The sequence below is a fragment of the Microcaecilia unicolor genome, unplaced genomic scaffold, assembly GCF_901765095.1.
Source record: "Microcaecilia unicolor unplaced genomic scaffold, aMicUni1.1, whole genome shotgun sequence".
Taxonomy (NCBI): Eukaryota; Metazoa; Chordata; class Amphibia; order Gymnophiona; family Siphonopidae; genus Microcaecilia; species Microcaecilia unicolor.
Genome location: NW_021963571.1, coordinates 924,279 through 1,067,240, shown reverse-complemented (window position 1 = coordinate 1,067,240; position 142,962 = coordinate 924,279). Strand labels below are relative to the sequence as shown.

Sequence of the window (142,962 nt, the reverse complement as noted above, 5' to 3'; positions counted from 1 at the left end):
GCTTGACTGTTTGTTTTCTAAATTTTTAAGTAGAGAGGTGTGGTAGCCGTGTTAGTCCGTGTTAGGTTATCAATAGAAATCAAACAAAATAAACATGGAAAAGAAAATAAGATGATACCTTTTTTATTGGACATAACTTAATACATTTCTTAATAATTTTTTAAGAACTTCTATTCGTTCAGCCAGTGTTAAAGTCTTACAGTTCCACCGCGATGACGACGACGATGATGACCCCGGTGCACACTCTAACAGCATTCCTTTGCTTATTCTGCCTGTGGCAGTTAAACAGGCAGTAAATTTGAAATCTTGTTGGTTGTCACACGCCAATCGGCTTCCATATTCCATGCGCGCGCTTATGCGGAGTCTTTCCTGCAGAGGAGCGGTCTTGAACCATGCATATAAGTGAATCTTGCACTTATCAGTGGTGCGCTAAATCAAAGTTTGTCCCCATAGAAATTGATGGTGCCAAAAATGGGACCGAAGTACGGCATGCGCTTATCCGGCGTGCACTTAAATGGAGTGCACTGTATAAGCCTGGCAGCCGTATTTTGTTCAGTTTGAAGTTTCTTTATGATGTGTTCTTTGCAACCCACATAGATTCCGTTGCAGTAGTCTACATGGCTTAGTACCATTGATTGTATCAACTTGCGGAATATTTCCCTTGGGAAGAATGGTTTCACGCGTTTGAGTTTCCACATTGAGTGGAACATTTTCTTTGTTGTAGATTTCATGTGGCTCTCTAGTGTGAGATTACGGTCGATTGTAACGCCGAGAATGTTCAGGCTGTCTGAGATAGTTTGGCGTGTAGTCTGGCGTGTTTATGTTAGTGGGTTTGTACATGTATTGGGATGAGAGGATAAGACAGTGTGTTTTTTCTGTGTTTAGTTTTAGTTGAAATGTATCCGCTGATGAGTTCATGATGTACAAGCTGAGTTTGATTTCATTACTGTTAAACTTCGTTCAGAATTACAGATCTTGCAAAATACTGAAGTCAAATTGATACTGAGACTTGAAAGATTGGATAGTGCTTCTTCGGCTCTTTTTTCCCTTCATTGGCTCCCATTCCAAGCCCGTGTTTTGTTTAAAATGTCCTGTATAATATTCAAAATGTTTGATGGTTTTATTCCTGCTTCTGTTCTTGATTTTTTTTCCCCATTTCCTACATCTAACAGTGTTGTTAGAACTTGGGACCCATTTCACTTGTTTCTGCCTTTCTTTCGTAGGAGTCAGATACAAGCGTAATCTTGAGGCTTCTTTCATTTATCAGGCTCCTCTTTTTTGGTCATCTCTTCCATTAGAATGATGCTGTTTGGGTTCTTATTACTCTTTTCACAAAAAAAAAATCTGAAAACTTTTTTGTTTAAGAAATTTGTGGGTTGATTTTGTTGTATCGTTCTTTAATTGAGCCCAAGTAAAACCAAGCTTCTCTGGGTCCCTAACACAAGTGGTTACTGGATACATACCTGACATCAAAACCCCTGTTGGGAAGTATGAACTGCCCCTCAAATCACAAGTCAGGAACCTTGGAATACAGTTACATTCAACACTTACTCTGACTTCACAAATCCAAGCAACCTTCAAGAGCTGCTTCTACTATTTGTGACAGCTACGCTGCCTCTCTCCTTACATCGAGAAGATAAATCTTATCCCAGTTGTGCATGCCATGGTAACATCAAGACTGGATTACTGCAATGCAGGGGCGTAGCTACGGGTGGGCCTGGGTGGGCCCAGGCCCGCCCAGTTTGGGCTCAGGCCCATCCAGAGAAAATCCCAACACCTCCGGCCCCGACGTGTCTCCTCACACCCTCTCCCACCCCTACCGTAGCGCTTCCCTTTAACGCTATCGGCGCTGCCTCCTCACCTCACAGTCTCCGTTTTCCACCCCCGCAGCAGCGCTTGCAATTTGCTATCGTCAGCACGCTGCCTGACACAGCTGACAGACGCAGCGTGACGTCCTACTCCGGGACCTTCCCTCTGCCGCGTGCTTTCCACCCTGCGTAAACAGGAAGTTGAATTAGCGCAGCAAAGAGAAGGCCCCGGAGCAGGACGTTGTGCCACGTCTCTCAGCTGTGTCAGGCAGCGCCGATGATAGCAAATTGCAAGCGCTGCAGCGGGGGTAGGACACGGAGACTGTGAGGTGAGGAGGCACTGGACTTGCAGGAAGGAGGTTGCAGGGAAGGGGAGGAGAGGTGCTGGATTTGCAGGGGGAAGGGGAGAGGAGCTGCATATGTGGGCGGGGGGTTGGAGGGAAAGGGGAGGTGAGGTGCTGGACATGTAGAAGGGGGGCTGGGGTAGGTGCTGGATATGCAGGGGATTGGGGATGGCTGAAGGGAAAGGAGAGAGATGTGGACCATGTGGGGAGTAAGGTAGAGGTCCAGCATGGAGTGGGGTAGGGACAGAGCATGGGTGCCCACCCATCCAACCTGCTGGCCCACCCAAAAATTGCTTTCTGGCTACGCCACTGCTGCAATGCACTATATACTATGGTCTGACTACAAAGGGCCTGCACCAGCTCCAGTTGATTCAGAATGCAGCAGCAAGACTCATAGAAGGTTGCAAGCGACGTGACCACATCACACCATTTTTGCAAAACCTTCATTGGCTTCCAGTACAATACAGGGCTAAATTTAAAACTCTATGTCTGATCTTCAAGGCCCTGAAAGGAAATGGCCCCAAGTATCTGAAGAATAGGATGATCCTCCACACATTGCCAAGGACACTAAGGTCGTCCCTAGGACTTTCACTAACTACACCCTCTCCAAAAGACATTACACGATGTGATACCCGCAAGCGAGCCTTCTCCGGAGTAGCCCCCACACTCTGGAATGCATTGCCTGAAAGGCTCCGCTTAACACAAGACTATCTGTACTTCAGGAAGCAGGTGAAAGCTTGGCTCTTCAACCAAGCCTTTAATGGAAGAAGTAAGTAACTTATTAGTCTCACTCACACACACACACAAGGATTGACTTGGGCTGCACATACTGCAGCGGGACATGTTTATCCACTCCTACCCTAGCTGAGATAGCATTTAACCATCTCTCTGACCTCATGTGCAACTTTCTTCAAATCAGTCACCTTACTTTCTAATTCTTTCTACTTTCTTACTCATCTGTATGTTACAACTTTGCCTTACCCTTCACTACCAATTATAATGTTCTAATATGTATTGTCATTGCAAGTAGTATACCATGCCATACTTTGTATTGTTACTTGAATATTTTTACTGCTGTAATTTTCTATTGCTGATGTTTGATCTATTCTTACTGTACACCGCCTTGAGTGAATTCCTTCAAAAAGGTGGTAAATAAATCCTAATAAAATAAATTGTTACCCGCTTTAAACCACTTTTTGCGGGAGTTAGCGGGATACAAAAGCTGTATTAAATTACATTTATTTTGTGCCCCATAGCCAGTTAAGTGTTCAATACCACACTTAACCAGCTATTTATTTATTTATTCATTCATTCTTGTATCCCCCTGTTATCCAAAAACAAGTTTCGGTTCAAAGTGGCTTACAATTCACATTTTGGATGACAGTTACATTAGTATTTAACTGTTATGACATGAAGAGGATATTGATAGTCTTTAGAATTTTCTGAGGGCTGTTTTGAAGAAGGTAGGACTGTAGTTTATGTGGTTTTCTGAAGAGTTTTAATGAGGTAGATTTGTAGAGGTTGGATGTTGATAGAGGTTGGACGATAGTTCATGTGGTTTTCTAAAGAGTTTTGATGAGGTAGATTTGTAGAAGTTGGACGATAGTTTTTGTGGTTTTCTGAAGAGTTTTGATGAGGTAGATTTGTAGAGGTTGGACGTTGATAGAGGTTGGACGATAGTTCATGTGGTTTTCTAAAGAGTTTTGATGAGGTAGATTTGTAGAAGTTGGACAATAGTTTTTGTGGTTTTCTGAAGAGTTTTGATGAGGTAGATTTGTAGAGGTTGGATGTTGATAGAGGTTGGACAATAGTTTGTGTGGTTTTCTGAAAGGTTTTGATGAGGTAGATTTCTGGAGGTAGATTTGTAGAGGTGTAATGTTGTTAGCTTTTGTAGATTTGTAGAGGTAGATTTGTAAAGGTGGGCTGTTGTTAGCTTATTTAGTTAGCTTTTGAATTTTTTTGAAAAGGTAGGTTTTCATTTCTTTCCTGAATTGAAGGTAGTGATGCTTCTTTTGGCTTTTGTTATTGAGTTCCACCATTTAGAATCCAGGTAGCTAAATCTTGCTGTGTAGATGGTTTTATAGGTTATATTTCTGCAGTTGGGTAGGTGAAGGAGTAGGTAGCCTCTGCTTTCTGGACTTGCATTTCTCGGGGATAGCTCAATCATGTTTAGGATATATTCAGGTATCATTCCAAATAGTATTTTGAAAACGAGGGCACTTGTTTTGAAGAGTAGTCTTGCCTTGATTGGCAGCCAGTGCAATGTTTTGAGTAGTGGAGTTGCTCTTTCATATTTCAATTTCTTGAATATCAGTCTTGTTGCAGTGTTTTAGATGGTTTGTAGTGACTTTAGTGTGGTTTCCTTGCATCCTACTTATGCTTTGTTGCAGTAGTCTAGTTGTGATAGTATTGTCGATTGTACCATTATTTTATTTATTTATTTGTTACATTTGTATCCCACATTTTCCCACCTATTTACAGGCTCAATGTGGCTTACATAATACCGTAGGCGTACACCAAGCCGTAGAGAACAAACAGGGCCGGTCCTAGGGTTTCTGGCACCCTCCTGCAGCCTATTAGTCAGCGCCCCTACCCATCCAGAGGCGGGATCACTATGGATCCACCCCTACAGTAGTCACACCCTTTACTAGCCATGGCATCATTGAAAATATTACACCTGTCTTTCCTTCCCTCCATCCATGCCCAACAATTCTCTTCCTGCCCTCCCCTCCATCCACCCACCCATGTCCAGCACCTCCCCTGCCCTCCATCTATCTATTCATCCATATCCAGCAATTCTCCTCTCCCTAGCTGCCCTCCTCCATCCATCCATATCCAGCAATTCTCCTTTCTCTCCCCTGCTCTCCCCTCCATGTCCAGCAATTTCTCCTCTCTCCCTGAGCCCTGCCCTCCCATCCATGTCCATCGATGCTCCTCTCTCCCCTTCCCTCCTCCATCCATCCATATCCAGCAATTCTCCTCCCTCCCCTCCACGTCCAGCAATTTCTCCTCTCTCCCTGGGCCCCGTCCTCCCATCCATTTCCATCCTTGTCCATTGATGCTCCTCTCTCTCCTTCCCTCCTCCATCCATCCATATCCAGCAATTCTCCTCCCTCCTCTCCATGTCCAGAAATTTCTCCTCTCTCCCTGGGCCCTGCCCTCCCATCCATGTCCATCGATTAATGCTCCTCTCTACCCTGCCCTCCCGCTCCCATGTCCACCTGCCCGCCCTCTTCTCTGATTTAAATCTTGTGTTTAAATTTACCTCTGAAGTCGCAGCAGCTGCGCAGCATCAGTGAAAGCGCCGCTGTCGCCTCCCAGCCTTCCCTTCGCTCGTTCCCTCAGAGTCCCGCCTTCTTCTGATGTCATTTCCTTGTGAGGGCGGGACACTGAGAGGGAACGAACGAGCGAAGGGAAAGCTAGAGACGTTGAGCAGCAGCACTTTCACTGACGCTGTGCAGCTGCTGCGACATCAGAGGTAAATTTAAATACAAGATTTAAATGCCCCTGGGCGGCGCGGGTACCAGAGCAGGAAACCGAAGGCAGGGCTGCTGTCGGGGTCCGGGAGCTGAGGTAAGTGGCAAGGGTAAACATGGCGTGGTGGCGCCCTCCAGAGGTTGGCGCCCTCCTGCCAGAAGATTGCGTTAGGTCCATTAGTTACTTTATATAGTTGTGTAGCAGGGTTCAGGATTTTAGGTTATGTCAGTAGTGTATACTTTTTTGAATAGGTAGGATTTTAGTGATTTCCTGAAATTCAGATGGCCATATATTGTTTTCACTGCTTTTGGTAGTGCATTCCATAGTTGTGTGCTTATGTAGGAAAAGCTGGTTGCGTAAGTTGATTTGTATTTGAGTCCTTTGCAGCTTGGGTAGTGAAGATTTAGATATGTTCTTGTTGATCTGATTGTGTTTCTGGTTGGCAGGTCTATGAGCCCTGTTATATATCCTGGGGCTTCGCCGTAGATAATGTTATCCGGAAGGATTGTCTTGGGAAATAGTCTCTTAACCTTCTCAGTTTCCATAGTGTTCTGAAGCACTTTGATGTTACTGCTGATATTTAACTGCCCAGTGATAGATGTTTGTTGAGAATAATTCCTAATATTTTTAGTTGTGTTTTGATTTGGTATGTTTGATGATTGATTATGAAGTTTTGGTAAGATGTTGGGTTGTGTGGGCTGGATAGTACCAGGAATTTGGTCTCTGTTTAGTTTGAGTTTGAAAGTTGTTGCCTAGTTTTCCATGAGTTCCAGGCCTTTTTTAAATTTTCACCATTATTTCTGTGATACTGTTGTGAAAAGGTATATAGATGGTGATGTCGTCTACATATATGAATCGGTGGAAGCCCATGGATGCTAGTTTTGTTCTGAGTGGCGCCATCGTTACATTGAACAGTATTGGTGAGTTTGGAGATCTCTGTGGTACCCCACACTCAGAGATCCATGAGGTTGATACCTGGTTAAACATTTTTACGATGTAGGATCTGCTTCTTAGGAAACCATTGAACTGTGCTGCTACTGGTCCGCTGATTCCCATATAGTTTAGCCGGCTCTGGAAACCTGGAAATTCAATGCTGAAACCTGGATATCGCCCTCATTGAATTTCCAGGCATAATGCCAACAGCAGTCAACAAAACGCTGAACACTGCCGGCTCAATATCAACCCTGTGGCTACTAAAGCTGACTTGCCCCCTCCTTCTACTGCTAATATGACTTCCTTACCCTTTGCCACTCTATCCCAAAGTAAGCAAGACAACTACACCAATACTGGTACTATCTTTCGACATCCCCTCCCATCCAAGAACTGCAATATTTGGTGGTGGTGGAGGGAGAGGAAGGTGGGATTCTGGCTCAGTGTTGGCTGCTATGGGATGATGGCACCACCTGGTGGTTGCTGCTGGTACTGTCTGTAACAGGGCTCAGGTTTTGTCAAAGCAATGAGTTTATTGTGTGTGCAGACATATCCCAACATGCTTTAGGTTGCATACAGCAAATAGCCAAGAATCAGAGAAGTGTAGTACTATATGTTGTAACACAGCAGGGTGGGTTTAGAACTCAGAGCTCTGAAAGAGTGAGAGAAACAGGTTATGAAGGGGAAGGAGAAAGGGAGGGAGGGAAGAAGGGAGAGGGGCTGCAAAGCAGGCCCAGAGGGAAGGCAGCAGTTTAACATGGGATGCGTCACTGGTGCCAGTGATTTCACGCTGGATGCTTGGAATGCGTCACTGGTTGCAGCGATGAACTGTGGCTTAGGGTCGCAGCAGTCGGAGTGGTTTGGCTTTACAGTCTCCACTCGGGAAGAAGAAGGGGTAGAGTTTCTCAGAGAACGAGCCAGTAAGGGTGTGGAGGTGCTCCATCATTTCTGCGTCGTAAAAGGACACCCGTCCAGCCTCGTAGTCGAGGTAAACACCCACAGTGCTACAGGCAACCTGCCCAAAAGTCCAGTAGCCATTGTCTGGGGTGAGGACGAGCCAGCCTTCCCTGTCCACAGACTCCTGGGCCACCCCGATGTCCCAATCCGGCTGGTCCCCCACTTCCACCTCCCAGTAGTGACAGCCTGAGGAGAAGCCCTGACAGGCCAGCACACAGGCACAGAACGCAAAACGCCTGGGACTCTCAGGCCGTGGCTGAGACGTGTAGCAATACCGGGCACTTGTCCCGTCTTCTGATAGAACCAGGTATGGGTTAGCCGAGAGAGGGTCGAAGGTCATGTCCGCCGGTGCTGTAAAGAGAAAAGAGTACACTATGGGATTGTCTGCCACATCCGGCTGGACTTGGCTGATTCTCGCCGCATTCAGAGCTGTACATGCAGACACACACGTGTTCAAACACAGATGATGTAGACAAGAGAACATGTGCATGTACACACAGACACACCGGGATACATAGACGTGCAAGGGAGATCACACACAGATGCACAAACAGCAGTGTGACCCTTACAAGCCCACACACACACACACACACACACACATGAGACACACACAGATGCACATTTACTGCCTGACACAAGCTTGACTCTGCACCTGTGGGGGAATGACAAAAGTGCAAGTGAAAGCCAGAGGAAGGGAGGGGATGTGGTTAACCCCATCCCTGCTGCAACAGTGGAGCTGGCAGTGCTCACTACAGACAAGACAAACAGAAGCAGAGCATGCAAACCCACGCTCTGTCACATGCACACACATACAGCCCTGAGTCACACACCTGGAAGGCAGGCAGACACTTTCCTCTGAGCCCTGTTTTCATGGTATGTGTGTGAATGGCGTGTGTACACGTATCTGTCTATATTTGTGTGTTTGTATGTGGGAATCTTTATGTGTAAATGTAAGGCGAATTCTTAGTTATTGAAATAGTTAATTTTAACTGTCATTGTACTGTCATTTGATGTGTATTAATTGATTGCATTGATTTATTATTGTAAGCTGCCGAGAACCTGAAATGTCTAGCTAAGGAGGTATAAAATGCCATGTGACATTCAAAGGACCATCAGGGATTAAACTGAAGTTCTTCGGCTCCAGAGTCCCTACCTGTGTCTCTTCCTCAGGTGCCTGAGGTCTAGAAAGCTCAGGGGCCTGAGCTTGTAAAGACTCTCCTGTATCTCCGATACTAGTGCAGTGACTAAAATTGTGTTATAATGTGTGTGTGTGTGTGTGTGTGTGTGTGTGTGTGTTAGAGAGTGACCGAAACCAGGGTTCTCGGTTTTGACCAAAACCGAATCAGCAGCCAAAATTTGCCATGCAGTTTCCACTGAAAACGAAGATGAAAACAGCACGTCCTCCACTCACACAGACAGCGGGTTCTCCCAGGCCAGCCGCCACCCTCCACCACCCGATCACCCTCCCTGGGCCTACCTTTAATTACCCTGGTGGTCTAGTAACCACTTCTGGGCAAGAATGATTCTCAAGTGGTTTTTTCCCTGCTGGTTCTTCAGCCAAAATGGCTGCCAGGACTTCCCGCGGCAGCCTTGTGAGACTGCTGTGGGAGGTTCCGGCGGCCATTTTCAGATTGCTACCAAAATATGCGACTGGAGATTGGAACCAGAAGAAGCAGAAGCCAATCTCCAGTCACTTATGTTGGTACATTCTCAAAACGGTCACCAGCACCTTTCACGGCAGGCTCTTGAGGCTTTCGGGTGGTGGGGCGGAGAGTGATCGTGGGGAGTGGGGGGGGGGGGGGCAGAGTTCTGGCTTCAGACGAAAATACACTGGCATTTTTGGCTGAAACCTAAATCTGGATTTCGGGTCTATTTCGGCGCCGAGTCCGAAACAAAACCCAAAATTTAGTCGGTCTATATTGTGTGCACATCTGTGTGTGCCTGCACTTATGGATGAGTGTATGTACATAACATAAGTACATAAGTATTGCCATACTGGGACAGACCAACGGTCCATCAAGCCCAGCATCCTGTTTCCAACAGTGGCCAATCCAGGTCACAAATACCTGGCAAAAAAGTACAAAACATTTTATGCTGCTTATCTCAGAAATAGTGGATTTTCCCCAAGTCCAATTTAACAATGGTCTATGGACTTTTCCTTTAGGAAGCCATCCAAACCTTTTTTAAACTCTGCTAAGTTAACCGCCTTTACCACATTCTCTGGCAATGAATTCCAGAGTTTAATTACACATTGAGTGAAGAAACATTTTCTCAGATTCATTTTAAATTTACTACATTGTAGCTTCATCGCATGCCCCCTAGTCCTAGTATTTTTGGAAAGCGTAAACAGACACTTCACATCTACCCTTTCAACTCCACTCATTATTTTATAGACCTCTATCATATCTCCCCTCAGCCGCCTTTTTTCCAAGCTGAAGAGCCCTAGCCGCTTTAGCCTTTCCTCATAGGGAAGTCGTCCCATCCCCTTTATCATTTTCGTTGCCCTTCTCTGCACCTTTTCTAATTCCACTATATCTTTTTTGAGATGTGGCGACCAGAATTAATATTCGAGGTGCGGTCGCACCATGGAGCGAAACAAAGGCATTATAACGTTCTCATTTTTGTTTTCTATTCCTTTCCTAATAATACCTAACATTCTATTTGCTTTCTTAGCCGCAGCAGCACACTGAGCAGAAGGTTTCAATGTTTGCTTGTACGTCCGTGTGTGGATGTATGTTGGTGTGTGTGCTTTCGTGTCCTGCTCACCAGGATGAATTAATGACCTCATCTTCTTCCAGGCCGCATACTGCAGGGGCCCCTTGAAGACTCCATGGCTCAGGGCCTCTGACACTACAGACCACTCCCGAGGCCCTTGACTGCACCTGAAGTAAGAGAGAGAAAGAGACCCACAAATCAGTGTGGACACACTACAGGTAACAGGAGGCACCACACCTGATATGGGAAGGGACTTGACTTACCTGTCCTTCAGTGCCACAAGATCCTGAGGGAGCAGAGAGAGGGGAACTGTTAGAAAGGAAGATGCATGCTGTATCCATCATACAAAGCTATACCACATTGTCTCCATTCTAAGTTTCACACTTCCTTCGCCCTCCCCTCAATCCTTGCAAGGGTCCCTGAGGTCCAAGATCACAAAACCCTCTTTCACCTTCAGTAAGATGTCCATGTCCTTCACCGCCAGTTTGTCCTGGTACCGCTGGATCTCCTGACCCAGTGCGGTCTTCTCCTGGTGCAGATCCTGGACCACCTTCTGCATTTCTCCCAGAATCCTTTGCTCCTCAGCTTGAAGCTGTACCAGCAAGGCCTCCTCCTCCTCCTCCAGGAACTTCCTTAGCTTCTGGTATTCTGACAAGATGTGCTCCCTCAGCTTGGAGGCCTCCTCCTGCAGGGCCAGTAAAGGGGAAGTCATTGTACTGAGGAAGAAGATACCCTCCCTCCCCCATCGATCCCACACACATTATAACATTGACCAGTATAGAGCAACTGTCATACATACAATTATACCAGAACAGCTATGGAAAATTATGTTCTCCTGTAGGCAAAATGGCTGTTCTTAACATGCATTTCTGGGCCTGGAAGCCAAGGTTGAAGAACTCCAGGAAATTAATGGTATTTTGGTCAAGGATCAGGTTTATCAAACCTGTAAGAATACTTTACGGGTTTTTAAATTTCCCTAAGTCTCCTTTAATAGCTCCCGTGGATATGTTACATAAATATATCTGAGAAGTTTTGACGATACCAGCAGACTCTTTGCCACTAATTGTAAGAGCTCAATATCTCACTCTGTATTCATAGACGGTCGGTAGCCCAACTGTTTGGGGAAGCTAAAGGGGGCGGAGCTTACCTCCATACGCTCTGTGGCAGCGATGTCAATGAAGAAAAAGACACTACAGGCTCGCCGCCAGCTTCTCCCTTCTCTCTGCACACAGTGTCCCGCCCTCGCGGAAACAGGAAATGCATCACCGCAGAAGGCGGGACACTGTGTGCAGAGAGAAGGGAGAAGCTGGCGGCGAGCCTGTAGTCTTTTTCTTCATTGACGTCGCTGCCACGGAAATAAAAGATCAAAATGCGCGGGGCGGGGGGGGGGTGGGCTACATCACAAGCGGAAGTCCACGATTGGGCTGGGGAGGCTTAGCCTCCCCAAGCCTCTTATACCGGGCGCCTATGTCTGTATTTGTACGAGAAAGAGATCAGTCTGTAATGAATATTACTGAATTCCTGGAATCCTCCCTTGGGGTTGTAACGCAGAGGTCCATTTGCCCTGGAATTGGACTGACCTTTGGTCCTCAAGTCTTTTTTTTCACGTAATAAATGAGAAATATTGTAGCTCAAAAGTTAAGAGTACTTCCTGACTTGCCTAAAATGACCCGGAAGTGACAGCAGCAGTTCCTGGCATTGTGGCCCAGGTCTCAGGCATTGGGTCTGAAATTGAATTTGCAGTTTCCTTGTTCTTGTGTATTATTATCTGAAAATAGGTCATTTATATTTTTCCTGCCTAGGCAATTGATTGAATTCTTACAGGCCATGGCCAGAAGGATGCTAGGCTGCATAGAGAGGGGTATAACCAACAGAAGAAAGGAGGTGTTGATGCCCCTCTACAAGTCGTTGGTGAGGTCCCACTTGGACTATTGTGTTCAGTTTTGGAGGCCGTATCTTGCTAAAGATGTAAAAAGACTGGAAGTGGTGCAAAGAAAAGCTACGAAAATGGTATGGGATTTGCATTGCAAACCGTACGAGGAGAGACTTGCCGACTTGAACGTGTATACCTTGGAGGAAAGGAGAAACAGGGGTGACATGATACAGACGTTGAAATAGTTGAAAGGTGTTAATCTGCAAACAAACCTTTTTCTGAGACGGGAAGGCGGTAGAACTAGAGGACATGAATTGAAGGAGAGCAGACTCAGGAGTAATGTCAGAAAGCATTTTTTCACGGACAGGGTGGCGGATATGTGGAATGTCCTCCCACGGGAGGTGGTGGAGATGAAAACGGGAATGGAATTCAAACATGCGTGAGATAAACTCAAAGGAATTCTGTTTAGAAGGAATGAATCTATGGAATCTTAGCGAACATTGGGTGGGAACACTGGTAATTGGGAAGCAAAACCAGCATTGAATAACCGGGCTTAACGCCGATTCCTGGATTTAGCCGACCTGCCTCCTGTCTGGTGACTTGAGCATCGTGATTGTGTCTATAATTTAAAGTTTATATCCTTTCCTTAATTGATTTTTCCTTGGATCTAATTTATTTGTGGGCAAAATTTTCAATGAATATTTATCTTTTGTTTTTCCTATCGATATGACATTTCTGTTATGTGATTGTATACTAAGATATTTTCAATAAAAACAAAGTTTAAAAAAACAACAACAAACTTTTCTGGTTTCCAATATGGCTGCCACATGACCATATAAGGAGTATTGAACATGGCTGCCACAAGCCCACCTGTATTCCATTGCTGCCTCTCTCTTTTATTTGGGTCACTCTGTTTCACTGACTCCCATAGTCTCTCTCACTTGAAAGTTCCCTTCCTCTAAATTAAATCACACCAGTGGGAGAACCAGAGACCCTCCCCTGCCTTCCTGGGCCTTTGGACAGCAGCCTCTGTATGCCCATCAGTAAGAATTGCCAGGCTGTTCCAGGTGGCCAGAGATAGGCTGGGCTAGGCCTCAATTTACAACCTCCCAGGATCTGGAGTCCTCTGCTTTCATCAGGACATATATAGTGTGAGGTGGTGGACAGGCCCTTTTTGGAAGGCCACTTGTTCAGGCCCAGGTGCCCTGGTCACGTCCGAGACATTTTTCACTGCAATTGTCCCTCAGCTACCTATTTAATTGTTTCAAATTTGTATGAACAGCATTAGCATCATAACTATTTCATTTGAATGTCCTAATGCTCCTGTTAAGGTGTTTCATTAGTATTATTTTATTTGTTCAGACCAGAACCGGCTAACGCCGATAACGGTAACATGTAAGCCACATTGAGCCTGCAAAGAGGTGGGAAAATGTGGGATACAAATGTAACAAATAATAATAATAATAATTATTATTATGTTCACAATGTATTATATCTACGTTATTTGAATGTTCTAATGTGTGCTTAGTATTTGTTTATTGGTATCATGATGTCATCGTATCATATCTATGTTATCTGAATGTTTTTCTGTGCCGTCTATTATGGTACTGTTTGTATTGCACTGTCATCATATTTCTCTTATACGATTGTTTTACAGTGCTGTTAAATGTGTTATTTGAATGTTCTTCCATAAAAGCCCACTAAATAAATAAACAAAGCAGTACCTTCAGGTTTTGGATTAGCACCTGCTGCTGAGCGTGAGCATCCTGGACAGACTCCCTCTGCTTTTCCAGCTGAAGCAGGCCCTGCCATAATTTCTCCTGGGAATTACACAGACATGTGAGATAAGTCTGCAGATAATCCAGGTTCAACTCCATCTCTGGCCCACCTCCCCTCCTTCCCTCCCTATCACAACTCTGAGTCAGCACAGAGCACAACCAACACCATAGAAGGGAAAGGGAAATGGGACTTGATATACCGCCTTTCTGAGGATTTTGCAACTACATTCAAAGTGGTTTACATAGAGGCATATTTTCAAAGCACTTTGGGAGGCTAAGTTCCATAGGTTTCTATGGAACTTTGGGAGGCTAAGTGCTTTGAAAATGAGCCTCATAGTATATTCGGGTACTTATTTGTACCAGGGGCAATGGAGGGGTAACTGACTTTCCCAGAGTCACAAGGAGCTGCAGTGGGAACTGAACTCAGTTCCCCAGGATCAAAGTCCACTGCACTAATGTCGTTTTTCTAAAGAAAGACCGAAAAGGGTAGGTCTCTTCAGCCTGGAGAATACTGGGAGGAGAAATTATAGAGGATTATAAAATCTTGAGTGAGGTGGAACAGATATATTGGGAAAAGTTTGCACATTAAAATAGTAAAGGAAAGGGGAAAGGACTTGATATCAGGGGCATAGCCAGACTTTGAGGTGGGAGGGGGCCAGACCCCAAAGTGGTCCCCTTCCCCACCACCCCCCATCACTGCCCACCCACCCACCCACTGCCGCTGCTGCTACACAGATCCAACCCCTGCCAGCTGTAGCACCACCACTGCCGCCACCGCATATGCCTTGGTTGGCAGGGCTCCCCAAACCCCGTCAGCGGAAGCGTGTTTTCCAGCGCTGGTCTCCGACGCTGCCACATTTCCTGCCCTGCTCTCTCTTCCCCTTATGTCATTGTCCAGCATGCTCGTTTTAATGAAATTGAGCATGCGCGTGTGCTCAGTTTCACAAAAATATGCGTGCTGAATATGAGGGGAAGCGAGAGCAGGGCAGGAAATGCAGCGGTGCTGGAGACGAGCGCTGGATAAAACGCTTCAGCTGGTGGGGGTTGGGGACAGTGGCGTAGCCACATGTGGGCCTGGGTGGGCCAGGGCCCACCCACTTAGGGCTCAGGCCCACCCAACAGTAGCACACATTTAGTGGTAGCTGATGGAGATCCCAAGCTCTACCAGCTGAAGACTTCCCCCTGATGGTAACAAAAATGCTAGTCTCCACGCTACCGGCATCTGCACATGCTCAGTTTTCAGCGCATGCCTGCTGCAGACTGCCAAGGTTGAAAGCAGGGCCGCCGAGAGACTGGGCCGGGCCCGGGGCCCCGCTCCCCAAGGTCGCCGCCACCGTTCCCCCCTGTATCCCCCCTCCCGAGGTCGCCACCGCCACTCCCCCCTCCACTCGCCTCCCTCCGTCTGCCACCGGGCCGGGCCCCCTGCATTGAAATCACAGCACCTCTCACCTCCATGTGAAAGCGCTGCAGGCAGCAGATCGCCTCCCTTCGGCCCTCCTTCCCTCCTTGTGTCCCGCCCTCATCTGACGTAACTTCTGCGAGTGCGGGACACAAGGAGGGAAGGAGGACCGAAGGGAGGCGATCTGCCTGCAGCGCTTTCACTTGGAGGTGAGAGGCGCTGTGATTTCAATGCAGGGAACCTGGCCCGGTGGCAGACGGTCGATGACGGAGGGTGGGTGGGACTGCAGCGCCGGGCCCCCTTTGGAGGCCCGGGCCCGGGGAATTTTGTCCCCCCGCCCCCCCCCCCCCCCCCCCCCGGCGGTTATGGTTGAAAGGGAAGGGAAATGGGACTTGATATACCACCTTTCTGAGATTTTTGCAACTACATTCAAAGCGGTTTACATATATTCAGGTTTTCTCACCAGCTGAGATAATTTTTTGGTTTGGGGGGGGGGAAGAACACTTGGTGCCCACCCAGTTCTTGCCTAGGCCCACCCAAAATCTATTTTCTGGCTACACTCCTGGTTGGGGACCCCCGTCAACCAAACCAGGGGCACAGATTTAGTTTTTGGGGGACCCAGGCCCCCATGGCCCTACATAGATATGCCACTGTTTGATATACTGTCTTTCTGTGTTTACCATCAAAGTGGTTTACATGTAATATATAGGAACTTATTTGGTACCTGGGGCAATGGAAGGTTGTGGGGTCCTTTTACTAAGGGGCGCTGAAAAATTGCCTGCGGTAGTGTAAGCGCGTGTTTTGGGCGCACGCAGATCCTTTTTTCAGCGCGTCTGCAAAAAATGCCTTTTTAAAAATTTTTGCCGAAAATGGACGTGCGGCAAAATATAAAAATTGGCGCGCATCCATTTTGGGTCTGAGACCTTACCGCCAGCCATTGACCCAGTGGTAAAGTCTTGCACGTTAACAAGGCGGTAATGACCTACCCGCGTCAAATGCCACTTAGCGCCGTAGTGGATGCGCACCAGAAAAAAAAAAATTTCAGATGCATGTATTGGGCGCTTGCCAAAAATGAAATTACTGCAAGAGCCACGTGGTAGCCATGTGGTAACTCCAAATTGGAATGCATTGGGCGAGAAGACCCCTAAGTGACGCCCAGAGTCACAAGGAGCTGCAGTGGGAATTGAGCCCAGTTCCCCAGAATCAGAGTCTGCTGCACTAACCACTAGGCTACTCCTCCACTAGCAACATTCCATATAGAAGCCTGCCCTTGCAGATCAGCAACGCGGCCACGCAGGCTTCTGTTTCTGTGAGTCTGACATCCTGCACGAACGTGCAGGATGTCAGACTCACAGAAACAGAAGCCTGCGCGGCCGCGTTGCTGATCTGCAAGGGCAGGCTTCTACATGGAATGTTGCTAGTGGAATAGCAACATTAACATTCCATCTAAAATCTCCAATAGGGAAAATGAAATGGGACTTGATATACTGCCTTTCTGAGGTTTTTGCACCTACATTCAAAGCAGTTTACATATATACAGGTACTTATTTTGTACCTGGGGCAATGGAGGGTTAAGTGACTTGCCCAGAGTCACAAGGAGCTGCAGTGGGAATTGAACCCAGTTCCCTAGGTTGTCAGGCTGCTGCACTAACCACGCAGCAGGCCGCCCACTGGGGGATTTGAACTCATGAACTCTTTAACACAGGGTACAACCAGGCTCTACCTGGTGTCGGGTGGTTCAGTAGTATTAAAATAAGGGGACACTCCATGAAACCAACAGGTAGCAGATTTAAAACAAATTTAAGGAATATGGGTCCATATTATTATTATTTTTTTTTTAATAAAATGGATAAATTAAACCCAGGAGTTCAGGGTCAGGCCTTGTGTAGTCACCGGTACTAAATATTACCAGTGTCTGCATAACTTCCTGGATCGCCCAGGCGCTAACCAGCCAGGCCTGAAGCAGTCAGAGGAGGATATTCAGTGACACAGTCTGGTTAATTGCTGCAGAATATCCCTCCTGACCTGCTCAGCCGCTCCTGCCTAATGGAATCATTTTATATATTTATTTATTTATTAGGATTTATTGACCGCCTTTTTGAATGAATTCACTCAAGGCGGTGTACAGTAAGAATAGAAGTAACTAACTTGTTAGTCTCATTCACACAATGAGTGACTCCTGCTGCACATACTGCAGCTGGACATGTTTATCCACTCCTACCCTAGCTGAGATAATATTTAACCATCTCTCTGACCTCATGTGCAACTTTCTTTAAATTAGTCACCTTATTCTCCAACTCCTCTTACTCTCTTACCAATCTATAGGTTCCATCTTTGCTTATACCCTATGCTGTCTATTAAAATGTTCTATTACGTATTGTTGACATTGTAAGTAGTAACTGTGCCATACTTTGTATTGTTATTTGAATATTTTTACTGCTGTAATTGTCTTTTGCTCATGTTTGATCTATTTTTACTGTACACTGCCTTGAGTGAATTCCTTCAAAAAGGCGGTAAATAAATCCAAATAAATAAGTAAATAAACATGAGCAATAAACAATTACAGCAGTAAAAATATTCAAAAACAATACAAAGTATGGCATAGTTACTACTTACAATGTCAACACAATACGTAATAGAACATTTTAATAGACAGCATAGGGTATAAGCAAAGATGGAACATGTAGATAGGTAAGAAAGTAAGAGGAGTTAGAAAATAAGGTGACTAATTTAAAGAAAGTTGCACATGAGGTCGGAGAGATGGTTAAATATTATCTCAGCTAGGGTAGGAGTGGTTAATACCAGGCCCCGTTTTTTTTTTTTTAAGTTCGTCCACAATTAAGCTGTGGAATTTGTTTGCCAGAGGATACAGTCAAGAAGGCGGACAGGTTCCTAGAGGGACAGTCGGTTAACAATTATTAGCAAAGGCCTGTAGGCGTGGGGTGTGGCTACCTCTAATTTCTGGGACTTGGCAACAAGAGAATTTCTTGATAGAGTTCTGCCGGGTATTACCAAGTGACCCAGGATTGGCAGATAAATTGCTAAGCTTGAAGGACCTTTGTTCCGAGCCAGCATGGAACGTCTTATATTATTCGCATAGTGAGAATTGTAAGTGGTGGGATTGGAACCTGCATCTGCTTGTATCCGAACTCTGCTAAAAGCACTAGGCTGTCACATTGTGAGATATGGGGCTGGAATTTGGGTCTGTAGGTGTCACGGCTGTGTTATCTCACTAATAAACTGTCAAACGGAGATGGGGTGGTGGTGGTGGGATTGGATTCTGGCTCTGCAGATGTCACAGCTCTGTGCTTTCATATAGACAGCCTCCTCTCTTTCTCACCTTTATCAGCTCCGCAGCTTCGTGCAGGGGTGTCACTCTGTGGCCCTTGTGTTCCTTGGAGACCCCACACACCACACAGAGGGGCTCCTCGTCGTCCTCGCAGTACAGCTTCAGCTTCTCCTCATGCTTGGCGCACACCGGGGTCCCTGTGGAGACAGGGTCTACGCGCAGGCTGCGTACTCGTTCAGCGATGCTGGCCAGCAGCCGGTTGCTCTTGGGTGGCAGCTGGGGGCAGGTCTCCCGGCACAGCGGGCAGGTGTAGGCACTCCCAGCACACTCCCAGCAGCGGGTGATGCAGACTAGACAAAAGTTGTGTTCGCACTCCAACCTCACAGGGTCCTGGAAAAACTGCAGGCAGATAGGGCAGGTCACCTCATCACTGAGGCTTTCCACCAGCACAGCACATGACTTGACCATCTCTCCCAGTACCTGTGCAGGGAAGAAACCAATATTAACCAGTCAGCCCCGCTCTCTTGCAGTTTCTAGGAGACTTCCAGTGTTGTCCGTGTCCCCTTCCACTTTCCTTATAGCCACGTGGATGTCTGTGCATGGGGGTGGGGGGGAGTACCTGAGCCCATACGCCAAGCCCCCTCGCTGCCCATCTTCAAATCCTTACTCAAAGCCCACCTCTTCAATGTCGCCTTCGGCACATAACCATTATATCTCCATTCAGGATATCTAGACTGCCCCAACTTTACATTTCGTCCTTTAGATGGTAAGCTCCTTTGAGCAGGGACTATCCTTCTTTGTTAAACTGTACAGCGCTGCGTAACCCTAGGAGCGCTTTAGAAATGTTAAGCAGGTTGTAGTTCCATGTCCCCCTCCCAACTTAGAAGTTGCACCTTTCATAACTCAGCCCTTGCCCATAATCACTTCACCCCTCTCCAATAGCATCTCTCCTGAATGAATGAGCCCCTTTCACTTCATCCCCTCTGATAACATCTCTTCTTACTTGCCCCTTCTCCCACTCACTCCCCCTCTCCCTGCTGAGTCAGACTGAGACCCTCCACACCCGTAGCCTATTTTAAATTCGCCCTCCAGTTGTTGTCCTCTCGCTGACTCAGAATGAGATGCTCTGGCTCTCGGTTTCAATATCATGACTGATAATTAGCTATTTTTGTTTGGGGAGTGGGGGGGGGGGGGGTTCGGTACCTGTCCTTCTCTCTCCATGTCCATTGGCTGGGGTAGGGTGCTGCTGCTTGATATTTTGGGGAGCTGGGACACTCCTGCTGGTATAGCACCAGCTAATGCATTAGAGAGCATCTTGTCTGTGCATAGGACCCCCTGCACTGTCAACAGGAAATGTGTGAGTTTGTATTTTGAGTGTACGTGCCTGGAGTACAGATTTCAAATCCTCCTTTGAAGATTCTTATTGGGTAGTTTTGAAACTTGAGAAACACCTCTGATGTACTAAACTGTACTTCCACAGAAGACACTGTATACTGAACTGTATACTATGTGTGGGGAGAGGGGGCTCTCTGTGAGCAGAATCTCTAGGAGAAGTTATATCATCCACTGGGAAGAATGTGCATGCGGTTTTATTTTTATTTATATATTAGGATTTATTTACCACCTTTTTCAAGAAATCCAACCAAGGCAGTGTACCACAGGAATAAGCTGGACAGTGGCAATAAACATAAATACATACTTATATACCGCTTCCCTCACCAGATGGGTCCAGAACGGTTTACAGTTATCTAAAATTACCACAATTTATAATGCAATGCAAAAATACATAAAATCAGTTACATTTCGTCATAAACAGGATAGGAGTTAAGAAAACAAATAGGCCTTAATTTTCTTCTGAAAGGAACGATAGTTACTGTTGTAATGCTAGTAGGATCAACCAATAGAAAGTAAGGCAAATCAAAGGAGAATTCCAAAGCAATGGGATTTTATTGTAATAGCCATATAAAACGGCCCATAAAACATCAGTCACTGGTTTCCCAGAAAATTGTTTTTACAAAGTTGTTATTACCCAGCTGTCACATTTGCTCTTCATTTTGAAATGGAGATTTTTTTTAAAGGAATGGACTCTGACATCTACTGGACTGAGCCTACCCAAACATAATTGGTTCGTTGACCCCTGAGGCAGGCCGACGTGCTGAAACACGGCCATGTCGGGTCATTTTATGGGTCGTTTTATGTGACTGTTACAAATAAAATTCCACTGTTTTGGAATTCCTCCTTGCATTTGCCTCAGTTTCTTTGGGTTGATGCTCACTTTTCTGTGAGGACATTGTCTTGTCTTCCTCCTCTTTTTTGTTTCCCTAATGCTAGTAGGAAGCACATTCCAAAAACGGATCATAAAATCAGGAAAAAGCGTTTTTACTATCCTGTGGAATCGGAACTCCTTTCAAGCTGACTGGGCAGAATATCAGTAAACTGTATAATCTCTCTGAAGTTCGACCTGACATAACAGAAATCAAATCAGTGAGACTGTCCAATTAGCAAAGGAAAGCACCAAGAGCCTTCAAAATCGAGGCAAAGTATCTTTAATCACATAACTTGGACAACAATCTTCCAAAAATGACTCGACAGGGGCCATGTTTTGGCACATAGCGCCTGTATCAAGGGTCACAAACGTTGTGGTAACTAAATGTGCAGTAGCGACACTTGCTCCTTTGCACATGTATTAGAATAAAAAGCAGTCCCTTAATGCTTGAATTGGTGAGTCGGGTCATTTTTGGAAGATTGTTTGTTAATTTCTTTATTTATTAGGATTTATTTACCACCTTTTTGAAGGAATTCACTCAAGGCGGTGTACAGTAAGAATAGATCAAACATGAGCAATAGACAATTACAGCAGTAAAAATATTCAAAAACAATACAAAGTATGGCATAATATACTACTTACAATGTCAACACAATACGTAATAGAACATTATAATTGATCGTGAAGGGTAAAGCAAATATGTAACATATAGATAGGTAAGAAAGTAGGAAGAGTTAGAAAGTAAGGTGATTGATTTAAAGAAAGTTGCACGAGGTCAGAGAAATGGTTAAATATTATCTCAGCTAGGGTAGCAGTGGATAAACATGTCCTGCTGCAGTATATGCAGCCTGAGTCACTCCTTGTGTGTGTGAGTGAGACTAACCAGTAAAGGCCTGGTTGAAGAGCCAAGCTTTCACTTGCTTCCTGAAACAGAGATAGTCTTGTGTTAAGCGAAGCCTTTCAGGCAATGCATTCCTGAAAATGGCAGATACAAATCAAAGTCAGGTATACACATAAAGTAGCGCATATGATTTTATCTTGTTGGGCAGACTGGATGGACCGTACAGATCTTTCTCTGCTGTCATCTACTATGTTACTATGTTTAGAGTGTGGGGGCTACTCAGGGCTGCCGAGAGACTGGGCCGGGCCCGGGGCAAGGCTGCCCCTGGGGCCCCGCCCCCGTTGCCCCCCCCCCTGAGGTCGCCACCACTCTCCCCCCTCCGTCCGCCGCCGGGCCCCCTGCATTGAAATTACAGCACCTCTCACCTCTGTGTGAAAGTGCTACAGACAGCAGGAGATCACCTCTCTTCAGGCCTCCTTCCCTCCCTGTGTCCCGCCCTCGTCTGACGTAACTTCCGCGAGGGCGAGACACAGGGAGGGAAGGAGGCGAGGCCCGAAGGGAGGCAATCTGCTGCCTGCAGCGCTTTCACACGGAGGTGAGAGGCGCTGTGATTTCAGTGCAGGGGGCCCGGCCCGGTGGCAGACGGTCGACGACGGAGGGCGGGTGGGACTGTGGCGCCAGGTCCCCTTGGAGGTCCAGGCCCGGGGAATTTTGTCCCCCCTGCCCCCCTCTTGGCGGCCCTGGGGCTACTCCGAAGAAGGCTCGCTTGCAGGTATCACATCGTGTAATGTCTTTTGGAGAGGGTGTGGTTAGTGAAAGTCCTTGGGAGGACCTTAGTGTCCTTGGCGGTGTGTGGAGGATCATCCTATTGTCCATGTTATGTGATTAAAGATACTTTGCCCCGATTTTGAAGGATCTTGGTGCTTCCTTTTGCTATTTGGACGTTGTTCTGTACTTTGGACCCTCTCTGTGCTGTATTAAGGATGAAGAGAATCCATACACCACCTGAAAAACCAGCAAAGATTTATACAGCAGTAAAAATACACATTATGGCATAGGATGCTACATTACAACATCAACACAATAAAACATCTTAATAGTTGGTGGTACCTTTAAAAGCTCTACTGTCTTTACCATTATTTTTATCCTGGTCTTTAATGTATTCCTTTTTTTAAATAATTAGACTGTAAACCACTTTGATGTTCCTAAATGGAGGGATGGTATGAAAAAAACTGCAATAATTGTAAACATGTATGTATCTGAGTGTGTGCGCGTCTATGCGTATACTCTGTGTGTCAGCATGTGTGTAATGGATCTGTGTTAGGTTTAGGTATATGTTGTATACATGTGTGTATCTCCATGTGTTTGAGCGTCTGTATGTGTGTATTTCTGTGTGTATCTCTGTGTGTGTTTGTGAGTATGCATGTATGTCCAAGTTTGTCTGTGTATGTGTGTATCTCTCTGTGTGTTTGCATGTGTGTCCATGTTTGTGCATGTGCGTATCTCTGTGTGTATTTGTGTGTATGTGTGTGTGTCCATGTTTGTGTATGTGTGCATATTTCTGTATGTATCTCTGTGTGTATTTGTGTGTATGCATGTATGTCCATGTTTCTGTGTATGTGTGTATCTCTGTGTGTGTTTGCGTGTGTGTCCATGTTTGTCTGTGTATGTGTGTGTATTTCTGTGTCTATCTCTTTGTGTGTTTGTGTGTATGTGTGTGTCCATGTTTGTCTGTGTATGTGTGTGTATTTCTGTATGTATCTCTGTGTGTTTGTGTGTGTATGCATGTATGTCCATGTTTCTGTGTGTGTATCTCTGTGCGTTTGTGAGTATGCATGTATGTCCAAGTTGTCTGTGTATGTGTGTATCTCTGTGTGTGTTTGCGTGTGTGTCCATGTTTGTCTGTGTATGTGTGTGTATTTCTGTGTCTATCTCTTTGTGTGTTTGTGTGTATGTGTGTGTCCATGTTTGTCTGTGTATGTGTGTGTATTTCTGTATGTATCTCTGTGTGTTTGTGTGTGTATGCGTGTATGTCCATGTTTGTGTATGTGTGTATCTCTGTGTGTGTGTGTCCATGTTTGTCTGCGTATATGTGTATCTCTGTGTGTGTTTGTGTGTTTGCGTGTGTGTCCATGTTTGTCTGCGTATGTGTGTGTATTTCTGTGTGTATCGCTGTGTATGTCCATGTTTGTGTATATATGTATTTCTGTGTGTGTTTGCGTGTATGCATGTGTGTCTATGTTTGTATATGTATGTGTATTTCTGTGTGTATGTACTTCCGTGTGTTTGTGTGGAGATAACCCTATTCTGATGCAGAGAACATTTTTTATCCAGTCAGTGAGTAAACAGTGCCCTTGCTTACAAAATTTATCTCACTTTCCAGAAATCAGGTGATCTCTTCCCAGCAGCAGGCAAATTCCCTGCCAGCTGAAGTTATTCACCCTCCCTTCTCCCTCTGTTGCTGTTCTCAAACCAGGATAAAGGAACTTTCAGAGTCCAAGAGAAGTTAGAAAATTCCAAATAAGTCTCCATAGATCTGTGCCATGTTCTGAACGTCTCTCTTACCAAGTCTTGGTGCCCACACGCACACCATATTTTCTGGCAGCTGCAGGGTATAAGGTATTCTGTCTGTTAACATGGATCAGCTCCTCAAGCACCTTTCAATCTAATGTTAGGTGTAGAGAGGGGAAGGGATTTGGCTGAAGGTCACACATTGAGACCTGAGGGCAGAGGTAGGACAGGAGCCTAGGTCCCAGCTGTCTCCTCTCAGGATTAGGCTGTCTCACAGGGAGAGTTGGTGGCAGTAGTGGGATTGGATTCTGGATCTACAGGTGTCACAGCTCTGTGCTCTCTGCAACAAATAGGCTATTACACGTGGCAGTAGAGGGATTGGATTCTAGATCTACAGGTATCACAGCTCTATGCTCTCAGGATTAGGCTGTCACACAGCGAGAGTTTGTGGCACTGACAGTGGTGGGATTGGAGGCAGGATCAGGAGGTGTCACTGCTCTGTGTCCTCTGCAATAATCTGTGACACAAGGAGAGATGGTGGCAGCAATGGGATTAGAGCCTGGATTTGCAGGTGTCACAGCTCTGAGCTCTCAGGATTAGGCTGTCACCCAGGAATAGTTGGTGGCAGTGTATATTTTAGTGCATGTGAAGAAATGTTATTTTAATTTGATATTGATTTTATGGATTATTTCATTTTATTTGGTTTTCATTTAATTGTTGTTCATTTAATAGAATGCCCTTACGCAGCCATATTGGCAAAATGTTGGACATTGCGTGACACTTTACCCTCACTGCGTGCAACAATAAATTGGTTTGAACATTATTTTGTTTTTGGCACTTCACGATCTTCTACCTTTGCTGTCCAGTAGTGGGATTGGAACCCAAGTCCGTAGGTGTCCCAGCTCTGTGTAGAAATTGTTATTTCTTGACAGATACAGAAGTATCTCTGGTACTCTCACCTCTCTCTGCCTCAAAGAATTTTCTGATAAACATGTTGCTGATTTTAAGCAATGTCAGCAAAAAAAAATATATAAAAAAAACCCAGCACCAAATAACGCCAAAATTTATCACTGCAAAATCCTTGAGCATGTGTATAATGATTAGCAAATCTGTGTCAGTTCATCCCACCCATCCAGTACACCCCCCTCCCTGCTCCTCACACAGGGCACTCTGATACAGGAGAGGAGAGAGTGCTCCCCTAAGAGACAGCCATGAAGCTCCTGCTGTGGATTGTGTGGTGCAGTCTCCTGCTGGCAGTCTCTCACCAGATCCCTCCGTAAGTAACATCTTCTGCAGCTGTCTCTTTAGGGGCACTCGCAATAACTGGGGAGAGTCCCTGAATTTTTGTTCCTGACTTAAAAGGTCCCCATTGCTGTGTAGAAGCCTGTCTCATGGCTGAGATCACAGGAGATCTATATTTCCACGTCACGTTTAATGGTTGAAAATTTGGGGTCCAGAGGCCAGAGGTGGGGGGTTTGGAGGAGGAGATATAGGGCAGCTTTGGCTGGTTGAAATGTCCATTTGTCTGTCTCTGTAGGATACTTATAACTGCTCCTAACATTATTCATGTGGGGGTGGAGGAGTCGATCGCAGTTCAGGGCTCTGGGGGGGCCCAGGACCAAATCATGGTGACCATGCACTTCCTAAATCAGAAGACAAACCTGAAGTGCTCCAAAGACCAGACCGTCACCCTAAACGAAGGCAATGGGTTTGTTCAGATTAAGAACCTGAAGGTATGAATCTCATCTCTGTCTGACTCCCCCCTTCACTCTCACACACCCTCCATCTCTCCCTCCCATGTCTCCACTGTCTCATCTTTCCCTCCCCTGTCTCCTCTCCTTCCTCTTAACCTGTCTCTTCTGATCCTGTCTCTTGCTGTCTCTCACTACTCCTGCCTATGTCCTTTGCTTGTCTCTCCTCCCACTGTTTCTCATATTCTATCCATCCCTCCCATGTCTTCCTCTCCTCTTTCTCTTTGTTCCAGTCTTTAATTCCCCATCTCTCTCTCTCTCTCTCTCACTCTCACACACTTCTTCTCCTCTCTCTCTCTCCCTCTCTCTCTTCTTCTCCTGTCTGTCTCCCTCTCTCTCCTTCTCTTGTCTCTCTTCCTTTCTCTCTTCTCTTTTTCTCCTGTGTCTCCCCGATCAGTCACCTCCGTTGCCTAAGTCCTTCCCCTGTCTCTCCTTCCCCCTCTCCTCTTATCTCTCCCTTCTTTACTTCTTTTTCCCTTTAGCTCTCCTTCCTCCTCTCCTGTTGTACAATCCCACCTCCTGCTTGCCTTCCCCAGTGCTTCCTGTTCCTCATCCCCATCTCTTGCTCCCTTGTCTCCCTCCCCTGAGTCTTTTGTTCCCTCTTTCTGTCCTGTCACTCTTTCCTTCATCTTCCTCTCCACCTTTCCTCTCTCCAATTCTCCCACCCTTCCCTCTGTGACTTTCACCCCCCCCCCCTTGTATCTCCCCTTCTTTCCTCCTGTCTCTTCTTCCACAGTTCCCACCCTATATTTCTCCTCCCTCTTTAGGTTTTTCTTCCTTCCAACTATCGTTATTCCCCACTCTCTCTCTCCACAGTCTCATCTCTCCCCCCCCCCACCCTCCATAATTGCTGTTCTCCCTCTCTCCTTCCTCTTTAGGTTCTCTCCTCCATCTCTCCTCATTTCTTATCCCTTCCTTACACAATCTCGGTTCTCCGTCTCTCACACTTCTCTCACCCCCCCCCCCCCCCGTAGGTTTTTGTGTACAAGTTTGTGTTGCATGCACAATACACATGGACACTGACACGCATGTGCTTTCCTTCTGGCAGATAACACCCGCTGAAATGAAACTGTGTGGAATCGAACAGCTACGCAGCACCAAGTATGTGCAGCTGGTGGCTAACAGTCCTTCTCTTCCTGGGGGTAAAAGGGTGTTTCATATCCTGCTGTCCACCCGCAGGGGCTACCTCTTCATCCAGACGGACAAAAGCATCTACACACCCAGCCAGAAGGGTAAGAGACAAGGGCTGCCTCCAGTGCTCCAGGCTTCATTTTACCCCAATACGGGACTAGCCACTTGCTTATGATGGAGAGTCAGAAGGCGCCCCCTACTGGGGGGCTCTGTGTCTGCCTGTATCTCCACCCCAAAGGTGAGAGGCCCCCTGCTGGGCACTATAAAGGCAGTTACACATGCCTTGGGATAAATTCAAGAAAGGTCAGGGGCAAATATTTGGGTGCTTAGGGCTGGATTTGGTAAATGGAGTGGAGTGGAGTGGAAGAGTGGCCTAGGGGTTCAAATCCCACTGCTGCTCCTTGTGATCTTGGGCAAGTCACTTAACCCTCCATTGCCTCAGGTACAAACTTAGATTGTGAGAAATATCCAGAGTACCTGAATGTAACTCACCTTGAGCTACTACTGAAAAAGGTGTGAGCAAAATCTAAATAAATAAAAAGCAAGATTCTAGAATCCTAAAGAGTAACAAGATTCCATGCAGAATCTCAGAGTAGCAACATTCCATGTAGAACCCCAAAGAATAGGAGTGGAAGAGTGGCCTAGTGGTTAGAGCACCAGTCTTGCAATCCAGAGGTGACCAGTTGCTAGTGGAGGAGTAGCCTAGTGGTTAATGCAGTGGAACATAGAATGTTGCTACTATTTGAGATTCTGGAATGTTGCTACTAGTGGAGATTCTGTTGCTATTTGAGATTCTACATGGAATGTTGCTACTAGTGGAGATTCTGTTGCTATTTGAGATTCTACATGGAATGTTGCTACTAGTGGAGGAGTGGCCTAGTGGTTAGAGCACCGGTCTTGCAATCCAGAGGTGGCTGGTTCAAATCCCACTGCTGCTCCTTGTGACCTTGGGCAAGTCAGTTAACCCTCCATTGCCTCAGGTACAAACTTAGATTGTGAGCCCTCCTGGGACAGAGAAATATCCAGAGTGACTCACCTTGAGCTACTACTGAAAAAGGTGTGTGCAAAATCTAAATAAATAAATGGCACCCAAATTCAGGTGCTGGAAAGATCCATGCACCAGTACCCTTTATATAATTTATTTATTTGGGATTTATTAACCACCTTTATGAAGAGATTGGTACAGTTTAACATCAAACTTACAATTTTATTAACTGCATAAAAATAGTAAAATAACCAAGAATAAATGTAAATACAATAAATGAGGTAAACTTGAAAACAGTAAATTGAAAGCTAATAATAGAACTACCGTGAAACAGTATCAAAAATATACACATTTAACAGCACTGGAATTCAAATACCAGAGATATTCGGCTTAGTGCCGATTCTTGCTCCCAGCTTTGGACAGGAGAGCTTTCGCCCGCTGAAACCTGCTGTAAATCTTGTTGCACACGTAGGGGGCGTAATCCTGTGTTCTAGAACACTGCGCCTGAATATTTGCAATGCCCCTGACTCGCCCATGCCACTCTTGTGGCTGCACGCCCTTTTTGGTTACACTTGAGACACTTTATAGTGTCCAACTTAGTCCAAATTAATGCCATTAATTAGTTTTAATTGGCTCATTAATTTGCCTGCGCAGCTGCTCTGCGCACCCACAGTTGGGCGAGCTTTATAGACTTGACTCCTAAGTGTCGGTCCTATAACGGCATTAATGCGCAGAACTACCTTTATAGAATCCCGGTGTTAAATGCACATTAGCGCCAGTGCTTCTGTCAGCTCAAAGTCCAGTGCTAAGCTTTTGTGCCTAGCTGTAACAGTTTAGCGCATAACTATGTGTACTTCCTGGACATGCCCCCAGTCCATGCCCCCTCGCAGTCGTGCACTAAGGATTTTGCCTGCGCAGTTTATAGAATACTGACTAAGGTCAGTTGCACACGTAACTGCTAATCGGTGCTGATTAACACCGATTAGCAGTTAACATCCATTATCACATCATTATATGAAGTTATGCACCACTGACCCTATTCTATATCTTGCACACTAAGTGTAAAGTTGGACACACAAGTTTATAGAATAAGGGGTTTGGTTGTGTAAGTGCAGAGAAGAGTATCGCACACATAAGTACCCTGCATGTTGTTCTGTAAGGGTGACATAGTGTTATGACACACAACTGAAAAGGGATGTAGATAAAGGCAGAGCATGGGAGGAGCATGAGAGGGGCATGGGCAGAACATGGGAGGGATATAGGCAGAGCATGGGTAGAGCATGGCTGGACATGGTTGGGGCATGGCAGAACACGGGTGGGGCATGGGTAGAATGTGGGAGGGGCATAGGCAGATCATGGGTGGAGCATGGCAGGGCATGGGCATGGTTGGGGCTTGGCAGAACATGGGTGGAGCATGGGTAGAATGTGGGAGCAGCATAGGCAGATCATGGGTGGAGCATGGCAGGGCATGGGCATGGTTGGGGCATGGCAGAACATGGGTGGAGCTTGGGTAGAATGTGGGAGGGGCATAGGCAGATCATGGGTGGAGCATGGCAGGGCATGGACATGGTTGGGGCATGGCAGATCATAGGTGAAGCATGGGTAGAATGTGGCATAGGCAGATCATGGGTGGAGCAGGGCATGGGAGGGGCATGGCACACCTTATATAGAATTCTCCTGTATGTATCCATCTATAACTCCACACTGAAGGTAAGATGCCCCCTGCTGGGGTTTATGTGTCTATCTGTACCCCCCACCCTGACAGTAAGACCCTACATTAGGGTCTGCTTGCACCCTCCCCTCTAATACCCTAAGAATAAGAAATTCTCCTTTGGGACAGTTTGTCTACCTACAGCCTCTCACGTATAGGTTAATGAGGTTCACCTGGCATTTTCATGGGGTGAAGGCTCTGGTTTACAGCTTCAACCCCTCCTCCTCCTCCTCCTCCTCCTCCTCCACAATTTATCCAGTGGAGGAGCTCGTCCATTCCACCACCATTGAAGTATCTTGCTTTTCTCCCCCTCCACCCCCCTTTCACCTGCTGACCCATCCCTGCTTCACTCAGGTCTTAACTCTCATTGGTTTGATTCCTTTCAGCTCTGTATCGGGTGTTCGTCCTGGATCACATGATGCGTCCTTCCAGCGAATCTGTCACCATCAGCATCTTTGTGAGTACTAATCCCCACCTCCTCCCTTCGCCTCTGTGTCTTTATCTTTCTTTGCCTCTTATTATTGTTTTCTGCTGTTTTGATGCCTTCCTGACACCCCCTTGTCTCCATTTTGGACAGAGAGCCCTTGTTGTCCCCTCCAGAATGATATAGTAAAAGCAGTTAGCATAGCTGGGTTCAAAAAAGGTTTGGATAAGTTCCTGGAGGAAAATTACAGAAACCAGGCAGACCTGGGGAAAGTCACTGCTCACCCCTGGGCTTGGTAGCATAGAAGCCATCTACTTTTTGGGATCCTGCCAGGTATTGTGACCTGAACTGGGCACTGCTGGAAACAGGATACTGGGCTAGATGGGCCTTTGGACAAAAGATGAGGACAGTTCGAAGAGGATATAAGGAAGTCTTTAATATCAACAGCTTGAAAAAAGGACCCGACACGGCCGTGTTTCGGCACCAAAGCCTGCATCAGGGGTCTAATAAATCTCTTATGTTGTTGCTGAAGAAATATGTAGCTGTTTGGCTTCCGTAAAATATAGAATTGTTGCGCTACAGTCCGGCGTGGTCTGATCCAGTATGGTACATCTTATGCTCATCCAGGAAGTGACTGCTCATTGGCTGCCTTTGATGATATCACTGAGCTCAGAGGAGTACTTATTTGCATAATCATATTTAACATATGCCCATGTGTCCGAGGACATGTTAGGCAATTCACAATATTATTTCAGAGAAACTAGCGTTCTCTTGCCAGTAACAGGAGACACGGTGTGTCTCAATGCTGCAGGCTTTTCTCTTTCTGGACAGCAGCCTAACGGGCTCATTTTCAAAAGAGAAAAACATCCAAAAAGTGGCATAAAGTCTGCATTTGGACGTTTTTCATCACAAAAATATCCAAATCAGTATTTTCAAAACCTATTTTTCGACGTTTTTCTCTGAAGTCTGCCAGAATTACGTCCAAATCAAAAGGGGGCATATTAGGGGTGTGTTCAGGGCAGGACTTGGTCATTCTTGACACTTAGACGTTTTTCAGTCATAATGGAACAAAGCAAAACCATCCAGGACTAAAACTTAGACGTTTTCAGCTAGACCTGTTTTTATTACGAATAAGGCACAAAAAGGTGCCCTAAATAATCATATGACCACTGGAGGGAATCAGGAATGACCTTCCCTTATTTCCCCAGTGGTCACTAACCCCCTCCCACCCCCCCAAAAATGTGATGAAAAACATTACTTGCCAGCCTCAGATGTTATACTCAGGTCCATTAGAACAGCATGCAGGTCCCTGGAGTAGTCTAGTGGTGGGTGCAGTGCACTGCAGACAGGTGGACCCAGGCCCATACCTCCCCCTACCTGTTACACTTGTGGAGGAAACTGTGAACCCTCCAAAACTCACCAGAAACCCACTATACCCACATATAGGTGCCCCTTTTACCTGTAAGGGCTATGGTAGTGGTGTTCAGTTGGGGGGGGTGGTTTTGGGGGGGCTCAGCAGACAAGATAAGGGAGCAATGGTGGGATGTGTACCTGGGAGCATTTTATGAAGTCCACTGAAGGGCCCTATTGCTGTCCTGGGATGCCAGGGTGACCAGTGTACTAAAAATGCTGGCTCCTCCTACATCCCAATGGCTTGATTTTGTGCATTTTGCACTTGGGACATTTTTTTTTTTTTAATGGACCAAAAAAAACAAAATGTCCAAATCACAAAATGTTGTTCGGAACAGTATTTTTGAAAACAAAAGATTAACGGTTTTCTTTTTTGAGAATGACCTTTCCTATTCGGTTTTTGCATGTTTTTTGCAAAATGTCCAAAGTCGGACTTAGACGTCATATCGAAAATGCCCCTCCACGTGACCCATCACCAAGACTTCAGCTTTTCCCACCTCAGTTCCCCTCCCCTCTAAAGCAATCATTTCCAGCCGTCTCTCTCATATTTGTATCAGTCCTGGTTTTGCCCCGTTGCCTGCAGGAGTTTCAGTTCTGATTACCATAAGGAAAATGAGACAACGCAAAAACTGGATTAACCTATCCTGGTTGACCTTGGTAAAGTGGAAATTTTTTCTCTTATCTGCCTCCTCCAGTAGTGAGCAAAGTGACATCATCACTTGTTGTGCATTATGGGAGTTTCAGGTTTCTTGAGAAAAATCAAGATGGCCGTGCTATGATCTCAGAAACCAAGATGGCTGTCTTCCTGTTCCTGGCATATTTTTGTCAAATGAACTTTCAGAAAAATATCTGAATTGCCGAGTAACCTAGACCTGAAGAGGAGAAATGTTGTTTTTAGGTTTTAAAGTTTGCAAAACTTGCTCCTTAAGCATGCCTACTTCAATCAGTCTGTCTCTTCTTCCTTTCCAGAATGCTCAAGGTGTCCAAGTGTTTACCAAGGAGCAGGTGGTCAAGAACTCTATCATAAATCAGGAAGTTATCATCCCGGACATCTCAGAGTGAGTATCAAGTCTCTGAGTGGGTGGTGAGTTTTAGGGTATAACACTAGGTTCTCCCAGGTTGAGTTTTGACTAACCACTGACTCACACATTATTGGAAATCAGCGACACAAGAAAATAACACATCCAAAAGACTTTATTGATAAATCAGTTCAGCAAACTGACTCAATGTGGCCATGTTTTGCGTAAAGAGGTTGCATCAGGGGTCATATTAAAACAACACTAATCCAAATTTCAGAAAGATATAAATCAAAGTCTTACAATAAACAAGTGACATTTAAAACATATACAGGTATAAAAACTATATAAAAAACATAAAGATACATTTACAAATATTGTAAATACAAGTATTTAAATATTCAAAACAAACTATAATAGGGCTTAACATATATCAATATGATAGAAACCTCCCTAATATAAAAACATTATATCCACTACCTGAACTTCTTCAATGAAATCTTCTTAAAAAATTCAAGAATTTACTGGTAGAACATACTTGCTGAAATCAGTGGCATAGCCACAGGTGGACCAGGGCCCGCCCACTTAGGGCTCAGGCCCACCCAACAGTAGCACACATTTAGTGGTAGCTGGTGGGGATCCCAAGTTTCACCAGCTGAAGACTTCCCCTGATGGTAATGAAAATGCTATTCTCCACGATACTGGCACCTGTGCGTGCTCAGTTTTCAGTGCAGACTGCCAAGGCGGAAAGAAACATTTTCCCGCCATCTGAGATATTTTTTTGGTGGTGGTGGTGGGGAGAGAACACTTGGTGCCCACCCACTTCTTGCCTAGGCCCAGCCAAAATCTGTTGTCTGGCTACGCCTCTGGCTGAAATTCACAGGAAAATATAAATTGCAACCTATTATTAAGAGATGTTTATATATTTGTGTTTATAATATCTGATGCAGTCTCTGTAGGTGAAATGTGGCCATATTGACTTAGTTATATTGATTTATCAGTAAAGTCTTTTGGACATGTTTTTTGGTCTGTTTCTGTTGCTGATTTTGGGTGGTAGACCACAGCCTCTTTTCTTTGCTCATTAATGGTGACAGTTGACAAAGATAATGAGTATTACATCTCATTTCTCGTTCTCAGCTCACCCTGTGCTTCTTGTCCTGCCCCCTCTCCTGTAGGCCTGGCATCTGGCGAATCACTGCCCAATTCACTTCAGCCCCGGAGTCCAACTCCTCTGCTGAGTTTGAAGTGAGAAAGTATGGTGAGTCACTAGCTCCGAGATAAGTTCTCTTCCTCCTAAAGTGCTTAGCCTCTGTCATCTTCCAAGCCCCCAGCTGGGTCTTATCCTACAGTGTGTAGTTAGACTCTGGAACTTACGGAACTTAAAGGGGGGTTGGACAGATTCCTGAGGGAAAAGTCCATTGAACATTATTAATGGTTTTTTTTTTGGGGGGGGGGGGGGTGGTTGCCAGGTTCTTGAAGCCTGGATTGGCCGCTGTCGGAGACAGGATGCTGGGCTTGATGGATCCTTGGTCTTTTCCCAGTATGGCGGTGCTTATGTACTTATGCACTTAGAAGGGTATCTGAAGACCAGAAGGACTGAGGTCTTCCTGACTGCTCCAGTTGCTATTATCAGCTGAGATCTTGATTTTCAGTCATTGGCATTTCCTAGATGAGGTGTATACTACGGCCATCTTGTATGACAGAATCATCTCTCTAAAATAATGGCAAAATAGTACTTTAAATAAACTAAAGTTCGGTGAAGTGCATTAAGTTTTAAATGCACTTCCTACTATGAGGGAACCCATAGTAGGAAGTTTGAACGTGTTCAGGTTCTTTGGTTTACTCACGCCTTGAGACCGCTACTCCATAGCGAAACTCTGGCCAAGGTCGGTGTGTTGGACCGATCATCTGCACGTTGTTTCCTACCTGCACTCGGGAGTTGAATTAAGTTAAGAAATCTTTTCACTTCTTGTTTTTGGATCCACAGTCAGTTCTGTGAAGTTTTAGCATTTTGCATTAAAGGATTTAAGGGTTTTTTGCCAATGATGAGAAGGAACCCATTTACTTTTCCAACCTTTGTTATTGAAAACAATTATTTGGGTTGGAGGTTGGGTCGGCTTCAGAGGCTTTTTCCCTTTTCTTACTTTTAAAACTTAATGCATATCACAGAACTTAAGTTTCTTTAAAGTACTATTTTGCCATTATTTTAGAGAGATTATTGTGTCACACTATATATAGTACTCTCTTTTCCTTGTTGGGATATATTACTGCGGCCATCTTGAACAGCACTATTGCATTATGGGAAGTGTGCCTCTCATCTGTCCTTCAAGGTCATTGAGGACAGAGCAATCACCCCACATTCTAGGATTCTTCCCCTCTTCCTCAGCTTACAGTGTGGGTATAATCTCTTTCCTGCACTGGGAAGGGGGTAGGGATTTAGACTTTACCTCACATTTTCTTAAGTAGCTCAAGGTGAGTTACATTCAGGTACATTAGATATTTTCCTGTCCCTGGAGAGCTCAAAAAGTCTGAATCCGAGGCAATTGAGGGTTAAGTGACTTGCCCAACATCACAAGGAGCTACAGTGATATTTGGACCTGGCTTCCCTGGTTCTCAGCCTGGTGCTCTAACCATTAGGTTACTGCTTCACTTCACTGGTTTTGGTATCTTGTCTTCTCTTGTTAAATGTTTCTCAACCCTGCACCCCTCCTCAAACACACACACTTTCTGTTTTCTTTCCCCAATGTCTTCATGCAGTGCTCCCCAACTTTGAGGTGAAAATCCTTCCTACAGTCCCATACTATGATCTGAAGGAGAAAAACTTCAACTTCAGTGTGGAGGCAAGGTATAGTAATTAAGGAGACGGAGCCACAGGCCCCGGACCGAACAACACAGGTAGCAGCTGCATTGAAAAGGGCCCCAAATTCTTCATTTTGCTGGAGTCTCCTCTGGCATTTTCAGCCCATGTTCCCTGCATTTCGCAGGAGTAGCCTCTGGCGTTTTCGGCCCCCTGCTCATTGGGCTACTCTCTTGCAGTTACGTCTACGGTGAAAGAGTGAGTGGTGTGGTCTATCTGAGATTCGGGGTCACTGAGGAGGATGGGAAGAGGACTTTCCTGAGAGGGATGGAACAACAGGTCAAGGTGAGGAGGAGTTGTTGACTCTCAGGTAGAAAACTGTAAAACGGACTTGTAAAATGAATGAATGTATGAGGAAAAATATTAAACTGTGTCATCCAGGGTGACAGGAGGTCTGATAACACGGATTTATTCAAGATCTAAGGACCATCCATGCTGCTTATGCAGATAGACTCTTGTAGAATATTTATGACTGCCATCTAGTGGCTGCATTTATAACCTCTCATAGTGTAATCCAGTTGGGTTCTCTCATCCCCCATTTCACTCAACAGCTGGATGAAGGAAAGGTGCAAGTGAACCTGTCTTCGGCAGAGGTGAGCGCCGCCATGGCGCAGCCACTGAATGACCTGAAGGGGCACAGCCTGTACATTGCGGCCACTGTAGTGGAGCTTGCCAGTGAGTATCTACCCCTCCCCCTCCCCCCTCCCCCGTTCAGCCTCAGAAAGTGATGATCATCTGATTACTTTGGGTTGAGCTGGTGGTGAGGGTGGCATTGGTTTGGGTGTTTATATATGCAGACTGGTAGGTTTTATAGCTATTTCAGTGGCCTCTTTGCAATGACCTCTACCCTCTGACCCAGTGGTTCTCAACCTGGTCCTCAGGACACGTGCAGATTTCAGGATATCTGCAATGAATATCATGGATGAAGATCGCATGCATGCATATTCATGAAAAATAGCCCTTCAAGAACCACCAGTGAATACCACTACTTTTAATGGAAACATTTCACCCTTCCAGGATGGCCCGCACCTGTGTGTTTTCTTTAAGATAGATTTGACAATTTATGTAGCTGGCATGGCCCTCGTGCTGTGTAGGATAAGCTCCTATTCCTTGGTGAATTGTGCAGACTCGCTGGTAGCAGAGATGCAAACTTACCCAGTTTCAGGCTGGAGACTTTTCGGCCAGTCCTGGTTTTGAGCTTATACCCCAAAGCAGTGTGGGATTTGTAGTGCCTGATCCTGCCTATTGAAATCAAGCGCCAGTAGCCGGTCCAGTTGAGTGGAACAAGCTACCACTTCTTCTTAGGAAACAAGAAAGGGATGCAAAATAACACCAAGAATATTATAATGCCTTTATATCTCCTCCATGGTGCGACCTCACCTTGAGTATTGTGTTCAGTTCTGGTCACCGTAGCTCAAAAAAAAAGATAGCGTAGAATTAGAAAAGATTCAAAGAAGAGCGGCCAAAATGATAAAGGGGTTGGAACTCCTCTCACACGAGGAAAGGCTAAAGAGGTTAGGGCTGTTCAGCTTGGAAAAGAGACAGCTGGGGGGGGGGGGGGGATATGATTGAGGTCTACAAAATCCTGAGTGGTGTAGAATAGGTAAAAGTGAATCGATTTTTTACTCTTTCAAAAAGTACAAAGACCAGGAGACACTCAATGAAAGAAATTACATAGAAAAACTTTTAAAACAAACAGGAGGAACTATTTTTCCCCTCAAAGAATAGTTAAGCTCTGGAACTCGCTGCCAGAGGATGTGATAACAGCAGTTAGTTTATCTGAGTTTAAAAAAAGTTTGGACAAGTTCCTGGAGGAAAAGTCCATAGTCTGCTATTGAGATAGATATTGGGAAAACCACTGCTTGCCCTGGGATTAGTAGCATGGAATGGTGCTACTCCTTGAAGATTCCGCAGGGAATCTTGTTATTCTTTAGGATTCCGGAATCTTGCTATTCTTTGGGGTTCTACATGGAATGTTGCTACTCTTTGGGGTTCTGCCAGGTACTTGTGACCTGGATTGGCCACTGTTGGAAACAGGATACTGGGCTAGATGGACCTTTTGGTCTGTCCCAGTGTGGCAACACTTATGTACGTATGTGCTTGGGATTCTTAATGGAATCTTGCTACTCTTTGAGATTCTGAATGGAATGTCGCTACTCTTTGGGGTTCTATATGGAATGCTGCTACTCTTTGGGGTTCTGCCTGGTACTTGTGACCTGGATTGGCCACTGTTGGAAACAGGATACTGGGCTAGATGGACCATTGGTCTGACCCAGTGTGGCTACTCTTATGTACGTATGTGCTTGGGATTCTTAATGGAATCTTGCTACTCTTTGAGATTCTGAATGGAATGTCGCTACTCTTTGGGGTTCTATATGGAATGCTGCTACTCTTTGGGGTTCTGCCTGGTACTTGTGACCTGGATTGGCCACTGTTGGAAACAGGATACTGGGCTAGATGGACCATTGGTCTGACCCAGTGTGGCTACTCTTATGTTCTTATGTTAAACTATCAGGCATTTAAAAAGCTGTTGAGCAGCATTTGTTAGAGCATGCAGCCCCTAGTGCTGCTGGAACAGTGACTGATCGCTCTCTCTGGTGATTGAATGAATGACGATTGACTTGAATGTGTGTATTGGTTGCCTGTGTGGCTATTATGTTTGATTGATAATATTGTTCTGTTACAGTTTTTTATGTAATGATTTTGATCTGCCCTAGATAAGGGTGGAATATAAATTTATCTTTCAAATCTTTTTATTCAGCAAGAGATCAAATATACAACAATAAAATTAGCTGTTCAACAACTTTGAAAAAATTTTAAACCCTCCCCAGCCCCACTTCCCCCTCCCCCTCCCCAAAATAGGAGAAGCATAGATACATGGACTCTCCCCTCATCACTATTACTATTATTAATTTAGATTTTGCTCAAACCTTTTTCAGTAGTAGCTCAAGGTGAGTTACATTCAGGTACTCTGGATATTTCTCTGTCCCAGGAGGGCTCCCAATCTAAGTTTGTACCTGAGGCAATGGAGGGTTAAGTGACTTGCCCAAGATCACAAGGAGCAGCAGCGGGATTTGAACCAGCCACCTTGGTGCTCTAACCACTTGGCCACTCCTCCACTAGCAAAAAAATGTAAATATTTAACAAATGTCCTCGTGCAGTAGGTGTCATAGTTTGTCAGAATGGAGTCCATTGATAATGGAATTTTCTGCCTCTGAGGTAAGATCATCCACTCCCAATCGTTCCAGTCTCATCAAGGACAACATCTGAATCCGCCATTGTCATAGTGAAGGGTCTCTTGCAGACAACCATTCTACTCGGCATCGCCACCTCAAAATGGGTGTCAAAGAGGTCCATACATAAAACACTTTCTGGTTCTGAAGAAAATGTCCACTTTTATGGGTTATTCCGCAGCAGGTCCGGGCGGGAAGGCGGAGGGGTCCCGGAGGAAAGCAGCTGCACGTCCACTTCGCACAACGCATCACGTGCTCTCCCCCTGGAATATAAATTTAATAAATGGGGGAAAAATAGGATAGGGTGGTCAGAAATCCAGGACTGTCCCAACATTTCCAGCCTGGAACAGGGTAACTTGACATCTGTGACCTAGTGAACACATGATCTGCTGAACTGTTATATTGCTTCTATGGCTAGTGGAGATCCAGAAGGGGGCATTAGACTGTAGCTGCCTACATAGAGGGGATTAGAGGGAATCCGGACAGGGGTGACCTGCCAGTAACTGCCCTCCCCCCCCCCCCTTCTCTCCCTGCAGCCGGGGCTCTGGAGGAGCAGGAGCTCAGCACAGTGAAGTTCGTTACATCTCCTTACGTGGTGGATCTCTCCAAAACGAAACGCTACTTTGTCCCTGGAGTGCCCTTCCTGGTGGTTGTGAGTATGCAATCTTCAGAACTTTTAGTACAAGAACAGTGCTGGGCAGACTTCTACGGTCTGTGCCCTGAGAATGGCAAGGACAAATCAAGGGTCAGGTATACATATAAAGTAGCATATACAACTTTATCTTGTTGGACAGACTAGATGGACAGTACAGGTCTTTATCTGCCGTCATTTACTATGTTACTATGTTACTCTTTGAGTTTCTACATGGAATGTTGCTACTAATTGGGATTCCGGAATCTTCTAACTCTTGAGGATTCCAGAATCTTCAGAACTTTTAATAAAAGAATAGTGCTGGGCAGACTTCTACGGTCTGTGCCCTGAGAATGGCAAGGACAAATCAAACTCGGGAATAAAGTATCACATACCATGTAAAATGAGTTTATCTTGTTGGGCAGACTGGCTGGACCGTACAGGTCTTTATCTGCCGTCATTTACTATGTTACTATGTATGTGAAGGCAAGCAGCTTTATTTATTTATTTATTTAGTTGTTATGACATTTCTATCCCGCATTTGCCCAAGAAAGCTCAGGTTCAATGCGGCTTACATATCAAATTAAGAAGAAGCATTACAAGACAATTAATACAAGAATACAACTATTTAAAAAAATTCTTTTCATATTAGCTGAACACAGATCTGAAGAAATGGGCTTTAAGTAAACTTCTAAATGACATGTAATCGACTGAGCGTCTGATATACTTAGGTAATGAGTTCCAGAATTTGGTACTTTGGTAAGAAAAATTGGCATTATGGATAGTTTCGTAGGTTAAGTTTTTACAACTTGAGAAATGTAATATGGGATATTCTCTAGATGATGATGAGGCATTTCATGGTGATAACTTAATGAGATGTACCATGTAAGACGGTAAGGTACCATAAAGAATCTGATGAACAAGATCACAGAGCTTAAATGAAATTCTTTTATTGATAGGTAACCAATACAGATCCTTAAGAAGAGGGCATGTTTTAACGTATCGCGATGATCTACATATCAGGCGGGCAGCCGTGCTTTGTGCAGTTTGTAGTTTTCTTAGGAGACTCCGTTTAATACCTTCATAAATTGAATTGCAGTAGTCAAATTTAGTTAAGACTAACGACTGAATTGCAGAATATGGTGTTCCGTGTATAATGTTACTGGGGAACTTCCTTCCATAAAGCTTCTGTTGCATTCTTCCCTCTTATCACTGGTTTTTCCTAACATTTCTCAGTCTCTGTTCAGTCTGTGTGCATAAAATCAGGAAAGAGGAACCCGAACTATAGTTCCACAATAGGAGTCACCACCTAGGTGAAGGCTCTAGGTGTCGTTGATACATTGAAACCTTCTGCTCAGAGTGCAGCGGTGGCTAAGAAAGCAAATAGAATGTTAGGAATTATTAGGAAAGAAATGGAAAACAAAAATGAGGACCTTGTAATGCCTTTGTATCGCTCCGTGGTGCGACCTCACCTCGAAAACTGTGTAGAATTCTGGTCACCGCATCTCAAAAAAGATATAGCAGAATTAGAAAAGGTTGTCACGTTTACTAAACAGGAACTGGGTTTGTGAGCCCTTGGGCCACTGCCGAGGAGCAGCAGTGGCAGGCAAAACCACCCCACACCAGAAGCAAGGCAGAACAGACGTACCGGCAAATCCAGGCAAGGTCTCTAGGCAGTCAGCCAGCAAGCAGAAGACAGGTCCAGGCAACGGTTCAAAAGGCAGAAAACCAGCAAAAACAGAATCAGGTCCAGATAAAGTCCCTCAGGCAGAAGTGCACCAGCACCCACATACCAGGGCCTAAGACGCAATGGAAAGGCAACCGACTGCCGTCTCTAGGTGATTAATAAAGCCCATCCACACCTGAGGTGCAGCTGCAGCAAATCTGAGTAACTATGGAGGCTGTTCCCACAGGAGATCTGTAAGGACCAAATATGGGCTTCCTTCCTGTCCTCGTTACTCCAAGATGGCTTCCTATGATATGATCTATCGAAGATGGCTGTACCCCTTGAGCTATCCAAGATGGCTACGACTCTTGAGCCATCCAAGATGGCTGCCGCCATTGATCCAACCCAGATGACGGCTGCCAGAGATAGGAAACCGAAACAGATCTTCCCAAAGACAGAACTACTCCAGAAAGGATAGGCAGAAGCCAGCTCAGAAGCTGACCCCTAGAAATCAGGTAGAGGCTGTGAGGGGTCACGACCACAGATGTGACAAAGGTAGAGAGAAGGGCGATTAAAATGATAGAGGATGGGATGGCTTCCCTATGACGAAAGTCTAAAGCGACTAAGGCTTTTCAGCTTGGAGAAGAGACAGCTGAGGGGGGAGATATGAAAGAGGTCTATAAAATACCAAATGGAGTGGAACAGGTAGACATGAATCACTTGTTTACTTTTTCCAAAAATACTAGGACTAGGGGGCATGCAATGAAGCTACTACTGAGTAAATTTAAAACAAGCTGGAGAAAATATTTCTTCACTCAACATGTGGCAGGATATCAAAGTTGAAATAAACATAAACATAATTAAACTCTGGAATTTGTTGCCAGAGAATGTGATACAAGCAGTTAGCTTAGCAGGGTTTAAAAAAAAGGTTTGGATAGTTTCCTAAAAGAAACGCCCATAAGCCATTGTTAAGGTGCACTTGGGAGAATCCATTGCTTCTTCTTGGGATAAACAGCATAAAATCTGTTTTATTCTTTTGGGATCTTGCCAGGTACTTGTGACCTGGATTGACCACTGCTGGAAACAGGATATTAGATTTTATGGACCTTCAGTCTGGCAACTCTTATGTTCTTCATTAATTTGTGTGTATCTCTGTGTACAAGTGTGTTTACGAACAGATAATACAGGGCTGCCAACAAGACATGCTTTTGTGTGTGTCTGTATTTGTGTGTGTAGTCTAATCCACGCTTCCTGCTCATCACCTATCTCTCTCTCTTTCTCATTGCCCCTGTCACAGGCGACTGTCACACATGTCGACGGCTCTCCGGCAACCAAGATCCCCACACGAATGTCAATGACCATCACAGAGGGGTCATCCCCGGAACCCCAGCCCCAGATCACAGATGAGAGCGGTGTGGTCACCTTCTACGTAAACCTGCCAGGAAACGCCAAGTCGCTGGCGATCGAGGTGAGACCTCCAGGGCACTTACGCTGCAATGATTACAATTAAGAATGGCAAAAAAGGACCCTGCTGGTTATCTCATGCCTTGCTGCTTCTGCTCCCTGAAGGTGGCGGTCGCAGTTGGGGACTCTCCGGAGGTCAGTCGGACTGTCGTGTCACAGTATACATCCAAAAGTGGCAGCTACCTCAGTATTAATGTGCCCTACAAAGTGGTAAAGCCGGATGAACCCCTCCCTATTGACTTGAAAGATATCACGACAACTAACGTGAAAATTACTTATTTCTACTACATGGTAAGTGTCTGTGGGAGGGCTCTTCTTGCACCGTGAAATTGTCTATGTCCATAGCACCCTTACTTTCATAAGAGTGTCTCATGCGACCATCTGATTACCTGACTAATTCATCGGGATGTCCCTTGTGTCTGTTGTTAAATGTGTGCACAGTCTCTCTGTCCTTTGCCTGCTCTGCAGTGCAACCTTCAAGTAATGGGACACATTCTCGAGTGTGGAAGGAAAGTGGGAAGTGGACCGATGACTCAGCAGGCCAGGACAAGGGACTATTGTTCATGAAGGTTTATTGTAGACTCGACACAGAGATCTGTGTTTCGGCCACAGGTCTGCCTCAGGAGTCTTTGTAATCTGCTTGGATCAGTCACACTCCGGAAGGCAGTACAATTAGCTTCTTTAAGCAGATAATACCTTTTTTGTCTGTCTTTGCTGACTTTTTACAAAAGGTCTTTCTCGAGACCATCAGTATCGTCACTCAAATCCCTTCCGGAGTGTGACTTATCCAAGCAGATTACAAAGAGGCCTGTGGCCGAAACACAATTCTGTGTCGAGTCTACAATAAACCTTCGTGAACAATCGTCTGTTGTCCTGGCCTCTTGAGTCATCGGTCCACTTCCCACTTTCCTTCCACTGTTGTTTTCACTTGGGATTTTGGTGTTTGTCCACTTCGGTGGACCTCTGCTCCTTACACATTCTCATGTGACATATGCCTGCACTTCTGATGTGTGCATTCTGTAAGTTGCTGACACATTCTCACTGTATCCTGTGTCTGAGGATTGTTTTTATGTATATATTTTTCCAGTGGCAGACTGACCATTCGGGCAACCGGGCAGTGCCTGAGGGCCCAGAGGCTCTGCCTGGTTGCCCTTGCCCGCTGCTGCCGCAGCCTCCTCACACTGCCTCTGCCTTTGTCCTGTGCCGGCTCCACGGTTTAAAATGGTGGCTGCGAACTCTCATGAGACTACCATGAGAGGTTGCAGAAGCCATTTTAAACTGTGGAACCATCGCAGGCAGCAGCAGTGGCTCGCTCAGCAGCAGCAGGGATGGAAGAAGGTGGGAAAGGGGAGATCGGAGGACATGCTGTTGGACATGGAAGAAGGTAAGGGCTGCAGGGACGGCGGTAGCGTGTGGAGGGGGTGGCAGTAGCGTATGTGTGACAGCGGCGGTACCGTGGGGGGGGGGGGGCAGGAGCAACTGGGGCAGCAGCAGTGGGGGGGGGGGGGGGGGGGGGGGGAAGACCCAGAGTACACTCGGTGCCCGGGGGCCCAAAGTACTCTTAGTCTACCCCTGTATATTTCTTTTTCCTATAACTCACTCCTCCCTTAATCCCTGTTCTGCTCTCCTCCCCTTGTCTCTTCACTCTCTGTCCCCGCTGTCCTCTCTTTCTCTCCCTGGTTTCTACTCACTGTCCCTCCTCACTCTCCATCTTTCTTCCTGCTCCCTCCTTCTCTTCTTATACCCTGTAACTTCCCTATCCTCCCCTCCCTCTTCTTCCATCTACACTTCCCTTCTGCTCACCTTCCTCACCTTTCTCTCCCTGTTCGCCCTCCTCGCTTCCTCTCCTGCCTTGTCCTCGGCTCAGGTGTTGAACAAGGGTCAGATCCTTTCCATGCAACGGGTAGAGCGCTCTGAGAACACCAGGATCCAACTTCCCATCACGGAGAAGATGATTCCTGCCTTCCGATTTGTTGCCTATTACCACCTAGCAGATGAGATCGTGGCCAACTCTGTCTGGATGGATGTTGTGGACTCCTGCCATGGAAAGGTACATTCCTGGTACTTTTGTTTCCCATTGCTCCTCTCTCCTAATTGCTTTCTTCCCCCGGATCTCCCACACTTTAGTTTCTTCCATAAAGGATACAGCCCCAAGTTCAGGCCTCCTTTTCCCCCCACAATGCATTGCTGCTGTAAAAGAACCCTGCAGACTATCACCTCTGCGAGTTGGATATGGAGTGTTTGAAGAAGTGGGGGGGGGGGGGGGGGGGTCCTTGGTTTATTGAAGAGATGGAATGATGTGGAGAATGAAACTGAGGAAGATGGGAAGTTGGGCATAAGAGGGATTGGTAAAAAGAGAGCCTGCTTTCCAAGGAAAGAGAAAGAAACGGTTTGCATGCTCTGAGCCAAGATGGAGATTCTGCCTTGCAGGGACTGGGAGCAAGAAGAAAACTCACAAGGCTAGAGGGCAAAGAAAGGGACCAATGAGGTCACAGCCTGAGAGTAGGGACAATGCACATCACAAGAAAGTTTGATTAACAGGAGACGGCGTGACATCATAAAACTGAAGCCGGACCACCCAAGAAGGCAGAATCAATAGTGGCCCAACCTGTCCAGACAAAACGTGGTAGCTCCACAGTCGATTCAGGGATGTCACGTGCAATGTGACGTCACCTATGGTGCATCATGGGAACTTCAGTTTTGTTGAGAAACCAAGATGGCTGTGCTATGAGCTTAGAAGCCAAGATGGCTACCTTCCTGTTCTATGTAGGACAGTAGGTATGACATTGATAAAAGGCTGTGGGAGGGGGAGAGGAAGGCTAAGGGAGAAAGAATAGGTGATGCCATTTAGGAAAACATGATGGGTGAGTACCTGAATCTAAGTTAGCAAGGATAAACTGAGCTAGGCCTCATTTTATCCTCTCTCTCCAGTGCAACCAGCTCAGGACTCCTAGTTTCCTGCTTTCCTTAGAAAAATTGTAACTAGGTTACAATTGATGCCACAGAGGCTAAATCCACGCCTGGCTTGGCTTGGCCTCGAGGACTTGGCACTTGTGAGCCTAGCACAGACGGGCTGGAATAGAGTTTTATCCTCTGCCTCCATTCTCCCCTGCAGTTGCTGGTGTCGACAGACCTGAAGAATAACCTGCTCCCAGGAAGCCCGCTAAAACTGAAGATCGAGACTGACGATGAGGCCTCCGTGTCCCTGGCTGCCGTGGACTCCGCCGTTTACATCCTGAATAAGAAAAACAGGTTGACCCCCAACAAGGCAAGACCTTTGTACTCTTGCGAATTCATGATGACTGTACACACTTGTCGTGTCCTAGATCCATTCCACCTCTCTCTGTCACGTTATTGCACACTGTTTCTTTACTGGTCCTCTGTTATATCTTTCTGTTTCACTTCCTACTACATTATAACATGTTGCTTCATTTCCTGTTATCTATGTCACTTCCTGCCACATTATAGCACACCATGCCATTTCCTGCCACATTACATTCTACCTTTACTAGTCACCTTTTCTATCCATTGTATCACTCCTGCATGTTATATCTTTCTGTGTCACTGCCACATTATTACACATTGTGTCATTTCCTGCCAACTGTAACCTCGCTCTGTGTCACTTCCTGCCAAGATATAACTCACCATCTTACATCCTGCTATCTGTTATATCTTTCCATGCTGCTAGCATCTGTTATGTTTCACTGTATCATGGCCTGTCAATATATCCTTGTGTGCCGCTCTGTCCAGCTGCTTGGGCGTAAACAGCGGTTGTAAGCTGAATGACTTCACGGTCCCTCCGGCATGTATCAGCTCTGCTCCGTGTTTCCCTAATCCCATTCTACTCTTCCCTATCTCCTACATTCTGCTCAGGTGTTCCAGGCCATGAACTCTTATGACCTTGGATGCTCGGTGGGTAGCGGGAAAGACTTTCAGTCTGTTTTCCAGGATGCGGGTCTCGCATTTGATTCCGGCACAACCAGCAGCTCAATAAGGAAAGGTAATGGCTGTCTTCATGCCTGGGGACTTTTGAGTCATCTGAGATTAACTTGGGCCTTTGGGGGGGGGTGAAAAGAGGGTGGACGTTCTTCCCCCTACCCCCAGATTGGCATGGATTAGCAGGGGGTGGGGGGTACAAACTGTATCGCTGATCCCCAAACTCAGATTGATGGGGAGTTTTGTAAGCTTTGACTCCACAACGTTTCTTCCAGCAACTCTCTCTTTCACATACACACACAGACACTCTTGGTCACTGTTAGATACATACACTGTTCTTCTTCCAGCACCCAAGCACTCTCCCCATTCCTTCCTCTGGGTCCTCCTACCCCACCAGCCTCAAACTCACACAGCACTTCTTTCTGGTCCACATGGACTGATTCATTTGGTATCAACACCCAAAGATTTTGGGTATTTCTCTAGAGACATAGCAATTCATATTGCTTTGGCGTTCTATCTCCTTTCCAACTTGCTTTGGCCCCATCATTGTACTGAAAGTCCTTAGCTAGGAATCATGTACTCAGAAAGCCGCTAGGTCCATGCAATCATAGATCCTAAATCTGGCCACTAGGTGTTGCCACTGTGCAATGACCATGACGTACTCCTCCTGGGCAATATGAACTCCTCCCCCCCAGGAACTTGTATGCTGCCTCCAGTCCTGGTCAAATCACCTTGGGGATACAGCTGAAGACAATCTATGTCCATCGGACAGACCAAACAGATAAATAACTTCTGTATTAAGAAATGCACATTTGGTTCCCTAGCACTAAATCAATTTAACACGTTAACCTAGAAAGATCAAATGCACGTTAACATTTTTTATGAAAACGAATGTGTGAAACGAACCGAGAAAAGCTGAAAGTTGGAAGAGATGCCACATCCTCCATCGATACCCTCAAAGCTATGCACGTGATCTCGATTCCACCTTGCCCTCAGACCTGTCAAAATCTTTTCACAGGTTATGGGTGCCAGTCGGAACCCAGGAGGCAGAAGAGATCGCTGTATTTCAACAGACTAACCCAAGAAAAAGGTGAGAGGGCGGTGGATAGTGGGCAGTCATTCCTCCTCTTCCTTCTATGCTGGTGGAATCCGAGATCCAATTTTTATTGTGCTGATTGTTTTCTGTGATGTGCTCGCCACCGGCTGGGACAACAAGGTGAGTTTTTGTTGACCCGAGTGGGTGCCTGCATTGGCTGTAGGAAGGGGCTGAGACATTGCTGAGGTGAGGACAGGAGAGTGCGGTGTTTGTTTATGTGATACTATAGTGTGTTGTTAGCATGTGTGGTTACCTGTTACGGATGGGTTGTTGTTTGCAAACACATGGCAAATATCGTTGTTACCAAACGAAAACAAGCAGAAAAAAAACATGGCATTTTGTGTTTTTACATTTGCCGATAATTGCAGGGGTGTAGGAAAGGTATGGAAAACAGGTGTGAGGATGTTATAATGCCGTTGTATCGCTCCATGGTGCGACCGCACCTTGAGTATTGTGTTCAATTCTGGTCGCCGCATCTCAAGAAAGATATAGTAGAATTGGAAAAGGTGCAGCGAAGGGCGACTAAAATGATAGCGGGGATGGGACAACTTCCCTATGAAGAAAGACTAAGGAGGCTAGGGCTATTCAGCTTGGAGAAGAGACGGCTGAGGGGAGACATGATAGAGGTATATAAAATAATGAGTGGAGTGGAACAGGTGGATGTGAAGCGTCTGTTCACGCTTTCCAAAAATACTAGGACTAGGGGGCATGCGATTAAACTACAGTGTAGTAAATTTAAAACAAATCAGAGAAAATTTTTCTTCACCCAACGTGTAATTAAACTCTGAAATTCATTGCCGGAAAATGTGGTGAAGGCGGTTAGCTTAGCAGAGTTTAAAAAGGGGTTGGACGGTTTCCTAAAGGACAAGTCCATAAACCGCTACTAAACGGACTTGGAAAAATCCAAAATCCCAGGAATAACATGTATAGAATGTTTGTACGTTTGGGAAGCTTGCCAGGTGCCCTTGGCCTGGATTGGCCGCTGTAGTGGACAAGATGCTGGGCTCGATGGACCCTTGGTCTTTTCCCAGTATGGCATTACTTATGTACTTATGTACTTATGTAGCCAGAACTCCGTTCTGGGGGGGGGGGGGGGGGGGGGGGGGGGCAAAGTATTTCATATGTCGGTTCTCTTCCCCTCAGTTCTCTGAATCATAACTTTGCTGGCGGGGATACCAAAGCACTGCCAGCGGAAGAGATTCTCTGCCGGAGCTGAGCTTGTACTGCTGAAGCAGTGAGGAAGCTGGCAGAGTGGTCCATCTTCTGACGCCAGCACTTCCGCACATGCTCAGTTCAAAACATAAACTGAGCATGTGCGGAATTGCCGGCACCGGAAGCTGGAGCACCCCGCCGGCTTCCTCGCTGCTTCAGCAGTATTGTTGCGGCTCAGGCACAGAATTTATTTGGCTGGTGATGCCACAGTTTTGAAGGGGGCCTGAGACCAAAGTAGGAGGGGCTAGACCCCCAAGGCCCCCTCGTGGCTATGCCAGTGGTGTACACGATTTGCATAGAGCACACTGTCAACGCCATTGCTCCCATTACGACCTACATAAGTACAGAAGTATTGCCACACTGGGACAGACCAAAGGTCCATCAAGCCCAGCATCCTGTTTCCAACAGTGGCCAATCCAGGTCACAAATACCCGGCAAGATCCCGAAAAGTTCAATACATTTTATGCTGCTTAAATAAGCAGTGGATTTTCCACAAGTCAATTTAATAATGGTCTAGGGACTTTTCCTTTAGGAAGCCATCCAAACCTTTTTAAACCCCGCTAAGCTAACCGCCTTTACCACATTCTCTGGCTACGAATTCAAGAGTTTAATTACACGTTGAGTGAATAAAACGTTTTCTCCGATTTGTATTAAATGTACTACTTTGTAGCTTCATCACATGCCCCCTAATCCTAGTATTTTTGGACAGAGTAAACAAACGATTCACGTCTACCCGTTCCACTCCACTCATTATTTTATAGACCTCTATCATATCTCCCCTCAGCCGTCTTTTCTCCAAGCTGAAGAGCCCTAGCCGCTTCACCTATGGGGAAAATCAAAACAAACATTCTCAGAAATGACACAAAACAAACATTTTCCAGCTGCTCATCCCTGTTACCTGTGTTTTGTAAGATAACGATGAGTAGTTCAATGTTTAAACTCCACGGCTAGTGATTAAAAAAAATATTAAAGATCTTTGGTGCTACTGTCCAGTTAGTTAGTGAATAAATAAATAAATGCCAAGGCATTATCTGAATAAATATCTTAGCATATCAGGCACTAAATATCACATGATCTGGACAGACTCTCCATGTCTCATGGATTTTTTCTCCTAATTTTTCTTCTCTCCCTCCTGCACCTCTCTCCTTCATCTCTTTCTTTATCCCCTCACTCCTCCTGTTTTCTTTCTCTCCATCTCTTCCATACCTCTGTTGTCTTACTCTGTGCCCTGCAGCCAACCAGTACAATGACACCAACCAGCAACGGTGCTGTCGGGACGGCATGGCGCTGCTGCCCAGGTACATGAAGCGGACTTGTGAACAACGCACCTCACGGGTCCGTGCGGGCATTTGCCGTGACACCTTCCTCCACTGTTGCAGCTACGCCTCCGAGCTGCGTAAAAAAAGCGTACCCATCAGAGGCCTGGGAAGAAGTAAGGACCTCTTCCGTTTGTAAGCAGGGTACAGCCGTGAGATCGTCTTGTGAATGGCACAAGATGGGGTAGACATGAGAGGTGAACGAATGTATATCCAGTGATCAGGGCTGGTTTTAGACATGGTGGGGCCCAGGGCAGAAATGAAGGAGGAGGCCCCTGCTCCCCCCCTCCCCCTAATCTCCCCACCTGCATTGCTACTATGTGGTCTGGGCATCTCTTCCCATTCTCCCCACCACAGTCCGTCTCCCTCTCTTCCCCTTACCTTGCAGACTTCTTTAAAATTTTTATTTCCCTTCTCAGAGGGGCCCCGGTGCGGCACCCATCCTCACAAGCTGCATCCCGCTATCCTGAAGCTTTCCCTCTCTGCTGCGATCCACCCAGGTGGAAACAGGAAGTTGTGTCAGAGGGGGACGGAATGCGGCAGAGAGCTTTGGGGCAGCAGCAGGCAGCTTGTGAGAATGGCTGCTGCACTGGGGGCCCCTCTGAGTAGGGAAATATATTTTTAAAGAAGATCGGGAGGGGAGGAGGAGATGGACTATGGTGGGGAGAAGGGGAAGAGATGCTTGGATCGTGGGACTCCCTGGAGCTGTGGGGCTGTTTACCCCCCCCCCCCCCCCGCCCTTCTAGTGATGTTCTGAGGATGCATTTGGCTTCTTGATGACCTAAAAGGAGTAGATTTGTATCTCGATGTCATGAGAAGGGTAGGCATATGTTTTCTGGTGATATGAGTAGGGTGAGAAAATGAAAATACATGTCTCTTGATCACCCAAAGAAGACCGATGTATTTCCTTTGATGAGGAGGGTGCAGGTATCATTCTTAGTGACCTGAGGCTGATGGTCCTTGATGATACAAGGGTGACTGTATCTCTTCCTACAGATGACTTGATAACCTGAGTAGGGTGGCTGTGTGTCTGTTATTGGTGTGAAAAGTGGGAATGAATGTTTCCTTGTGACAGCTCTTGTGTAGCTGATTGAAATACCTGATCACGATAACTCTCATCCGCCACTGCAGTGTTCGCTGACAATGAGGATGAGGACTTTATGGATGAAGGCTCTGTACAGAGCAGGACCTATTTCCCTGAGAGCTGGATGTGGAAGACCATCACCGTCAAGGAAAAGGCTATGTAAGCATACACAGCCTCTTGGTTGTGTCTGTCTCTGATATCTTTGTTATGGTTCGCTCTGTGGCATCTCTATGACATCATCATCTTGTCTCTCTGTGACATCATTAGTTTGCCTCTATCTATGACATCTATCTATGACATCAACTCCTACAATATTATCATCTTATCGCTTTGCCTCTATGGCATCATCATCTTGTCTCTGTGACATAATTATTTAGCCTCCTCCCTATGACATCTTCATCGTGCTTCCCTCTGTGACATCATTAGTTTGCCTCTGTCTATGACATCATCTTGTTTCTGATATTATCTTATCATTGTTTTGCCTCTCTATGGCATCATCATCTTGTTTCCCTGTGTGACATAATTATTTAGTTCCCTTCTATAACATCATCTTAGCTCCCTCTGTAGCATCATTTTCTCACTTCCCTCGATGATGACATAATTATTCTGTTACACAGCCATACTGAATACGTCCCTGACTCCATCACCACATGGGAGATCCAGGCAGTCAGCATGTCCGTGGGGAGAGGTGAGTGCGATGCCCATTCCCCAACATACACAACTTTTGACTGGATTAGTTTGATGATCACAGAGTGAGAGCTTGTGGAAGGGGTGGGATTAGAATCTGGGTCTGCAGGTGCCACTGCTGTCCTGTATCGGATCACACAGGGAATGTTGTTTTGACTAGCAATAACTGACAGGATTGTCGATTCTCCTTCTTTCCTGCCCAATCCCCTGCGCTTTCCACGCCATTCTGTGCTGCAGGAATCTGTATCACTGAACCAATGAAAGTGAAAGTTTTCACACCCTTCCACATCTACTTGCGCCTGCCCTACTCCGTCAAACGCTTTGAACAGCTGGAAATCCGCCCTGTGCTCTACAACTACATGGATGCGGATCTTGATGTAAGTTCCCTGGGCAGGAACAGCCTTTGAGGCATAAACACAGGGAAAGCTTTTGCAGTGGACACACAATTTGAAGAGCTGGCATGTGGGTTAGGCAGGGGTGTGCTGGTAAATTTTTAACAACAGGCTCTTTCTCCGGACCTAGCCAGAGAAAGGGGGGGGGGGGGGTAGCAACACTTGTCTCTCTCTCCTCCCTCCCTTCCTGCAGGCACACTAGGCATACCTTTGCTGGCAGCCAATAAATGGACTGCCATCACTCCCAATGTCTTCCTGTGAGCAGCATGCTGGAACTTCTCACACATGCCGGAGAAATCCCAGCCTGCTGCTCAGAGCTGGAAACAAGGAGCGGGGAGCAGCAGCAGTCTATTTACTTGGCTCAGCATCCCCACCAGCAAAGTAAAAGAGAATTCAGCAGGGGGCCCAAGCCCACATTTTGGGAGCCAGTTGTTAAAGTAGCCATGGAGGGCCCTACTTTAACAACCGGCTCCCAAAATTCTTAAAAACTTAACAACCGGCTCTTGCGAGCCTGTGAAAGCCTGCTCCAGCACACCACTGGGGTTAGGCTGGTTTTGCCTCCTTTGTCGCCCTTCTTGCTTGCTTTGAACTTTACAACTCAACGTGAGCTTGTGCACTTGGATACTGCAGAGAGAAAATGGAATATAAAGGTCAGGATGTGTTCTCTTCTGCGGTTGTTGAGCATTGTCAGGCTAGAGTAACACAATGCATGAGAAAAGGGTAAAACTGCCCCAGAAATTAGCAGGTATGAGCTATGCAGAACACATCCTGAGCTTTGACAATGCAATTCTTCAGTACTAAAATTTTCAGTTAGTGAAGTACTACTATAATTGCTTGTGCTTCTTTTTCTCCCCCCCCCCCCCTTCCTCCGGCAGGTGAAAGTGCACATGGAGAAGACTGAGGGGATTTGCAGCCCAGCCACTGCCACTGGGCCCAAGATACAGTCCGTGCTGGTGCCAGCCCAATCAGCGATTCCTGTGCCCTTCTCTATCATCCCCATGGGAAAGCTGGACCTGCCCGTAACGGTGGAAGCAAGGGGACGCATGGGATTGGGAGACCGGATCACCAAAGTCCTTCATATTGTGGTGAGATGGACTGTTTCAACTTTCTCTCTTCCAGGAACAGAAAGGACTAATGAGAGACAGAGGAGGACAGCCGAGAGAAATACAAACAGATAGAGAGAGAGAGAGAGGGCAAGCGATAATGAGGGTGGATAGACAGACGATAGGGAGAGACACAGCGAGTGAGAACTAGAGTGGATATGTAACGGGTCCGAAAATCAGGAGGCGAAAGACAAATTGGTTCCAAAACAAAACAACTTTTATTGCCAGCAATTCACACAGCACCGAGTACAATCTCAGAATACTGTGTGTCGAGCGTCATCTGACACTCGTTCTTATACAGATTACTAGTCATGCGCATAAAACGCATCATACGTCACACACACACACATGCGCAGCACAGGCACATGCGCAATACATTAGTAGTTCTGTAGTTCTCACAGAGAAAAGATACGTCAGTTTCATAGCTTTCATAGAAATTGTTACTTTGCAAGAAATGTAACTTATTGCAGTGTTCCAGCACATCTACACAATACAGCCTCTATGCATGGATCACGAGACTGGGCTGGCAGAGCCAGCTGCCTTCCATACAACCCTAAATTGCTGACTACTACAATTTGTTATCTAGCTGCTGGTTAACAAATACATACTACTAGTAAAAGTCTAAACTGCACAGGTTTTGGTCTTAGTCTAGGCTCATTATATGTAAGGCACAAAAGGTCCAGTGCATTAATAAAGTATGGCTAAAAGGCCAAAAGCAGAGGTAGAGTCCATAAGTATAAGTCCATCAGTAGGCACAAAACATGAGGTTGTTCTGGTGGTCAGTAGTATTCATAGTATTCGAGTAGTATCCAGCGTTCCACCCCTTCAGATAGACAGAGAGAGAGAGAGCGACTGAGAAACAAGGGAGATAGAGAAGGAGAGAGAGCGAGTGAGAGCATAAGTCGCTCCTTCATATGCTGGGTACCAATCTCAAAATGGCTGCCAGGTCTGCCTGGGCAGTCTCAACAGCCATCTTGATTCAGCGGGGCACCGAGCAGGAACAAGTAGGCTCCGTTCCTGCTCTCAAAGAGGCCACTAGACCACCAGCATTTGTTAAGCTAGGCCTGGGGAGGGCCTACTGGGTTATCTGGCAGCCTGGGGGGGGGGGGGGGGGGGACAGATCTTTGTTGGGGAGGGGGCGGTTGCCAGTAGCGGAGAGTGATTGAGAGTGGGGAGGAAGAAACCCCAACCTGGATTTCAGGTCGGTTTTGGTGCCACGTCCAAAAACGAAATTCGGTCGGCCTCTAACTTTATGTTTCTGCTGGTTCTTGCTTGGTGAACTAAAGGCACAGTTCGACAGAAACAGGAGGTGCGAGAAGGGTACATGAGAGACAGAGAGACATCACAAACATGGTACAGACAGACAGAGAGAGAGAGAACCTGCCTAGTGTCTCCATAAATAAATAAATCCTAATAATTAAATAGAGAGAACCTGAGTTCCCTTCCTGGGTCTGGCTTCTGCTTCTGTGGCCCGCCAGGGCTGGGAATTCTGTGTAGACGGCACCCACAACGCCCGGAAGAAGACCGTTCACCGATAATTTCTAGTGACTGGGCAAGGTCAGGCCAAGGACTGTCATTATGATGGCTGCTGGGTATGTGTGGTACTGGTGGTGGTGGTGGGGGGGGAGGGTATTGTAAAATAGAAGGAAAAAGCCCAAGGGACCACAGAAGTAGCCAACACAGAGATAGATAGACATAGTGAGTGATGGGAGGGGGGGGGGGGGGAGTGAGAGAGAGAGAGTCTGGCCCCTGGCTGTGGTCTCTGCCTGACATGCGCTTTCTTCCCCTCTAGAGGGAGGGTATTTCCAAACTGGAAGAGAAGACATACCAGTTGGACTCTGCCAGTAAGTGCTGGGGACCTGCTGGAGCTGTGCTACGTGGAATGAGGGAAGGTGTTACTGAGAGGGTCTCTCTGATCTGAGGCTATGCTCTGGGGAACAGGGGTCTATAGTACAGTATTATGGCCTGTATTGGTGACTCACACTTTCTGCCTCTTTTGACGCTCTTTCCCTCTCTTTCTTAAAATGAATCGGAGAAAATGTTTCGTTACTCAACGTGTAATTAAACTCTGGAATTCGTTGCCAGAGAATGTGGTAAAGGCGGTTAGCTTAGCGGGGTTTTAAAAAGGTTTGGATGGCTTCCTAAAGGAAAATTCCTTAGATCAGTATTAAATTAGACTTGGGGAAAATCCACTATTTCTGGGATAAGCAGAATAAAATGTTTTGTACTTTTTTGGGATCTTGCCAAGTATTTGTGACCTAGATTAGCCACTGTTAGAAACAGGATGCTGGGCTTCATGACCTTTGGTCTATCCCAGTTTGGCAATACTTATGTACTTATCTACTCTTTCCCATTCTGCTTGCTTACAGCGGAGGGGGTTATAGTAAAGTGCTATAACCATTTTTCTTTACTTTCACAGTTTCTAGGGGTCGATCTCTGCAGATCCTGGGGGAGATTCCTTCCAACCTAATCCCAGATGCCGATTTCAGCATGAGTGTTCGAATCAGCGGTGAGTGTCACATTTCTGGCCTTCCCCTCTCCCTCCTCCTCCTAGATTCAGATTCAAAGACAATTTCTGGCCCTGGGAATGTGTTCAGGTGCTGCCCAGGTGAAAACAAAGCGGTGGAAAGAAAGCAATTACGGAGGACAGAAAACAAGACAGCTGCCCGGGTCCTGGTGCTGCTCAGTCTCTCGTCTTGCATCAGATCAGGGTTCTGGTCAGGTGGCAGGAGATGACGGATTTTGAAGTTCTAGCTGTTGTTACTTCTCTGTCCCCAAATGGAGTTTTTTTTTCCCTGCTCATTCTTTAGTGGAAGCTCTTTGGAGTAGATATTCAGCCGGTGTCAGTGAGTGTTTCTTTCTTATGTGGTTAAGTGTGATATTCAGCCCTTAACCGCATCAGCAACACCGCATAATGATAGGACTGACTTTTATGGGGTCCAATTTGATGGCTAGACTTAGGCCGTTAACCCCTGGATTCTAAATAAGGTGCAATGAGTAGCACGCATTAAACTGTGCGTGTGGCCAATTTATACACGCTACTCAATTGAGTAATGAGCTAGTTAGTGATGATAATTGGCCAATAACAATCAATTATCACTAATTGGCAATAATTTGAATTTGCGCGTGCTACTTTTTCAGGCGTATTCTATAAACAGGCAGGTGTAAATGTCAGCGTATATAGCTGAAAAGGGGGCCTGGCCATGGGAGGAGTGTGGGTGTATTGGGGGCATCAATTATAGCTACGTCATGCAAGGTTCCACGTTAGGAGTTACGGACCAAGAAAGGAATCTGGGTGTCGTCGTCGATAACACACTGAAACCTTCTGCTCAGTGTGCTGCTGCGGCTAAGAAAGCGAATAGAATGTTGGGTATTATTAGGAAAGGTATGGAAAACAGGTGTGAGGATGTTATAATGCCGTTGTATCGCTCCATGGTGCGACCGCACCTTGAGTATTGTGTTCAATTCTGGTTGCCGCATCTCAAGAAAGATATAGTAGAATTGGAAAAGGTGCAGCGAAGGGCGACTAAAATGATAGCGGGGATGGGACGACTTCCCTATGAAGAAAGACTAAGGAGGCTAGGGCTATACAGCTTGGAGAAGAGACGGCTGAGGGGAGACATGATAGAGGTATATAAAATAATGAGTGGAGTGGAACAGGTGGATGTGAAGCGTCTGTTCACGCTTTCCAAAAATACTAGGACTAGGGGGCATGCGATGAAACTACAGTGTAGTAAATTTAAAACAAATCGGAGAAAAGGTTTCTTCACCCAACGTGTAATTAAACTCTGGAATTCGTTGCCGGAGAAAGTGGTGAAGGCGGTTAGCTTAGCAGAGTTTAAAAAGGAGTTGGACGGTTTCCTAAATGATAAGTCCATAAACCGCTACTAAACAGACTTGGAAAAATCCAAAATTCCATGAATAACATGTATAGAATGTTTGTACGTTTGGGAAGCTTGCCAGGTGCCCTTGGCCTGGATTGGCCGCTGTCGTGGACAGGATGCTGGGCTCGATGGACCCTTGGTCTTTTCCCAGTATGGCATTACTTATGTACTTATGTACTTATTATATTTACGCGTATTATAGAATTCGGGGGAACACGAATACATCAAGTTTTCGGTGGCGTAAATGGCCTCGGCTAAAAGTATGCGCATTCCCCCCCCAGCCTATGCATTTTTCTATAAACCACCTTATATAGAATCTAGCCGTAAGTGCTGATTATCGGCACAACCATATAAGTGCTGACTCCACCCCGTACCGCCCAAAAAATAGCTGGCTTTGAGTTTAGCGGTTCGTGGTCCAGCCTTTCTCCTTCCCTAAACCCACCCCCTTTTCAAGCTGTCCAGCCTTTCTCTTTCCTAACCCCACTCCCTTTTGAGGTGTCCAGCCTCTCTCCTTCCCTAACCCCACCCTTTCAAGGTGTCCAGCCTCTCTCCTTCCCTAAACCCACCCCTTTCAAGGTGTCCAGCCTCTCTCATTCCCTAACCCCACCCCTTTCAAGGTGTTCAGCCTCTCTCCTTTCCTAACCTCACCCCCTTTCAAGCTGTCCAGCCTCTCTCATTCCCTAACCCCACCCCTTTCAAGGTGTTCAGCCTCTCTCCTTTCCTAACCTCACCCCCTTTCAAGCTGTCCAGCCTCTCTCCTTCCCTAACCCCACTCCCTTTCAAGGTGTCCAGTCTCCCTCCTTCCCTAACCCTACCCCCTTTTGAGCTGTCCAGCCTCTCTCCTTCCTTAACCCCACCCCTTTTGAGGTGTCCAGCAAGTTTGCCAGATGGGAAAAATTTTCCCAGCCGAAAATCAGCCCTAAACCCAGCCAAAAAACGCCCAAAGTAATACCCCGCCTCCCACTTCACCAACCCCGCCTCTCACGTCACCAGCCCCGCCCCCAACGTCACCAGCTCCGCCTCCCACATCACCAACCCCGCCCCCGTCACCAACCCCGCCTCCCACATCACCAACCCCGCCCCCTGACGTCGCCCCTGACGTCGTTAACCCTGGAAAAGCTTCTATTGGACCAAATTGGACCAATAGAAGCCCCCCGAAAAAAAGCAGACAGCGGCCACAGAGATAAACAGCCCAAACCCGCACCCCGCAGCCGCCGAAATTTGTCCGCAGCTGCCGGCGGAAACCCCGCCCAATGTTGCGGGAAGACCGCAACCCTGGCAACAATGGTGTCCAGCATCTCTTCTTCCCTAACCCCACCCCTTTCAAGCTGTCCAGCCTCTCTCCTTCCCTAACCCCACCCCCTTTCAAGCTGTCCAGCCTCTCTCCTTCCCTAACCCCCACTCCCTTTCAAGCTATCCAGCCTCTCTTCTTCCTTAACCCCACCCCCTTTCGAGGTGTCCAGCATCTCTTCTTCCCTTCCCTACCCTACCCTCCTCCAGGGCAGCACATTTGGTGGGTGGCACTGACACAGTGTCGGTGTTCCCAAACAAGATTCAATCTGGCTGATATTGAAAATGATTTAAGCAGGCAAGAGAAGCTGAATATTAGTGATTAGTGCCTGTGCCGAAACCAGCTAACTTGTGGGCATTCTGGGGACGGAACTGGCACTTCTGCAGTTAAGAGGAGAAAGGGAAGGGAATGGGGCTTGATATACCGTCTTTCTGTGTGTGTTTTTTTTTTTTGTAACTACATTCAAAGTGGTTTACATAGTATATACAGGTACTTTTTTGTACTTGGGACAATAGAGGGTTAAGTGACTTGCCCAGAGTCACAAGGAGCTGCAGTGGGACTCAAACCCAGTTCCCCAGGATCATAGTCCACTGCACTAACCACTAGGCTACTCCTCCACTCCCACTATTCAGCCAATATTCAGCACTTAATCGCATAAGATTACTTCAATTGGGCTGCATAAAACACAGTCCTATCTTTAAGCAGTTCAGCTTATGCAGTTAAGTGCCGAACATTGCATTTAACTGCATAAGTTTTTGCGCCAACTTAAATCCGGATATTTAATGCCTGTGCCTGGACATGGCCTGGCATTGAATATCTGGGAATACAGCGAGCGGCAGCTAAAGAAACACTGACCGCCAACAATATTGGCAGAAATGTAATTGGCGTACGCCTTGAGTATCTGCGAATGCTAAAGGCCTGCCATGTCCTGCCTCTTCCCAACATCCTTTTCTAGAGAAGGCAGGACTGAGCAGGTATTGACTCTGCTTGAACCTATCTTTCTTTCCTTTTTGACTCTGTCTTTCTTTCTTGCATGTTTTACCCCCGATTCCAGTTGAGGCTGGCACACCAGGCGGAATTAAAAGCTCTTTTGGTTTTCAAGTCAGTAAAGCATCTCTTTCTCTTTTTCTCTCTTTCTCACCCTCTGGGACTGGTCTCTAACCCCCAATTCAAAACCCCTGGCTGCAGCTGACAGTGCACTGGAGACGGTTAATAACAGCCTCGCCGCGGATGGGGTCAGCCGCCTGATCCGTGTGCCGACCGGCTGTGCAGAACAGACCATGATATATATGGCACCCAGTGTCTATGCCATGAAGTACTTGGATGAGACTGAGCAGTGGATCAATCTGAGCCCAGAGCGGAAGATCGAGGCACTGAAAAATATGGAATCAGGTAGGGTACATGGTAGACACACACACACCCCTGTGCAAGCTTGCCACATAAACACAAACACACACCTACACAATTACACACACCTACACAATTGCACACATACACACACACCTCAGTGCAAGCTTGCCACATAAACACAAGCACACACCTACACAATTACACACACACACTTACACAATTGCACACATACACATCTATACACCAGTGCAAGATTCCCGCATAAACACACACACACCTACACAATTACACACACACACACACACACCAGTGCAAGCTTCCCACATAAACACACACACACCTACACAATTGCGCACACACACACACACACACACACCAGTGCAAGCTTAGCACATAAATACAAACACACGCCTACACAATTACATACAGATACAGACACACACATCCATACACCAGTGCAAGGTTCCCGCATAAACACACACACACCTACTCAATTGCACACACACACACCAGTGCAAGCTTGTCACATAAACACAAACACATACCTACACAATTACACACACACACACACCTACAAGCACCTACACAATTCCACACATACACATCTATCCACCAGTGCAAGCTTCCCACGTACACACACACACCAGTGCAAGCTTCCTACATAAAACACACACACACCTACACAATTGCGCGCACACACACACACATACCAGTGCAAGCTTAGCACATAAATACAAACACATACCTACACAATTACATACAGACACAGACAGACACATCCATACACCAGTGCAAGGTTCCCGCATAAACACACACACACACACACACACCAGTGCAAGCTTTCCACATAAACGCACACACCTACACAATTGCACACACACATACACACACATACATACATACAAACACACACACACCAGTGCAAGCTTAGCACATAAATACAAACACACACCTACACAATTACATACAGACACAGACACACACATCCATACACCAGTGCAAGGTTCTTGCATAAACACACACACACCTACACAATTGCACACACACACACCAGTGCAAGCTTGTCACATAAAACAAACACATACCTACACAATTACACACACACACACCTACATGCACCTACACAATTGCACACATACACATCTATACACCAGTGCAAGATTCCCGCATAAACACAATCACGCACACACACACTCACACCAGTGGTCGCTTCTCACATAAACACACACACACACACACATGTTGACATGTCCATGCTCTATTTCAGGTTACGCCAGGATCTTAACTTTCCAGAAGGCGGACGGGTCGTACGGAGCCTGGACCCACACCCCAAGCAGCACCTGGTGGGTATCTGTGGCTCAGCTTCTGATCACTGATTTATTCTTTCTTTAAAAGTTTCGAAGACCTGCCTTTCTGAACTGCAGGAGATGCCCAAAGTGGAAGCAGCCTGTACCTGCTATATGTTGACACATTCGTACATAGAACAGTGCGGATCTGCCTCCAGCGTATGCCCTGGGCTTTACACCTGGTTTCAGCTGGAGAAACTCCTCGCAGTCAAAGCTGAGTGTGGATCCCGGAGCTGTGCGCTGTTCTCTAAAGAGCACCAATCCCGGAACCCTCATTATAGAACACCGTCCAGCGCTGATATTTTTTTCACTGACAACTTTCCAGCCACATTTACCGAATCCAGCCCATAGTGCCTAAATGCAAAGGGGCCGCGCACATGGGCGGGCAGGGGTGTGTCTTGCAGTTCAGTGTGTAAGTTACTAAATGCCATTGCTAATGTGGACAACTGCTGACATTTTGTGTGGGATTTACACCGTGCATTGACATGGCGAAAGTACTCGCTCCTATATTTGGCGACGCATACGATATTCTGTAACGGCGATTATTTGTGGAGTTGCCGTTACACAATTGGCGTTTGGCTCCCTGATTTTTGGCCCCTGGAGTGACTGTTCGCCGGGGCCGTCCCGAGGGCACACAGGTGGTGCAGCCTCACAGGACAGGAGGGAAAGAGAAATGCAAAAATTGCTTTCCATCCTTTTGTCTCCCCTGCAATGGCCGCAGCACAGGGGTCCGTGGTCACATGCTGCAGTTCCAGCTTGGGACGGCTTTTTGCAGAACCGGAGGAGCAAGGGGTTGAGGTTCTGTCCCATTCTTTGTGGTTTGGGGTTAATCATGGAGCCATCTGTGTATCCCTATCTCTCCGATTTAAAAGCCCCATTTCTTTGACTTTTCTGAAGGCATACTGGAGACCTGCGTACCAGGAGAATCGCCCACTGCGTTTCACACTCACTTCTGCCTTCTCAGGGGGCTTCTGATAGCCATACAATGTGTGCAGGGACTTCCTGCTGAACTGTGGCCTTAAAGATGTCTCTGCGGCTTCTGTCCCTGCATTTAGAAGCCAAAAGTTTGAAAAGGCAGATGAGGAATTTAAGGCCCTTTAGTCTACCCATCACTCATACTCCCTTCCTGGGATGGATCACTTCAATCACTCTCTATCTGTTGCCTCTAATGAGCCCATGGGCTGTCTCTCTTTTTCGTCTCTCCCTTTAGGCTGACAGCTTTCGTAGCAAAGGTGCTGTCCCTTTGCCGGGAATATATGAATGTGGATGAGAATCATATTAGAAAAGCTGTCACCTTCCTGCTGTCTAAACAGAATTCCTCCACTGGGGAGTTCTATGACCCCCACCCGGTGTACCACAGGGAGATGCAGGCAAGTTCCAACCCCCCTATCTCACTACCCCTACTTCGCTCCCTGCCCCCATCTCACTACCTCTCCCCATCCCACTCTCTGCCCCATCGCTCTCTGGCTGTCCCTCTGTTGTACTACAGGGAGATGCAGGCCAGTCTTCCATTTCTCTCCATCTCCCTCCTCTGTCTCAGTCCGAGTGTCTCACAGGAATATAGGGATGTCTCTCTCCACCTCTCCCATTTCCTAAGCCTTGGTGATCTTTGTGTGAATATCTGTGTGTTTCTCTGTATTTTTTTTTAGGGGGGTGTTGGAGGTCTCGAAGGGGATGTGACTCTTACAGCCTTTGTGACCATAGCTGTGCATCACACCCTCCCTCTCCACAAGGAAGACCCTGGTGCCCTGGTATAGAAATCCTGCACTCTGCACATGTCTGTCTGTCTGTCTCTGTTTCCCGTAGTCTGTGTGTCTTTACTAATGTGTCTGTTTTTCTCTGTTTCTTGCGTGCAGTTAGGGTTACCAACCGGCTCCAGATTATCCCAACAGGGTTGATCCAGTCCTGGGTTTACCCCATTGCAAGCAGGAATTTGTAGTCTTGCTTTTCTTAGGGAATCCAGTTTGGAAATCAGAACTACAAGTCTCTGCATGCAATTGGGCAAAATCTGGCCTGGATCAACCCTGTCAGGTAAATCTGGAGCCAGTTGGCAGCCCTACTTTGTAATTTCTGTGTGTGTGCCTGTGTCTGTCTGTCTCTCTCTCTCTCTTCCCACCTCCCTGTGTATCTTTATCTCAATGACTGTTTCTCTCTGTCTCCCTCTCCCTGTCTCTCGTAGTCTTTCTATATACCCATCTGTCTGTCTCAGCCTCTTTCTGGGTCCATCTCTCTCTCTTACCTCTTTCTGTCTCTCGTTCTCTATTTTTCTCTGTGTGTCTATATGTCTTCCTTTCTTTCTCCCTCTCTGTCTCTCTCATTATCTGCATTTCTGAATCTCTCTGTTTTGTTTTGTTTTTTTGTCTTGGTCTGTTTCCCTCTCTCAACAGTCTCCCCTTCTCTTTTGCTCTCAGAGAAAAAGCATTAAGGATGCCACAGCTTTCCTTCAGAGGCGCCTGCTTGGGCTGTCTCGCCCCTACGCCATCGCCATCTCCGCCTACGCCCTGGCCCTGGCATCACATGACCCTGCTGCCAAAGAGGAGGCACACAGTATACTGATGGACTATGCCACGGAGATTGGAGGTCAGATCCAGCACCGCCCTGCCTCTCCAAGGGCTGGGAGGCAAGACCCTGAGTTCTAATCCCCAGCTCTGGCCCTAGTGGGCCAATGATTAGAAGCAAACACAGGCGCTAGAGGCTGTTAGCGCCATACTAGCGCCTTCGTTTGCTACCGCCCCATGATCAGAGCCCTTAAGCGCGTCAAACAACACGCTCGCGGGCTCTGAACGCAACTTAACACCAGCTCAGAGCTGGCGTTAAGGTTTGCAGACCATTGAGAAGGAATTGTGAGCCCTGTCCAACATTCATTTGCATGCTAGTAGGCCCCCATTCACCCCAATACAGCCCGCCCCCCACAGGAGTAGGAACCTCACCCCCCCTTATATGGTGTGAAGCCCTGCCCAGCACATCCCAGGATGCACTGGGCAGGGCTGTACGCCGCCATTAGGCTACTCCTTCATTCCGTCTTGTCATGTCTTGTCGCGTTGCATCACTTCGCTTAGCTGACTAAGTGCTATTTAACTGTCCAGGGCCATTCCTAGCTGGTTAAATAGCACTGAATATCAGGGTTGGTGCCCAAAATCTGTGCGTTAGCATAATATTTTATAGCGGCAGCTGGGCACCAACACTGACACCATGTAAAAGACAGGTGTAAATGTTGCTGCCCTCTTCTTCCCTTTCTTTCTTTCACAAATATTCGTGTAAATCGCTCAGATATTTCTATTATTTTCGGGATAGTATATAAAGGTGAAGTATGAACTATGAAACCCGCCCATATCCCACCCACCCACATGCCTGTCTTGCAGTTACCACGAAAGCACGTACAGGTCAATATTCAAAGTGATTCAGCTGCACTTAACTGGTTAGTATTTATTTATTGTATTTGCTGCATTTGTACCCCACATTTTCCCACCTATTTGCAGGTTCAATGTGGCTTACATTATGTTGGAAAGGCATCACTATTAACAGAGTAAGAGGTTCGGCGTAAGGTTACATATTAATGTGTAAGAAATCAGATAAATAGGGTCAATAGAATGATATGCATAACATAAAAGTGAGAGCAGGTTAAGATATAATGATCAATAATGATAATAAAATAATCAAATTAGAAGGGATCAGTATTGGTTCAGGTACAGATTGGAATCAAGTCATTAGGGAGGATTCTTTTTGTAAGTCTCTTCGAACAGGTGCGTCTTCAGTAACTTCCGGAAGGTTGTCGTGTGCTGTTTTTATAGTATTCGGTAGTTTATTCCATGATTGTGTACAGAGGTATGTGAAGGTAGATGCGTGTATTGTAACATAGTAACATAGTAGATGACGGCAGAAAAAGACCTGCACGGTCCACCCAGTCTGCCCAACAAGATAAACTCACATGTGCCATTTTTTGTGTATACCTTACCTTGATTTGTATCTGTCATTTTCAGGGCACAGACCGTATAAGTCTGCCCAGCACTATCCCTGCCTCCCAACCACCAGCCCCGCCTCCCACCAGTGAAAATCAGTGAAAATACCTGGTTAGCGCTGAACTGAAAACTGGCTATTTGGGGGGGAGGGGGGGCGTCTGAGGACGAAGTTGGCACTTAACAGCCAGGTTAACCGCATAAAAGCCAGTCCTATCTTTATGTGGTAAGTGCGCACTGAGGGGGGTCTTTTCCAAAGCGGCGGTAAGTCCAACGCGGGCTTACCGCTCGCTAAAATGGAAGTACCGCTGGGCTACCACAGCAGCCTGGCGGTAGTTCCCACCCCCAGCGCTACCCGGCGGTAATTGGACAGTGCCGTGCACTGCCCAGTTACTGCCAGGTTAGCACAGGAACCCTTACCACCACCCCCAAAATGGGTGCACGTCATGTGCTTCACCCACTGCGGTAAAAGAGGGCTACGGCGCACATCAAAAACACGCGCCGAAGCCAGCGCAGGCCCCCTTTTGTCACAGCTTCATAAAAGGACCCCTTAACTAGCTATGCATTAGCCAGCTCCGGAAACAGCTGCCCAGGCGTGGCCTTTCATTGATTTTCCAGGCATAACACCATTGGCAGTCAGCAAAACACCGAGCGCCAAAGGCTGATTCTGGGGCTCTTATGCACATAACAGCCATTTACCCCCTTTTGGGCGTCGTTAAGACACCTAATTAGTGGCTTTCGTGTGTTACACTATGTAGAATTGGGGGGGAGGAGCTTAATTAGTTTTCAACCGTGTAACTTTGGATCTAGACAGGCAGAGTCACCTCACTGAACATCGAAGCCTTTAGCAGCAGACAGACGCTTCCATATTTCACCTCATGCCTGCTCTTTCATGGACCTTTGTTCATTTTTCAGTTATATCTGTGTTTTCCTGGCTAAGACCATCTACAGAAATAGCTGGGACAAGTACTTTTCTCAAATTTTAATTTGCTAAAGATATTCTAATACAAAATTACCTGTACTGCACACGGACAACTGCCCTATTTCTCTCTCTCTCTCTGTCCATTTCTAGACCTGAATATGTTGTATTGGGAATCTGACAGTAAATTCAGATTGGAGAAGGAGCAGAAGACGGATCGTGTCCCCAGTGCTAGCGCCATATCCGTGGAAGCCACCTCCTATGCGCTGATGCACATGCTCCAGAGGAACGACATGACTGCGGCCAACAAAATTGTCAGGTGGCTAACGGAGCAACAGAACTACGGCGGAGGCTTCAAATCCACGCAGGTATTGCTCCACATTTGCCGGCTGTAGCTTGGGAACGCGAGTGTCACAGTTAGACCGAACGTGGAAAACTCAGCAGCAGGGTAGGGTGGGATGGAAATTCGTTCACCCATGGGTCCCAGCAGCTGACCTTGGGCCCCTGATGCTACGGATCCATGAAGTTGAAGGTGGTGCTGCTGAGACTGATGGGTATATTTGGGATGCCAATGGTCGAATACTGCTGAAGCCGTTGGACTAAAAATAATTTGAAGCTTTGAAAGAAAGCGATAAAGATAAGGGGTCAGTATTCAAAGAGAGGCTTCTGGACATTTAAATCGCTTGTCCAGGGCGATCCAGTGGCACTTAACCAGATCTGAAACCAGTTAGTTTGTGGGCAGTCCGGGGCACTGTTCCTTCTAAGCTGAGCGGGAGTCCTCCATGTACAGTCCTGCCAGCAGGGGGTGCTGTTTCACTATTACATTTTCAATAGTGAGGGACAGGCAAGTTCTGCAGACTCCAAGGAACCTGCCTGTCCCTAGAGATTGAAAACACACTTATGAATATCAGCCGGGACCTGCGTATAAAGAATCAGCCCTAGATATTCAATGCTGGTCATGTCAACATATTTATAGTTGATCCTTACTGGCAACAGCATGATGGGTTCGATGACTTCCAAGGACCGCTCCCGCCTGGAGATACTTTCTATGTTTCTTTCCATCCTTATCTTTGTGTGACTCTAGGTGACACTTTGATCGACTTTTCTCTGGTTCTAGATGACCTTCTGGGGTCCCTCCCAACTAGGGTTACGATATGTCCGGATTTACCCGGACATGTCCTCTTTTTGAGGACATGTCCGTGCAACCGGGCGGATTTTGCCAATCTGCCCGTTTGTCTGGATTTCTGGACAAACGGGCAGGCTGGTGGGCGGGTCATCCTATAGGACGGCCCGCCCGCCAGCCTGCCTGTTTGTCCAGAAATCCGGACAAACGGGCAGATTGGTAGCCTCCCCTCCCCTTACTTACTACTGCTCTGGTGGTCTAGTGACCTCTTGTGTCGCGGCTCTGATGTCACTCTGGTGTTGGTGAGCTCTCGAGTTTTCCCGAGCTCCACTAGGCCCAGGAAATAGCCGAGCACCCCGAATCTTCACCCGCGGCGACCGCCGTTCACCGAGGGTTGAGCCCCCAGCTGCGGGCGGCCAGCAGGACTGCTGGAACCACGGGGTGACGGATGACCTGGCTGGCTGTGGATACAGAGTCCTGGTGAGCGTACCTAGCCGAGCGGCTAGCTGAGCAGTAACACACACAGTCTTGGAAATAGCTAGCAGGGCGCCTAGCTGCCACGAGGAACAAAACACAGTCTTGGAAGGAGCTAGCAGGACGGCTAGCTGTCACGGGTAACAAACACAGGCTTGGAAGGAGCTAGCAGGACGGCTAGCTGGCACGAGGAACAACACACAGTCTAGGATGAAGCTAGCAGGACGGCTAGCTGTCACGAGGAATAAACACAGGCTTGGAAGGAGCTAGCAGGACGGCTAGCTGGCACGAGGAACAAAACACAGTCTTGGATGGAACTAGCAGGACGGCTAGCTGTCACGAGGAACAAACACAGGCTTGGAAGGTGCTAGCAGGACGGCTAGCTGGCACGAGGAACAAAACACAGTCTTGGATGGAGCTAGCAGGACGGCTAGCTGTCACGAGGAACAAACACAGGCTTGGAAGGAGCTAGCAGGACGGCTAGCTGGCACGAGGAACAAAACACAGTCTTGGATGGAGCTAGCAGGACGGCTAGCTGTCACGAGGAACAAACACAGTCTTGGATGGAGCTAGCAGGACGGCTAGCTGTCACGAGGAACAAACACAGGCTTGGAAGGGGCTAGCAGGACGGCTAGCTGTCACGAGGAACAAACACAGGCTTGGAAGGGGCTAGCAGGACGGCTAGCTGTCACGAGGAACAAACACAGGCTTGGAAGGAGCTAGCAGGACGGCTAGCTGGCACGAGGAACAAAACACAGTCTTGGATGGAGCTAGCAGGACGGCTAGCTGTCACGAGGAACAAACACAGGCTTGGAAGAAGCTAGCAGGACGGCTAGCTGAAACAAGGAACCAGCACAGTCTGAAAGGGACTAGCAGGATGGCTTCAAACAACAAAACGGAAGCACTGGATCCTTTCGGTGCTTCCGTTTAAATCCCCCGCTCGTCCTGGCCGAAGAACAGCTGGGACCAATCCTCTCTGTCCCAGCCGGCAGTGGGCCCCGGATTGGTTCTCCCGTCTGAGGGGCAGAGTTCCTTCGTGGATGCGCCAATCCGGCGCAAGTGGGCGGAGCCTCCTCGCTGGTCCTGCTGCAGCGAGGAGGACGCCGACGCCGGCGCCGCCATCTTGGCCGGCGGATCTCCTTCTCCGAGGCCGGCGTTAGTTCTTCAGGATGCCGGCCTCGGGGCAACTTGTGGTCGCGGCCCTCCCGGCGGCAGCCTTCCCTCGTCGCCCCGCACCCCACGGAAGCCCCAACCTCCTGCCCCGGCCCGCGGACCGGCAGGTAAGGGCCCGGAACGGGACAGTATCCTCCCCGGAAGACCCCTTCCTCCGGGGCCCGGGTTTGAACGGATATCGGGCGTGGAAGGCTTTGATCAGTTCTGGAGCATGAACATTAGCCACGGGTTCCCAGGAATTATCTTCGGGACCATAAGATTTCCATGCTAACAAATAATACAGTCTTCCTCGCCGCCACTTTGAGTCGAGAATCTCTCCTACCTCGTACTCCGGGTCCGGGGCCACTTGGAGATCCTCGGTTCGGGCTGGATGTGGGTGCCACCCAGACTCCCGGAACCTCTTCAATAGCGAGATGTGAAAGGCGTTATGTACTCGTAGAGTGGCGGGTAACCGCAATCGTAGATTGTAAGCTCTGTCGAGCAGGGACTGTCTCTTCATGTTCAAGTGTACAGCACTGCGTATGTCTAGTAGTGCTTTACAAATGATAAGTAGTAGTAGTAGTAGTAGTTACCGGCCCGATTCGTTCTTGAATTGCATATGGCCCCGCATACCGAGGTCTCAGTCTTTGGGAAGGTCCTCGGAGTCTCAGATGTTTCGTGCTTAACCATACTTTCTGTCCTGGTTGGAGCACGGGGGCGGGCCGCCGATGGCGGTCAGCAAAGATCTTGTTCTTGATCGCGGCCTTCTGTAATTGTTCCCTAGCCACCCGCCAGACCTCTTGTAGGTCGGCTATGACTTGATCCCCCGCCGGGTTCATGGCGGTAGCCGGGAACGGTCCTGGAAGCCGGGGATGTCGTCCATATACCAGGAAGAACGGGGACTGCCCTGAGGATGAGTGGTTGCTTTGGTTATAGGCGAATTCGACCCAGGGAAGTAGAGAAACCCAGTTATCCTGTCGTTGGTTGACAAAGGCTCGTAAGAATCCTTTCAGGGTTTGGTTAATCCTCTCAACCATGCCGTTGGTCTGAGGATGGTACGCGGATGAAAAATGATTCTCTACCCCCAAGGCCGTGCACAAGGTTCTCCAGAAGTGAGATGTAAATTGGGGCCCTCGGTCACTGATGATCCGAGTGGGCAGTCCATGTAATCGAAAAATGTGGTGAATGAACGCTTGAGCTAGAGAGGCGGCCGACGGGAGGTTCATGAATGGGACAAAGTGAGCCATTTTAGAGAACCGATCTATTACCACCCAGATCACGGTATGACCCTGGGACCGAGGTAAGTCCGTGATAAAGTCCATGGATATCTCCGACCAGGGACTGGTCGGTACGGGCAGTGGTTGTAGGTCCCCCACGGGGGGTCCTCCTATTGGCTTGGTTCGGGCACATACCGGACACGAGGTAACAAACTGGAGGATATCTCGTCTCATCTGTGGCCATCGATACTGTCTCGTGATGAACCGGAGTGTCTTATGATACCCGAAGTGACCTGCCCATCTAGACGAGTGCCCCCATTGCAGAACCCTTTTCCGATCGGCGGCCGCCACGAATTTCTGGATCGGGGCAACCTCTCCTGTGGCCGCACAGACACAAGCGGGGTCTAACATCGGATGAGTCTCCGTAGTTTCTTCTGGTGTCTCGAAGGCCCGGGAGAGCGCATCTGCCGGGGTATTCTGGGAGGCCGCTCGGAATACCAATTGAAAATGAAATCTGGCAAAGAATAATGACCACCGGGCCTGTCGGGGATTCAGCCGCTGGGCCTCTTGGAGGTATAGGAGGTTTTTATGATCAGTGATGACCGTGAACCGGTGTTCCGCTCCTTCCAGTAAATGTCTCCATTCTTGCAGTGCTAGTTTCAGCGCCAAGAGTTCTCTATCCCCTACCGTATAATTCCGCTCGGCAGGAGAGAATTTCCGTGAAAAAAAGGAGCACGGCTGACGCCGGCCTTCGGGGTTGATTTGAGAAATGACCGCCCCGGCCCCTAGGGCGGACGCGTCCACTTCTACAATGAAAGGTTTCTCAGGGTCGGGGGTCAATAGGATAGACGCGGACTCAAAGGCCTCTTTTACCTGATGAAAGGCCGTTTGCGCCTCCGGCGGCCAATCCCTCACCCTCGCGTTCTTATGGGTGAGCGCCGTCAACGGGGTGGTCAACCTGGAGTACTGGGGAATAAATTGGCGATAGTAATTGGCGAAACCCAGGAATCGTTGCAAGGCCCTCAGGCCCTTCGGTTGAGGCCACTCTCGAATGGCTTGGAGCTTGTCTGGCTCCATCTGTAACCCTCCTGGAAGCAGGATATGCCCCAAAAAGGGTAAGGATCGCTGATGGAAAGCGCACTTACTCAACTTAGCAAATAGATGGGCTTGCCGTAGGCGGGACAGCACAGCCCGTACATGGCCCGGGTGCTCCCGGGGATCCTTAGAGTAAACTAGGATGTCATCCAGATATACAATCACCGTGGAATTTAGCAATTCTTCTAGTACACAATTGATAAGGCGTTGAAACACCGCAGGGGCATTGCAGAGACCGAATGGCATTACCCGATATTCAAAATGTCCCTCGTGGGTGTTGAAGGCCGTTTTCCATTCGTCCCCTGCCCGGATTCGTACTAGATTGTAGGCTCCCCGCAAATCCAACTTCGTGAAGATCTGAGCTCCTTGCAGTTTGTCCAAGAGCTCAGGAATAAGCGGGAGCGGGAATCGATCCTTCACGGTGATGGCGTTTAGGCCTCGATAGTCGATGCACGGTCTTAGGGTCCCATCCTTCTTGGTAACGAAGAAAAACCCCGCCCCGGCTGGGGATGTAGAAGGCTGAATGAACCCTTTCCGTAGATTCTCCTGGATATAATCTCGCATTGCCTTGAACTCTCCTCGGGACAGTCTGTACAATCGGCCCCGTGGGGGAACCGTATCTGTCTTCAGATTAATCGCACAGTCAAAAGAGCGATGCGGCGGTAGTACCTCCGCCTCCTTGGGACTGAACACATCTGCAAAGTCTCTATAAATCATAGGCAGGGCGCCCAGTTTACCTAGTCCCTCCTCGGGCCCCGTAAGTAAGGCCGGACAGCTGCCCGCCCGATCCTTACAACAGTTCTCTTGGCAGGAATTGCCCCAGGTCTGAATCTTTCCCCCGGTCCAGTCGATAACCGGGTTGTGGTATCGTAGCCATGGTAATCCCAGAACCACAGGGTGAATGGTCCGGGATAACACTAAGAATTCGGCTTCCTCCCGATGGTCCTCCACGATTTGCAGCTCCAATAGGGGAGTAATCTCAGTGACCGGCTGGGGAAGGGTAGTTCCCTGGATGGAGGTTATCCGCAGCATAGGCCTCCGGGGAAGCGTGGGCCATCCCATTTGCTGCAGTAGTTCGAGCCCAATAAAATTGCCCCCGGAGCCCGAGTCTACCAGGGCTCGGGTCTGAACCGTGGCCTCCTGCCACCGTAAGGTCACCGGCAGGGTGATCAAGGTCTCTTGTAGGGGAGCGGAGTGCCCCAGGAACCCTCCCCTCAGGGTGCCTTGGGGAGCGCGTTTCCCGACCTGAGGGAACAAGTCCGGAGGAAATGCCCAGCCTGCCCACAATAGAAGCACAGTCCATTAGACTGCCGTTGCTGTCTTTCGGCGGGAGTCAACCGTTGTCGGCCCATCACCATGGGCTCCTCCCCGGGCTCCGTAGTGTCCCGGTTCCCCTGGCGAGAGGACGGCCCTTTGCTCGTCCGAGAGGACCCTCGTACCCACTTCTGCCGCTCCACCCGGGCTCTGGCTCGCTCCCGGAATCGGGTGTCCACCCGGATACAGAGTGAAATGAGGGCATCCAATTGCCCGGGAATCTCCCGTCCCGCTAATTCATCCTTGATTCGTTCTTGCAATCCCTCCATAAAAATGGCCATCAAGGACTCCGGATTCCACCGCAGCTCCGTGGCTAAGGTACGAAACCGGATGGCATAGTCGGCCACCGTACCCTCTCCCTGATGAATCCGGAGCAGTTCCGATGCCACGGAGGAGGGTCTTCCCGGAAGGTCAAACACCATCCGGAACCGGCGCTGAAATTCACTATAATCCTCCAAAATGGGATCATGTTGCTCGTCCAGGGGGGCTACCCAGTCCCGGGCCTTTCCTTCACAAAGGCCCATAATGTAGCCCACCTTGCTTTGGTCCGAAGCAAAGGCCTCCGGTTGCATCCGGAAGGCCAGATTACACTGGTGGAGGAACCCTCGACAACCTCCCGGGTTCCCGTCGTATCGTGCTGGTTCAGGGAACCGAGGTCCCACGCGGAACCCTCCCATACGGGGAGCCGCTGCGGCCCCTTGGACCGCAGCGGCCTGGTTCTGTACCTGAAGCGTGGATAGTTGAGAACATACATTCTGGAGCGCCCCAGACAGGGCATTAAGCTGTTCCTGCTGCTGCTGAAGAACCTTGGCCAGGTCCCGTAGATCAGGTTGCGTCGGCGAGCTCATGGCTTCCGTTTTCTGTCGCGGCTCTGATGTCACTCTGGTGTTGGTGAGCTCTCGAGTTTTCCCGAGCTCCACTAGGCCCAGGAAATAGCCGAGCACCCCGAATCTTCACCCGCGGCGACCGCCGTTCACCGAGGGTTGAGCCCCCAGCTGCGGGCGGCCAGCAGGACTGCTGGAACCACGGGGTGACGGATGACCTGGCTGGCTGTGGATACAGAGTCCTGGTGAGCGTACCTAGCCGGGCGGCTAGCTGAGCAGTAACACACACAGTCTTGGAAATAGCTAGCAGGGCGCCTAGCTGCCACGAGGAACAAAACACAGTCTTGGAAGGAGCTAGCAGGATGGCTAGCTGTCACGGGTAACAAACACAGGCTTGGAAGGAGCTAGCAGGACGGCTAGCTGGCACGAGGAACAACACACAGTCTAGGATGAAGCTAGCAGGACGGCTAGCTGTCACGAGGAATAAACACAGGCTTGGAAGGAGCTAGCAGGACGGCTAGCTGGCACGAGGAACAAAACACAGTCTTGGATGGAACTAGCAGGACAGCTAGCTGTCACGAGGAACAAACACAGGCTTGGAAGGTGCTAGCAGGACGGCTAGCTGGCACGAGGAACAAAACACAGTCTTGGATGGAGCTAGCAGGACGGCTAGCTGTCACGAGGAACAAACACAGGCTTGGAAGGAGCTAGCAGGACGGCTAGCTGGCACGAGGAACAAAACACAGTCTTGGATGGAGCTAGCAGGACGGCTAGCTGTCACGAGGAACAAACACAGGCTTGGAAGGGGCTAGCAGGACGGCTAGCTGTCACGAGGAACAAATACAGGCTTGGAAGGGGCTAGCAGGACGGCTAGCTGGCACGAGGAACAAAACACAGTCTTGGATGGAGCTAGCAGGACGGCTAGCTGTCACGAGGAACAAACACAGGCTTGGAAGAAGCTAGCAGGACGGCTAGCTGAAACAAGGAACCAGCACAGTCTGAAAGGGACTAGCAGGATGGCTTCAAACAACAAAACGGAAGCATTGGATCCTTTCGGTGCTTCCGTTTAAATCCCCCGCTCGTCCTGGCCGAAGAACAGCTGGGACCAATCCTCTCTGTCCCAGCCGGCAGTGGGCCCCGGATTGGTTCTCCCGTCTGAGGGGCAGAGTTCCTTCGTGGATGCGCCAATCTGGCGCAAGTGGGCGGAGCCTCCTCGCTGGTCCTGCTGCAGCGAGGAGGACGCCGACGCCGGCGCCGCCATCTTGGCCGGCGGATCCCCTTCTCCGAGGCCGGCGTTAGTTCTTCAGGATCGCCGGCCTCGGGGCAACTTGTGGTCACGGCCCTCCCGGCGGCAGCCTTCCCTCGTCGCCCCGCACCCCACGGAAGCCCCAACCTCCTGCCCCGGCCCGCGGACCGGCAGGTAAGGGCCCGGAACGGGACATCTTGCACCTTTGGGACAGGAAAGAGCCCCCTCTTTCCTGCCCGGAGCGCTGCCCTGCATGCATCCTTCCTGTTGCTGATCTCGGCGCCGATTCAAAATGGCCGCCGAGAGTTGAAGTGACCTCGCGAGACTTCAACTCTCGGTGGCCATTTTGAATCGGCGCCGAGATCAGCAACAGGAAGGATGCATGCAGGGCAGCGCTCCAGACAGGAAAGAGGGGGCTCTTTCCTACCCCAAAGAGGTCACTAGACCACCAGGGCAGTACTAAGGTAAGGGGAGGGGAAAATGTGACAAGGGGCGGAGCAAGGGCATGAAAGGGGTGGGGTGTTAAAGGGGGTGTGGTGGGGCGGGACATGTGTCCTCCTTTTTGGGGGACAAAATATGGTAACCCTACTCCCAACCCCCTCTTTCAGTGACTCTCTGACAGTGAGTTTGTTTGCAATACTACATTAGTTATGAAGATGAGTGTGGATTCTGGCTTATAGGGAGATTGTTTGAACCATCCTAGATGATGGTGGTTGTATTCTTGATGCCAGTGCTGAAGTTGAGTTGACTTCATGACCTATGTAATAATGACCCTGCATTGTGGCTGAGGGCGAGGGGATGAAGAGGTTGGTGAACATGCTGGAGAATGCCCTGAAGGTAATATTGTGAATCCTCTCCACAGGACACTGTGGTAGCTCTGGAGGCCCTCTCCCAGAACTGGATCAGGACGTTCACCAATGAGGCAGTGAACTTGGGGGTCACCATCACATCTCCAGGGCGGCAGACTGAGAAGAAAATTCTACTGCAGAAGTCCACTAACCAGGTCCAGGAGGAACTACAGGTGAGGGTAGAACCCACCAGACCCTCTTCCTTTAGAGTCAGTCTCAGCCTCCCCTCCCCCTCTTACGAAGAGGAGCATCTTATGATCTTCTTATAATCTTAGAGAAGGACAACGCCTCTTCCTGTCTAGGACTTAATGAAGTATTTCTGGGATGTGCTTGGAAGGTACAGGGTTTAGTAGTTAGTATACTGGATTATAATTCAGAGGAAGTGTTGGATCAGGAGCTGATGACTCAGCACTATGTGTGACCTTGGGGTGAGACATTTTGTCTCCATGTGCCTCAGTTCTAATCCCTGGCTCTGCCACCGACTCTCTGCTTGAGATTCACTATTATCGCCTTCTCCATTTTGGACCTGGTTGATTACACAGCGTTTACCTTAATTAGGCTTTCTCAGTCACCAGAAGAAATTATCAATTTGAGACACTAATTAATTCATCTCTTTTCCAGTTTGGCTTGGGCAATTCCCTAAACGTGGACGTGGAGGGACGTGGGAAAGGCACGCTAACGGTAAGTCTGAGCTCCAACAATATCAGGCCACTAGATTGGTCGACTCCAGGGCAGAGTTTCCACCATGATTAGATAGGCCTTGCGCTCTGATGCTCTTAGAAGTCATTAGTAGGACAATAGAAACAGAGAAAAATGAAGGCAGATGCAGACCATGCGGTCTATCCAGTCTGTCCATCCAAGCTATCTACTCTCCCTTCCTCTCCCGTAGAGATCCCATGTGCTTGTCCTAAGCTTTCTGAAATTCAGATATAGTCTTCATCTCCACCACCTCACCATCCTTTCCATAAAGTATTTCCTCGGTTGCTTCTGAGTCTGTCCCCTTTCACCTTCATCCTATGCCCCCTAGTTCCAGAGCTTCCTTTCAATTGAAAGAGATTCGCCTCCTGTGCATTTATGCCGCATAGGTATTTAAATGTCTCTATCGTATCTCTCCCGCCTTTCTTCCAGAGTCTGCACATTGAGATCTTTAAGTCCATCCCCATACGCTTTATGATGAAGACCACTGACCAGTGCCGTAGTGAGGACGGCTGACACCTGGGGCAGGTCGCCGCTGCGCGCACCCCCCCTCGGTGCGCGCCCTCCCCCCTCCAGAGCGCCCTCCCCCCTCCAGAGCGCCCCCCCGGAGCGCATTCTTACTTGATTTGGAAGCGAGGGGCGGGCGAGAGGGCCGATCCGCCCCCGAGTGCACGTCACTGGGAGCTGCGTCGGCTCCGTTGGTTCCTTGGTTCCTTGCTCTCTCTGCCCCGGAACAGGAAGTAACCTGTTCCAGGGCAGAGGGAGCAGGGAACCGGCGGAGCCAACATCCCCCCAGCGGTGTGCACCCGGGGCGGATCGCCCCACCGCCCCCCCTTCCTAAGCCACTGACCATTTTAGTAGCCACCCTCCGGACCGACTCCATCCTGTTCTTATCTTTTTGAAGGTGAGGAAGAATGCACCGGGGGGGTGGGGCTTGGAGGTGATGCGCCGGGGGGGAGGCTGCACCCGGGGGGGGGGGGGGGGGTGTCGTGCTGCATCTGTGGGGGATGGACGATGCTGCACCCGGGGGAGTGCGCACAGTGGCGATCCACTCCAGGTGGCAGCCGACCAAGGAACGCCACTGATCCAGAGGCACTATCAACTCCTTTTTCCTGCTGGCCATTCCTGTCCTGAAACTGTTTTCTGACTCTGCACAGTTGTGGAAAATCGGCTTTGGTTCTCAGAAGGGTGCAAACAGGTCAACCGCCCGGGGCCTCCATGTATCCCTCCTCAGCTGGTTGGTCTTGGAAAGTCTAACTGGCTCCTCCATGTATCCCTCCTCAGCTGTCCTGGAAAATAGAACCTCCAGGGTGTCACGGTCAGCTGGAGCCCTGCAATACTGCTCCTTTGCAACTGTAGCCATGAAGGTTGAGTGAAAATAGCAGGACTCTGAGGTCCTGGAGCCCGGAGACTGGAATTTCCCTTGTCCTGGCACATCCTCTTTATCTAAACATGAACCTTGTCCTTCCTCTTTCAGATTCTGAAGCTGTACAGGGTTCTGCAGGTGGAAAATAACACCTGTCAGCATTTACAACTGGAGGTTGATGTCAGCGGCGAGGTCAAGTACACCAGTAAGTACCAGCAACACTGCTCCACTCCCCAGTATATCCCAGTCACACTGCACATCCTCCCAATATACTCTGGTAACGTTGCTTCCCTTCCCAGTATGTCTCGGTAATACTAGACATCCTCCCAGTATACCCCAGTAACACTATACATCAGGCTTATCCAACCTTTTTCTATCAGGGGCCACACTTTATATTTTGTAACATTCGGAGGGCCGAAACACGCGTTCACTCACATTCTCTGGAAAATATGATGACATGTTTTAATTGGACTAACATTCCATTTTTAATTAGTTTTCGGAGGCCAAAGCCTTCTTCCTTACATCAGGAGAAGGCTACACCTGTCCAGACCTGAAGGAGGAGGCTTTGACCTCCGAAAGCTATTCAAAACATGTATTTAGTCCTGTAAAAATGTGTCACCTTATTTTCTGTTTTTTTTTTCTTTTATTTCTATTTATTAACTTTTAAAGTAGATTAACACAGCTACCACATTTCTTTGTCCTAAATTAAAAATACAATTCTTTGTTGTCTGGCCATTTACCCTGTCTGTCTGTCCATCCCTCTCTGCCCCTGGCATGCAGCATTGCCCCTGTCTCCCTCCCTCCCTCCCTCCTCTCCCCCTGCACCACTCAGCATTACCCCATCTCTTTCACTCTTTTTCCCCACATCCAGCATTGCTCCTGCCTCTCTCTCGGCCCATGCACTGCTTCTGTCTCTCTCCCCCGCCATCCAGTTTCTCCTCTCTATCTCTCCCCATCCATCATCTCCTCTATCTCTCCTCCTCTCCCCCCTCCATCATCCAGCATTGCCCGTCTCTCTGTCTTCCCTTCCAGCATGTAGCACTGCCCCTGTCTTTCCGCCCCCCCTCCACTGCATTGTTCAGCATCACCCTTGCCTATCTCTCTTCCTCCATCCAGCATTGCCCCTCTATTTCTCTGTCTCCTCCTATGGAGTATTTCTCCTCTCTGCTGCCCATTCAGCATTGCCTGTCTCTCTCCCCACCTCCTATTCACTATTGCCCTGTCTCTCTCTTTCTCTCCTAATCTAGCCTCGCCCTGTTCTCTGTCTCTCTTTCTCCCCTCCTTTCCAGTCTTGCCCTGTATCTCTTTTCCTTTCCACCCATCCAGTCTTGCTTCATTTCTCTCTCTCCCTACCCCTCCCCTCCACCGCCTTCATGCAGCACAATTTTCCTCCCTCCCATTGCACCTCCGCTGGGTCCACACTAATAAATAACCAAGGAAGGCGTATGGGACCGGGTCTCTCTATACAGCGCTACTGCTTCCTGTGCTGATCCCACCTCCTCTGATGAACTTCCAGGACCAGCACAGGAAGCAGTGTCTCACTCTCCTTCCTTGGTTGTTTATTAGCGGGGACCTGGGGGAAGTACAGCAGGAGGGAGGACAGGCAGCGGATTTGTGGGCTAGGAAGGTTGCCATTGGGGTGGGGAGGCTTATGCTCCCCAAGCCTCTTATACAGGTTGTCTATAAGTTCCCCACTATCTCAGTAATGACTAAATACTTTCTTCAGTTCCTCTGACCCTTTCCCAGCCCTCACCTTTTTTTTTCTTTGCCTGCACGTAGTACATAAATTTCAAATACCTCTGTGCTTCCATTTGCCATTTTCCCAGTGTTACACTGATACTCACTCTCTTTTTCTCTCATGCACTCCCCCATAAGTACGTAAGTATTGCCATACTGGGACAAACCGAAGGTCCATCAAGCCCAGTATCCTGTTTCCAACAGTGGCCAATCCAGGTCACAAATACCTGGCAAGATCCCAAAACAGTACAATACATTTTATGCTGCTTATCCTAGAAATAAGCAGTGGATTTTCTGCAAGTCCATTTTAATAATGGCTTATGGACTTTTCCTTTAGGAAGCTATCCAAACCTTTTTTTAAACCCTGCTAAGCTAACTGCCTTTACTACATTCTCTGGCAACAAATTCCACAGTTTAATTACACGTTGAGTGAAGAAATATTTTTTTCTGATTAGTTTTAAATTTACTACTTTCTAGCTTCATTGCGTGCCCCCTAGTCCTAATATTTTTGGAAAGAGTAAACAATCGATTCACATCTACATGTCGTGAGTGGCCCACAGAAGCTCCATGAACTCCACTGATGGGATCCCTGCGACTGATCTAATTACAAGGTTGAGCCATGCTGTGCCGGAAGTTGAAATTGGTCTCATGGTATCAAGTCTCGTGAGACTCGAAACTGCAGGAACAGCCTCAACTTCTGGCACCAAACGACTCAAGCTCACAGTTAGACCAGCCATGGCAGGAAAGCAGGGATCCCCCTCAGAGGACGTCTGCAGGTCAGGCAAATGAAGTTGGAAGGCTGCTATGCATCGTCTCTGTATACCCCACTAACACTGCTTCCCCTCCCAATGTATCCCAGTAGCATTACACGTCCTCCCAATATAACCCAGTAACACCACTCCTCCTTTCTGGTATTCACCGTTAACTCTCGTACTATGTGTCTGATGTCTCAGAGGAGATTGAAGAGGATTATGATTATGATTACGGTGAGGAGCCTGCGGACGAGCCTCTGCCACGTATCCAGTGGTATGACTTGCGCAGGCAGCGCCGGAGCACGGCGAAACCAGAGAAAACCAAGGATAAAAGCGTCTCCTACACAGTCTGTCTCTCGTAAGTAACAAGTCCCTTATGGTTGTCGTGTCTCTTAAATAATAGCTGTCTCTCCTAATACATCCTCTACTCTTTCTGTGTCTTGTGATGAAAATATGCCTCCTATTGGCCATCTCCTGTAAGTATCATATCCTGTACACTGTCTCTTGTGACTAAACTGTGCCCCCTACTGGCCATCTCTTCAGACAGCCCAGAATACAGCAGCCAGACTCATCTTCGGAAAACCAAAATACGAAAGTGCAGCACCATTACGTGAGAAACTACACTGGCTCCCACTCAGGGAACGTGTCACCTTTAAAGTATGCACGTTAGTGCACAAAATCATTCACGGTGAAGCCCCTGCATACATGTCTGACTTGGTAGACTTGCCACCCAGAAATGCCAAAAAATCATCCAGAACTTTCCTCAACCTCCACTTCCCAAAGTGCAAAGGCATAAAGTATAAAGTACTACATGCATCAACCTTCACCTACAAGAGCACGCAACTCTGGAACGCACTGCCACACGACCTATCTCTTTGAAAAAACATACAGCAAGGATTAAAACATATAAATCCCATATACATCATAATAATGCCTCAAGACATTACCTCACGTACTCCACTTCCCCGTACTCTCTCCCACTCAACAATCTACCCACTGATAAAAACTGTCTACCCATCACTCTCTTGCTATTATTCGATCACCGTAGTAATTCCCCAACGCCATATCCTATAGTTTCTATGCCTCAAAGGTGACCGATATAACTCTGTCTTCCTTAACTATTCACAATGTAACCATAATCATAATATAACAAACTGTATTTCTATTATTTACAATGTATTGTAAGCCACACTGAGCCCGCAAATAGGTGGGAAAATGTGGGATACAAATGCAACTAAATAAATAAATAAATAAAAATCTCCTATACTGTCTCATGTGAGTCACTTGCTTCTTATCTAATTGGCATTGCGTCTCCAACAACGTACGTCTATTGTGAATTATGCATCGTCTACAGTACGGCGCCTGTGTCTTACCGCTGACATTGTGTCTCGTGTCTCTCCCATGTAGCCACGACGCGCAGGTGAAGCTCTCGGGCATGGCTATTGCAGACATCACCATGCTGAGTGGCTTCGAGCCCAGCTTCGAGGACCTGAACCGTGTAAGAGGCAGCCCCTCCCCCCCTTTTCTCATGTTCCTTTGTGTGTTCGCCGGTCCCTGTCTTTCCTATCTCCCCCAGGTCATATTCTCTCTGTCTCCCGGCACATAGAGGGATTCTCACTTTGTGCTTTCTCCCCTCTCTCAGCTGAAGGATCTGTCTGATCGATATATCAGTCACTATGAGTATCAGTATGGGAGACTCCTGCTGTACTTCGACAAGGTGAGCAAAGCACAGGTAACGCAGGCAGAGATCACTGTGTACAGAATAAGGGATCACAAATTAGAAATGGAAACATGCAGACGAATACTGAACTGGAGACCCCATGAGGAATTCGTTGCCAGAGAATGTGGTAAAGGCGGTTAGCTTAGCGGAGTTTAAAAAAGGGTTGGACGGCTTCCTAAAGGAAAAGTCCATAGACCGTTATTAAATGGACTTGGGGAAAATCCACTATTTCTGGGATAAGCAGTATAGAATGTTTTGTACTTTTTTGGGCTCTTGCCAGGTACTTGTGACCTGGATTGGCCACTGTTGGAAACAGGATGCTGGACTTGATGGACCTTCGGTCTGTCCCAGTATGGCAATACTTATGTACTTATGAGGCTAGTCTCTGTACGACCAGAGAAAGAGAAACAAATGCATTTCCTCCAGTACTGTGCAAAATCCAAAGATACTGGATTTGCACATTTCCCAGAGCTGAGAGAGAAAATCAAAGGTGTTCCATACAGGGGCATAGCCAGGCAACAGATTTTAGGTGGGCCTAGACAAGAAGTGGGTGGGCACCAAGTGTTCTCCCCCCCCCCCCCCCCCCCAAAAAAAAATATCTCAGCTAGCAGGAAAATGCTTCTTTCTACCTTGGCAGTCTGCAGCAGGCATGCGCTGAAAACTTAGCATGTGCAGGTGCCGGTATCACGGAGAATAGCGTTTTTGTTACCATCAGGGGCAAGTCTTCAGCTTGCGGAGCTTGGGCTCCGCACCAGCTGCCGCTAAACGTGTGCTACTGTTGGGTGGGCCTGAGCCCTAAATGGGTGGACCCCGGCCCACCCAGGCCCACCTGTGGCTACGCCACTGGTTCCACAAATGAAAGAGTGGGACAAACTCCCATCTGGGGAGAGAGAAGAAACGGCAGCTGGAGCAGCAAAACTTGTCATCTCCTGCCCCCAGGCCAGAACTGCGATCTGACCCAAGAGGAGACTGAGCAGCACCAGGACCTGGTGTCCGGCTAAGAAAGCTTTTGTCGACACTGAGATACAGGGAGATAAATACAGTGGGTGAGAGGCAAGCAGGTCCTTCCTCACATATGGGCCGATAATCAGAAGCAAACGCAGGCGCTAGAGGCTGTTAGCGCCATACTAGCGCCTGCGTTTGCTACTGCCCCGTGATCAGAGCCCCCGAGCGTGTGAAACAACGCGCTCGTGGGCTCTGAATGCAACTTGCGTGCAAATGGATGCTAAACCTATTCAGCCCCAATGATCAGCGACCAGAGTGCCAAAGATTGGCTTGCTGGCTGCGGCAAACCCTATGCCAGCTTGGAGCGGGCGTTAGGGTTTGCAGACCATTGGGAAGGAATGGTGAGCCCGGTCCAGCATGCATTTGCATGCTAGTAGGCCCCCATTCCCCCAATGCAGCAACCCCCTTCAGGAACGGACCCCCCCTAGCAACAGGGTGCTGGAGGTCAGGCAGACCTCCGGTCCCCCCAACCCCGCCCCCCCGACACAGGTTCAAGGGGGGGGGGGCTGGAGATCCGGTGGGTCTCCAGCCTCCCCTGACCCCCCCCCCCCCAGCATTGGTAAGGAGTCCCTGGTGGCCCAGTAGGCCGCAGTCAATCCCTCCTCCCCCCTACCTTGGGTTAGAGGAGGGAGGTAGCCTCCTTCCTCTTCCTTTGGCGCCGCCTGCAAAATGGTGGCGCCCAGCCCTGCCCAGTGTATCCTGGGATGCACTGGGCGGGGCTTCACACCATATAAGGAAGAAAGCAGACCTGTCAAACAAGTGCAGGAGGATTGCTCAGGCACAATCCTCCCACACTTCTATCCCATGATCAGAGAGAATTGCATGCTTAAATTTGCGTGCAATTATCTCTGATCATAAGTGCGGTAAAGCCCCGTGCTGTTCCCGCGCTATTTTTAGAGCATTATTTGGAACAGCGCGGGGCTTTTGATCATCTGCCTGATAATGAGTGAGAGGCAAGCAGGTCCTTCCTCAGATCAGGGTGGTGGTGATGAAATATCTCAACTTGCGATGGTCCAGGAGACCATCTCTAACCCCCTTTACCTCTCCTGATCAAACGTTGAACCCTGTCTCTTTGCTCCCTCCGGCTCCAGGTTCCAGTGGAACGAGACTGTATCTCCTTCGAAGCAATCCAGAAGGTTCCAATAGGCCTCCTCCAGCCGGCATCGGCCACCCTGTATGACTTCTATGATCCAGGTGAGCGGTCTCAATAAATTGTTCATCTTGGCTAGGGCATGGGCAACGTCTCATTTCCCCTTTAAGAGATAATTACCGTATTTTTCGGACTATAAGACGCACTTTTTTCCCCCAAAATTTGGGAGGAAAATGGGGGGTGCGTCTTATAGTCCGAAGGTAGCGTTTTTGGACCTCCGTCCCGTACTTACATGATTCCATGTTCCCTGGTGGTCTAGTGACGTCGGGGCAGGAAAGAGCCCCCTCTTTCCTGCCCATCGCGCTGCTCTCCGTGCTCCTCAATGCTTTCTGACGGTCTCGGCGAGATTCAAAATGGCCGCCGAGCCCTCTCGGCGGCCATTTTGAATCTTGCCGAGACCGTCAGAAAGCATTGAGGAGCACGGAGAGCAGCGCGATGGGCAGGAAAGAGGGGGCTCTTTCCTGCCCCGACGTCACTAGACCACCAGGGAACATGGAATCGTGTAAGTACGGGACGGAGGTCCAAAACTCGGACAAGACGCACCGGAGCACCTAGGTTTTAGAGGAGGGAAAAAGGAAAACATTTTTTTTTCCTATTTCCCTCCTCTAAAACCTAGGTGCGTCTTATGGTCCGGTGCGTCTTATAGTCCGAAAAATACGGTAATATCCCCAGGAACACGGATTGCACAAAAGACACATTTCCTTTAAGATGAATTAACAGAATTAGGAAAGGTTCAAAGAAGAGCGACCAAAATGATAGATGGGATGGAACTGCTCCCATATGGGGAAAGGCTAAAGAGGTTAGGGCTCTTCAGCTTGGAAAAGAGACAGCTGAGGGGGAATATGTCTGAGGTCTACAAAATCCTGAGTGGTGTAGAACGGTTAAAAGTGAATCAATTTTTCACTCTTTGAGTAGAGAGATGTGGTAACCGTGTTAGTCCACTTTTAAAGGTAATCAATAGAAATAGAATAAAATAAAACATGGCAAAGAAAATAAGATGATACCTTTTTTATTGGACTAACAATACATTTTTTGATTAGCTTTTGAAGGTAGCCGTCAGATCAGAAATAAGCAAATTTTGATAAGTAACAGCATATATAAGTGAAACATCAAAGTATTTCAGTGACAGTCTGAAAGGATGAGGGAGGGGTGGGTTAGGTGAGAGACAGGGAAGGCTGAGAGGATGAGGGACAGGGAGATATGCATGGGGAACAGAGGGTGACAGAGCAGTGCAATTTCATGGTTTATAATGGGCTAGAAAACCCAGATCTTTGTTAAGTCTTTGAAAAAGTACAAAGGAGACACTCAATAAAGCTACATGGAAATACTTTTAAAACAAGTAGGAGGAAATATTTTTTCACACAAAGACTAGTTAAGCTCTGGAACTCGCTGACGGAGGATGTGGTAACAGTGGTTAGAGTATCTGGGTTTAAAAAAGGTTTGGACAAGTTCCTGGAGGAAAAGTCCATAGTCTGCTATTGAGATAGACGTGGGGAAAACCACTGCTTGCCCTGGGATTGGTAGCATGGAATGGTGCTACTCTTTGGGGTTCTACATGGAACCTTGTTACTCTTTAGGATTCCGGAATCTTGCTATTCTTTGGGGTTCTACATGGAATGTTGCTACTAATTGGGATTCTGCCAAGTACTTGTGACCTGGATTGGCCACTGTTGGAAGCAGGATACTGGGTTGGATGGACCATTGGTCTGACCCAGTATGGCTATTCTTATGTTCTTATAGCTGAGAACTAGTGAAGCCAGGATTCAAATCCTACTTCTGCTGTTTGTGACCTTTGGCAAATCACTTAACCCTCCATTGTCTTAGGAAAAAAAATGTAGGTCCTTATTTATTAAGTTAAGATAATAATATGCGTTAAAAGGTAAACCAGTCAATATTCAGCGTGTGGCGGCCGGTACCACAGAGAGAATTAGCTGGATATGTCTGAGCAGTGTGGCATTGATCATCTGGTACTATCGGTTTTGTGCTAGCTGTCGGAGCTTATGCGGGTCCTGGATAAATATCAGCTGGGACTCGCATAACGATATCTGGCCAGGTCCTGACCCCCTCATGATTCCAATCCCCTTCCCCCCCCCCCCCACCCCATCCCCTCTCAAGATTGCGGCAGGCCTACCCGCCCAATCCCTGGAGGTCTAGTGGGAAATTGGCAGGGGCAATGCTTACTCGGTCCTGCCCGTCACGGCTGCCTCTTCAAAACAGCTGCTGCAACCTGTTGCCCGTTTAAATCATTTTCAATATCGACTGGAGAATTTTTTTTTTTACCACAAGACATTAAATAATAACGGGCTGTGAGGCATGCGAATGCATGCAAAGCAGCTCGTTATTATACCAAACGAATTAATGCAAGCTGCATTACTGATGGAAAGTTATTACCTCAAGAGGTATCGGTCACTTTCCTGCCTGGCAATTAAAAAGGAGGAGGGGCAAGTACTGGGCAGACTTCTACGGTCTATGCCCCAAAAATGGCAAGGAAAAATCAAGGTCAGGTATACACATAAAGTAGCACATATGAGTTTATCTTGTTGGGCAGACTAGATGGACCATACAGGTCTTTCTCTGTCGTCATCTACTATGTTACTATGTTCATAGGAGCCAACTTTTCAAAATGATTGGGGGGGGGGGGGGGGGTGTTGAAATTTTTTTTTTTTTACAGGTGGTGCATTCCCCCCTCCCCCCCCCCATCTCCTCTGAGTTCCTGGCCCCCCTCCCTCTCCTCCGAGTTCCAGGCCCTCCTTCCTCTCCTCCGAGTGCCAGTCTGAACCCCAGCCCGACCTCTTCCCCCACAACAGTCCTCCGTCCACTCCTCGCCTTCCTGACGCCCAGAATTGAAAACTCATCTTTCTTACCTCGGGTCCCGGCAGCAGTGAAAGTCGAGTGCAGGCTCGGCGCTTCAACCTTCCCTTCTTTCTCAGCTCTGGTCCTGCCCCTGTGGAATCAGGAAATGAGGGCGGGACCAGAGCTTGAGAGAGAAGTGAAGGTTGAAGCACCGAGCCTGCGCTCGCCTTTCACTGCTGCTGGACCCGAGGTAAGAAAGATGATTTTTAAACTTCCGGCGGGTTAAAATATTGGGCGTGCTCAAGCACCCATAGCACCCACGGAGTCAGCGCCTATGACTATGTTACCCCAGAACTCCTCCAATCCTTTTTTTGAATAAGGATTTTCCCCTGACCCCTCCATGCATCCCCCTAATACCTACAAGGGGTCTCCATTGTGGGAAGGCAGAAGCAATCCCCTAGCGTTCCTGCCCCAGTGCCTCTTTCAGTTAGAATGGTGGCCACATAGGAAGTCAGGCTGCCAAATAAAGGAACATTCTCTTTTTTGGTAGCCTGACTCCCTAGTGGCAGTACCACAAGTCTTTTGCGTAGGGGGTGTGAAGAAGCCACCGAGACGGGGGCACCCTGGGATCATTCCTGCTACTCTTGTTCACCAAGGATGCTCCCAGTAGGTGCCAGGGAAAGGTAAGGACGGTGAGGAAAACTGATCGGGGAGTTTGTGATGGAAATAAGAATCAAGGATGGCGGTAGGGTTACCAACTAGATCCCAATTCATCCGACAGGGTTGATCCAGCCCTGGCCTTACCCCATTGCAAGCAGGGATTTGTGGCAGAAGAGTAGCCAGGTTGAAGGTGCGGGGGGAGCAGAAAGCAGATTGCCAATGGCACCGGTGCATGTTTTAAATGCGACGGATCACGTAAAAATAGTCCGTTTGGGGGAGTGGCTGCTCCCATGGTGCCCCCCCCCCCCCCAGCTACGCCTCTGATGTGGTTCTGATTTCCCCGTTGGATTCCCTCAGAAAAGCCAGGCTACAAGTCCCAGCACGCATTGGGGTAAGCCCAAGACTGGATCGACCCTGTCAGGTGAATCGGGAGCTAGTTGGCAAGCCTAGATGGCGGTGGGTTCTGGGGTGGCTCTTATTGGGAATGGGATGCAGGCCACGTCCCCTTTAAGAGAGTAATGGTTTGTTCATGAGTGTAGATTGCTGTGGTGATATCGCTGTATGTATGAACTTGTTCTAATCTCTGTCCACAGACCAAAAGTGCACTGTGTCATACAGTGCCCCATCTAAGAGTAAGCTGGTCAGTGCTCTCTGCTCCGAGGAGGTCTGCCAGTGTGCGGAAGGTAAGATCCTTTGCCTCTGTAGACAGGAGGAGCATGTCAGCTCTAGGGGGCAGGGACTATGCTGAAGTGGGGGAGAGAGGGAGGAACCTCGCATCTGCCCCTTCCTCCAGGGTCATTACATTTGTCAGTTCTCTGAAGAAGGGATTCTGCTGAATGCCCCACCACCTGGGGTTGACCCTGGAAATCAAGCACCATAACCTTCCACATAATCTAGTATAGGTTTTTCTTTTCTGAAGGCCCCTGCCCACACAAGAGGAAGACAGTAGAAGTTAACAAGAAAGACACAGACCCGCGACTGCACCATGCCTGCTACAGCCCCCGGGTTAAATATGGTAAGGAACAGCATGCGAGCAACGTTTTCCCACGCCTGACCCATCATTCTCCTGTTTTACGCCTGTCTCTGGTGTCTGTCGGCAGGGTACAAGGTGATGGTGACAGCATCGGCAGAGAAGGACGCTTTCATGGTGTATGAAGGACGTATCAGCACTGTCCTTCAATACAGTACGTAACCACTGTCAAGACAGAGTTCACAAGGGCCCGGCTAATGCCAGACTGAGTGCCGTCTGGGGACAGGGCCAGCCAGGAAGTGTCTGAGCACTATAGGCCTCAGACACAGGAGGAACGAGAGAATTTACACACATATATAAACACACAAAACCTCACATATACACTTTTTTCTTACATGCTCATCATTTGTCATTTATTAATTTGATATACCGCCTCTTTCGTGCACGAGTCAAGGCAGTTTATAGGAAAATTCTAAAATATAACAGAAAACATAGTAAAAAGCTTATGAAAGGAACATCATGTATAAGCAAAGGTTTAAATAAACACACAGTTTGACCCTCCCCCCCCCACACTCAACTCTCACTCATTAAACTACAGACACTCAAACATCATAAAACACACTCACATTATATTTCATAACCCCCCACATACACACAAAACCACACCCACACAAGCATCATAAAAATCACACAAACACACACACATATTAAACCACAAACACACACACACACACACACACACACACACACCATAAAACACATACACAAACATCATAAAACACACACACATATCATAACCTCCCCCCACATAAAAACATCATAAAATGACACACACACAAACAAAATCCACAAACATATACACAAGCATCATAAAACCACACATACACAAACATCACAAAATCACACACACACACATACATCATAAAACCACACACATATCCCAGAAAGGTAGCACTGCTTTGTGGCTCTGATGTATTCTGTTTCTCTCCTCTGTCTTTGTGCCTCAGCAAAAGATGAAACGGTGACAGAAGGAGCCACTCGGTACTTTATTAAGCGCAAAGCCTGCAAGATGGATCTAGAGACGGGGAAAGAGTATCTGATCATGGGAGAGGATGGGGACACGTACGACCCCAGTGGCAAGTGAGTACAGCAACACACCTGCCCAGGCTCCTGCACTACTCAACAGCACCCAAAACTTTGGATGTGTTTCATTCCCTCCTCGCTTCTGAGCTACTGCACTTTAGCAACAGAGTCCAAAGCTCAGGATGTGTTTTGTTCCCTTGTTTTGCTCTCTTGCTTGTTCCCAGGTTCATTCATTCCAGCAGCAGGAAACAAAGCTAAAGATATTTCATTCCCTCTCTGCCCCAGGCTATTGCAATTTGCAACAGAGTCCAATGCTCAGGATGTGTTTCATTCTTTTCTGCTTCCTTACTCATTCCCAAGCTCCTGCACTGTGGCAATTGAATCCAAAGCTCAGGATGTGTTTCATCCCCTTTGTACTCCCTTGCATCCTCCCAAGCTCTTTCACTGCATTAACAGAAAACAAAGCCGAGAATGTTTCATTCCCTCCTTGACCCCTCACTTTCTCTAGGGCAATAGAGTCAAGCTCAGGATCTGTTTCATTCCTTCCCACTCCCAGGCTTCTGCAATGTGGCAACAGAATCCAAAGCTCAGGATGTGTTTCTTTTCCTCCATGCCCCTCCTGTCTCCTACAGGCTGCAGTACCTCCTACAGTCTACCTCATGGGTCGAGGAACTGCTGGACGAAAACAAATGTAAGAGCACCCGACTCCGAAATGTGTGTTTACAGGCCAAGGAATTCATGGAGAGCTACCAAAACAATGGTTGCATGGTGTAAATCCCCAGATGCACCCTCTCCCTTTTCTCTTTGTTCCCTGCTCTGCTGTTATGTCTCATCTATATAATAAAAGACATTATTTGACTGTGTCTTCGCTTTCTCTGTGTACAAATATTATTATTAGAAATGTACACACAGCTGGTGTCACCCATACGTTCATAAATAGAAAAATATGATATAAAAAACAAGTGGACAGCCTGTGATTCCACAGATGGGATAGTTTCTTAGCTGTGATGAGTTCTGAGGATCCTCAGCCTTGGAAGAGTGAGGGGTAAAACCGGGGACAGGCCCAGAGGATGCTCAGTGTTGGGGCATCAAGTGAGAAAGCTGGGTACAGACCATCCTCAGTGGTAGAGGACTGAGGGATAAACATCATAAAACCACACACAAACACACAATAAATCCATACAAACACACACACACACACACACACACACACACACACAAAACACTCACAAACGTTATACAATCACATAAGGCAGGGCTCAGAGCGTTTTCAGTGGTGGAAGAGTGAAGGATACACATCATAAAACCACACACACAAACACCCACCATAAAAACAACACATACATACACACCAGAGATGCCAAGTTACCTAGTTCCAGGCTGGAAACTTTTTGGCCAATCCTAGTTTTGAACTTAACGTCCCAAAGCTGTGTGAGATTTGTAATGTCTGATCCTGCCCATTGCAATCAGGGCTGTGAGTCTACAATGCACTATAAAGACGGTCAGGAATCCAGAACTGTCCCAACATCTCCAAGCTGGAACTGGGTAACTTGGCATCTCTGACACACACGCACATACATCATAAAACCACGCATACACACACACACATAACCACACGCATACACACATACATCATAGAACTATACAGAGAATCTTTAGTCAATTTAAAACAAATCGGAGAAAATTTTTCTTCACCCAACGTGTAATTAAACTCTGGAATTTATTGCCGGAAAATGTGGTGAAGGCGGTTAGCTTAGCAGAGTTTAAAAAGGGGTTGGACGGTTTCCTAAAGGACAAGTCCATAAACCGCTACTAAACGGACTTTGAAAAATCCAAAATCCCAGGAATAACATGTATAGAATGTTTGTACGTTTGGGAAGCTTGCCAGGTGCCCTTGGCCTGGATTGGCCGCTGTCTTGGACAAGATGCTGGGCTTGATGGACCCTTGGTCTTTTCCCAGTATGGCATTACTTATATGTACTTAGTGGTGGAGGAATGAGGTATAAATAAATAAAGCCACACATACATACACACACACATACAACATAAAATCACATACATACATATTGCAGCAATTATAAAACCACACAGGGCAGGGCAGAGAGCATCCTCAGTGGTGGTGAGGGATACAGTCTGATACAAGCACAGAGGATCCTCAGCAAGGTGGGAGTGAGGGATAATGCCTGGGATGGGCACAGAGCTCCCAAATCCTGACAGTGGGGGTTATTTATTTATTGCATTTGTATCCCGCATTTTCCCACCTATTTGCAGGTTCAATGTGGCTTACAAAATCCCGTTATGGCATCGCCATACCAGGGTGAAAGATACAATTGGTGTTACAAAGAGACCAAGGATGACAAAATGAAGATCAGCAAACAGTTATAGAAAGAAGACATTCAGAATATAGGTGGAGTGGTGATGTGTTGTAGTTAAGCTATTGATCCTTGTGGTAGGCCTTGTTGAAGAGATAGGTCTTCAGAGATTTGCGAAAGTTAATTATTTTGTGAGTTGTTTTTAAGTTACGAGGTAGTGCGTTCCACAGCTGCGTGCTCATGTAGGAAAAGCTGGTCGCATGTGTTAGTCTGTATTTTAATCCTTTACAGCTGGGGAAGTGTAGATTAAGAAATGTGCGGGAAGATCTTTTAGCATTTCTGGGTGGTAGGTCAACGAGGTCTAGCATGTAGGTCAGGGCATCTCCGTGAATGATTTTGTGAACTATAGTGCAGACCTTGAATGCGATACGTTCTTTAAGTGGGACTGGGAGCCAGTGTAATTTTTCTCTTAGGGGTTTTGCACTTTCATATTTTGTTTTTCCAAATATGAGTCTGGCTGCGGTGTTCTGGGCTGTTTGAAGTTTCTTGATGGTCTGCTCTTTACAGCCAGCGTAGAGTGCATTGCAGTAGTCTAGGTGACTCAGCACCATTGACTGTACCAGGTTGCGAAAAATGGCCCTTGGGAAGAAGATTTTACTCTTTTGAGTTTCCACATGGAGTGGAACATCTTCTTAGTTGTATTCTTCACGTGGCTTTCAAGTGTGAGATTTCGATCAATGGTAACTCGAGAATTTTCAGAGTGTTTGAAACGGGAAGGGAAAGGTTTGGTGTGGTTATGGTGGTGAATTTGCTTGTGTTATGTTGTGAAGTGAGTATAAGACATTGTGTTTTTTCTGTGTTAAGTTTTAGTTGAAATGCATCCGCCCAAGAATGCATGATTTGGAAGCTTTGGTTGATATCATTGGTGATTTCCTTTAGATCATGTTTGAACGGGATGTAGATCGTGACGTAATCTGCATATATGTATGGATTGAGGTTTTGATTGGATAGTAATTTGGCTAGAGGTGTCATCATTAGGTTGAATAGGGTTGGTGAGAGGGGAGATCCTTGGGGGACTCCACGTTCAGGTATCCATGGGGCTGATGTAATCGCGTTAGCTATCACTTGGTATGATCTTGTGGTCAGGAATCCTCTGAACCAGTTAAGAACGTTACTTCCAACTCCAAAGTATTCTAGCATGTGTAGTAATATTCCATGGTCGACCATGTCGAAGGCACTGGACATGTCAAATTGTAAGAGAAGTATGTTGTTGCCAGTTGCAATTGCTTGTTTAAATTTATTCAGTAAAGTAACTAGTACTGTTTCGGTGCTATGGTTAGACCGAAATCCTGATTTAGACTCGTGAAGGATTGAGAATTTATTTAGGTAGTTAGTGACTTCGTCACTATGCCTTCCATAAGTTTGGTTATCAGCGGGATGGATGCTACTGGGCGATAGTTGGATAGGTCACTAGTACTTTTCTTTACGTCTTTAGGTAAAGGGGTAAGTAGAATGTTTCCTTTATCCTTTGGGAACAGACCATTTTGTAGCATATAGTTCAGGTGCATCGTGAGGTCTGTTTTGAGTTGTTGGGGGGGGCGAATATTATAAGATTATTAGGGCATATGTCTAATTTGCAGTGAGACTTGGCGTATCTTTCGAGCATTTGGGAGATGTTATCATTCGAGAGTGTGTCGAAGTTGGTCCATGATCGGTCAGCTGGATGTTCACCAGGGATTGGGTCTAGACATGCAAGGAGCTTTGCGTAATCGCTTGTGTTGATAGGTATCTTGAGTCGTAGCTTTACAATTTTCTCTTTGAAGTAATTTGCAAGATTGTCTGCTGATGGGGTGTCTATGTTATTAGAAGTAACCGGTGTGGTATTTAGTAGTTTTGAAAGGTAAAGCCTGGAAGGGACACAAAGGATCCTCAGAAGCGGAGAAGTGAGAGGTAACAAGAGTGCAGAAAGACACTGGAGCACAAAGTTCAGGCTGTGTTTTATATCTGTAGTTGATGTCCCTGTGTATAAAAAGTTCAGGGCAGCGTTAACGTTGCACCTCTGTGTCTGTAGGCTGATTGCAGGTTTTCACTGTTGCAAGACAACGACACATTCTCCTTACCTTTCTGTTTTCATTTCACACTTCTTATTCCTCTGACCTATCAGTATAAATGGTGTTTCTTTCCTATCTTATAATAGCCTGCAAAATGCTTTGTGGTTTGTTTGTTTGTTTTTTTTTTTTTTGGGGGGGGGGGGGGATTGCTAAGGGAGAGTATAGTAAGTCGTGAATAAACAAAAGCATTCCTTTGGGTGCTGCCTGTATTTATTAATTTATTAGGATTTTGCTCACACCTTTTCAGTAGCAGCTCAAGGAGAGTTACTTTCAGGTACACTGGGTATTTCTCTGTCCCAGAGCCGATGATGAGAAGCAAACGCAGGCGCTAGAGGCTGTTAGCACCATGCTAGCGCCTGTGTTTACTACCGCCCCATGATCAGAGCCCCCGAGCGCGTGAAACAATGCGCTCGTGGGCTCTGAACACAACTAGCATGCAAAACACGGCTCTTAGCGCAAGTAGCATGCAAATGCATGCTAAACCTATTCATCCCCAATGATCAGCAACCAGCGCGCCAAATATTGGCTCGCTGGCTGCGGCAAACCCTACTCCAGCTCAGAGCTGGCGTTAGGGTTTGCAGACCATTAGGGAGGAATGGTGAGCCCTGTCCAGCATGCATTTGCATGCTAGCTGGCCCCCATTCCCCCCAATGCAGCAGTCCTGGTAGGAACCCTGAACTGACCTGAACCCCCCTCACCCCAGCAACAGGTTCAGGGGGGCTGGAGATCCGGTGGGTCTCCAGCCCCCTAACCCCCCCAGCATCCCACCGATTTCCCTGCGCTGGCGGCGGGGGCCGTTTCTCCCATGCACAGTGGGTAAAAAGACCCCAGGCACACATGGCCATGCGATAAGAAAACTCTTACCGCATGGCCATGCGGCGGGAAGCCCTTCCCGCCACCCGTTCAAGTGGCGATAAGGACTCCTGCGCTAAGTCAGCGGTAACCGGGCAGCGCGAGGCCACTCCTCCTCTCAGCGTTACTTTGAAAAGATTTTGGGAAAGGAAAAAAAAGTTTAACATGTGAACGTTAACTTCCTGCTGAGGGACAGATATGGTATCTCTAGACAATGCCACATCAAATGTTTCTACAAAAATATACACGTTTATGTACACAAATTAAGCAGCTCATATTCTTGTACAATACACAGTGCAAACAAAATACTGAAAGACAAACCCTCCACTGTGAGGGAGCAGATGGTTACATAGTTTGAGACCTTGCGCTGGGGGAGAAGCTGTTACTGCAAAAATGTATAATTTCAGGTCTGCTTTGCAATAACGAATGCTTTTTATTCTGTCTCTCAAAGCCATAGCAATAGGCAGTGTGATAGACAAAGACCACGTCTGAGTCATTTGATGAAGTCATCCTTGCCCAAAATAAAGCAGACTGGCCCCTAGACAGATGGGTCATGCAGTCCCACCAGCAGGTGGGTGGAGAGACCGAGAGCTACAGTTGCTCCAGGGACTCCCAACTCAGATTTTGCTGCCACTCGCTATATGTTACTGCAAAGTGACACTGGAACGCTAAGTTCAGGATGTGTTCTGTCCTGTTCTGCTGGCTGCTGTGTTTGCTGACTCTGTTTCAACTTCCTCCCGCATGAATTTAACGAGTGAAAGTGAAAGAAGAGAGGCAGACCAATGAGTCTAGGCACGACAGCACAGCAGCTCCTGCAGTCTCCGCAAAGACACCCACTGTCTGCCTGGCCATGCTGCCATCCAAGGTACTGACCCTTCCAAACCCAGGGGGCTTCAACTTTGAGAACTGCCAGAGGTGAGGAGGCAACACCCTTCCTTCAGTGTGCCTGCTGTCTGTACCCTCTGCCCAGCTGTCTGTTGCTGGCTTCTTCTCTGTTTCACCCTCCCTGGTCTGTCTCTCTCCACCTCAGATTATCTGGTAGGTGCCATACGAATCATAATATTCATAATCATGGCTGGGTAAGGGACTTCCCTGTCCAGAGGGCAGAAATCTTTCTGGGTACAATGGAAGCTGTTGGAGGAAAGTGAAAGCGAAAGGGCTGTGAACAGGGCTAGGGGACAAATCCTGGAATCGAGAATTTGAACAGTATCGTGTCACAGACAACAATGCACTGGTGTAGCCAAGGGTGGGCCCGGGAGGGCGTAGGCCCACCCAGTAGCAGCATACCTATGATGTGTCTGGCAGGGATTCCCAAGCTCCACCAGCTGAAAACTCCCCAACAACTGTCCCTCCTGCATACTTGTCAATTGCAGATCCTCACCTGCAGCAAGCAGCGACTGATATACACTTCGCACCGGCCCCACAGCCTTCCCTCAGACATATTCCCACCTATGCGGAAAAAGGAAGTTGCATCAGTGGGAAGGCTGTGGGGCCAACATACACAGTGTGTATTAGTTGCTGCTTGCTGCCGGTGAAAATCTGCTATTTAAAAGGTATGCGGGAGAGGAGGGGGGATATTTGAGAGACCATATGGCGCGCAGACAGTGGCGTACCAAGGGGGGGTGGTTTGCCCCGGGTGCACGCCACTGGGGGGTGCCGCAGCGCGCACCTGCTCTGAGTTCGCTGACCACGCATTTGCTGCAGCTCCCTCTGCCCTGGAACAGGTTACTTCCTGTTCCGGGTCAGAGAGAGCTGCAGCGAACGCGCGAAGTCAGGGAACTCTGAGCAGGCGTGTGCTGCGGCACCCCCCCAGAGGCGTGCATCAGGGGGGGGTGCTGCCCCCGGGGGGGTCCACGCTGCATTGGGGGGGGGGGTGCTGCACCCAGGGGGGGCAGGGCGCCGCCCCGGGTGTCCGCCCCCCTAGGAACGCCACTGCGTGCAGGTGAGAGAAGAAACCAAATTACCTGTTGGACAGGGTGGGGTTCTTCTGTCCACCCATCTTGGGCCCAGGCCCACCCAAAATTGGGTGTCTGGCTAAGCTCCTGCAACAAAGAAAGGGGAGGTGAGAAATAATATTCTAGATATAGTTCAGAGCTATAGGGCCAACGAGTGCCCAGGGCAGAAATTTGGATGGGGGTTTCCAAAGCCCAACAGCAGCCTGTATCGCCGTCAAGTTTGGGTAGGTTCAGGGAACCAGGGCAAGTGCCCTGTTTGCCTCCCCCTCATGCCAGCCCAGGGGTGCTAAGCATTCACTCAACTTCCTGTCTTTCCACACGATGTACTAAAGTCTCTGTGATTTTGACTTAGTTTCAGGCTCTAGAGGGGGATATTCAGCAGTAGTATTCTAGTTAAATACCATTGAATCTTGGTGGTGCCTGGAGATTCTCATTTTTAATATTGACTCCTTAATTTTTACTGACTGCCAGTAAATGTACTGACTGATCATGACCCTGACATGCATCTAGACAGTGTAATGAAAGCACAGCACCACGCCCCAGTCGGAGAGAGGGGAGGTGGGACAAGAACTTTCCCCGAGGAGGATAGGGATGGTGGGCCGGCAGTCAGGCATCCTGGAGGTTTAGGGAGATAAGTTGCTATGTGTAGGTGAAGGTTACTTATTTAGGTGTCTGTATCTGAGTCAAACTGTGTGTGTGTGTGCATGCATGTGTGTCTGTGCGTGTGTGTCGGGCAACCTGTCTTCATTGTATGTGTGTGCGCGCATCTGTGTCTCTTTTTTGTAATCACTCCTCCTATTTCTCCCCTCCCTCAGAAATGAATTTTTGGAGAAAGAGGCATCCCAGCAAGGGCTCAAAGTCCCTAAAGCAAGGAAAACCGGGACCACGATCGCTGCAGTAGTGTACAAGGTAAGTGACCCCCCCCCCCCCCCCCCCCCCGGTGCAACTGTACAGACACGGGGACTGTGAGACCAAGTTCAGCTACAGATGCCTGCTAAGTGCAGAGAGCACAGGGGCTGAAAATACTGGGAGGAGAATGAGGCAAAATGCAGAACGTGCAGTGGCTGAAAATACCAGAGGGAGATTCTGGCAACATGCAGAGAGCACTGGGTTTGAAAATACCTGGAGGAGACTCAAGCTAAATGCAGAGAGTTCAGAGTGTGAAAATAAAGACGGAGAATGCAGACAGTACAAAGACTAAAAATACCAGAGAATCTCTGTGATTTTGTGGGTGAATCACTTTATCTGTCTGTTCCCCGCTTCTAATCCATGGCTCTGCATTGCCTCTCTACGTATGATTTTGCGACAAGTAACTTTCTCTCTTTGCCTTCTTCCCTCAACCTCTCCCCACCCTTTCTCAGGACGGTGTCATCCTGGGGGCTGATACCCGGGCCACAGATGACATGGTGGTGGCCGATAAGAACTGCTTGAAAATTCACTTCATTACCTCCAGGATCTAGTAAGTGAACCTTGCTGGGGCATCTGTACCTCAAGATGTGGGGGTAAAAGGGGGGAGGGGAGATAGAGACATGGAAAATGAACCCATCCTGATTAAAAGCCATTGTAAAAATGGAATGAGTGGCATTTGTAGATATGGAATTGAGTTGGAGGTATGTCTGGGTGGGAAATTGCTTCTCCTGTGACCTTGAAAGCCTCCTGAAGGTCAAACAGGTCCAGAGCTCTTGCAAGGATAAAGACCTTCCCCTGCGACCCCTGATAATAAATTCTTAGGTGGCATAACTTCTGCATTAAACCCATCTCTCCCTCTGTCCCTGTGGCATAGCTGCTGTGGTGCAGGTGTGGCCGCTGATGCAAAGATGACCACCCAGCTTCTCTCGTCCAACCTCCAGTTGCATGCCCTCTCCACAGGGCGTGAGCCACGTGTGGTCACTGCCTGCAGGATGCTGAAGCAGCAGCTGTTCAGGTGGGTGGGGATGTGGGGAAGGGTAGCTTTCTTTACCTTGTTGAAAAAAATAACATACAAGCACCTGATGGATCAAAAAAAAAAAGGAGAATAGGGAATAAGAGCAGCAATGAGGGAAAAGAGAAAGCAGCCAAGGTGATATGTGCAGAATTTGAGGGCTGGGATGGGATGGGGGTGGTTGTAATCTCTGTCCCAATGCATTCTTTTTTAATTTAATGTTTGTTATTTTCTGGACTGCCCCCCTCCCTTTATTATCCAGAAGAACAAATTGTGGCCTAGTGGTTAGAGCACTGGTCTTGCAATCCAGAGGTGGCCAGTTCAAACCCACTGCTGCTCGTTGTGATCTTGGGCAAGTCACTTAACCCTCCATTGCCTCAGGTACAAACTTAGATTGTGAGCCCTCCTGGCACAGAGAAATATCCAGAGTACCTGAATGTAACTCACCTTGAGCTACTACTGAAAAAGGGGTGAGCAAAATCTAAATAAATATTTGTTGTTCATTTGTGGAGCAATGGCACCACCAAGTGGTCACTTTGGGACTTGCCACAGCATAGTTCATCTACAGGTTTTTTTGTGGATGTTTTTATTTTTGAAACGCCCCAAATTTTATTCTGTGCAAAATGAAGAGAGAGTGAAGGGTTCCCTCGAGTGTTGCATCTTTTCCCCCAGAATGTCTACTTCCTGTAGCTTTTTAAGAAAGGGAACAAATGAACACAAGTTAAACCCAGAGTAGTGGTGGGGGGAAAAGCTTGTGGTTCCTAATGGGGAATTGATTGAATCATGATAAAAGATCTCCCCCTTTTCTTTCCAGAAAAGAAATTCAGGGATGGAGAGGATGGAAGATCCATCTAGCTTTCCATTTTTTGGTTTTTTTTTTTTTATGTCTGTTTGTCAAATCTGTTTGTGCCCTTTGTAGTTCCCTTCATAATCTCCATCTGCAGAGCTGCCAAGTCACCCGGTTCCAGGCCGGAAACTTTTTGGCCAGTCCTGGTTTTGAGCTTGCATCCCAAAGCAGTGTGGGATTTGTAGTGTCCGATTCTACCCGTTGTAACCAGTGCTGCAAGTCCCATAATTCACCAGGAAAGGGTGGCCAGAAATCTAGGATTCTCTCAAATTCTCCACCCTTGATGGTTCAAGTGATGTAGTTTTCATTGTTAATATTTATTCTCTAATTAATTATATTTTTTAATAATAATATTATTAAATAATGGTAAGGTTTATTATCTTTTCTTCTATATCAGTTTTATACATTTTTTAATAATATTAACGTATTAATATATTTCTATATATTATTAAACAATGGTAAGGAATTTTATCTTCCCTTTCATATCAGCTTTACACATTTTGTTCCCTTTTAGATCAATTCTGTTTATGCCATTTTGTAATATTCTAAATGTTGTTATATAATCACATTGTAGATTTTTATTAACATATATTAGTACCCTTGTTATTTTCTTTAGTGTATAATTAACATTTCATATGGTATAATTTTTTCCCCACTACAAGGTCTAACATTTCAACGTTGCCCGTGATGTGTGTCTATGTGCTTTTGATATTTTCTTGACACCTTTGGACGTATTGTTAAATAGTTTTTAACTTTTATTTCTTATATTTTGAAATTTTGAAAGAATTGTACTTTATATTTAATATGTACATATGTCAATTTATTTGTTTTCTTTTTAGACCCCTGAGGAAGGCCTGCTGGCCGAAACATGGACCGTGTAGGGTCCTATTAAACTTTTCTGGCGCTCTAACTCCCTTGTTTTTGGTCTGTTTTGGGTTGTCTTCCGCCTTTTTTGTGTTTTGTTCTGTCCTTACGGGAGATTTGGACTTCCTTTTTTTGTATGCTTAACTTGGCATCTGTGCATAGCAAAAGGCCAGTGTCCGCCATTCCCAGCTTCTGTGCAGATCAGATGCAGATGAGACAGGCAGATGAACTCTGGTGTTGCAGACTTGCAGTTAGTACAGAGAAACGCGAGAGTGGGATGCTGATTCCTGTTTCTCTTGTCCTTCCTCCCACAGGTACAAAGGACATGTTGGGGCCTCCCTCATTGTGGGTGGAGTGGACTGTCGTGGCCCCCACCTCTACACTGTGCACCCTCATGGTTCCACTGACAAGCTGCCTTTTGTTTCTATGGGTGAGCAAGAGGAGGAGGAGGTGGGAGAGGTAGTAGTGCACCTGGATGTGTAAAAGGCATTTCCTATTGTCAGAAAATGAAGTTACTTACCTGTAATGGGAGATCTCCATGGACAGCGGGATAAGTCAGTGTCGGAGGACGTCACCTATATGTGACTGATGCATCCTGCTTGTCCTAGGAGAAAAGCCTTTGTGTAATTTGGAGAAGGGAATGGGGATTTAAGGATCCATCACTAGCTGTAGTATAACCCTAAACCTCACCCCTTTGCAGCTATGTGTCATTCATAATAATTCAACTTAATATTTTATAGACAGCAGACAGCACAGGCTGAAAAGAAAAACTGTAAGCTTACAATGTCCCTTCCCCCAGGAGATTATATTCTAAGTGAGAGAACACCGAGATGATGTGCTTTTGTTCTTGATGTTGTATTGGTGTCAGAAGTGGGATTAGAACCTGAATCAGTAGATATCTCAGCTCTGTACTTTCAGCACCAGTTGCCATAAAGTGAGAGGTGGTGGTAGAGGTGGGATTGGAAGTTGGGTCTGCAAGCATTAGAGGATTTCAGCATCAGGCTGTCATAGAGGGAGGGTTGGTGGAAGCAGTAGGAATGGAATCCGGTTCTGGAGGTGTCGTCATTCTATGCCCTCAGTGCTAGGCTGTCACAAAAGGAGAGTTGGTGGCAAGAATGGGGCTGATAGTCTTCATTTTCCCCCTTTCTGATGGATTTAGGGTCCGGAGCAGGGGCAGCGATGGCGATACTAGAGGATCGATTCAAGCCCGATATGGAGGTGAGAGGAAGGGGGAGGGGTACAAGTGAAGGTGATGGATAGAGACTAAAACTCTGTAATGTGGATGGCAGAAATGTCTCACTCTTTTACGCCCATTCAGAGCTTGTCTATAATTAAGGGATAGTTATTCAGCCTGCAACAGTGAGCGATTTTTTTCGTTGCCGCTGGCTTTAATGACAGGCCATGTCCGGAGACTGGCACTGAATAATAACTGGATATATTCAGCCAGCTGGCATTTATTGGGTTAATAGCCAATATTCAGCCCTTAACTGGATAAGTTAAACTGGACAAAGATGTGTTTCATGTGGTCTGATTTATCTGGTTAACTTGTCCGATTCAGGGGTCCTTTTACTAAGGTGCGCTGAAAAATGGTCTGCGGTAGTATAAACGCGTGTTTTGGGCGTGCGTGCAGAGTTATTTTTCTGCGCATCTACAAAAAATGCCTTTTAAAACTTTTTGCCGAAAATGGACGTGCGGCAAAATGAAAATTGCCCCGCGTCCATTTTGGGTCCGAGACCTTACTGCCAGCCGTTGACCTAGCGGTAAAGTCTCACATGGTAACCGGGCGGTAATGACCTATGCGCGCCAAATGCCATGTGGCGCACGTCCAATAATAAAAATTATTTTTCGGACGCACGCCAAAAATGAAATTACTGCAAGAGCCATGCGGGAGCCGGGTGGTAACTCCATTTTGGCGCGTGTTGGCCACGCATAGACACTTATGCAGCTTAGTAAAAAGGCCCCCTAAGTGCTGAATGTTCCAGCTCTGCCCCCAGACCACTCACAACATAGCCAGTTTTGACTTAGGTACTATTTATGTATTTATTTATTTGTGACATTTATATCCCACATTATCCCAAATAAGTTTGAGTTCAATGTGGCTTACAATAAACAGTACAAGATACATAACAAAGAATAATGCATAAGAAAGTAATTTGTTGTAAGAATCCGATTTTACAATACAGTATCATAAACGTACTGGGATAACTATGGATGTTTAACTTTTAGAAAATCTATTATGAATGAGAAATTGTACATTGAAGCAAAGAGAAAGTTAATGGTAAATAGAGTAATAACCAATTCAGGTAATAATTGTTTGAGATATGGTCGTTCTTTGTGAGGGTTTGTTTGAATAGGAACAATTTGAGGATTTTGCAGAATCTAGTATATTCCTGTATATTTCTTATTTTGGGTGGTAAGGAGTTCCACCATTTGCTTCCTAGGTAAGTGAAGTCTGCAGCGTGGACAGTTTTGTAGATCACTTTTTTGGGAGGTGTAGTCTGAGATAGTTTCTTGCCTCATAGTTAGTGTTTCTTTGAGGTAAGCTTATTAATGGTACCATATAGTCTGGAGCTGTGCCATTTAGTATTTGAAAGATAAATGTACATAATTTGAAGGTGATTCTCGCTTTGATGGGAAGCCAGTGTAATTTGATTAGAGGCACTTTCAAAACAAAGAGATTTTGTATATGAACCTGGCTGCAGTGGTTTGAGCTGTTTGGAGTTTTTTCAACAGGTTCTCCTTACAGCCAGCATATATGACATTACAATAATCGAACTGGGATAATGTTAATGATTGTACCAATAGTCTGAATGTTTCTGATGAGAAATAGGGTCTAATCCTTTTTAGTTTCCAAAGAGACCTGAAAGATTTTGTGATTACTGAGGAAATTTGAGTATCAAATGTTAAACGTTTGTCTATAATTATACCTAGAATTTTCAGATTATTGTCAATTGTGAAACTATTGTAGTAGTTTTAATCAAATAGGTTGGTAATGACCATGAATTTAGTTTTTTTTTTCTTTATTTAGCTTTAGTTTGGATTCTGAGGTCCAGGTTTCCATCAGATTTAAGCCAAGTTTTGCCTTTTGTAAGATGTCTTGAATGTTCTTTTTGAAGCTTATGTATAAGGTAACATCGTCAGCGTATATGAATGCTTTGAATCCTGCTGTTTCTAGTCTGTTACCTAGTGGTCACATCATTACATTAAACAGAATGGGCGATAGTGGAGAACCCTGAGGGACGCCACAGTCCGGTGACCAAGCAGAGGATAAGGTTCAGTGGTGTGCTGGAGCAGGCTCTCACAGGCTCGCAAGAGCCGGTTGTTAAGTTTTTAAGAATTTTGGGAGCCGGTTGTTAAAGTAGGGCCCTCCATGGCTACTTTAACAACTGGCTCCCAAAATGTGGGCTTGGGCCCCCTGCTGAATTCTGGTGGGGATGCTGAGCCCTGCCAGCCAAGTAAATAGACTACTGCTGCTCCCCACTCCTTCTTTCCAGCTCTGGGCAGCAGGCTGGGACTTCTCGAGCATGTGAGAGAAGTTCCAGCATGCTGCTCAGAGCAAGATGTTGGGAGTGGTGGAAGTCCATTTATTGGCTGCCAGCAAAGGTATGCCTAGCGTGCCCGCACGAAGGGAGGGAGGAGAGAGAGGCACGTTTTGCTCTCCACCCTCCCCCCCCCCCTCCCGGCCACCCCTGGCCCTTCCAACTGCAGAGCTGGCTAGAAAGAGCCTGTTGTTAAAAATTTACCAGCACACCCCTGATAAGGTTCCTTTCATTTTCTTGATTTCAGGAATCCTTGAAACCATTTGTGGATTGTGCCACATATACCAAAGTTGTCTAGTACGTTTAGTAGGATTTTATGATCTACTACATCGAATGCGCTAGACATATCGAACTGCATTATTAAGATCTTAGACCCTATTCTAATTTCCTTTCTGAGATTTGATACTAGATGTAGTAAGGACTGTCTCGGTGCTATAGGATGGTCTGAAACCTGATTGCGATTTGTGTAGTGGGGAGAATTGTGAAAGGTAGTCCATAATTTGTGCTGTTATTATTCTGTCCATCGCCTTGATCATCAAAGGAATGGAGGCTACTGGTCTGAAGTTTGTTACATCAGTTATGGTGATTGAATTGTATTTTGGTATTGGTGTTAGAATAATTTATTATCAGGGAAGGTGTCATGGAACAGTAGGAAGGAGATATGCTGCTGAAGCAGATTAATGAATATATTAGGAGCTTCCTTCATAAGGTAACTAGGACAAGGATCTAGTATGCATTGTGAAGTTGAGTATTTTAGGAGGTAATGTTTTACTGTGTCATGGGTTAGTAGATGGAAGGAAGACCAAATTCTGTTGGTGGCTATTCCTTTATGTGTGTCTGACTGTTTTTCATAAATATCTTGATGATTGATTTTTAATTTGAGTATGCCTTCTCTGATATTAACTAGGGGCGTATCTGGACTCTGGCGGTAGGGGGGGCCAGAGCCAGAGGAAGGGGGCACATTTTAGCCCCCCCCCCACCACCATTGCCAGACCCCCCCGCCACCAATGACTCTCCACCCCCCTCCCGCCGTCAACCCTCCCCCGCTGCCGTTGCTTACCTTTGCTGGCGGGGGACCCCAACCCCCGCCAGCCGAGGTCCGCTTCCACCTGCCGCTGCCTTTAAAAATATTTCTTCAGCTGGCGGGGGACCCCAACCCCCGCCAGCCGACCCGAGGTCTTTAAAGTTCTTCTTCGTCCTCCGTGGCCGTGCTGCTGTTGAAAGCTGTTGAATCCAGTTCGGAGTCTGACATCGCAGGACGCTCCTGCACGTACAACGTGCTGCGACGTCAGACTCCGAACTGGATTCGACAGCTTTCAACAGCAGCACGGCCACGGAGGACGAAGAAGAACTTTAAAGACCTCGGGTCGGCTGGCGGGGGTTGGGGTCCCCTGCCAGCAAAGGTAAGCAACAGCAGCGGGGGAGGGTTGACGGCGGTAGGGGGGGGCCAGGGCAAAATCTGCGTTGGGACCCAGGCCACAGTGGCCCCATGCAGATACGCCCCTGATATTAACTATTTTTTGTTTGAAAAAAGTAGCCAGTTGCTCTGCTGTTGGTGGAGACTCTGTGGTTCTGGTTATTTCTTTTATGGATAATAGGCTTTTAATCAACTCAAAAAGTTACTGGTATTAAAGAAATTACCACTGATTATTTTGTTATAGTTTGAGTTTTTGCAGTTTTGATCTCATTTTTATATGTTTTGATGGCAGTTTTCCAAGTTGATTTGTTTTCGTTTGATTTTGTCTTTAGCCCATTTTCTTTCCAGTTTTCTACATTTTCTTTTCAAAGGAAGGATAGATTGATTAAACCAAGGTGAAATTTTCCGGCTTCGTTTGGATGTAGGTTTGAGGGGAGCTATGTTATTTAAGACAGCATAGGTCATCTCATTTAATCATGAAGTTGTTATTTGTCTGCTGGAGGAAGAGCAGGATTGTTCAAGACGTTAGACCTGAAGTTTGTGGTTTTTATTTTTCCTCTATTTTTGTTATTTTAGTTACATTTGTACCCCGCGCTTTCCCACTCATGGCAGGCTCAATGCGGCTTAGGTACTTATTTGTACCTGGGGCAATGGAGGATTAAGTGACTTGCCCAGAGTCACAAGGAGCTACAGGGAGAAATCGAACCCAGTTCCCAGGACCAAAGTCCACCACCCTAACCACTAGGCCACTCCTCCACTCCCTCTAGTTTTGTGAGAAGTCGTTGTACTTTTATTTTTCATTGATTTTGTATTTTCCCTCCAATAGTTTACTGTGATCTGGCCGGGGAGTTTGAGTTCCAGTAAGGTTACTTAGATGAAAGTTGTTGTTTGCAAATTTATAGGGTAATAGGTCAAGTGACCTTTATTGTGACAGGTATGGCTGAATGGTTGTGTGAGTTGCCAGTAGTTTAAAAAGTCAAGTCATTTTTTTTGTATTACTGTCATTCTGATTATCTAGATCAGTGGCGTACCAAGGGGGGGGGGGTCCGCCCCGGGTGCACGCCGCTGGGGGGGTGCCGCGTGCCTGTTGGCCGAGTCCGCTCGTTCCCTCCCTGCTGCTCCCTCTGCACGGAACAGGTTACTTCCTGTTCCAGGGCAGAGGGAGCAGCAGGGAGGGAATGAGCGGACTCGGCCAACAGGCGCGCAGCACCCCCCAGCAGGTAAAAATGCATCTGGGGGGGGTGTAATTTCGCCAGTTGGGGGGGGTGTAATTTCGCTGGTGGGGGCACATCGGCGATCCGCCCCGGGTGTCACGCAGCCCAGGAACACCACTGATCTAGATATAAATTGATGATCCCCTATTATTACACTATCCAGTTAAATGTGCCTGAATATCCCCGGATAACCCTGCACGGACAATTTAATGGGGCAGGAGCCTTTCCTGCTTGGTTAAATTGCATTGAATATTGAGCCCTAAATGTATTATCACTCAGCACAGTGGTAAGAGCTGCTGGCTGACACTGAAGAATATTGAATGTGATTCCTGGTGAATGCACGAGTCTTCCTCAGTTTCCTTGGTCTCTCTCTTTGCTCCATGTTCTCGCACAGCTGAAGCCCGCGATGGATCTGCTCCGAGATGCCATCACGGCCGGAATCATGTGTGACCTGGGCTCAGGCAGTAATGTGGATTTGTGCGTCATCACCAGGGAGAAAGTGGAGATGATGCGTGGCTTTGAGCAGCCTGGAAAGCGTGGCGAGAGGTAAGAGGGAAGGTCACTAGCATGCGGAGAAGCAGATTGCGATCCCACTTCCTGACACCAACTCTCCCTGTGTCACCGCTTAGTGCTGAGAGCACAGAACTGTGACACCTGCAGTCTCAGGTTCTAATCCAACCACTTCCACCAACTCTTGTGAACTTTGATTATGGTTTCTACCTTGACGCACTGTCTTTCTCTTTCTCATTTTCTTTTAGGTATGGCTCATACCGGTACCAGAAGGGCACGACTGCTGTCCTCACACAGTCCATCAAGCCACTGGAGGTGGAATTGGTAGAGGAACATATACAGACCATAGACATGGAATAACTCCTCCTCCACTATGAACTGTGTATTGGGTGAAGTTTGTTGGCATTCTCTCTGGTCAGTGGACTGCTCCCCTGCCTTCCTTGATATGCATCCACTCCATCCTTTTATTAACAAAATGAAAATCAACGGGTAGTCAAGTGTGAAGGGGAAATATGTGGGACTCAGCTGGTCATCTCTCCCATGTCAACCCAAAGGGGCTGATCCAGTCCTGTTCTACCCTGTTGCATGCTGGGAGATGCAGCTGTGATCCATATGTTTTCTCGTTCTGATTACAGATAGCTGTGAATCTGCCCTAATATGATTGCCCAAACACGCAGGGCTACTGAATGTGATAAGCACAGTTTCTTTGCATTTTGGCACCATGTCGAATGGTTACTGTGTGAATAAAGTGATTTTAGATGACTGGTTTGTGTCTACTGGCTCATTTCTGCTGTAGCAGCTCATCGCTTCCCTTGAGTATTCTGAAATGGGCATGAATACAAGATGGATTTCTCCCCAGTAAGTCAGTGGTGAGATGTGGGACACAGTCCATCTCACAATCTTCAGCCAGGGGGCACTAAAGGGCTGTAGTCAGTCACTAGTGAGTGGGGTTTACTCTTCCTCAACCTCAGACAGAGGGCTTTATGGGGGGTGGAGTTGTCAAACCACTATGAAGGGGAAAAAAAAAGACAAACCTATGTGAACACATCTAATCAAATACCTCCCCTCCACCCCCCAAAAATTCCTAACTCAATTGTAAAATGGGCTTTATTGGAGTTAAGGTGGAACTGAAAATGGGGTAAAGTGTGATGGAAATTAGAGCCGAAAGCAGCGCAGAAGAGAAAAACCTCAAATGTCAGGCTCGGAGGAAGGATTATGTCAAAGCAGTCTAATGGGACAACCCATAACCGGAAGGGTCATAGTACCCTGTCATTGCCTGACAGATGTTTCTACCGATTACTGCAAGACGCCTCTGTGCTCCCTGCATACTACCCCTACATTTCCCCTCAATATTTTACTGCTATCCACTCCAAAACCGTTACCCTCCAAACAAGAATCATTCATTACAGGGACCTAAATGCACACACAGGAAAGGAACTGGAATTACCTCCAACCAGGGACACAATGCTTTATTTCAGCACCTAGAAAACAGCAGTGGAACAGCTAAAATAGCATAATGAACACACAGAGAAAGAAGCTGCTAATCTGTCTAAATCCCTTTAACAATGGAGTGGAAGAGTGGCCTAGTGGTTAGAGCACTGGTCTTGCAATCCAGAGGTGGACAGTTCAAATCCCACTGCTGCTCCTTGTGATCTTGGGCAAGTCACTTAACCCTCCATTACCTCAGGTACAAACTTAGATTGTGAGCCCTCCTGGGGCAGAGAAATATCCAGAGTACCTGAATGTAACTCACCTAGAGCTACTACTGAAAAAGGTGTGAGCAAAATCTAAATCAATAAATAAGTTTTAGATTCTGTTGCTACTATTTGAGATTCTACATGGAATGTTGCTATTCCACTAGCAACATTCCATGTAGAAGCCTGCCCTTGCAGATCAGCAATGCGGCTGCGCAGGCTTCTGTTTCTGTGAGTCTGACAGGCTCACAGAAACAGAAGCCTGCGCGGCCGCGTTGCTGATCTACAAGGGCAGGCTTCTACATGGAATGTTGCTAGTGGAGGAGTAGCCTAGTGGTTAATGCAGTGGAACATAGAATGTTGCTACTATTTGAGATTCTGGAATGTTGGTACTAGTGGAGATTCTGTTGCTATTTGAGATTCTACATGGAGTGTTGCTACTAGTGGAGGAGTGGCCTAGTGGTTAGAGCACCGGTCTTGCAATCCAGAGGTGGCTGGTTCAAATCCCACTGCTGCTCCTTGTGATCTTGGGCAAGTCATTGCCTCAGGTACAAACTTAGATTGTGAGCCCTCCTGGGACAGAGACATATCCAGTGTACCTGAATGTAACTCACCTTGAGCTACTACGGTACTGAAAAAGGTGTGAGCAAAATCCAAATAAATGCAAGGGGAGATTCCCTAGTTCAGTGTTCTTCATTGCAAGCCCTGGGGGCCTGTGGCAGCCACCATCCATCCTAAGTGTGACCCCTTGACTTCCCTTTCCCCAGAGTCTACACATCCATATCAGCTGCTCTGTTTTCTACCTGCGCTGTTCATCTCTCTGTAAGGCTGAGCCATCTGTTGCCCAAATACCTTCATTGTCCTCATAAGATTGAGAGGGCAGTGCGGGAGATTGAACAGCTCAAAAGTTGCTGAGAGTCATGTGGTGTCATAAGAAAACAGAAGAGCTGTTTCAGGGGTGGGTCTGCCGATGAATCTATGGAGAAAATATAGAAGGATGGGGAAAAAAAATGCTGGGGGAAACCCAGCCTGAAGGAGTTGGGAAGCGGAGACAAGATGGTGAAGGCTGACTGGTGGGGATGGAGAAGACCTAAAAACAGGGACAGAATGGGTGGGGAGGGTTGGACTTCCACCCCACCCAGTGTCCTGTCTGCTTTGTCCAGCAATGATCTTGGCTCTCACACTGCAAACATGCCCCCCCCCCCCCCCCCAGTGAAGATCACATCACTTGCACCTCCACATGGGGGTGATGACTCAAAAGCAGCTGTTTAGGGATAGGGGATGGGATTTTATATATAGTCTTTCTGTGGTTACAATCAAAATCAGTTTACATATTATATACAGGTACTTATTTTGTACCTACTACTACTATTACTACTATTTAGCATTTCTATAGTGCTACAAGGCGTACACAGCGCTGCACAAACATTACCTGGGGCAATGGAGGGTTAAATGCTGTTACCAAAACCTGAACATGCTGGGTATCAGGTGTAACTCCCACTGGTGATCTATTAGGACACTGACATTTAGTCTCCTTCTGAAATGAGGAATACGGCACCCAGGGCCAGATGCACTAAGGTCCTCGGAAGAGCCCTTCCCTTCCCGATTCCATAGCGAATCGGTAGGGAACGGCCATGCATCAATGAGACGGAATGCAAATGAGCTGCTCGTTGTAGCTCACTTGCATTCTCTATTCCCTCGGAAGCCAGTCGGCCAGTCGAGCATGCGCAGAACAGCCAAGCGTTATGCTAAGCCAGTCATAATAGCCCCGACAAAACAGCCTTGTAACAAAATAACCCTTAACAAAATAGCCCCCTTAAAACAGCCCTCTAAGAAACAATAACACATCACAAAAAATATAATAAACTACCACTGAAATCTTCACTGATAAAGTCTCCTACCAGCATTCAATTGCATAAAGCATATATAAATAAACAAAATTCTATAGCTACAAACTGGCATTCATGATCTGTTCTGCTATTTAAAGAAACCATTCTTCCATCACCATGCTAATTAAAAAAAACCCTCAATATTGTCATCATTTTCATAGTCTTAACAACCTTATCCTGTTTGGCAAGGTAAGATTATTAGGAAAAAAAATGCAGTGCCATATTCTGAGCAGCTTGATCGGGCCCTTTTGTGGGGGGGGGGGGGGGTTAACTTGTCAAGGGTTATATTGTGGGCAGGCCATTTTGACAGTGGCTGTTATGTCAGGGACTATTATGTCGGGAGCTTTTTCTGTTTGGAGCTTTTTTGTCGGGGATATTTTGACCAGGTACCGAGGAATATATATGCCACACCCTTGTCCCACACAAAACACGTCCAGTTCATGCCCCCTTTCATTTGCATGCACTTGGGTTCGAGACGTTTATATCCAGAGCCAATTTCTTCATGTCTGACTTGTAATCGGAGGCCATACACTAACAAGATAGTCAGTAAGAGATTTCTTTATTCATAACAGGGGACAAGAATAATTGCTAGAAATGGCAGGATAGATCACAAAACAGAGGGTGACAGCCTGGTCCACTGAATCTGATATTCTCACAGCACAGATTTTTATAGGTGACAATTGTCATATCATGGTAATAAAGACATTGATGACAAAAACAAGATAAACATGGTCTCGGGATGCTCATTTTAAAAGAGAAAGACATCTCAAAAGCAACAGGCGGATGTTGTTCCCTGGAAAACACTCAAGTCATGATTTTCGAAAGTCAGATTTGAGATGGATTTTTCCGCAGATTGTCTAAATCACACAGAAGTAGGTATCTTGGCTTTTCTGCTTCCTGGAGCCTATGCACTTGCAACACTGATTTTAAAGGGTAGGACAAGGGACTACAACTACCACACTGCTTTGGGATGTGAGTTCAAAACCAACACTGGAACTGGGTAATTTGGCAGCTGATGCTCATTTCCCACAGCTAAAAACGCAAATCCAAGACTCCCCACAGAAGAATGAGCAAGAAAAATTCTGATCCTGGCTGAAAAAGGAGAAACAGCAGCCAGAAACATCAACTTCTGCCACGTACGTACAACTTGTTGCACCAATAAAGTTTGCTTAACTTGACTCAAATAACTTTATTGGCAGGAATCATTTTTACACGAAGAAATATAGGCAGTTAAATTGCATCATATGTTTCAAACCCCTCCCCCGCCATGACCTTTGCTTTCTGATTGGTCCGAAAGGTCTTGCCCTCTCTTTTCCATTGGTTGCGACCCTCAGCAGCTCTTCCGTCTTAAGAGGGAAAGGGATAGTGAGCGTCCTCACTGACTTTGACGCCTGACTTTCCTTTTTCTTGAACCTTCATCTCCTTCCCTCATTCTTGGGGATTTTAACATTCATGCTATAATGATCCATCTGACTCATGCTTTAACATCTTCTTTCAATCTTCAACTGTGCTCCACTGCCCTCACTCACCAGAATGGCCACTGTCTTGATCTTATCTTCTTCTCAAACTGCTCACTCTCCAGTTTCTGTGCCTCAGCTCTTCCCCTCTCTGAACATCATCTGATAACTTTCACACTTAAAACACTCTCCTCCCCAGTCCCATCTATTCTCAACCAAAACATTTAGGAATCATCAGGCTATTGACCCTTACCTGTCCTCCAGTGTTTCAAATCTCTTCTCTACCAGTATCCAGCTTATTTTCGAAACAGATCGCCGCCCATCTTCCGACACAAATCAGGAGATGGGCGTCGATCTGCTGAATCCGGCCAAATCGGCATAATCGAAAGCTGATTTTGGGCGGCTTCAACTGCGTTGCGTCGCGGGGCTGTTGAAAGTTCAAAGGGGGCGTGTCAGCATGGTAGCGAAGGTGGGACGGGGGCGGGATGGGGGCGTGCGTTGAAATGACCAGCTTTGCCTGATAATGGAAAAAAGAAAGCCGGCCATCACGAGAATTTGGTCCGCTTTATTTGGACCCATTTTTTCAGGTCCAAGTCCCTAAAAAGGGCCCCAACTGACCAGATGACCACCGGAGGGAATCGGGGATGACCTCCCCTGACTCCCCCAGTGGTCACTAACCCCCTCCCACCCTCAAAACAACAACTTTAAAAACTTTTTTTGGCAGCCTGTATGCCAGCCTCAAATGTCATACCCAGCTCCCTGACAGCAATATGCAGGTCCATGGAGCAGTTTGTAGTGCGTTCAGTGCACTTCAGGCAGGAGGACCCAGGCCCATCCCCCCCCCCCACCTGTTCCACTTGTGGTAGTAAATGGGAGCCCTCCAAAAACCCCACTGTACCCACATGTAGGTACCCCCTTCAGCCCTTAGGGCTATGGTAATGCTGTAGAGGTGTGACCAGTGGGTTTGGGGGGGGTTTGGGGGGGTTCAGCACCCAAGGGAAGGGTGCTATGCACCTGGATGCTAATTGTTTTAATTTTTAAATTTTTTAAAAGTGCCCCCTAGGGTGCCTGGTTGGTGTCCTGGCATGTCAGGGGAGCCAGTGCACTAGAAATGCTGGCTCCTCACACGCCCAAATGCCTTACATTTCGCCGGGTTTGAGATGACCGACTCCGGTTTCCATTATGGCTGAAAATCAGAGTTGGCCATCTCATCTAACCCCAGCGAGCGATTTGGCCGGCGCCAAGCATATTTCGAAAATATGCTTGGTTCCGCCCCTTCGCGGAGCTGGCCCCGAAGATGGCCGCCCATCGATTTGGCCGGCGCCGTTCGATTATGCCCCTCTATGTTGTCCAAGTCTGTCAATGAGGCTGTCTCTTCCTATAATACTATTCTCTCCTCTGCTCTGGATACTCTCGCTCCTCCCATTCCCCGTTCTGTAAGGCGTACCAAACCCCAGCCTTGGCTGACCTCTAGAATCCGCAACCTACGTTCCTGTGTCCGCTCTCCCAAATGCCTTTGTCTGAAATCCTGTGCCCATGCTGACTTCCTACATTTCAAATTCTTACTTACCTCCTTCCAGTCTGCTCTTTCACTTGCCAAACAGGACAACTGCATCCAGTTGACAAACTCTCTTGGCTCAAACCCTCGACATCTGTTTGCCACACTGAACTCTCTCCTCAAAGTGCCTTCACCTCCAACTCACCCTTCACTTTCTCCCCCGACTCTGGCTGAGTACTTTCATGATAAGGTTTTGACGATTAAAGTTGAATTCTCAACCAAGTCACCTCTACCTCTCCTTCCCTTAGTCCATTCTCTCAACCCTCCACCCCCTGCCTCCTTTTCTTCCTTTTCTGAAATCACTGAAGAGGAAACTACACATCTTATTTCCTCCTCGAAACTAACTACCTGCTCCTCTGATCCTGTTCCCACCCATCTACTTAACACTATCTCTCCTACTGTCATCCCTTTTATCTGTCATATCCTCAATCTTTCACTCTCCACTGTGACTGTTCCTGATGCCTTAAAACATGCCATAGTCACACCACTCCTTAAAAACCTTCATTGGACCCTACCTGTCCTTCCAACTATCGCCCCATCTCCCTCCTCCCTTTTCTGTCCAAAATACTTGAACATGCTGTTCACCACCGTTGTCTTGACTTTCTTTCATCTCAAGCTATTCTTGATCCACTTCAACCTGGCTTTTGCCCTCTTCATTCAACTGAAACAGTGTTTGCTAAAGGTTCCAGTTACCTGTTCCTGACCAGATCCAATAGTCTCTCTTTTATCCTCATCCTTCTCGATCTATCTGCTGCTTTTGACACTGTTGATCGCCGCCTACTCCTTGATACACTGTCCTCACTTGGATTTCAGGGCTCTGTTCTTTCCTGGTTTTCTTCTTATCTCTCCCATTGCACTTTTAGTGTATACTCTGGTCATGGGAGCCAACTATTCAAAATTATTGGGGGTGCTAAGCCCAGTGGAAATAACCCCTCCCTGGGCATCTACAAGGAATGTGCTCAAGCACCCACAGAGCTGGCTCCTATGACTCTGGTGGATCCTCCTCTACTTCTATCCCACTGTCAGTTGGTGTACCTCAGGGATCTGTCCTGGGACCTCTTCTTTTCTCCATCTATACTTCTTCCCTTGGTACTCTGATCTCATCCCATGGTTTTCAGTATCATCTTTACGCTGATGATGCCCAGATCTACCTCTCCACACTAGAAATCTCAGCAGGAATCCATGCCAAAGTATCAGCCTGCCTGTCTGACATTGCTGCCTGGATGTCTCAGTGCCATCTGAAACTAAACATGACCAAGACTGAGCTTCTCATCTTTCCCCCTAAACCAACGTCTCCTCTTCCCCCATTCTCTATTTCTGTGGATAGCACACTCATCCTCCCTGTCTCATCAGCTTGTAACTTTGGGGTCATCTTCGACTCATCTCTCCCCTTCTCTGCACATATTCAGCAGAGTGCTAAAACCTGTCATTTCTTTCTCTATATCACCAAAATTCACCCTTTCCTTTCTGAGCACATTACCAGAACCCTCATCCACACTCTTATCTCCTCTTGCTTAGACTATTGCAACTTGCTTCTTACAGGTCTCCCACTTAGCCATCTCTCTCCTCTTCAGTCTGTTCAAAATTCTGCTGCATGACTTATATTCCGCCAGTGTCGCTATACTCATATTAGCCCTCTCCTCAAGTCACTTCACTGGCTCCCTATCCGTTTCCACATACAGTTCAAACTCCTCTTATTGACTTACAAGTGCATTCACTCTGCAGCTCCTCAATATCTCTCCACTCATCTCTCCCTACACTCCTCCCTGGGAACTCCATTCACTGGGTAAATCTCTCTTATCTGCACCCTTCTCCTCCACCGCTAACTCCAGACTCTGTTTCTTTTATCTTGCTGCACCATATGCCTGGAATAGACTTCCTGAGCGTCAAGCTCCCATCTCTGGCCATCTTCAAATCTAAGCTAAAAGCCCACCTTTTTGATGCTGCTTTTAACTCCTAACCCTTATTCACTTGTTCAGAACCCTTATTTTATCATCCTACTTTAATATTCCCTTATCTCTTGTTTGTTTGTCCTAAATAGAGTGTAAGCTCGGTCGAGCAGGGACTGTCTCCATGTTCACGTGTACAGCGCTGCGTACGCCTAGTAGCGCTATAGAAATGATAAGTAGCAGCAGCAGCTTAGCAACGAGAGAGCGAGAAAGAAGATGTGCGACTTGGGATTTTAAAAAGAACGGGAAGTGACGTTTTGGAGGGGGCGTGGCGCGCGGACAGTTTGAATAGCGAAGACTCTGAGCGCACAGTGCCGGGCAGAGAAAGAAGAGCGCTTGGGTGCATGTGCACGCGCCCACGGTGCAACGAGGGACTACGAGCGCTGACGTCCACCTGGTGACGACAGGGGGGGGGGGCAGTGCTGCGTGACGTCGTCGCCGCCTCCCGGGGACGAGCTATGAGACGGGAGTCGGTTCCCAGCGCTGACCGGAGGAAGAGCCGCACCCCCCGGAAAGTGACCACGCCATCCTCGCGAAGGCCACCGCCTCGGCCCCGCCCCAGTAAGGAGGGGGGAGGGAGGGTGTGGGAAAGGGGAGTGTGTGTGGGTGTGGGTGTGGGTGGGGTGACGGTGTTGTGCCACATCTTAGCCCCATGCAGGAGAAACATTCACACTTACAGCACGAACACGGCACTGACAGCTGAGCCAGCCTTCATCACGGCCCTATGCAGAAGAAACACTCACACTTAAAGACAGCATGAATACAGCACTGACAGCTGAAGAGCCAGCCTTCATCACAGCCCCATGCAGGAGAAACACTCACACTTAAAGACAGCACTGACAGCTGGAGAGCCGATCTTTCTCAGCCTCATACAGAAGTCACACTAGTACATTTAAAGCGTGAATACAACACTGACAGCTGAAGAGCAGATCTTCACCACAACCCCATGCAGGAGTCACACTAATACATTTAAAGCATGCATGCAGCACGGACAGACAGCCAAAGAACACACAACCATGCTGCTTTCACACCTGTACATGTAAAGCATGAATACAACACAGAGAGCTGAAGAGTGGCTCTGCATTAAAGTCCCATGCAGAGTCCCGCTGATATACATAAGGCACAAATACAGCACTGCTGGCTGACGAATGGCTCTTCATCAGAGTTCCATGCAAGTGTCACACTAATACATCTAAAGCATGAATACAGCACTGACAGCTGAAGAGCGGGTCTTTATCAGAGCCTTGTGTAGGCATCACAGCAGTACTTGTAAAGTGATATTCCTGTATGCAGAGCAAAGCAATGTGACTTGGGAGGGCATGTTAAGTAGACGGCCAGTTTTCTGCTGTGTGAGAGGCAGTCGTACTGTATGTAAAGAGAATTCTTCGCCTTTATTCTCAGGTCCCCAGAGGCCTAGAGCACAGAGGAGGCGGAGATATCGTCCTGGTACTCGAGCACTGATGGAAATCCGGCAGTATCAGAAATCCACTGAGCTTCTTGTGCGGAAATTGCCTTTCTCCAGGCTGGTAAGACACACTTTCTGTTTTCCTTTAGTTGGAACTGACTAGTGTTGTCCTGGAGTGTGCTGTCTACAGTATATTTCAGGAAGTAAGTGAAAGCTTGACTCTTCAACCAGGCCTTTAATGGAAGAAGTAAACATAGTAGATGACGGCAGAAAAAGACCTTCACGGTCCATCCAGTCTGCCCAAGAAGATAAATTCATATGTGCTACTTTTTAATTTGTACTGTCCTCTTCAGTGCACAGACCGTATAAGTCTGGCCAGCCCTATCCCCGCCTCCCAACCACCAACCCCGCATCCCACCACCAGCTCTGGCACAGACTGTATAAGTCTGCCCAGCCCTATCCCTGCCTCCCAACCACCAACCCCGCCTCCCACCACCAGCTCTGGCACAGACTGTATAAGTCTGTCCAGCACTATCCTCGCCTCCCAACTACCAGTCCCGCCTCCCACCACCAGCTCTGGCACAGACCGTATAAGTCTGCCCAGCACTATCCTCGCCTCCCAACTACCAGTCTCGCCTCCCACCACCAGCTCTGGCACAGACTGTATAAGTCTGCCCAGCACTATCCCAACCACCAGCCCCGGCACAGACCGTATAAGTCTGCCCAGCACTAGCCCCGCCTCCCAACCACCAACCCTGCCTCCCTCGACCGGCTCTGGCACAGACCGTATAAGTCTGCCCAGCACTATCCCCACCCGCCCAACCACCAGCCCCGGCACAGACCGTATAAGTCTGCCCAGCACTAGCCCCGCCTCCCAACCACCAGCTCTGCCACCCATTCTAGGCTAAGTAGATGACACTGGCTGCACATATTATAGCAGGACATGTTTATCCCACTCTTACCCTAGCCAAGATAATGTTTCTGACATTTCTGACCTCATTTGCAACTTTCTTTAAATCAATCCCCTTACTTTCTTACTCATGCTACCCTATCTTATCTATTTATATGTTTCATCTTTGCTTATACTCTAGGCTGTCTGTGAAAGTGTTTTATTCTGTATTGTGTTGGCATTGTAACGTAGCAGACTATGCCTTACTTTTAGGGCTGTTCATTTAACGCAATTAACACGTTAAAATTATGAACTCGCGTTAATAATTTTAATGCATTAATCGCATCGTGCTACTCTCTGCTACCGCTACCCCCACCCTCCTGCCACTTGTTGTCTCCTACCTGCTGTTGTACACCGGCAGGCTTTTCTACTACTACTACTTATCATTTCTATAGCGCTACAAGGCATACGCAGCGCTGTACACCATACACAAAAGACAGTCCCTGCTCAAAGAGCTTACAATCTAGATAAGACAGGCAGACCGACAGAACAATTAAGGGTAAGGAAATAAAGAGGTGAGGAAAAAGGACAACCCCACTCTGGCTTCTCATCTCCCCGCTGCCGCCCTCCAAATTTGCCTTGTACATATGGCGGCATTAAGCAAATGCTGCTCCACTCCTCTGTAGCTGGAGCCCTCCCTCTATAGCATCAGACTCCTCTGATGAAACTTCCTGTTTCCTGCTGCAGGAGTCAGACACTAGAGAGGGAAGGTTCCAGTTACAGACAGGGGCGAAGCTAGACTTTGGCGGGAGGGGGGTCCAGAGCCCGAGGTGTGGGGGCACATTTTAGCCCCCCCCCGGCACCGCAGACCCCCCCCCCCTGCCATTGCTGGCCACCACCACCAACAACATCAACTTTGACCCCCCCCTGCCAACGACCTTCTCGACCCCCCTCCCGCCACCAACCCTCCCCCGCTGCTGCCTACCTTTGCTGGTGGGGGACCCCAACCCCCGCCAGCCGAGGTCCTTTTCTTCCTTCGTTCTGTTTCTGAGTCTGACGTCCTGCACGTATGACGTGCAGGACGTCAGACTCAGAAACTGAACGAAGTCTTGCGCTGGAAGAAGAGGACCTTGGCTGGCGGGGGTTGGGGTCCCCCACCAGCAAAGGTAGGCGGGGGTTGGGGTCCCCCACCAGCAAAGGTAGGCGACGGTGGATTGGCGGGGGGTCGAGAGGGTCGTCAGCAGGGGGTCCAGGGCCAAATCTACGGGGGCCCAGGCCCCCGTGGCCCTACGTAGCTACACCACTGGTTACAGAGGAATGGAGTGGCATGTGCTTAATGCGTCCGTGTGTGCAAGGCAAGTTTGGAGGGCCGCATGGAGTGGGGATTGAAATGCCAGGGTGGTAATGAGAAATGGCTGCCAGTGTATGGCGGGGGGAGGGAGGAGATGCTAGAGAGCAGGGTGGCAGGAGAGAAAAGTCTGTCGTACAGAGTGGGGGGGGGGGGGGGGGGAGTAGGTGAGAACATGGGGAGGCTGGACAGAAAGAGTTGTAGGAATGCCCAGAGAGCAGGGGAAATGAAGATTGTTCCAATGGAGAGGAGAGCAAGGGAAGGAATGAGAATGATGCTGCTGCCTATAGAAGAGAGATGGTGCCCATAGAGAGGAAGGCAAAGAGAAAAGAGAAGAGATGGTGCCCACGGGGGAGGGGGAGAGACTGGGGTAGATGGTTCTCACGGAGGGGAGGGGAAGAGAGACCGAATGAGAGAGGAGATGGTGCCCGTGGATGAAGGGGAAGGGAATGGATAGAAAGAGCACAGATATAAGGAGGAAGAAAAATGGCAGAAAGTTGAATGCGAAAGACATTATGGGGAAGAAGAGAGGAGGAGAGAAAAGAAATAGTGAGGATAGAGGAGGTCCTGAAAATAGAGTTCAGAGCACAGACAGATGTACAGAGACAGGGAATAAGATGATTAGAAAAATAAAATCACCGGAGAACAAAGGGTAACTGAAGTACAGTATGTCAGTTTTGAGAATTTACATGTGCAGTTTATATTTTGCACTATACAGGTGAAAATGCAAGGGTGACACTTTCTGAGATTAATTGGGTGACTAAAAATTTTAATCGCGATTCGTCCTGTGATTACAACTTTTGCATTGTGCAGACCTACTTACTTTGTATTGTTATCTGAATATTTTTACTGTTGTAATTGTCTATTGCTTATGTTTGACTTATTCTTACTGTACACCGCCTTGAGTGAATTCCTTCAAAAAGTTGGTAAATAAATCCTAATAAATAAATAAATAATGTTTACTATCTCTCACCCTCAGCTTCTCCTCTCTCTCTCTCTCTCTCTCTCTCAGGTGCGGGAAATTTGCTTCTCTTTTTCCCGGGGCTATGATTATCGTTGGCAATCGATGGCCATTTTGGCCCTGCAGGAGGTAAGTAAGGGGGTTGCTGCGGAGAATCGTACCAGGGGGTGGGAGGAGGCTGTGGAGCTGCGTACGGTTCTGGAGACCGCACCTACGGAAAGATCTAAACAGGATGGAGTCGATCCAGAGGGCGGCTACGAAATTAGTAAGCGGTGTTGAACGCAAAAATTATAGGGACAGGCTTATGAACCTCGACATGTATATTCTGGAAGAGAGGAGACATGATAGAGCCGTTTAAATATCTCAAGGACATTTATGTACAGGAAGAGAGCCTTTTTCAACTGAATGAGAGCTCTGGAATGATGGGGCATATGACAAAGTTAAGAGGGAATAGGCTTAGGAGTAACCTAAGGAAGTATTATTTCACAGAAAGGGTGGTGGAGGCGTGGAATGGCCTCCCGCTGGAGGTGGTGGAGTCTGGGATTGTTCCAGAATTTAAAAAGGCATGGGATAAGCATGTGGGATCACTTAGGAACAGGTAGAAATGGGGGTTACCGAGGATGGGCAGACTGGATGGGTCATATGGCCTTTATCTGCCGTCATCGTTCTATGTTTCTGTATTTCTAGGTGAGGTTACTAATGGGTCCTTTTACTAAACCGTACTAAAAAATGCCCTACGGTAGCGTAAGCGCGTGAATTGGGTGTGCGCCAGGCCAGTTTTTACCGCATCTACAAATTTTTTTTTTTTTTTTTTTTTTAAATGGGACAGGAAAAGGGCCTGCAGTAAAAAATGAAACCAGCGCCTGCCCAAAACCGGCCTGGGCCCTTAACGCCACCCATTGATGTACCGGTAAAGGCTCACGCGCTATACTCACCGTGACATGCATAGCAGGAAATAAATAAATCATCCAGGCATTATGGGCATGCGCCAAATCATTTTGGCATGCGCTGCACACGTGTAGAGCCTACCGCGGCTTAGTTAAAGGGCCCCTCAGTGTGGAGTTTAGCGTTCAGCGCCATTATCCCTCTCTCTTGGACCATCGATGGCATCGAGAACTGTTAACGATTCATTTTCCCTTCACCAACACCACCAGTCGTGGGCTCCATCCCCTTCCTCCCCCAGCCCTGTAGAGATACTGGTGCAACAAGCACCCTGGCTTCTCTCCTTCACGTTTCATGTTTCAAATGTATTTAATGTACTGCAGATCAATACATCACCTAAAAATCTCCTTCTGACTCTTTCCCCAGGCCGCGGAAGCCTTCCTGGTCCGTCTCTTCGAAGACTCCTATCTGTGTACCATCCACGCCAAGCGAGTCACGTTGTTCGTGCAGGACATTCAGCTGGCCCGACGCATTCGTGGCATCAATGATGGCCTTGGCTGACATTTTATCTGCAGCAAGCATTCCCTGTTCTGATAGGTTTTGCTTATTTTACCCTCAGGGACACCTGTATTTAATACCACCGGCGCATAGGGATTGAGACTCTTCATTTACGCCTTAGGAGATCCCTGGCCACCTCACGCCAGCGCCTTAAGCTGCCGGTTTTTAAATGACTGTGTGAAAAGTTGTCCCTTGTGTGTGGCAGGCTTCTGAGACTCCCAGCTCAGACCCTGCTGCATTTTCCAGATTGAAAGGTAATCAATAGGAATAAAACAAAAGAAAATAAGATGATACCTTTTTTATTGGACATGACTTAATACATTTCTTGATTAGCTTTTGAAGTTTGCCCTTCTTCGTCAGATCGGAAATAAGCAAATGTTGGTAGATGACAGTATATATAAGTGAAACATCAAAGCATTTCAGTGACAGTCTAACAGGATGGGGGTGGATAGGTGAGAGATAGGAAGAGATGGGTGGATGAGGGACAGGGGGATATGCATGGAGACAGGAGGGTGACAAAGCAGTACAATTTTATAGTTTATAATGGGCTAGAAAACCCAGATCTTTGTTAAGTCCTGTCTGGTGGGTGTCAAAATATTTAATCATTCTGACTTCAAAGGTCTTACATTCCTGTATTTTTCCTGCAAACGCACTAGTCAGAAACTAAGAAATGAACTTACACATCAACTCTACAAGAAGAAGAAAATGATAAAAACCCAAAGGGATGAAATCATTGGGAACATGGAGGAACTATATCCACACCGTATGAGCCAACTTAAGGAGGACCTGCAGAATATCCAAGGAGAAAAACAATACATCTCTATCCGCAAAAAAGAAATAAAGCTGTCTTCTCTCCTGCAGAATCACAGAGAGAAAAACAGCTTATCGTGGAGCAGAAACAGCACTCAGACAACATTCCCAGACAATTTGGATACACATCTGAGGTATGTGAAAATCAGAGAACTCAAGGACGTCTGCAGAGACCCTGCAGACAAACCACTGATCACACTTTTGGAGATACAGATCAAATGGGGATAATAAACCTCTAGAACCATCAATTATCACAGAATGAAGTCTCTGTACTCTCCAAGGGACTTTCATTTTGCCCATCCAGCAAGCTGGACGAAATTCAATTATACTCAGACCTGGAAGAATTCTTTAGAAAACTGCGCCTGAAGGCACGTTTTCAGAACAAGAGAATTCCCAACAGACCGGAATACAGTTTTAAACAAAATAACACTTATTTCACCCCACAGGATGGACAAAACAACAAGCTGGGCAACTACATAGAAAGCTTCAGACATTGGGTAAAATCACAACTTTCCAGCAAACAAAAGAAAATTCAGTACAATCTTACTCCACCAGAAAGAGCGGCCATAAGAACTCTACAAACTAACCAACGCATTATCATCAAACCCGCAAACAAAGGAGGCTCAGAGGTGATTATGGACACAAAAAAATACATTGAAGAAGGGCACAGACAGCTCTCAGACAATAAATACTACAGGAAACTAACTGAGGACCCCACACAGGATTATACAAAGCAGCTGAAAGACCTGATCAGAACATTTCCTAAACAAGTACAGCCACATCTGAAGAAACTCATACCAAACCAGCCTTCTGTGGGCACATTCTACATGCTACCCAAAATCCACAAACCTGGAAACCCTGGCAGACCAATCATATCAGGTATTGGCACACTCACAGAGGAAATATCTGGACTCATAGAGGGAATTCTGAAACCTCTCGTGCACAAAACTAACAGCTTCATACAAGACACCACAGTCTTTCTGAATAAATTGAAAAATATCAAGCAATTACCACCAAATACCCTTCTGGTCACGATGGATGTAGAATCACTATACAGCAACATTCCCCAAGCGGATGGCATAGCTGCATGTGAGAAACTCCTAAAAACATTCACACTGGACCATCAATACTCACCAGAAACCATTACAAAACTAATCAAATTTATTTTAACTCACAACTATTTCCGCTTTAACAATGATATCTATCTACAAATAATGGGCACCAGGACAGCACCCCAATATGCCAACCTCTTTATGGCTGAGCTGGAAGAGACATTTTTGAATACATACCAGACCAAACCCCTAAAATACTACCGGTACATCGATGACATTTTTATGATTTGGACTGAGGGGAAGAAACTTTGAAACAATTTTACAATTCCTTCAATACATACCATCCTACAATCAGATTCAAAATTGACTACTCCCCAGAAAAAGTCAATTTTTTGGAATCCACAGTCTCAATCAGCGATGGATATATATAAACATCCATATACAAGAAACCCACAGACAGTTGCAGCTACCTCCACAACTCCAGCTTCCACCCTTCACATACAAAAAGATCCATTATTTACAGCCAAGCCACAAGATACCACCGTATCTGCTCGGACACAGAGGATAGAGACAGACACCTTGAAACCATGACTGCATCCTTCAAACAGAAAGGCTATAACCTCAAATAATCTCCAAGAATATTGCCTCCTCCCTCAAAACACCCAGGGAAAATCTGCTACAGTACAAAGGAAAAAAAGCCGCAGACAGAATCCCCCTTATAGTGACATACAACCCAGTGCTGGAAAAATTAAGAAAAATCATAAAAGATCTGCAGCTTCTACTCCAGGAGGATGAATTGCTGAAAGAGATATTCCCATCCCCACCAGTGCTAGCCTTCCGACAGCCACCAAACTTAAAACACAAGCTAATCAGAAGTAAGCTCCCAACACAGACTCAAAATAAGAAAAGAATGGCACACATCCTTGCAATATATCCAGCTGCAAACTATGCCAAAACATTTCACAGGACCCCACGGTCATTCACAAAGGAAAAATATTCAACATTAAGGAATCTTCCACGTGCTCATCTTCCAATGTGGTATATATCATTCAGTGTAAAAAATGCAACGAAGGCTGCTACATTGGAGAAACAAGTCAGATGCTAAAGAAGAGATTTAATTTACATAGACACCATATGAAAAATGCCAGTACCAATAAAGAAGTCACGCCTGTGGGGCAGCACTTTACAAAACCAGAACACTGTACCAGTGATTTCATGGTAAGAATTTTAAAGGGAACTTGAAAACAATACAGGAACGTAAGACCTTTGAAGTCAGAATGATTAAATACTTTGACACCCACCAGACAGGACTTAACAAAGATCTGGGTTTTCTAGCCCATTATAAACCATAAAATTATACTGCTTTGTCACCCTCCTGTCTCCATGCATATCTCCCTGTCCCTCATCCACCCAACTCTTCCTGTCTCTCACCTATCCACCCCCATCCTGTTAGACTGTCACTGAAATGCTTTGATGTTTCACTTATATATATTGTCATCTACCAACATTTGCTTATTTCCGATCTGACGAAGAAGGGCAACCTTCGAAAGCTAATCAAGAAATGTATTAAGTTATGTCCAATAAAAAAAGTATCATCTTATTTTCTTTTCCATGTTTTATTTTGTTTTATTTCTATTGATTATCTTTAAAAGTGGACTAACACGGCTACCACACCTCTGTACTCCAGGTTGAAAGGAAATGCTCTGTTATTAAATACCTGAGTACTGTACAGGGGCACTGGAATACAGAGCTCAGGATGCAAAGAGCATGGGGGAGTGGGGTTGTTTTGTTATTATATGATATATTTGTCACTGGAGATCATGTGATCCTGTGCCATTTAGTGCAGCACAAAAACACATCCTGAACTTTGTATTCTAGTGCTGTTATGCAGGAGCTGTATTCAGTAAAGCCATTTTTAACTAGTAAACTGTGAGCTGAGAGACTCGGAGATAGCAGCTGCTTCCCTATAGTGATCATGTGTGTATTTGTGTGACAGGTTTTACCACCAAAGGGGGGGGGAGTTCAAAGATTATGCATGGGTTTCTGCCAGGAAATGATTTAACGATTTTTGCACTGCTTATTTCTTATAGATAGATGTTTGCCTCCTTCCCTTGTGCCCTGCCCAGAGTGTCTGGGGACCCCCCTGCTCCTCCTCCTCCTCCTCCTCCCCCCACCTCTGTCACTTAGAACCATCTGCTTCATGGTGAGCTTTTAAGTAGAAGTGAGAGCCATTGCCTGTTTTTTTTTTTAAGGCTAAAACTAATCGCATCTCTCAGGCAGACATGCAGGGAGTGAAATCCATTTTGTGCCTGGCCAATTCAAGGCTTGAGGCTCTCACGTAGACTCTGCCCTGACCTGGGTACACTTCTGTCCTCCTCCCGTCTAACCTCTTTCCCCCAACTGACACCTGAGTGGTTCCTCACAGTCTGTTATTGTCATTTAAGCGTATGTTTATTGTTTATCATGTGCTTTGATACAGAATTTTAAATAAAGATGAAAGCTGTTTGCTTGAAATGTCCACTGTATATGGCTTTAGTTGTTGGCGAGAAAACCGGTTTATGTTAGTTTGTATCAGCAGCACGTGATCAATGAAAACACATCCTGAGCTTTGTGTTCCAGTGCCACTCGGCAGTGAATGAATGCAAACTGTTGCAAGGCAGGAGATGTCCAGTGCTTATTTGATTTAAAATGTTTAACACCTGACTATTCTGAGCAGGTGGTTAATGAAGGAGAAGGAGCTTCAGCGACCTGCAACAGAGGATTATCTGTCTAGAAATTCCCAGCTTTCGGCATTTTGTTCTTATGCACTTTATTAGGACAGAGCTTCTCAGACTTATCCAGAGGGTGGATACCCATAAATAACCATGCACTAAATTTGCATATAGTAGTTTTCCAATGTGTGATTACATGTATGTTCATTGCGGGTATCCCAAAAACCTGACTCGATGTGGGATCCCCAGGACAGGTGCAGGAAGTCTTGTATTAGTAGCTGCTTTAAATGGGGAAGAGCCAAGCCTGAAATTAGATTAAGAAGGGTCCATTTATCTAACAATTTCTGTTGTCCCTGTGGGGAGGCATGAAATATTAAAGAGAAAAGAACCCCGGCCACTGGAACATCGCTGCTCAGAGGAGAACTTAAGTGTGTGTGTGTTTTCCCAAGCACATGCATGTCATCTTCATGGAAGTTGGATATAAAATCAGGAGATTTTTTTAATATGTGATACCTAAGGAGCAGTTAGACAGATCTACAGCCTCCCCCCACAGGATCAATTACCATTTTAAGCTGCCTTTCTAGCAGAGTGTGAGAGCTGGTTCACCCACTATCTGAACCCCCAAAAAAAAATTAAATCCCTTTTCTTCCGGTGAGTGTGGCACTGAATTGGTTAACCTTTCCAGGCTGTTGCTGCCAATTAATCCTGGGACACTTTCTGTCCAAAGTCCAGACCCCTCTTACACACACCAGAGACCCTCTGAGAGAAAGTGAAATTAACCAGCAGAGATAATTGTCTCCAGAAATCTCTGGGTCCATTCCTGAGAGATCAGACAAGGAAAACATTGCCCAGGTCCAGTCAGTGTTTAGGTTAAAGAAAGGATTGTTTCTCCTGCCAAGTTTAAAGCTCATGAACCAAAGAGGAGGCATTGAAGGCCTCCTTAAGGTAGGGCCTGTTAACCCCCCCCCCCCCCCCCCCCCCATTCGAGGTGGCACAGAGAGAGGCCAGAAAAGGCTGGCGTGGACTTGCTCAATCTGCATCAGGCACCAAGGCCTCCATCCTTCTTCCTTATCTCTACCCTGCCGACCTCTGCTTGGAAACTTGATGGAGTCGGACACCAGGGGACATGATGTACTCAAGGTCGTAACTGGCCGTGACGTAGGATGCCCACTGAAATGGGAAAGCATTGGGGATGTAGCAATTTCAGAGTGGTCCAGCTTGCATCCTATTTAGGAAACAAAAGTGCAGACACTTGTGTAATACACACATCGTCCTCCACCCCCCCCCCATCTCCCCCCTCCTTTGAGAACATCTTGGAGACGTGGGAGAAAGGGGGCTTGTGAATTTCAGAACATACACCTGCCAACATCCCATAGAGAGCCCTGAGATGACCTGACATCCCATCCCCGTTTCATGCATATTCCCCCCCCCCCCCCCCCACACACACACATTTCTGTGGATTTACCTTTCTTTATCTGGGGGGGGGGAGGAGGAATGGGGTAAGAAAGAATGGGCTGAATGGATGGAGTAAAAGGGACAGCAGTGGATGAGAGGGTGCAGGGACCATACCTGTATGTTTGGGGGGGGGGGGGGTTGTAAGGTCAAGCATGCATTCTAATTCCATCTTAGTTATTTTCTCTCAAACTGAAAGAGAAGATCTCAGAGGGGAGGGGGGGCAGGTTAGATGCGTGTTTTCTTAAATTTTCTCTTTTTTTTTTTAAATCCGTTAATTGGTCCCCCAGTTGCTCGTTAGGGAGAATATTATGCCACTCTGCCAGTCTGTACCCACCTCCCCTCTCTCCCCTGGATCCAATCAAACCGAAGCCAGCGTCGGGGGGGCCCCCCACGAGGCAGTGGCAGTCCTGTGTACGCTCACCTGTGCACAGGTAAACAAGACAGAAGGTGATAAACAGCCTGGACGGATCTGGCGCCCGCCCGGAGCAAGACGGGTTGAAGAAAAGACTGCACCCAGGTAAGGAAACCCAGGCAGGCTGTCCTTTCACTGCAGGAGGAACTACCTGAAATGTAATCTGTCCGATGGGTGTAATTAGGACGGTAAGGCTTATACATCCTGCAGTGATAAAACTAGGACCAGCTTCTGTGTCCTCTATCTGGGATGCTCAGTTATCCTGAAAAGCAGACTCCCTGAATGGGCATGTGGGGTGAGACTCATCTCTTTTACATCCTGATGCTTTCCTGCCTTTTATCCTACCTGCAGCTGTCTGCACCTGACAAAGCATCTCCAGGACACGCCCTGCCCACCTCGGCAGGAACTGGAAACCCAACTTGTCAGGAGGACGAAGGGGCACCCATGGCTGGGGGCTGTGCCTACCGTTGCTCCCCCCTCCTGTTCCGTGGATTCTCTGAAGGAGAGACCAGCACAACGAATGCGGGGCAGAGAAGACCGTCGTGCCAGCCTGAGGATGGGCATCAAGGCATGGTGAGAGGGGCCAAGAGGGTCCGGTGTGTGAATCTTTTTTTTCCCCATAGATACAGATTAGCAGAAAACTTATCATATAATCAAGTTATTAGGGATAGGCACCAGTCTGTGTCCAGTATATAAAGGTGGTACAGTGATTGGCGAGGTGATTTTTGAGGGAGGGGGTGGTGTGTAAGTGGAGGGTGTGTCCCCCTGGATAGGACCTGTGCTCAGTCCTGTATATGGAGGTTGTATAGTGACGGATGAGGTGACTCCGGGAGGGGGGATGATATTCCTCATGGATAGATCCCAGACTCTGTCTATATAAAGGTAGTATAGTACAGTGACTAGTGAAGAAGGGGGCAGAGTGGAAGTGGAGAGTGTGTTGCCTGTGGATAGTACCTGGATCCCGTCCTTTATACGGAAGTTGTATAGTGACAGATGAAGTGATTCCCTGGGGGAAGAGCGTTTTTCTTATTGGTTAGGACCCAGGCCTTGTTTCCAGGGGCGTAGCCAGACAACAGATTTTAGGTGGGCCTAGACAAGAAGTGGGTGGGCACCAAGTGTTCTCCGCCCCTCAAAAAAAATATCTCAGCTGGTGGGAAAACGCTTCTTTCCACCTTGGCAGCCTGCAGCAGGCATGCGCTGAAAACGTAGCATGTGCAGGTGCCGGTATCACGGAGAATAGCATTTTTGTTACCATCGGGGGGAAGTCTTCAGCTGGCGGAGCTTGGGCTCCCCACCAGCTACCACTAAATGTGTGCTACTGTTGGGTGGGCCTCAGCCCTAAGTGCGTGGACCCCGGCCCACCCAGGCCCACCTGTGGCTATGCCACTGCTTGTTTCCTTTGTATGAAAGTGGTAAAGTAACTGGTGAAGTGATTCCTGAAGGGGGAGGTGATATTTCTCATGGATAGATCTCATGCTCTGTCCTGTATATAAAGGCAGTACAGTGACTGATTGGGGGGGGGGAGGGGGTGAAAGTGTATTCCCTCTAGATAGGCCATGAGCCTAGTCCTGTATGAAGGTGATACAGTGATAGGTAAGGTTACTCTCTGAGGGTGGATGTAGTCCCTATGGATAGGGCTCAGGCCTTGTGTCCTGTATATGAAGGTAATACAGTGAGACCTTAGGCCCTGTTCTGGTTATAACAATTTTACGATGATTGATGGGATGTATTCCCTGTAGGAAGTACCCCTGGGTTTAGCCTATTGCATGCAGGGACTTGTAGTCTTAGGGAATACAATGAGGAAAAAATCAGAACTATAAGTTTCTGCATGCAATGGGGTAAAACTTGGACTGGATCAACCCCGTTGTGTGAATCTGGATCCATGTCCTCTGTGCAAAGGTGGTACATTAACAGGTGAGGTGACTAGGGTGGGCATTCCCTCTGGCCCTGTCCTGTTTATAGAGGTGGTGTAGTGACTGATGATGTGACTTCTGGTAAAGTGGCTTCTTGGGGGGGGCGGGGAATGCATGGTATTCCTGTGTATTAAGGGGGAAATCCAGGTTACAAGTACCTGGCAAGATCCCAAAACAGTGCAATACATTTTATGCTGCTTATCCTAGAAATAAGAAGTGGATTTTCCCCAAGTCCATTTTAATAATGGTCTATGGACTTTTCTTTTAGGAAGCTATCCAAACCTTTTTAAAACTCTGCTATGCTAACTGCTTTTACTACATTCTCTGGCAACAAATTCCAGAGTTTAATTACATGTTGAGTGAAGAAATATTTTCTCTGATTCATTTTAAATTTACTATTTTGTAGCTTCATTGCGTGCCCCCTAGTCCTACTAAGCTGACTGCCTGGGGTTGGGAAGAGGGGAATATTCCCTATGGTCAGTCTGTAGTTGCTGGTTCCTGTCTTAGCCTGAATTTTAATTGGGTGCCTCTATTTCTTCTCCCTCTCAGACTTCTCCCCAGGGCTCCAGTGAGGCTCCAGCCCACTGTGCTGGCTGTGGGGGCCCCATCTGTGACCGGTACTTCCTGTTTGCCATAGATCGTATGTGGCACCTGTCCTGTCTCAGATGTTGCATGTGCCATGGCTCCTTGGGCTCTGAGCTAACCTGCTTCTGTAAAGATGGAGACATCTACTGCAAAGATGATTATTACAGGTGAGTGGTACCTCCATGGGTCTCCCCCCCCCCCCCCCCCCCCCGGCCTGCAGAATGGACAGTCACCTCATGCCCACAACATTTTCCATCTTTCTCACTTCCTGACTGCTGCATCCCCCAGAACAGTTCAAGAATTTCCATGCACTTTTATGGAACACTGAGAAGACATCTTATCGCCATAATAGCATACCAGAGTACCTTTTCAGCTCCTGACAGAATCTGAGCCTGGCAGATACAATAAAGAAAAAATGAGAGAGTTCTCAATCCTGTCTTTCCCCATTAATTCGCAAATAGATCCCATTGACAGCATCTCTTATCCAATACGATGACAGTCTTATCAGATAATAGATACTGTGTCAACAATGTGAGTTATTTTAGCCAGAAAAAAAGTGCAGGTGCTCCTAATACATTTTGTATTTAGAAAGTTTGTATGCATGTTTGAGGGATCCGATGGGTTTTGCTCTGTGAACTGCGAGCATTAATTTGCTTTCTCGCTTGCAGGCGTTTCTCCGTGAACCGCTGCGCCAGGTGCCACGTGGGCATCCCAGCCTCGGAGATGGTGATGCGGACACCCGACGCGGTTTATCACGTGGATTGCTTTAGCTGTGCCCGCTGTGGCGCTGCCCTGCGCCCCGGGGAGCTTTTCGGGGTGCGAGAGGGTGTGGTGTACTGTCGTGAACACTACCAGCAAGAGGACGAGGAGGAAGAGGAGGAATGCTCTAGCGGTTCCACACAGACGGTGGATGGCAGCGCCCTGGAGCTGCTCAGTTCTCGGCCTCCGCGGAGGGGGCGAGGCCGCTGGAGAAGGGGCCAGTTGGGGCTAGGAAATACTGCCAGTGGGGAACAAGGTGGGTGAGAAACATTGCTTGTAATCTCTGCTCAATTAACCTGTAGGGTCCCTGCCTCCCCCCTCCCAAAGAATCTTGATTATCCCAACACCATCCCTCCCAGGACAGGGGTTCTCAACCCATTTCTCAGGACACATCTAGCCAGTTAGGCTTTCAGGATATCCACAATAAATATGAATAAGATAAATTGCATACACTACCTTTGTAATATGCAAAACCATTTTATGCAAACTCATTGTGGGTATCCTGAAAATTTGACCGACTAGATGTGTCCCGAGGACTGGGTTGAGAACCCCGATTCCCAGGATAATCTGGATAAACGTGGTATTTGCAAATTGTCCATCTTCCCTCCTGGTAAAAGCACCTCTGGTTGTTTCTTTGAATTTGTGGGGCTGTCAGAATCTTTTGCTTTGACTGTAGCTCCGAAGCTTCTGACCTAGGCGGCTGCATAGTCTTGCCTCATGGTTGTGCCAGGAGGACGTTGCAGTGATGTCTCTTGTCTACCTGTAGAGTCGGCAATGGGAGAGGAGGCTTCGCCTGACCCACGCAGGCAGCGGCGCCCCCGCCAGCAGCAGCAGCCTCCACCATCGCAGAAAACCAAACGAATCAGAACGTGTTTCAAGAACCACCAGTTGCGCACCCTGGAGTCTTACTTCTCCGTGACGCAGAACCCCCATGGGAAGGACTGGGAACGCATGGCCAGGAAAACGGGACTGCCAAAGAGAGTGCTGCAGGTGAGAGAGGGGAGAGAGCACCACAGGGAGCAGAAGGGAGAGTACTGCAAGGGAAAGAGGGGAGAGAGCACCACAGGGAGCAGAAGGGAGAGTGCTGCAGGGGAGAGAGGGGAGAGAGCACCACAGGGAGCAGAAGGAAGAGTACTGCAAGGGAGAGAGGGGAGAGAGCACCACAGGGAACAGAAGGGAGAGTGCTGCAGGGGAGAGAGGACCACAGGAAGCAGAAGGGAGAGTACTGCCAGGGAGAGAGGGGAGAGAGGACTACAGAAAGCAGAAGGGAGAGTGCTGCAGGGGAGAGAGGGGAGAGAGCACCACAGGGAGCAGAGGGGAGGGGTGAGAGGACCACAGGAAGCAGAAGGGAGAGTGCTGCAGGGGAGAGAGGGAAGAGAGCACCACAGGGAGCAGAGGGGAGGGGAGAAAGGACAATAGGGTACAGAAGGGAGAGTGCTGCAGGTGAGAGAGGGGAGAGAGCACCACAGAGGGGAGGGGTGAGAGGACCACAGGGAGCAGAAGGGAGAGTGCTGCAGGGGAGAGAGGGGAGAGAGGACCACAGAAAGCAGAAGGGAGGGGAGAAAGGACAATAGGGTACAGAAGGGAGAGTGCTGCAGGGGAGAGAGGGGAGAGAGCACCACAGGGAGCAGAAGGGAGAGTGCTGCAGGGGAGAGAGGGAGAGAGCACCACAGGGAGCAGAGGGGAGGGGTGAGAGGACCACAGGGAGCAGAAGGGAGAGTGCTGCAGGGGAGAGAGGACCACAGAAAGCAGAAGGGAGGGGAGAAAGGACAATAAGGTACAGAAGGGAGAGTGCTGCAGGGGAGAGAGGACCACAGGAAGCAGAAGGGAGAGTGCTGCAGGGGAGAGAGGGGAGAGAGCACCACAGGGAACAGAAGGGAGAGTGCTGCAGGGGAGAGAGGGGAGAGAGGACCACAGAAAGCAGAAGGGAGGGGAGAAAGGACAATAGGGTACAGAAGGGAGAGTGCTGCAGGGGAGAGAGCACCACAGGAAACAGAAGGGAGAGTGCTGCAGGGGAGAGAGGGGAGAGAGGACCACAGAAAGCAGAAGGGAGAGTGCTGCAGGGGAGAGAGGGGAGAGAGCACCACAGAAAGCAGAAGGGAGAGTACTGCAAGGGAGAGAGGGGAGAGAGGACCACAGAAAGCAGAAGGGAGGGGAGAAAGGACAATAGGGTACAGAAGGGAGAGTGCTGCAGGGGAGAGAGGGGAGAGAGCACCACAGGGAACAGAAGGGAGAGTGTTGCAGGGGAGAGAGGACCACAGGAAGCAGAAGGGAGGGGAGAAAGGACTTTAGGGTACAGAAGGGAGAGTGCTGCAGGGGAGAGAGGGGAGAGAGCACCACAGGGAACAGAAGGGAGAGTGCTGCAGGGGAGAGAGGACCACAGGAAGCAGAAGGGAGAGTGCTGCAGGTGCTGTTTGGAAAGGGGGAGTGCATTGTGGAATGAGGTGAAGTCAGGGGGTTAGTTCTGTAGAGTGGAGAGCTTTGGAGGGGATAGGGAGGAGGGCCTGCTTAGGACTGAGCACAGCAAGCAAGGGTAGGAGTGAGAGGGAGGGACAAAGTCCTTGGTGTTGGCCTCAGAGAGATAAGAACTCACTGGTTGATATTTAGCCCTATGTAACCAGGCAGGAACGGCTCCTGGCCGGTTAAATAGCGTTGAGTTAAACTGTACAGCGCTGCGTAACCCTAGTAGCGCTTAGTAGTAGTAGTAGCTTGCTAACCGTGAATTTCCAGTGGGAGATAGCCAGTTATCTCCGTTAAATATTTGCAGTTAGCTAACCGACTGTATTGCGCGATAGCCATAAATATTCAAGTGCTGGCCGGCTAAATTTAGTAGCCAAATCGGATTGGCTAAGTAGCCGCTATAAACTTGACCAGCCAGCGTTGAATATTGACTTAGCCGGTTAAGTTCGAGTCGGGCTGCCTCCTGCAGGCTGAATCTCTCTGTCTCACGCCTGCTGTCTCTGCCACAAGGCCCCCATCGGTCTGTCTCTCCTCACCATGTGTCTCAAGAGCTGGAGGGTGGTGGTTGGGTCTGTCTTGCATGCCAGCACGATTTCGCTCTTCAGCGATGTTCTAGTGTCTCACCGGGGTATCTGGCACATCGTATTGTTTTTTCTCTGTCTCGCACTGACCATGTGACAGTACTCTCGGAGGTATCTCTTTGCTTGCACATTTGGCATGTCTCGCGCACCCGTCTCTTAGCTCCTGAGTGTAGAATTTCGCTTCTCTCTCTTTCTCTGATGTGTAGCGTGTCAGCGCTGTCTCAGAGAGACGTCTATTGTGGGTAAAACTGTCTCTAGGTTTGGTTTCAGAACGCCCGAGCCAAGCTTCGGAAGACCCTGTCCCAGGAGGGAAGCCCAGAAGCAGGAGGAGCCCCCCCGCAGACCCCAGAAGGAGCCCCATCTTCGCCACTGATGGAGCCGCCTGCCCGGGTGGCGTCGGGGTCCCCGGAGCACCTCTTCCCGCTGCTTGACCTTCGGGAGCCCTACTCCTCCCCCACCAACCTACCCTGCACACCTGCGGTGCCCCTGTTCCTGAACTTTGATCTGCGGGATTCACTGAGGGAGGTAGGGCCAGGGTCTCCACCATTCTTCTGAAGTGACGGGCAGTGGGTGCCGCCCCCCAGGCCTAAACAGGTGCTATTCTTGTGTACCCTGTTCACGCTGTCAGCTTGAGGGAGTCCTTGGGAGAAAAGACACACCCTTTGCCTTCTCTGTCTGTCCATTTCACTCTTGTCTGTTTGTCTGCCTGTAACAGGGAGCCCTCAGTGACTGTCTTTCCTAGTGTGGGGGGGGGGCAAAATCTTGGTTCTGATTAGCTGATAAGGTGTGATATCGCACTTTCTGCTGTAGTGATGCCTGTAACGCCACACGTCGTCAATAAAACTGCAGTGTCAAGGGAAGGCGAGGATGGCGTAAGGCAGGAACGAGGTACGTTGGATTTTTAATGGACTGGAATTTCTCTTCATGTCTGCTTCCTTCCGAGTTCACATGAATCCTGAGGGCCAGGGCCTGAGCGAACTGCGTAGAGCCATCAGAAGGGTGAATGAGTCTGTCTCTCCCTCTCCAAGGCCATGTGTCTCTCTGGCGTCATTCTGGACTGTAACATTCTAAATCAATTCATGATTGGAGAGGACTGAGACGCAGGATCAGGGAAAGGCTCAATCCCTGTGTACCAGCTACATGAGTTTCATCATACCACTTTCCATTAAAGATAAAAAGTCTGCTGCCCTCCATCAACAATTTATTCGATATCACTTTATACTAAGGACAAACCTCCCTTCCCTCCCTAGAACTCTGTAAATGAGTTGTGTTTTATCATTTTATATTAAGGATGTGGAAACCTTTTACTCACTTTCCCCCTGGACACAAGTTACGCAGTATCAAATTATGTTACTGAAAAAACCCACCCATACCCCTTGCTGTCCCCTGTACACAGGTTATAATGTATCAATTTTTTATTAAAGATAAAACACTCCCATTAATATCCATCATACATGTTACATCTATTTTATCACTTTATTTTAAGGACAAGGCATCTGCTCCCCTCATCATCACTTATACACATACTGTCTTGGATCACTTTATATTAAGGACAAGGTCAGATAATACAGTATAGTGAATCCCTAATAGGAATTAAACAGACCCTGCTCCCCTTACCATCACTCATACATGGCTTACCTCATAGGATTTTATATTAAGGGCATCTGCTAAACTGTCCCTCATTTCTTCAGACGTTATCACGTTAAATTCTGGACAAGGCACTTGCTTCCCCACACCATCACTTATATATATACATTATCTCCTGTCACTTTATATAAAGGACAAGACATCTGTTGCCCTCAACGTTACCCCATATCACTTTATATTAAGGACAAGGTGCTTCTCTCATCGTTATTCATACACACATTTCCCCATTTCACTTTATATTAAGGACAAGGTGCTTCTCACTGTTACGTACATTACCCCATTTCACTTTATATTAAGGACAAGGTGCTTCTCTCATCGTTATTCATACACACATTTCCCCATTTCACTTTATATTAAGGACAAGGTGCTTCTCACTGTTACGTACATTACCCCATTTCACTTTATATTAAGGACAAGGTGCTTCTCTCATCTGCATTTGGCACCTAACTCTTACCGTTCACTAAATCCAGACTGCCCCAAGTTGACCGCCCCTATCGGACTGTCCGTTCACTTGTCTCTTAGATTGTAAGCTCCTTGAGCAGGGACCGTCCCTCTTGTTAAATTGTACAGCGCTGCGTAACCCTAGTAGCGCTTTAGAAATGTTAAGTAGTAGTATTCATACACACATTTTCCCATTTCACTTTATATTAAGGACAAGGTGCTTCTCTCATCGTTATTCATACACACATTTCCCCATTTCACTTTATATTAAGGACAATGTGCTTCTCACTGTTACGTACATTACCCCATTTCACTTTATATTAAGGACAAGGTGCTTCTCTCATCTGCATTCGGCACCTAACTCTTACCGTTCACTAAATCCAGACTGCCCCAAGTTGACCGCCCCTATCGGACTGTCCGTTCACTTGTCTCTTAGATTGTAAGCTCCTTGAGCAGGGACCGTCCCTCTTGTTAAATTGTACAGCGCTGCGTAACCCTAGTAGCGCTTTAGAAATGTTAAGTAGTAGTATTCATACACACATTTTCCCATTTCACTTTATATTAAGGACAAGGTGCTTCTCTCATCGTTATTCATACACACATTTCCCCATTTCACTTTATATTAAGGACAATGTGCTTCTCACTGTTACGTACATTACCCCATTTCACTTTATATTAAGGACAAGGTGCTTCTCTCATCTGCATTCGGCACCTAACTCTTACCGTTCACTAAATCCAGACTGCCCCAATTTGACCGCCCCTATCGGACTGTCCGTTCACTTGTCTCTTAGATTGTAAGCTCCTTGAGCAGGGACCGTCCCTCTTGTTAAATTGTACAGCGCTGCGTAACCCTAGTAGCGCTTTAGAAATGTTAAGTAGTAGTATTCATACACACATTTTCCCATTTCACTTTATATTAAGGACAAGGTGCTTCTCTCACTGTTACGTACATTTCCCCATTTCACTTTATATTAAGGACAAGGCACCTGCTTCCCTCTCCTTCACTCATACATGCCTTGCAAATGGAGGCGTAGCTTAATGGTTAGTGCAGTGGGCTGAAACCCTGGGGCAGTGGGTTTAGGTCCCACTGTAGCTCCTTGTGACTCTGGTCAAGTCACTTAACTCTCCATTGCCCCAGGTACGAAAACCTAGGGGTCCTTTTACTAAGGTGCGTTGAAAAATGGCCCGCGGTAGTGTAGACGCATGTTTTGGGCGTGCGCAGAATCATTTTTCAGTGCACCTACAAAAAATGCCTTTTTTCTTTAAAGTTTTTTTGCCGAAAATAGACGTACGGCAAAATGAAAATTGCCACGCGTCCATTTTGGGTCTGAGACCTTACTGCCAGTCATTGACCTAGCAGTAAAGTCTCACACGGTAACTGGGCGGTAATGACCTATGTGCATTAAATGCCACTTGGCGTGCGTCCAATAATATTATTTTTCGGACACGTGCCAAAAATGAAATTACCGCAAGAGCCACGCAGTAGCCGGGTGGTAACTCCATTTTGGCATAGACGCTTACACGTCTTAATAAAAGGTCCCCTTAAATTGTAATCCCTCTAGAGACTGAGAAAGCACCTAAATATATGTTGGTTTTGCCACTGAAAAACAATACATCAAATGCATTACCCTTACACTGCTTTATGTCACTTTATATTAAGGACAAGGCAGCCACTGCTCTCACTTTTGTTCATACATACTAATGTCAGTTTACACCAAGGATAAAATGCTCTTTTCACTGTCCTCTGTACACAAGTTATACTGTATCACTTTATATTAGATACATCTATGTGCCTATATGGCATTACCCCGCCTGCCCTGAAGAAGGCGCTATTGTGTGTGTGTATATGCTGGTAAGAAGTGGATATGAGTATGGTTTATATAATACAGGCTTAAGGGCCAAATCCTATTTTCTCATAGTAACGTGGTGGATGAGGGCAGATAAAGACCTGCACGGTCCATTCAGTCTACCCAGCAAGATCAACTCTTAGCATATGATATGACATACTTGATCTGTCCTTGTCAATTTTGGGGTACAGACTGTAGTTAAGTCTGCCCGGCACTGGCTTTAATTCCTAACTGTTAGACCCTCTGCATCTAGTTTCCTGCCCCAAAATGCTTGCATGTACAGTACAGTCTTAATTCTCCGACATAAATGGGACTGAGCTGATGTCAGGTAAGTGAAAAGTCGGATAATACAGAAAACAATGGTAATCTCTTCAAAAATGCACAGAAAACGTACTTTACACTTAAAGAACAGGCATAGGGTATCTGTACTTAAAATACATAAGAACATAAGTATTGCCATACTGGAACAGACCGAGGGTCCATCAAGTCTTGTCCACTGTTAAAAAGACAATCCAGGTTACAAGTACCTGGCAAGATCCCAAAACAGTACAATACATTTTATGCTGCTTATCCCAGAAATAAGCAGTGGATGTTCCCCAAGTTCATTTTAATAATGGTTTCTGGACTTCTTTTTTTAGGAAACTATCCAAACCTTTTTTAAACCCCGCTAAGCTAACTGCTTTTACTACATTCTCTGGCAACAAATTCCAGCGTTTAATTACACATTGAGTGAAGAAATATTTTCTCCGATTTGTTTTAAATTTACTACTTTGTAGCTTTATTGCGTGCTCCCTAGTCCTAGTATTTTTGGAAAGAGTAAACAAGCGATTCACGTCTACCTGTTCCACTCCACTCATTATTTTATAGACCTCTATCATATCTCCCCTCAGTCATCTTCTCTCCAAGCTGAAGAGCCCCAACCGCTTTAGCCTTTCCTCATGGGGAAGTCATCCCATTCCCTTTTTTCATTTTCGTCACCCTTCTATATACCTTTTCTAATTCCACCATATCTTTTTGAGATGTGGTGACCAGAATTGCACACAGTATTTGAGGTACAGTTGCACCATCAAGCAATAGGCATTATAACGCCCTCATTTTTGTTTTCCATTCCTTTCCTAATAATACCTACCATTCTATTTGCTTTCTTAGCTGTCGCCGCACACTGAGCAGAGGGTTTCAATGTATCATCAACAATGACACGTAGATCCCTTTCCTGGTCGGTGACTCCTAATGTAGAACCTTGCATCACGTAACTATTAACACTAACCAGCAGTGTGTGAAACCAGAAAACAGGAAGAGAACTTGCGCACTTCTTAACGGCAACGCAATGATGTCACCAGGGGGGGTCTGTCGGATATGCCAGATGGTCGTATTAGCAAAGGTCAGATAATGGAGACTGTACTGTACATCACGTTAAGGAAGGCGCTGTGGGAGGAATTCGTAAATAGCGCCCAAAATGGGCACTGAAAAAAAAATTGGCGTGCGCCCTTGTGCATAGCGCTGATTCTTACATATAACTTTGGGTGCCAGGCTTGCACCTGCTGAAACCTGATGTAAATATTGGTACCCAGGTAAGGTGCGCTGACCATGCATTTTATAACTATCCGTTTAGCTTTTCAGAAAGCCCCCCTGACATGCCCATGCCCCTCTCGTGGCCACGCCCTCTTTTGGGGTACACACTATGGGGCCATTTTACAAAGCATTCAGTGTGTAGTTAGACTCTGGAATTTGCCAGAGAATGTGGTGAAAGCAGTTAGCTTTGCGGGGTTTAAAAAAAGGTTTGGATAACTTCCTAAAAGAAAAGTCCGTAAGCCATTATTAAAATGGACTTGGAAACATCCGCTGCTTATTTCTAGGATAAGCAGCATTAAATGTATTGTACTGTTTTGGGATCTTGCCAGGTACTTGTAACATAGATTGGCCACTGTTGCGGCAATCCGGAGCTACCATTGCCGAACATGGGCACCAGCAATAGTTCTACCACCAGTGGAAATATTTGCGCTGCTCAGTTACCGCGCCCCTTCATGGCCACGCGGTAAGTGCAGTCTTACCGCATGGCCATTTCTTTTTTTTCAGCCTTTTTACCAGCTGCGGTCAAAAGGTTCCAACACGTGGCAAAAACAAACAGGGCCCCTTTTACCGCAGCTAATTAAAATGGCCCCTATGGGGGTTACAAAAAAGTAAAAAATAGTCAGTCCCAATACATGGAAAGTATAGAGATGTCTGGAGAATTACGCAATCTGATGATGCTAAACAGAACTTGATTGAAAAAGGGACAAAAGGACAATTCAGTATAGGCTGCTCCCACAGCCGAGCTTGAATGTCAGTGAGTTTAGCCGAAAAACGGCTCACTTGAAAGTTCTATTCATCATTTATACTCCTTATTTTGTAACCCTTAATTTTTTTTTCTTATGTCAAACATATACTTAGCACAATTCAGGGGTGTATCCAGACCTCACGGTGAGAGGGAGCCAGAGCCCGAGGTGGGGGGTGAGGGAACATTTTAGTCTGCTGCCCCACCGCCTCGCCCCCCCTCCCCACTGCCTCGCCGCACCTCACAACAGCAAATACCTTTTCTGGCGGGGGTTGTGGACCCCCGCCAGCTGAAGCCTTCTTCAGCGCCGGTCTCCAGCGCTGCCGCGTTTGCTGCCCTGCTCTTCCTCTTGACGTCCTATGCATGCTTCTTTAAGTGAAACTGAGCATGCTCAGTTTCACTTAAAGGAACATGCAGGACATCAGGAGGAAGAACGAGCACAGCGCAGGGAACACGACGCGTCGGAGACTGGCACTGAAGAAGGCTTCGGCTGGCGGGGGTTGGGGACCCCCAAAAGCAAAACCAGGGGCTGGACAAAATTTGGGGGGGCCCAGGCCCTTGTGGCCCCACCTAGCTAAGCCACTGCAATGCATGTTATTAAATACAAACAGGAGCGTGAAAGCTTCAATAGAAATCCGTATTACGCCCGTCCCCAATTCCGTTGACTGAAAAAACTAATCAAAAAATATGTCCGTACGTAATACAAAAAAATAAATGAAGGAAGCATTGGCAATGCAGCACTGAAGTCCCTGAGGAAGAAATTTTGAAACGGGAATTCCTGTTGGATGTTTGGAACAGATAGTGAAAGAGCGAGGAAATAGAAGTTATGGTAAGTTCGCTCCTTTCTGCTCTTCAGCATTCTGGTTCTTTATTTGTATCATGTATGGACATATTTTTTGATTAGTTTTTCAACACAATCAGGCTCATTTTCAAAAGAGAAAAACATCCAAAAAGTGACATAAGTCTGCATTTGGACGTTTTTCTCACAGAAATGTCCAAATCAGTATTTTCAAAACCTCTTTTTAGACATTTTTCTCTGAAGTCCATCAGAAGTGCATCTGAATCTCAAGGGGGCGTGTCAGGGGCATGTTCAAGGCGGGACTTGGGCGTTCCTAAGACTTAGATGTTTTTCAGCCATAGTGAAACAAAGCAGAACCGTCCAGGACTAAAACTTAGACGTTTTGAGCTAGACCTGTTTTTATCACGAATATGGCACAAAAAGGTGCCCTAAAAAACCAGATGACCACTAACCCCCTCCCACCTCCCAAAAATGTGATGAAAAAAGCATTACTTGCCAGCCTCAGATGTTATACTCAGGTCCATTAGAACAGCATGCAGGTCCCTGGAGTAGTCTAGTGGTGGGTGAAGTGCACTGCAGACAGGTAGACCCAGGCTCCTACCTCCCCCTACCTGTCACACTTGTGGAGGAAACTGTGAGTCCTCCAAAACTCACCAGAAACCCACTATACCCACATATAGGTGCCCCTTTTACCTCTAAGGGCTATGGTATTGGTGTACAGTTGGGGGTAGTGGGTTTTGAGGGGCTCAGCACACAAGGTAAGGGAGCAATGGTCAGATGTGTACCTGGGAGCAGTTTATGAAGTCTAATGCAGTGCTCCCTAGGGTGCCCTATTGCTGTCCTGGGATGTCAGGGTGACCAGTCTACTAAAAATGTTGGCTCCGCCTACATCCCAATAGCTTGATTTTGTGCGTTTTGCAATTGGACGCTTTTTTTTTTTTTTTTTTTTTCGAAAATGGACCAAAAAAACCCAAAACGTCCATGGTATTTTCGAAAAAAAAAAAGATGTTTTTCTTTTTCGAAAATTACCTTCTTTCCTGTTCAGGATTTGTGTAAAAGGTCCAAATTCAGATTTAGACGTCATATCAAAAATGGTGGGTTTGGTCAGAAAAGATACAGGTGGGGGAAAGGTGCTGGAATTGTTTGAAGACTTTTTTTTTTTTTTAACTTAGGTAGTTTTTCAAAGTGAAAAACACACGTTTATATTTTCACTTGGAAAACTGGTGCACAGTTCTGGGGATTTTGTAGCAATGCAGGCAGTGTGGAAATCTCCCGCTTCCCTCATTGTCCCCCGTAGGCAAGTTACACTGAATCACTTTTATATTAAGGACAGAATATCTCCTCTCCCTATTGTCCACATGCTCATATTATAGTGGTCACCTGTGTATTAAGGACAGAGCATCTTACTGTCTCCTATGTATGAGTTGTAATAGGGATGTGCATTGATTTATTAGCGCTCCTTAAAAAATGTAGTGCAAGTGAAATTGATTTAGTGTGCATTAAAAAGTTCTAATGAGTGTTACAATTTTTTTTATTATTATTACAAATAGTATCTGAAACAAATAAAATAAAATGCCCCAAATTTAGGAAAATGTCTGAAATATCTGAAAACGGACTATGCACTTCCCTAATTTATACCAGAGGCTCCCCTTGCTGCCTTTGGACTTTGTAGCTCACTGTCAGATCGTCCCTTGTCTCTGAAGGTCACCCTGTTCCTCTCTCGAGTCCCTCTCTCAGTTGTATAAATAGGGACAGAACTCCCGTCTCCGGGGACGACGGA

General features: G+C 47.2%; 5 protein-coding genes across 6 annotated transcripts in view; 4 read left to right on the top strand and 1 right to left on the bottom strand.

Moving 5' to 3' along the window:
• Positions 1–7,095: 7,095 nt before the first annotated feature.
• Positions 7,096–19,844, bottom strand: LOC115459448 (nuclear factor 7, brain-like). The gene is made up of 7 exons (XM_030189269.1): positions 19,774–19,844; positions 18,622–19,050; positions 13,829–13,924; positions 10,683–10,916; positions 10,495–10,517; positions 10,283–10,398; positions 7,096–7,867 (listed from the first exon to the last, which is right to left on the bottom strand). The coding sequence occupies exons 1-7, from the start codon at positions 19,795–19,797 to the stop codon at positions 7,395–7,397; spliced, it is 1,395 nt and encodes a 464-aa protein (XP_030045129.1). The 5' UTR covers positions 19,798–19,844; the 3' UTR covers positions 7,096–7,394.
• Positions 19,845–25,348: 5,504 nt separating this feature from the next.
• Positions 25,349–90,038, top strand: LOC115459431 (complement C4-like). Its single transcript, XM_030189255.1, has 41 exons — positions 25,349–25,464; positions 25,726–25,921; positions 26,988–27,171; positions 30,153–30,223; positions 32,570–32,658; positions 33,792–33,874; positions 35,374–35,461; positions 35,653–35,758; positions 36,025–36,148; positions 39,243–39,358; positions 42,301–42,471; positions 42,573–42,758; positions 44,335–44,517; positions 45,583–45,735; positions 46,341–46,467; positions 47,422–47,493; positions 49,946–50,143; positions 51,159–51,270; positions 51,729–51,799; positions 52,036–52,175; positions 53,066–53,275; positions 55,086–55,137; positions 55,713–55,802; positions 59,657–59,860; positions 61,086–61,161; positions 62,375–62,534; positions 62,814–62,915; positions 63,576–63,744; positions 66,193–66,407; positions 75,347–75,505; positions 75,954–76,013; positions 77,506–77,599; positions 80,085–80,241; positions 81,291–81,381; positions 81,526–81,600; positions 83,700–83,802; positions 87,805–87,894; positions 88,131–88,226; positions 88,312–88,395; positions 89,189–89,321; positions 89,897–90,038. The coding sequence occupies exons 1-41, from the start codon at positions 25,400–25,402 to the stop codon at positions 90,036–90,038; spliced, it is 5,097 nt and encodes a 1,698-aa protein (XP_030045115.1). The 5' UTR covers positions 25,349–25,399.
• A 5,014-nt stretch (positions 90,039–95,052) lies between these two features.
• Positions 95,053–107,568, top strand: LOC115459430 (proteasome subunit beta type-7-like). Of its 2 annotated transcripts, none has more exons than XM_030189253.1 (8): positions 95,053–95,404; positions 97,310–97,403; positions 97,856–97,953; positions 98,278–98,418; positions 100,441–100,556; positions 101,286–101,344; positions 106,691–106,842; positions 107,055–107,568. In XM_030189253.1, the coding sequence occupies exons 1-8, from the start codon at positions 95,322–95,324 to the stop codon at positions 107,164–107,166; spliced, it is 855 nt and encodes a 284-aa protein (XP_030045113.1). In that variant the 5' UTR covers positions 95,053–95,321; the 3' UTR covers positions 107,167–107,568. The 2 variants fall into 2 exon arrangements, with proteins under 2 accessions (XP_030045113.1, XP_030045114.1); XM_030189254.1 differs by having other exon boundaries at positions 95,318–95,454.
• An 8,067-nt stretch (positions 107,569–115,635) lies between these two features.
• LOC115459437 (histone H3-like centromeric protein A) lies at positions 115,636–121,607 on the top strand. The gene is made up of 4 exons (XM_030189259.1): positions 115,636–115,914; positions 116,755–116,879; positions 120,008–120,085; positions 121,265–121,607. The coding sequence occupies exons 1-4, from the start codon at positions 115,812–115,814 to the stop codon at positions 121,397–121,399; spliced, it is 441 nt and encodes a 146-aa protein (XP_030045119.1). The 5' UTR covers positions 115,636–115,811; the 3' UTR covers positions 121,400–121,607.
• A 21,347-nt stretch (positions 121,608–142,954) lies between these two features.
• The window catches only part of LOC115459441 (steroid 21-hydroxylase-like), a 12,462-nt gene continuing 12,454 nt past the window's right edge, over positions 142,955–142,962 (top strand). Inside the window, exon 1 of the mRNA XM_030189263.1 lies at positions 142,955–142,962. This exon is cut by the window's right edge and continues 234 nt beyond it. The gene's annotated coding sequence lies outside the window, so the exon portion shown is untranslated.

Bases quoted from the DNA above. Each gene is read 5' to 3' on its own strand.
- LOC115459431 (XM_030189255.1), top strand. From the start codon at position 25,400: ATGAAGCTCCTGCTGTGGATTGTGTGGTGCAGTCTCCTGCTGGCAGTC. The intron at 36,149-39,242 runs GTGAGTATCTAC...CTCTCCCTGCAG, and splicing joins CACTGTAGTGGAGCTTGCCA to CCGGGGCTCTGGAGGAGCAG. The intron at 75,506-75,953 runs GTGAGGGTAGAA...TCTCTTTTCCAG, and splicing joins AGGTCCAGGAGGAACTACAG to TTTGGCTTGGGCAATTCCCT.
- LOC115459448 (XM_030189269.1), bottom strand. From the start codon at position 19,797: ATGGACATGGAGAGAGAAGGACAG. The intron at 13,925-18,621 runs GTGAGAAAGAGA...TGTAATTCCCAG, and splicing joins AAGCTGCGGAGCTGATAAAG to GAGAAATTATGGCAGGGCCT. The intron at 10,518-10,682 runs GTGAAAGAGGGT...CTGCTCCCTCAG, and splicing joins ACATGGACATCTTACTGAAG to GATCTTGTGGCACTGAAGGA.
- LOC115459430 (XM_030189253.1), top strand. From the start codon at position 95,322: ATGAGTCTAGGCACGACAGCACAGCAGCTCCTGCAGTCTCCGCAAAGA. The intron at 97,954-98,277 runs GTAAGTGAACCT...CCTGTGGCATAG, and splicing joins TTCATTACCTCCAGGATCTA to CTGCTGTGGTGCAGGTGTGG. The intron at 101,345-106,690 runs GTGAGAGGAAGG...GTTCTCGCACAG, and splicing joins GATTCAAGCCCGATATGGAG to CTGAAGCCCGCGATGGATCT.
- LOC115459437 (XM_030189259.1), top strand. From the start codon at position 115,812: ATGAGACGGGAGTCGGTTCCCAGCGCTGACCGGAGGAAGAGCCGCACC. The intron at 116,880-120,007 runs GTAAGACACACT...TCTCTCTCTCAG, and splicing joins AATTGCCTTTCTCCAGGCTG to GTGCGGGAAATTTGCTTCTC. The intron at 120,086-121,264 runs GTAAGTAAGGGG...CTCTTTCCCCAG, and splicing joins CCATTTTGGCCCTGCAGGAG to GCCGCGGAAGCCTTCCTGGT.